At 50.8% G+C, this 120,775-nt stretch overlaps 7 protein-coding genes, 2 long non-coding RNA genes and 1 pseudogene across 11 annotated transcripts; 3 read left to right on the top strand and 7 right to left on the bottom strand.

Annotated features, from left to right (window-relative positions):
* Nucleotides 1-3,388: 3,388 nt before the first annotated feature.
* On the bottom strand, nucleotides 3,389-5,637 carry Ankrd65 (ankyrin repeat domain 65). The gene is made up of 3 exons (XM_051171060.1): nucleotides 5,253-5,637; nucleotides 4,632-5,166; nucleotides 3,389-3,801 (listed from the first exon to the last, which is right to left on the bottom strand). The coding sequence occupies exons 1-3, from the start codon at nucleotides 5,435-5,437 to the stop codon at nucleotides 3,394-3,396; spliced, it is 1,128 nt and encodes a 375-aa protein (XP_051027017.1). The 5' UTR covers nucleotides 5,438-5,637; the 3' UTR covers nucleotides 3,389-3,393.
* A 3,995-nt stretch (nucleotides 5,638-9,632) lies between these two features.
* Nucleotides 9,633-11,166, top strand: Tmem88b (transmembrane protein 88B). Its single transcript, XM_051171053.1, has 2 exons — nucleotides 9,633-9,931; nucleotides 10,698-11,166. Exons 1-2 carry the CDS (start codon nucleotides 9,671-9,673, stop codon nucleotides 10,956-10,958), a joined length of 522 nt encoding a protein of 173 aa, XP_051027010.1. The 5' UTR covers nucleotides 9,633-9,670; the 3' UTR covers nucleotides 10,959-11,166.
* Nucleotides 11,167-22,330: 11,164 nt separating this feature from the next.
* Vwa1 (von Willebrand factor A domain containing 1) lies at nucleotides 22,331-27,277 on the top strand. Its single transcript, XM_051171043.1, has 4 exons — nucleotides 22,331-22,493; nucleotides 23,654-24,202; nucleotides 26,054-26,332; nucleotides 26,418-27,277. Exons 1-4 carry the CDS (start codon nucleotides 22,421-22,423, stop codon nucleotides 26,753-26,755), a joined length of 1,239 nt encoding a protein of 412 aa, XP_051027000.1. The 5' UTR covers nucleotides 22,331-22,420; the 3' UTR covers nucleotides 26,756-27,277.
* Nucleotides 27,278-31,472: 4,195 nt separating this feature from the next.
* On the bottom strand, nucleotides 31,473-33,416 carry LOC127211299 (m-AAA protease-interacting protein 1, mitochondrial-like; annotated as a pseudogene).
* Nucleotides 33,417-36,314: 2,898 nt separating this feature from the next.
* LOC127211216 (ATPase family AAA domain-containing protein 3) lies at nucleotides 36,315-59,384 on the top strand. Of its 2 annotated transcripts, XM_051171040.1 has the most exons (16): nucleotides 36,315-36,554; nucleotides 41,837-41,913; nucleotides 43,041-43,142; nucleotides 43,456-43,515; nucleotides 44,300-44,369; nucleotides 45,556-45,721; nucleotides 46,180-46,249; nucleotides 47,692-47,847; nucleotides 48,305-48,361; nucleotides 48,515-48,640; nucleotides 48,729-48,853; nucleotides 49,552-49,603; nucleotides 49,964-50,034; nucleotides 52,291-52,405; nucleotides 53,534-53,642; nucleotides 58,689-59,384. In XM_051171040.1, exons 1-15 carry the CDS (start codon nucleotides 36,353-36,355, stop codon nucleotides 53,555-53,557), a joined length of 1,473 nt encoding a protein of 490 aa, XP_051026997.1. In that variant the 5' UTR covers nucleotides 36,315-36,352; the 3' UTR covers nucleotides 53,558-53,642; nucleotides 58,689-59,384. The 2 variants fall into 2 exon arrangements, with proteins under 2 accessions (XP_051026997.1, XP_051026996.1); XM_051171039.1 differs by lacking the exons at nucleotides 53,534-53,642; nucleotides 58,689-59,384 and having other exon boundaries at nucleotides 52,291-52,470.
* On the bottom strand, nucleotides 50,496-51,668 carry LOC127211231 (uncharacterized). Of its 2 annotated transcripts, none has more exons than XR_007833418.1 (3): nucleotides 51,575-51,668; nucleotides 51,252-51,341; nucleotides 50,496-50,638 (listed from the first exon to the last, which is right to left on the bottom strand). It is a non-coding gene; the product is annotated as an uncharacterized LOC127211231 (long non-coding RNA). The 2 variants fall into 2 exon arrangements; XR_007833417.1 differs by lacking the exon at nucleotides 51,575-51,668 and adding an exon at nucleotides 51,436-51,532.
* On the bottom strand, nucleotides 50,672-51,113 carry LOC127211232 (uncharacterized). The gene is made up of 3 exons (XR_007833419.1): nucleotides 51,060-51,113; nucleotides 50,778-50,826; nucleotides 50,672-50,732 (listed from the first exon to the last, which is right to left on the bottom strand). It is a non-coding gene; the product is annotated as an uncharacterized LOC127211232 (long non-coding RNA).
* A 54-nt stretch (nucleotides 59,385-59,438) lies between the features above and the next one.
* On the bottom strand, nucleotides 59,439-64,962 carry Tmem240 (transmembrane protein 240). The gene is made up of 4 exons (XM_051171052.1): nucleotides 64,853-64,962; nucleotides 64,445-64,551; nucleotides 60,264-60,472; nucleotides 59,439-60,190 (listed from the first exon to the last, which is right to left on the bottom strand). The coding sequence occupies exons 1-4, from the start codon at nucleotides 64,907-64,909 to the stop codon at nucleotides 60,042-60,044; spliced, it is 522 nt and encodes a 173-aa protein (XP_051027009.1). The 5' UTR covers nucleotides 64,910-64,962; the 3' UTR covers nucleotides 59,439-60,041.
* A 1,151-nt stretch (nucleotides 64,963-66,113) lies between these two features.
* On the bottom strand, nucleotides 66,114-101,165 carry Ssu72 (SSU72 homolog, RNA polymerase II CTD phosphatase). The gene is made up of 5 exons (XM_051171219.1): nucleotides 100,896-101,165; nucleotides 86,974-87,117; nucleotides 68,283-68,422; nucleotides 67,740-67,858; nucleotides 66,114-66,438 (listed from the first exon to the last, which is right to left on the bottom strand). Exons 1-5 carry the CDS (start codon nucleotides 100,973-100,975, stop codon nucleotides 66,337-66,339), a joined length of 585 nt encoding a protein of 194 aa, XP_051027176.1. The 5' UTR covers nucleotides 100,976-101,165; the 3' UTR covers nucleotides 66,114-66,336.
* Nucleotides 101,166-109,988: 8,823 nt separating this feature from the next.
* Nucleotides 109,989-111,186, bottom strand: Fndc10 (fibronectin type III domain containing 10). The gene has a single exon (XM_051171779.1). It carries the CDS (start codon nucleotides 111,184-111,186, stop codon nucleotides 110,515-110,517), a length of 672 nt encoding a protein of 223 aa, XP_051027736.1. The 3' UTR covers nucleotides 109,989-110,514.
* Nucleotides 111,187-120,775: the final 9,589 nt, after the last annotated feature.

Genomic DNA, 120,775 nt, shown 5'->3' with positions numbered 1-120,775 from the left:
TTGGAAGAGGAGTCAGTGCTCTTAACTGCTCAGCCATCTTTCCAGCCCCCAGCTTTTGTTCTTTTTACTCCTGGGTTCTCTTACCTCTTGGAATTTCCAGGAACTTACTTGAACCTACACCCTTTCACGTGATCCACCGACCAATCATAAAGCCACATACACATTAGAATAAGGCATCTCATTTCAAGACATCCCCACCTCTGCTGCCAGGACCGGCATTTCTACTTCGAAATAACTTAGTTTGCTTGGCCTTCTACTGCCCTTGCTCCCCATTCTTTTCAACCAGGCAGCGTACTGGTCTGTGTGACTCAAACTGACAAGCCAGGCATGGAGGCTCATACTTCTGAGGCCAGTACTTGCCTGAAAGCACTAAGTACACAGACAGACATGCAGGCAAAATAACCATACACATAAAATTATAAAATAAAAATAATTCTGTTAATAACAAAAGATTTGGCTAGTTGTGGTGGCCCATACCTGTCATCCCAGCTCTCAGGAAGCAGAGGCAGATGGATCCCTGTGAAGTAAGGCCAGTGTAGTCTACATATTAAGTCCAGCACAGCTAAGGGTACACAAAAAGCCCCTGCCTCGAAAAACCAAAAACACAAAAGATTTGCTCATAAGGTTGGCACCACTTAGGCTCTAGTCCCGTAAGAAAAGCAAACAGGCCTGGCTCACAGCTGTCCATTAGGCTCACTCCCAGCCCGAAGGGCATGCCACTCTTCCTGTCCTGCTTTTTGTCCCTTATATGATAGACTTTATATTATGTTTGTCCAAAACCACATTAATGATGGTGTGACTCATGGTTCAATTCCTCTCCCTGGTTGACCACTTTGATATCCACGCTTTTGGGTCCTTTATTCGTTATGTTTCTCCTTTTCACCTTTGGGCCCTGTATCCTAAATAAGATATACAATTTATAAAAGAAAGACTAGGTGTCATTCAACTGATGGTTAACAAAGCCCATTATCAGCCCCTACAAAACATGGACCTAAAAAAAAAAAAAAACAACATGGACCTGGACAGTTATGAAATGCAGAGAGCATAGAAGCCCCAGGATTGAGCTTCTTTCTCTAGTCACTAGAAGAGGGACAAATGTAAGGACCAGACAAACTCCATCTTGAAATCAATTCCCAGCAACCACAGGGTGGCTCCCAACCCACACAGGTATACATACAGACAGGGCACTATATACATAATAAATAAATAAATAAATAAATAAATAAATGTGTATCACCAACTGGGCGTGGGCATGCACGCCTATATTCCCAGCACTCAGGGAAGCAGAGACCGGTAGATCTCTGTGAGTTTCGAGGCCAGCCTGATCTACAAAGCAAGTCCAGGACAGCCAGAGCTGTTAGGCAGAGAAACCCTGTCACAGGGAGGAAAAAAGCCAACAAAACAAAAAAGTGTGTATCACCATGCCCAAATTCCTAAGGTTTTCCTCATGACAGAACAAAGAAAGCTATAAATCAAGACACTCTTTGAATGTGTTGGTGGAAATACCAGAGCCGTATTTACAGGAAGGTGGGGAAGCTCTCCTATAGGCCTCAGATGATGTTTTTAGCTTTTGGGTTGGCGGAAGCTAGTGGTATACTAAGCTAATAGAGTCTAAAATATTTCTGTTCATCCCAGGCTGTTGGGCAAGGAATGGTTATTCCAGTCTAACTCGAGGTTGAGATAAAGTAATCTGGGACTGGAACGTTCCCACCTCTCCACGTCATTGTAGTTCTGGTCAGTCAGTCTGTGCAGGTACACACAGGCTCTTCACAGGAGTCTCATTAACGTCTGCATGCTAGGCGTCCTACCGTCTGAGCCACATTTATAGACTGGACTATATATTCTGAAACTATGAGCCACGCCATTTCTTTCAAGTATCTTAACACAGAGATGAGAAAAGAAACTAGTATGAAAGGCAAATGTAAACAGCACATCTCAGCCAGGTGTGCAAGCGTGGTGGCGCACGGCTGTAATCCCTACACTCTGGGAGGCAGAGGCAAGCTGATCTCTGTGAGTTCAAGGACAGCCTGCCTACAAAGCAAGTCCTGGACAGCTAAGGGTACACAGAGAAACCCTGTCTCAAGAAACAAAAAACAAAAAAAAAAAAAAAAAAAAAAAAAGAAAGAAAGAAAGAAAGAAAGAAAAGAAAAAGAAAGAACGAAAGAAAGAGAAAAACAGAAACAGAACATCTCCACATACAGTGAAGGTAAGGGGGAGCCCCCGTGGTGAACAAAAGAGAAACCACAAGGTTTTGGTCAAATCTATTGCCAAGACTCGACCTCACCAGCCTGCGAAGGAGGCTGGAGCTGAGGTGCTGTTCTCCTGGGGACAGACACCAAGCCATGGAAAACACCTCCTCTTTCCAAGAATTCTCAGGTGATTTCCCTCTGACCAGACAGATGGTCTCTCCTCAGAAGGAGGAGTCAGGAGTCTTCTTGAACTGTTATAGCCAAAAAAGCTTGGCCTCACAGAAGGAAGCTCAGGGGTGGTGGGGCTTTGGCTCCCTGTGAAGCAGCAAGCTGACTGCGCCACCACCAACAACCATGAATTTACTCCAGGAATTCAGGGACCAACAAGCCAGGAAATCCTTATTAATGGGTTCTGGCAAACCCCCAAAGAGACACCACCCCGGAACAGAAATCCTTTGCATCTTACATAGATTTTGAGCTATGACATTTCATGTACACTGTCCTTTGTACAGCTCATTCACGTCCCAGAACCAGCTTACATGTTGAACATTTACACATGCTTTACAAAGCTGGAAACCACAAGTGTGGCTGGCCATTGTGAACAGTTGGGAGGTTTACATAGCAAAAATATTGTCATTGTCACAGTTATTTTGAAATGAACCAGTTTTGGTTTGGTTTAGTTTTATCCGAGACAAGGTTTCTCTATGTAACCTTGGCTGTCCTGGACTCACTTTGTAGACCAGGCTGGCCTCGAACTCAGAAAGATCTGCCTGCCTCTGCCTCCTGAGTGCTGGGATTAAAGGCGTGTGCCACCACACCCGGCCTTTGTTTTGTTTTTGTTGTTAGCCAGGTTTGTTTTACCTGCCTGCCAGAATTATAATCCTCTTGATATGAGAATATAACCTAATGGTTACATCCTTGGTGAACAACTGGTAACAAAAAGATATCCTGGCTGGGCGTGGTGGTGCACGCCTTTAATCCCAGCACTCAGGAGGCAGAGGCAGGCAGATTGCTGTGCGTTCGAGGAGAGCCTGGTCTACAAAGGGAGTCCAGGACAGCCAAAGCTAACACAGAAAGACCCTGTTTCAAAAAAACAAACAAACAAACAAACAAAAAAAGATACCCTGCAAAACCCTAAACTCTTCATTTTGTTAGAAGCGCAGCTCTACTTTTCTTGTCTTTCTGTAGTTTCTAAGAAGGTTGGTTAGTCTAGGAAGTCAGGCGGTGCCTGGGACGGACACCCTCCGGGGGCTACTTCACCCCACTGTGTCATTAAGGTAGAGTTGGCTCCTCGGCTCAGCAAAAGCTCCACGGTGGTTCTGTGGCCACACTCCACAGCAAGGTGCAGAGGGGTCTTGTGGAGCCAGCCAGCAGCATCGATGTGTGCACCATTGTCCAGGAGATGGCTGACAACTTCTACATGGCCTCCCCGAGCGGCGTAGTGCAGAGGTGTGAGGCCCAGTGAGTCTCGGGCATCCACCTCAATACCCGTGGCCAACAGCAGCTGTGTAACAGGTACGAACCCACCAGTGGCAGCCCTGTGGAGTGCAGAGCGGTTGTTCCTGTCCCTGAGACTTGGGTCTGCCCCATGGCCCAGCAGCACCTCAATGTCCTGGAGGAAGAAGAAAGGAAGAAGAGAGGAAGAGCCTGCTGCCTTGGTGCAGAGGTGTGAGGAACTGGGCCTGGTGTCTGCCTGACCCAATCCCCAAAGCCCTGTTTCCTTCTGGGAATGAATGGGAAGGAATCTGAGGCAGCTCCAGACCCTTAGAGCAAATTCAACCCTGCAAAGGCTGCTGTTCTCCAGTGCCTCCTGGGCCCCCACTGATCTTGGGCTCCAGCCAAATTTTTTGTTTTGTTGTTGTTTTGATATTTTTGGCGTTTTGGTTTTTCGAGACAGGGCTTCTCTGTGTAGTCTTGCCTGTCCTGGACTCCTTCTGTAGACCAGGCTGGCTTTGAACTCACAGAGATCCACTTGCCTCTGATCCCAGTCAAATGTTTAATATAAATACGTGTTGCTTGGCATGCTGGCCCAGACCTTTAATCCCAGGAATCAGAAGGCAGAAGCGGGAGGATCTATGTGAGTTCAGGACCAACTTAGTCTACACAAAGAGTGTCAGGCCAGCCAAGGCTATATAGTAAGATGTTGTCTGTCTGTCTGTCCATCATCTATCTATCTATCTATCTATCTACTCAATTCATTGTTATGGGCTACCAGAACAAAGTGAGAATGCTGGGTGTTGGAGACCTCCCTAGGTACCATCCAGTAGGGAGGTTATATATACAAGGGGGACGCAGCTCAGCTCCCAACCCCTCCATGCTCCACCTGTGCTCCAGCACCTTTCCACTTTGTTCCTCCCCCTCCCCACAGCTTATGGAAGTAAGCGTAAGGGCTGAGGCCCTCGGGCTTCTGGGACAATCATTGCAGATGAAGACTGGACCTACTTGGTGGTGGCCAAGGCCAGCTGCTAGGCCAAGTGCGGTGGCCCCTGTGCTGTCCAGGGTGTCCACCTTTGCCCCCAGTTGCAGGAGAAGCCGCAAAGCAGATGTGCTTCCAGCTAGTGCCGACACCAGCAGGGCGCTGTCCAGGTCTACGCTGCCTCCAGCAGTGAGCAGCTCCAGCACAGGCAGCTGCCCGCAAGCCACTGCCCAGTGGGTGGCAGTCCAGCCCCTTAAGTCTTTCACATCAGGGTCTGAACCTGGAGCCGCCATAAGGCGTGTAACCAGTAGCGTGCGGCCCAGAGCAGCTGCCCCGTGCAAGGGTGTGAGGCCCGTTTGAGAGCATGCCTCTGCAGAGGCCCCTCTCCGCAGCAATAGTTCTGCCACGTTCGAGTGCCCGTGCCAGGCGGCTTCATGCAACGGTGTGCGCCCTGTGTGGTCAACTGCGCCCGCCAGTGCCCCACGCTGCAACAGTAGGCGGACCAGCGGCGCATGGCCCCGCATCACAGCCAAATGGAGTGGAGTCCGACCTGTGTGATCCCTGTGGGGTGCGACAGAGGTCAGAGTGCTCCCCACAGCCTCAGCCAGAGAGAGAGTCTGGAGCTAGTTGTTAGTCACGAGACTCACCTCTCCTCCACGTTGGCGCCTTGCCTCAGCAGCTGCGTCACCAGGCTAGGAGCACCCCACCACACTGCCTGGAACAGAGTACTCCAGCCCTGGGAAGTAACAGGTCCCTCCGTCTCGTCTGCCGGGGCCTCCTCCCAGACCAGCTTCATCCACTGTAGTTCCCGCTCCAGCCTGCTGGAATCCATCTTGGGAAACCAGGGACCTGCATCCACCCTGAGGCCTCTGGCTGGTTCACCCTACCTGTCCCATGTCACCATGTCACCAAGCCACCAGGAGGCAGATGCCACTTAGCCTTCTGAAGGGCCGTGGCTCCCAATTACCTGCAGAGCGGCCGACACAGGAGTTCTGTCTCCTGCCTGAGGGTTCTCTCTGTTCTTTTTCTAGTCTAGTCCGGCGACCCTCCTCAGATTTTTTTTTTTTTCCTTGCAGGCTGAGAGTGGGTGCTACTCCTGGGAGGCTACATTAGAAGGTGAGAGTGGGCTAAGGGCTGCTAAGGGCTAAGGGCACTATGCTGCGGCCACCGGACACTGTTGGGCAGCCTTGCCCCTTGCTCACTATTTAAGCTCTTGGCCGCACTACCAGGAAGAAAGGCTAAGACGGGATGAGAAGGACAAGTGGGGACATGCCCTGGTTGACAGCACCTCCTTCCTACCTTCCTCCAAGTAACACAAACTTTGATATGTTCTGACTTGCCCCCAGGCACCCTGAGACCTACCTGCCCCCACCCCAACCTGGGGCTGGAACGGAAAGGACCAAACTCCATTTTGAAAAAGAAACTCCTTTTTGTGTTAAACCTAGCCAAGGGCTGAACCCCAGATTCCAGAAAAACCACAAACTAGTCTAAACAGAAAAATATTCCCTAGCAACACAATCAGCCCACCTTGGGAAAGTCCAAATATGCTCTCTGCTGGTCAAGCTGAGCAGCAGGTAGTCTGGCACATAGCAACAACCAATTAGAAGCCAGGCCAAAGTTCCTAATGTCCCCATGACTGCTTCAACCAATCTTTTCTATAGGCCAACTTGCCCCTACACCTATTGCCCAAACATGAAACACCAAGGCTTGTAACTCCCTGCTTGCAGTTTTTCTGCCCAAATGTCATCCAATCGTATACTGTAAAACCCATTTCTTTGTCTAAAACCTATAAAAACCTCTCTTAATTGAGACTCAAGGCCACTTCCCTGCATCTGCTGTGCCAGTGCATGGGAGAGGTGGCCCGGGTTTGAACTTGCAATAAAGACTTCCTTGGCATTGCATTTGGACTCTGCTTTTGGGTGGTCTGTTCAGGGGTCTCTCAAAATTTGGACATAACAGAACCACATCTCTTCTTGGTTTTCAGACAGGGTTGGGGAGGGGACATAGTAAGGTTCTATGCTTTTTTTTTTTTTTTTTTTTTTCAATTAAGAGAGAGCAGAAGGTTCACCGTAGACATCTGAACTGTAGGGTTAGAAACTCCTGGAGAACAGGTTAAGGCAGGCTGGTTCAGGCCGTGAGAGGAGAGAGATGTCAGGGTGGGAAGGAGTAGAAGCAAGCAAGGATGTTTTCAGGTAGAAAGGGGCCTTGCAGGAACAAGTCATTCATGTAGACATTTGACCCTGGGCCTGAGACAGAAAGGGCAGGGTTGCCCACCTGACCAGATTCTCGATGTGGACATCAGGGGCTTGCCAGCTGACCCCTATGGCTAGCTCCTGTAGTTCTCTGCAGGAGCCTGTCCAACAATGAGCAACACAGCATGGAGCTGTCCACCTTAGCGCCAGCCATCCAAAGGATGAAGTGTCTGAAGAGACAAACTCCTCCTCTCTCCATCCTGTGATCAGCAGCAGCCCTGCCAAGTGGTACAAGGAAGTCTCCAAACACATGTGTGAAGGGCTCCCGCCTGTCTTGGAGCCTTTCACTGGGCTATTTAGATGCCCCTTCCCCAGGAGATCATGGCTTAACAGCCAAGCTGAAGTCCGAGGACAGCTTGAAGGAGTCTGTTTTCTCCTACCAGGTGGGTCCTGAGAGTGACCCCGGATTATAAAGCTTGTTTGCTAACACCCCTGCCTGTTGAATCATCTCACTGGACAGTCTGGTTTTGCTTTGTTTTGTTTTGTTTCTGAGACAGGATCTCTCTGTGTTAGCCTTGGCTGTCCTGGACTTGCTTTGTAGACCAGGCTGGCCTCGAACTCACACCGATCCGCCTGCCTCTGCCTCCCGAGTGCTGGGCTTAAAGGCAAAGTCTGTTTATTTTAGATACTTTTGCTGTTGTTTTCTTTTTCTTTCTTTCTTTCTTTCTTTCTTTCTTTTTTTTTTTTTATTTAAGTTTTTCGGGACAGGGTTTCTCTGTGTAGCCTTGGCTGTCCTGGAACTTGCTTGTAGACCAAGTTGGTTTCAAACTCAGAAATTCACCTGCCTCTGCCTCCTGAGTGCTGGAATCAAAGGTGTGAGCCACCAGGCTAAACTATGATGCACACTTTTAATCTCACCACTCAGGAGGCAAAGATAGGTGGATCTCTGTGAGTTCAAGGCTATCCTGGTCCACATATTGAGTTTTAGATTAGTCAGTGAGGGCTAAATAGTAAGACTAAGAGTAAAATAAATCAACAACAATATATAAATAAATACAGCAAAAATTAAAGAAATTACAAGCGTGGGAGCTCATTAAGGAGATGATTTACAACACTTAATGTTTGGGTGTATTTATTTTACATTATGGGCATGAACATTGCATGCATACCTGGTGCCTTTGGAGACCAGAAGAGGGCTGGGGCTTCCAGTGGGCTATACGCTCCCATCATCGGAAAAGTCTGTTGTGCTCTTCCATCATGGATTGGGTTTAGTACAGAGTAAATTGCAACTGCTGTTTGTTAGGTATTGTATTACCCAGGTACCACAGTCAGCATCACCTGGACAACCCTGTGCCCTCCTATGGACCACTCCACGACAGTCAGCATCACCTGGACAACCCTGTGCCATCCTATTGACCACTCCACAATGTGACAGTCAGCATCACCTGGACAACCCTGTGCCCTCCTATGGACCACTCCACAATGTGACAGTCAGCATCACCTGGACAACCCTGTGCCCTCCTATGGACCACTCCACAATGTGACAGTCAGCATCACCTGGACAACCCTGTGCCCTCCTATGGACCACTCCACGACAGTCAGCATCACCTGGACAACCCTGTGCCCTCCTATCGACCACTCCACAATGTGACAGTCAGCATCACCTGGACAACCCTGTGCCCTCCTATGGACCACTCCACAATGTGACAGTCAGCATCACCTGGACAACCCTGTGCCCTCCTATGGACCACTCCACAATGTGACAGTCAGCATCACCTGGACAACCCTGTGCCCTCCTATGGACCACTCCACAATGTGACAGTCAGCATCACCTGGACAACCCTGTGCCCTCCTATGGACCACTCCACGACAGTCAGCATCACCTGGACAACCCTGTGCCCTCCTATGGACCACTCCACGACAGTCAGCATCACCTGGACAACCCTGTGCCCTCCTATGGACCACTCCACAATGTGACAGTCAGCATCACCTGGACAACCCTGTGCCCTCCTATGGACCACTCCACAATGTGACAGTCAGCATCACCTGGACAACCCTGTGCCCTCCTATGGACCACTCCACAATGTGACAGTCAGCATCACCTGGACAACCCTGTGCCCTCCTATGGACCACTCCACAATGTGACAGTCAGCATCACCTGGACAACCCTGTGCCCTCCTATGGACCACTCCACAATGTGACAGTCAGCATCACCTGGACAACCCTGTGCCCTCCTATGGACCACTCCACGACAGTCAGCATCACCTGGACAACCCTGTGCCCTCCTATGGACCACTCCACGACAGTCGGCATCACCTGGACAACCCTGTGCCATCCTATCGACCACTCCACAATGTGACAGTCACCTGCTGCCTTCTCGTAGCACCGACGCCAAGGAGGGGCTGGTTGTCAGATGAGGGGAAGGAAACACAGGGGCTAGGGCTGGAGAATGAGTTGACAGTTTGCCCCTAAATGGCAGTTATTGATGGGACATCTGTCATAGCCAAGATCTGTGAAATGAAGCTATTGTTTGGGAGAACTGGAAGCTGGGGAAAGGGCGGGCTAGCAGTGCTCAGATGGGGACAGCTGGGTAGGACCTGACGGATCACATAGGAGCTGCCTGCATTTGCCTGGCAAGGAGGACCAACAAGGTAGTGGAGCCCCTGTGGCTGGGTGTGGCCTGCAGACAGATATTCAGTGCTCGGCTAAACTAGAGAAGAGTCCACTATCTGGTGGCTAGGATCTGGATGTGGACTGAGTCTGGGGAGGGTTAAAAAAAATCTCTAGTCTGGTCTTGGGGCAGCGAGGGGCTAATCCTGGTGCCTACCGCTGTGATCTTGAGGAAACCATCCTTTAAGGCCCGCTCCCAGGACATGAGTGAGCTGGAAAGGGAGACAGAAGAGGATGAAGGGGGTGCCTCAGACACAGCACCCATGCTACCCCGAAGGAGGCCGGCCGATCACCAGATTTCAGGAGTGACATGCCCAGGGTGGCCTATCCTGGCTGCCCTCTTGCTGTCTGCCCGGGCCCTAGCTAGGTTCCTGTTTCACCTGCTGCTACCTGGGACAGTCTTCGTGCTGGTGTTGCTGCCAGCAGCTGCTGTTGTCTACCTGGGATTCCTGTGCCACTCAAGGGTGAGCGGTGTACATCGGTTAGTCCCTGGAGAGTGGGAATCCCGTGGAGGTTCAGGTCCCTGGGGTTGAGGTGAATCTGCCCCCTTCTGGCTCCGCCCTTTTGTAACCATAGACATCTGCACCCTCCTCTTCTGCCAACACCCCTACCAGCTGCTGCAGCCAAAGAGAGGGGTCGTTTGTTCCTCAGGGAACAGCTGTCTTGCCTCTTAGCTTTGTACCAGGAGGCACCAGGGCATGGTCAATGAGGTCGTCAAATTGCACTTGTCCTCAGTGCCTCTCTGCTCCTTACACCCACACACGTACAGCCCTTCCCCGAAACCGTCTTGACCTGGGCTGCGCTTCCCTAGCTATGGGCTGGTCTATAGGTAGATGGCACCTATGTCCCTTTCTGTGGAAGAGAGACGATGCTAGCTGGCGACAGTACATCTGGAGCTCAATATCAGCTGTCGACACAGGTGAGGGTCATGGAAGGGACAGGAAAACAGGGCTGGGAAAGCCAGTAAGTTCTCTGAACCTCTCCTTAAGGAGCCACCTAACACACACGCACGCGCGCACGCACACACACAGCAGGCCAACTCCCTTGGTTCAGTTCTCACAATTTCTTCCAGGCCCCGCCTCAAGGCCTTCCAGCCCATCCCTTTTCTCTCTGGACTCTGCCCTGATCTTTAGGCCCTGCTGGGTTCTCCAGGCCCGACCCGGGCCCTCCCTCAGCACTGCTCCACTCTGGTGCTTCCCCGCCCAACCACGCACCTCTCCCCGCGCACAGGTTCATCCAGCCCCGGGTCCACGCTGCCGAGCGCTGCTCTCGGACCGAGGCTCCGCGGCGCTCATAGTGTTCGGATTCCTCTCCCTGCCGCCGCTGCTGGTGCTGGCCTCGGCCGCCCGCTCCCTCCTGGTCCGGCGACTGCGCCCTGTACTGCCTGCCCCAGCGAGCACCTCGGACCCACGCCAACCGCCCGGGAGCCGCGAAGAGGGTCTGGCGAGCGGCCGCCTGGACAGGGACAAACAGCTCTGCGCTTGGGTCTGACGCCCCTGAGTGCAGTGCTCGACGGCTCCAGGGCATGGCAACCAGAGGAAGGAAAGACAGTGTCCACTCCCACCTGTGGTCAGCAGCCAGTTTTGTGGACATCTATGTCCCCCAAAGCCATGCATGCTTCTAGAAGCTCCAGTGTAGCCAATAGCAACCAGATTTCATGGCTCATCTTGTCACTCAGGGGTCAGCTGTGTCCTCCAAGGTCAGCCCAGGATCAGTTGGGGCCCATAGTCAAACTATTCTTGCCGCATCGAGTTTGAGAAAGGATCTGGGATCAGTGACTTCGCGTAAGTCCAGGGTTGGCTGCTTGTTTTTAATATGTAATTTTGCCGAGTGTGGTGGCACACGCCTTTAACCCCAGCACTCAGGAGGCAGAGGCAGGTGGATCACTGTGAGTTCGAGGCCAGCCTGGTCTACAAAGTTAGTTCAGGACAGCCAAGACTACACAGAGTTAACCCTGTTTTGAAAAAGAAAAAACAATTTATTTTATTTTATTTTTTTTGTTTCATGCGCGTTGGTGTTTTGCCTGCGTGTATGTCTGTGTAAGGGTGTCACAAGCCCTGGAACTGGAATTACACACAGGTGTGAGCTGCAACGTGGTTGTGGGGAATTGAACCCTGCTCCTCTGGAAGAGCAGCCAGTGGTCTTCCATCTCTCCAGCCTGCAGCACTTGGCTTGCGTTCGGGGTCAGGTATCAGTGTGTATCCAGAAGTGCAGCCTGACCAGGGTTCCTCCTTTTGAGACAGGCAGCAGAGTAAGAGCTCCATTTACAGCGTGGGTAATTTTAAGGTTTATCTTGTGTTTGGCTGCACTTTTACTAACACGTTCCTATGTATGGATAAATTATCGTGATCCTCCTATCTCCTCCTCTCCCTCCTCCTTCCAGGCCTCATACATACAAGAACGAGAATCTTAATTTATTTTTTTTTTTTTTCTGAGACAGAGTTTCTCTGTTTTTAGCTTTGGCTGTCCCGGACTCACTTTGTAGACCAGGCTGACCTCGAACTCACAGCGATCCACTTGCCTCTGCCGCCCGAGTGCTGGGATTAAAGGCATGCACCACCACGCCCGGCCAATTATTTTTAATTTTTAGTATTCCTAGGATGGGACACCAAGCCTTCTACATGTTAGGTAAGCACTCTACCACTGAGCTATATCCTTAGCCCTGGATATATATTTTTTGTTTTGTTTTGTTTTTCCTGAGCTACGGTTTCTGTGTAGCCTTGGCTGTCCTGGACTCACTTTGTAGACCAGGCTGGCCTGGAACTCACAGCGATCCGCCTGCCTCTGCCTCCCGAGTGCTGGGGTTAAAGGCGTGCACCACCACGCCTGGCTTGTTTATTTATTATGAAAACAGTGCTCTGCCTACTTGTACCCCTGCAGGCCAGAAGAGGGCGCCAAATCACATTATAGATGGTTGTGAGCCACCATGTGGTTGCTGGGAATTGAACTCAGGACCTTTGGAAGAACAGACAGTACTCTTGCGTTTTGTTTTTTGTTTGTTTGTTTGTTTTTTATTTGTTTTTTCAAGACAGGGTTTGTCTGTGTAACAGCTCTGGCTGTTCTGGAACTTGCTGTGTAGACCAGGCTGGTCTTGAATTTACAGAGATCCACCTGCCTCTGCCTCCCAAGTGCTGGGATTAAAGGCATGTGCCACCACCGCCCAGCTCAAACAGTACTCTTAACCTCTGAGCCATCTCTCCAGCCCCACTTCTTTGTTTTTTGACTTTTTTTTTTGACTTTTTTAAGTATTTTATTTAATTTTAATGTATGTGCATTGGTGTGAGGGTATCAGATCTTGGAGTTACATTACAGTCGTGAGCTGCCATGTGGGTGTTGGGAATTGAACCCAGGTCCTTTGGAAGAGCAGACAATGCTCTCAACCACTGAGCCATCTCTCCAGCCCCCTCTTTGTTTTTTCTTTTTCTTTTTTTCTTTCTTTTTTTTCTTTTTCTTTTTTTTTTTTTTTTTGAGACAGGGTTTTTCTGTGTAGCCTTGGCTGTTCTGGACTCACTTTGTAGACCAGGGTGGCCTCGAACTCACAGCTATCCGCCTGCCTCTGCCTCCCAAGTGCTGGGATTAAAGGTGTGTGCCACCACGCCTGGCTCCCTCTTTGTTTTTTCAAGACAAGTTTTCTCTGTGTAGCCTTGGCTGCCCTAGACTCACTCAGGAGATCAGGCTGACCTTCAACTCAGAGATCTGCCTGCCTCTGCCTCCTAAGTGCTGGAATTAAAGACGTGTGCCACCACCTTCCAGCTTGTTACTACATTTTAGTGTATCTATACATGTATGGGTTTGCAAATGCCACTGTGTGTGTGTGTGTGTGTGTGTGAGAGAGAGAGAGAGAGAGAGAGAGAGAGAGAGAGAGGGAGAGAGAGAGGGAGAGGACACAGGGGACACAATTGTTAGGCACTGGGGACCCCAGGGATAGAACTCAGGTTGTCAGTGTTGGTAGCATGCGCCTTAACCCCGTGAGCCATCTCTTTGGTCCTTGGTGTAGGTTTTTGTAATGTTTAATGGTTGAGGGAGGGGGGCTTTAAGTATATATGTTTTTGTAAACCCAGGACTATATTAAAAATATGCTTATTTAATTTACCTGGAATCTAATTCTAACAGATTTTTTAAATTTAAATTTTTATGAATCTATATAATTCGTGCTGGACTAGAACTCATGATCCTCCTGCCTCAGCCTTCCATGTAGTGGAATTACAGGTGTGTGCCACCATGCCCAGACCTGTAGCTCTCTCAACCTCTCTTCCAATCTCCCAACCCTACGTAGGAGAGAGACGGTTAGTGAAGAGAGGGCCCCCCTTTACTTCTCCTGGCTGTTTAGGGCCTAAGGGTCTTTGAGGCTATACCAATCTCCCTCAACAGCAGACTTAGCCAGCAGTCGCCTCCAGCCACTGCATCCAAAGCATTTCTCTCTGTCTGCTCCAAACCACTACACCGTCCATCTCTGGTCTCTTCAAACAGCTACACCATGCCCACCATGCCACACACTCCTTCTGGACTCTCATCTGTATCCTCGGAGGCCCAGCCCCTCCCTGTGCTTGCCTTACCAGCTGGCAGAAGCCATGTCCTGCACGAGACAGTTGACGGCTGTGGACAAACAAAACCCCAAGCTGAAACTGCACACTTGGGATTAAAACAAAAACATATTTACACAACACAACTGAGTTTACAAAGAAATCAAAACTTTCATTACACGGACCTAAATTTTTTTTTTTTTTCTAAAATTTTTTTTTAAAGAATCCGGCAGCACACTGTTTTGCCAGCCTCTGACCAGGATTGAGTTAATTTTGTGGCCTCAAGTACAGCGCGATGTGCGGCCTGGGTCAGGTCTCTTGGGTCTCTTTTGTGTCTTGGGGTTTTCCAACCTTCATCTGTGTCCAGCTTTGATTCCTTTCCTGATCAGACAGAGTGATGGAGCCAGCTGGTCGCCAAACTGCCCAGGAGTGCTTCCTCCGGAATGAGACCGCCTTCCCTCTCCTTCTGCCAGGAGCTGGTCTAGCCACCCCCATAGGTTAAAGATGAAGACTCTCCTGGGAAGCCCTTGGCTGGGGATTGGATCTGCCTGGCCCGGCAGTCATCAAAACAACAGCTGGGCCTGGTGGGGGTGGGGAGGTGAGCATAAAGATCAACTCCTAAGCTTAAGTGGCTGCTGGCTGGGTGGGAAACTCTGTTTTAGCAGCTGCCTTAAGCACGCAGTTTCCGAAAGGGTGTTTCCCGGCTTCCTAAACTCATCTCGAAGCCTTGGGTGTCCTCCAGGTGGCCCTGGGAATGTCCAAAGGGGGGGGGGGCAGCAGGATGACTTAGGACTCCTCTCTCTCTCTCTCTCTCTCTCTCTCTCCATCTCTCTCTCTCTTCACCCTCCCTCCTTTTTTAATTTGGTTTTTGGAGACAGAGTTTCTCTGTGTTGCCTTGGCTGTCCTGAACTCACTTTGTAGACCAGGCTGGCCTCGTAATCACAGAGATCCATCTGCCTCTGCCTCCCGAGTGCTGGGATTAAAGGAATGCACCACCATGTCCGGCCTGGGCATGTTTTCAAAGGATTGCTGTATGCACAGCATGGGGCATGGTGGTTTATAACTGTAATTTTAACACTGGGGAGGCTGAGGCAGGAAAATTACTGAGTTCGAGGGCAGCCCAGTCTATGAAATAAGACCATCACAAAACAAAAGACCACTGTGCTGTGAATGTAGCTGGGTATAGCAAGGCATATCCTAGTGTTTCTGTGAGGCAGAGATGACCTTGGTTCCACTCATAGCATCGCAAACACATAAGAATACTGTGGAGGCTGGCGGAGGTCTGTGGAGGGGTTGTGAAGAGCAGAGCTGTGCCAGCTGGTAGAGCAGAGCCTGGGTGCTGAGGCGTGACCTCGCTCACCATATAACCAGATACCGATCTGGGTTGTTGTCTACTTTTGGCCCTCTTCAGAGGTCCAAAGGGGCCCTTCCGTTTCCACCACCATCTTTTTTTTTTTTTAAGATTTATTTATTTATTATATATCCAGTGCTCTGGCTGCATGTACACCTTCAGGCCAGAAGAGGGCATCATATCACATTATAGATGGTTGTGAGCTACCTTGTGCTTGCTGGGAATTGAACTCAGGTCCTCTGGATGAGCAGTCAGTCAGTGCCCTTAACCTCTGAGTTATCTCTCCAGCCCTCCAACACCATCTTGACAGGTCCAGAAAAGGGGATTTTGCACTGAAGGAAGGAGTGAGGGCTGGCATGTCAGTCACAGTGCTCCCCTACTTGGGCCTGAGGCAGGGCCTTTGCCTAGCCTACAGTCTCCTGCCGTGGCAGTACTCTGTCGGGACATAAGTGTCTGTCTCCTAACGCTTGCCTATCATGAGCTCATGACAGAGCCCTCTGCTTTAGAACCTGGGATCCTCATGTCTAACCTGAAAGTCTAGAGCTGCCGAATTCTTCTAAAGGCCTTAGTCTCCCAACTCCCCTCCAACTCCTCAGGGCTTCAAGGTTGGCCAGCCAAGAGCTCCACTAAGGCACAGGCAGGCTCCTTTCCCAGTAACTGAGGGCCTGCCTCATACAAGGGAACCTGGCTGGTGTACGCATACATCGACGGCAGTGCCCTGTCATGGTGAAGACACTGGGCTCAGTGAGATGCCTCCTCCCCCTCCCACTCCCTTACTCCCACGTATTCAGTCACAAAGTATTTGCAGGCACACCCTCAGACCAGGAGGGGCCCTGGGTTTAGCCAGCTTTGTCCATGTAGCTTCAGGTCTACACTTAAGCCCTATAGCCTTGCTTCTCTCTCAGGCATGTGGGTTGAGCTCTGGTGGAGAAGCAGGAACTGAGCCAGAGGTGGGGCTGTTGAGTAGGAACAGACAGAACCTTCCTAGCCCTGAGAGCACAGGCCACTCCTCGGTCCCCACTGCTGGAAAACTTCCCTTCAAGACTACCTGGACCCTCCTTGGGGATGGGACAGGGAACTTGGATCACCTCTTACAGAAGCACTCCAGCCAAGACCCAAAGCTGGGGGTCCCATGTCAGGATGGAGCATTCCTATTCAGCTAGGGGCACATTTGGGGCTTGAAATCTATCTCTGGTGGTTGTTTTCCTGGAACCGTGGAGTCAGCCGTCTGCAGCCAGCAGTTGCTACTTTGTGGGTTCTTTCTTCCACCCTTTCAACCCTCTAACATTAGATATGAGAGAAAAGAGGAAAGAGAGAAAAGAAAAGAAATCCTTGAATAAAGTCAGGGGTCGGGAAGGGGGCGATGTCAGGGTTGTCAAGCTCCTTGGGGCAAGTTTCATCTTTGCTGTCAGGATATCTAATTTCCTCTTTTCACACACAACTACTTAATAAACCGCAACCAGCAGGTTCCAATAGCAACCCCAAGCTGCCTCGTAGGGCCTTAGCATTAACATACCCTCTGAAAAGCCCCTGGAATTCTAAACTGTCTGTAGTTGGCAAAATCACACCTCGACTAGAGCAGGGGGCACATCATAGTTGCTGCAAAGCAGCCCCACATCCCCACACCTGGGATTAAAACGAAAACATGGTCTTTTTCAAATTAGGATTTAAAATTTTTATGTCATATACATTGGTGTTTTGCCTGTATGTATGTCTGTGTGAGGGTATTGGATCCTCAGGAACAGGAGTTATAGACAGTTATGAGCTACCATGTAGGTGCTGGGAATTGAACCTGGGTCCTCTGGAAGAGGAGCCAGTGCTCTTAACCACTGAGCCATCTCTCCAGCCCCAGGAAAACATATTCTTATATTTCTGTGTATTTAAAGAAACCAAGCCAGAGCCGGGCGTGGTGGCACACGCCTTTAATCCAAGCGCTTGGGAGGCAGAGGCAGGTGGATTGCTGTGAGTTTGAGGCCAGCCTGATCTACAAAGTGAGTCCAGGACAGCCAGGGCTACACAGAGAAACCCTGTCTCAAAAAACCAAGAAAAGAAAAGAAAGAAGGAAAAGAAATGAAACCAAGCTGGGCATGGTGGCACACACCTTTAATCCCAGCACTCGGGAGGCAGAGGCAGGCAGGTCTTTATGAGTTCGAGGCCAGCTTGGTCTACACAGCGAGTCCAGGAGAGCCACGGCTACATAGAGAAACCTTGTCTCGAAAAAACAAACAAACAAACAAAAGAAATCAAAATTCTCACTACAGCCATCCTCTCCTCACCCCAAGCCCTTCCCAGCCTCTCCTAGCATTCAGAATCCCATCAGCCTCCCTATGGTCTGAAAGCTACAAACATTGCCTGGCTTGCTTCCTGTGTCTCAGGCCAAGCATCCTGCATGTATATGTACTCCTACCCACAGCCCTCCAGGTCTTGACACTAGCTGTTGCCTCTGCCTCTAACTTTTCCTTCCCACAGCTCCTACCACAGGGCCCCCACTGATGCCCTGCTCACACAGTTAAGGAAGTTAAATCTTCCTTAGGGAAATTAGTAGCCCTGAGTATTAGCTACTTCTGTTTAGCTATGACCACAATAGGAGAACTGACAGAAACAATGTGGTGGCACATGCCGTTAATCCAGCACTTGGGAGTCAGAGGCAGGCAGATCTCTGGGTTCAAGGTCAGCCTGGCCTACAGAGTGAGTTCCAGGACAGCCAGGGCTACACAGAGAATCCCTGTCTCAAAACTCCCCGTCCCTGAAAGATTTGCTTTATATCTCAGGGCTCAAAAGTCTTTCACTCATTCCATCGTGGTGGGGAAGGCACGGTACAGCTCAGACCACAGCAATAAAACGTTCTTTGTCGTACAGCAGGCCAGGAAGCAGCAATGTGAGCCGGTGGCTGGTCTTTAACCCTCAAAGACTGGACCAGTTAGGCATAACTTACTAACAGGCCACAAACTCCTAAAGTTTCATGGACTCCCCCAAAGAGCCAGTAGGTGGGGAGTAAGTGTTGAAAGCATAAGTCTGGGGGACCATTTCAGGTTCACATCATGACGCCCCGGCCATCTTTGCTAGCGTGGAGCTTTCTGGCTCAGTCCTTGTCTGGCATCACTGGGAGGGCAGGGCTTGGCCCAGGACCTGTGTCCTCTGTTCAGAGATTGAGGTGATGGACTTGGGTAAGTAAAAGGGAGGGTTGCCTTAATCCCGTGCTCAGGCTACTCACCAAGCCATTTTTGTCTTCCCCGACACTCTAGCTGTGAAGAAAGTGGATTTGGGTCAGTTCTGGACCCTGAGGCTGAAACAGGACCCTATATCTCCAGACTCAGTCCTCAGGCTCTGACACCTGCCTCACCAAAACTGGTCTAGAAGAAAGTATACTGGACAGCAAGGTGGAGCAGAGAGACCTGCTGCCCCTCGACAGCTGTGAGATGGGGTCATAGGGTTCAGGCATTACCCCATTCCACTGCCCCAGGCCACCTAAAACTGCTGCCAATATATTCTGCTTTTCTTATGTGTGTTTTTTGTTTTTTGGGTTTTGTTTTGTTTTGTTTCAAGACAGGGTTTCTCTGTGTAGCCTTGGCTGTCCAGGACTCCCTTTGTAGATCAGGCTGGCCTTGAACTCACAGAGATCCGCCTGCCTCTGCCTCCCGAGATCTGGGATTAAAGGGGTGCACCACCACCGCCCAGCTAATATGCTATGCTTTTGTGTTTTGCTGTGTGCATGGGTTTTCATGTGAGATAAAAAAAACATGATAAGCCGGGCATGGTGGCACACGCCTTTAGTCCCAGCTCTCAGGAGGCAGAGGCAGGCGGATTGCTGTGAGTTCGAACCCAGCCTGGTCTACAAAGCGAGTCTAGGACAGCCAGTTACATAGAGAAATTAACACACAAGAAAGGGAAAAAGAAAAATGACCCTTGGGAACATTTCAGCCTGGTGGAGCGGGAGAAGTTCCTTCTTGGCACTAGTCCTAGTTAGCACAGAGTCATCTGAAAAGGAGGTCTCGGTTGAGGGATCCCCAGATCAGGCTGGTCTCTGAGCATGTCTGTGAGGGATTGCTTTGTGTGTTAGCTGATGTAGGAGGACCCAACCCACTATGAACTGTACCCTAACCTCGGTGAGTGGTCCTGGGCTGTGTAAGAAAGCTAGCTATGCATGAGTCAGTGAGCAAGAAAAAGAAACAAAAATAACAACGTGACAAACAGCAACTCATAGTTAGGGTGCAGGGGTTAGGGAAGGGCAGGCAGCTCTGTCCTCGCCTGGGGTCAAGGGTCAGGTCAGAGGCCCCAGGAGCTGCCCTTTTCCCTGGGGTTGAACATGACCACAGCCATCTGTGAACAAAAGGCCCTTCTTCTCCGCAGAAGCCTGACTGTGGGAGGAAGGAACACTCCCTCTGGTCCTTGGTTGGAGGCAGGGGCACTCTGCTAAGAGCAGTGTGTCTGGCTTTCAGGAAAGCCCTCCACCTGCCTGCAGACAGACAGGGCGGGCCAGCTCCTCAAGGAAGTGAGACACAGGACTCCCTGGCCCAAGCTAACACTTATGGGGGCAGGATAGACTTAGTAAGAAGGGCTGTCCTTCCTCTTGCGTCCCTAGACTGACAGGAACAAGCAGGGGCTGTCCGTGGAGGCTGAGGACCGAGAGGTCAAGGTCACCTCGGCTTGGCCCATTTTTGCCTGTGACCGCATTTCTGCCCTTTCCCCTCCCATGAGCCTGTCTCTCTTTAGAGGAAAAAGGAAAAGAAAAAAAAAGCTTCTAGACTATTCTGTTTGTGCTTCCTTTGGTGTCTGCCTCAAACCCAGACCTGACTCTTACTGTTGCACTCCTGGCTGCTCCCATACCCTGTAGAATGTCTGTGTGTCTTCTGGAGGTAGAGAGTACTGTAAAACAAAAGGAGACAATTTTTTTTTCCTTGTGGCCGAGCAGGGGGTAAGGATGATGGGAAAGGTCTCCCAAGGGATTTGGCAGCAGAAGCAACTTGGCCTGACCTCAAGTCAGTCAGGTAGCCCGGCTTGGACAGGGCTGGGTGGAGACTGAGCCTCCTGTGCCATCTCCATCTGGCGGGGAGGCCAGAGCAAGGAGGGGAGCTAATCCCTGAAGGGCCCGAGTCACAGAAGACCTGCTCACTTTTTCCAGAAGGGATGGAAACAGGGCAGGCTGAAGTGTGACTGTAGCCCTGAGGGCTGCAAGCCTCTGCTCCCTGGCAGAGCAAGCCTGAGGTAAAAGGGTTCTGATGGATCGCCATAGCACCATCGCCACAGCAACCTTTTGTATTAAGAACCCACCACCCCCGCCTGGAGCGGCATACTCTTGGAGGGACTCACACACACAGCTCCCATCCTCAAGACTCAGGCAGAAGCATCAAGCACTTTCTGGTCCGTTCAGACAGAGCCTTGAGGTCTGTGGAGTGACGCCAACACCCAGTGCCAAGATTCCCGGCAAGGGGGTGGGGGACGGCAGCAGGACGCAGCTCTCACTTGTTCCTGCAGCAAGCTTCCTTTTTTAGGCAAAGCCAAGCTCAGGCACAGTCCTCAAGGCCCCGCAGTGTCTCACCTGCCAGAAATGGAGGAAGGAAAACCATTGAGTCCCATCCGACCTCCCTGCTGAGCGTCCTCTTGCTGAGGGTGGGAAGGGAGGCGACATCCTGCCAGACACCTCACCCCCACCCCCAGTGTGTGCCTCCACCCCAACACTGTAATTCCTCTACAGAAAAAAAAACATCTCAGGAGGGCACCCGCCTGTGCAGCCCTCCCGAGGGGCTCAGTCTCTGTGGACAACACTTGTAGCCAGCCTCCTTTGGTTTGGTCTTGGCACTGACTGAAGGACCCAGCTCTGAATCACCAGTGAGTCTCTGGTCCTGCTGGGGTCTGATCTGAGCATAGCCCTGGGTAGGGTATAGGACGGCAATAGGCCATGATGGTCACACGGGATAGGCTCTAACCGCCTGACTTCTCCCTTTATCTTTTCTTCTAAGAGTTCCGGTGAGAGTTCTGGCAAGGTGGGGGCTTTTCATTCTGTAAAAAGCTCAGATGCTAGGGCTGGAGAGATGGCTCAGAGGTCAAGAGCACTGGCTCTTCTTCCACCAAAGGTCCTGAGTTCAATTCCCAGCAACCACATGGTGGCTCACAACCATCTATAATGAAATCTGGTGTCCCCTTCTGGGTCTGGTGTGCAGGCAGAACCCTGCATACATAATAAATAAATAAATGTTTTTGTTTTTTTCGTTTTGTTTTTGTTTTTGTTTTAAAGCTCATATGCTCCTGTCTCCTCTTAAGACAGTGTTCTCAGCCTGGTGTGGTGGCACAGGCCTGCTCTGGGAGGCAGAGGGAGGCAGATGTCTGTGAGTTCGAGGCCAGGCTGGTCTACAAAGCAAGTCCAGGGCAGCCAAGGCTACACAGAGAAACCCTATCTAGAAAGGCCAAAACAAACAAAAAAGACAGTGTCCTTGCCGTTCAGTCTTAAGAGAAAATCGGTTGCTCCTCCAGCTTGCAGCCAAGCTGAGACCTTGTTGAGAGGAGGATATTTCTTTGTTTTTGTTTTTGTTTTTCGAGACAGGGTTTCTCTGTGTTGCCTTGGCCATCCTGGACTCACTTTGTAGACCAGGCTGGCCTCAAACTCACAGCGATCCGCCTGCCTCTGCCTCCCGAGTGCTAGGATTAAAGGCGTGTGCCACCACGCCCGGCTGAGGCTGTTTCTTTGTATAGCCCCACTTTTAAGGCTGTCTTGGCCCTGTCTTCGGGAGCTTGGCAGATTAGGAACTTTGGGGAGTTCTAAGGGGTAGGGGGAGAGGAGAGAGGTGGAGAATATGGACGACACATTATCGCAGCCTGCAAAGGAGAGATGGGGATGTTTGCTAGTTCGTGCCCACACCTATGTGCCTTTGTAGTCGCTGCGTGTCACCGCAAGTCTGGGACGGCTGTGGCACGTATCTCTCTGTTGCAGTCCGTGCAGATTGGCCTTTGCGCGCGCGCCTCCCAGGCAAGGGCGTGGCCGCGCGAGTGGGTGTGGCTTCTCAGAGGTGGGTGGGCCTGCCCTGCGGTAGGAGAGCAAGTTAGCTGCCAGCTGTGGTCAAGAGCCCGCCACTCCCGGCGCGATGCTGTTCTGGACCGCGCTCAGCTTGGCTTTGAGTCTGCAACTGGCACCGGCGCTGAGCCGCGTAGAGCGCGGTAAGTGTGGCGGAACCCGGATTCCAAGCCCTGACAGCCCATCGGCTGTTGCCCACGCGAGTCATGAACTGTCCAGGTGCAGCAGTGGGACGAATGGGCGGGAAAGGCCGGGGATGGGGGTTGGGGAACGGGTGGGACTCACGCCAGCACCTCAGCCACCTGCGGTGGGCCCTCCTGGGCATTCTTGGTGACTCTACTGAGCAAGCGCTGGACAAGGAGCGGCGGCGGCAGCGGCGGAGGCCCGGCCTGCCCCGCCCCGCCCTGCCCCGCCCCTCAGGATAGTGGAGAAAGATGTTTGAGAGGCCTCCCTGACTCAGTTCCTTACCTCTGAAAGGTCCCTCGGTAGAAAGGAGGTAAAAAGATTGGAATGGCCCCACCGTAAGCGGGAAGCCCCAACGCCGGGACTAGATCGAGGCACCCTGAGAGCCACTGCCTACTTGAGACTTAGTGATGGAAGGTTGCATCAGTGCCTCAGCCAGCTAGGCTGGAAGAAAAGGGAATAAAAGTGGAGGCTCTCTAGACATTGGTTGGGTCCTCAGGCTGTTGGGGGTGTATCCTGCTTTCTTGGTACAGATGAAGGGGGGAGTGGGGGGAACAGGAGTGATGTCATCTGTAACTGGGGTCAGCGACTCCAGCCTGGCTATCTGATGGGCAAGAAGGGCTGTTCAGGGTTTTGTCTTCCCAGTCCCTTTACTTTTGTTTTTTCATCCTCTCCTGTGGTCCCCATTGCTGTGCATGCTTAGAGCCCATTGCTTCACCTGGAAGCTGAGTTACCTAGCTTAACTCTATCCTGGAGATGGCCCTCCTGAAAATAAAGCCTAAGGGCGGCCATTCATGTGGCTCAGGCCCCTCCTGGAGGCCTAGGCCTGGACTCTGGGCTCCACCTGCTTGCAGCAGTGTCTCTTTCTCTATATAAGGAACACAAGGGCAGCCCAGAATGCCGTAAGTGTATGGCCATTGTACAGTGGGAACCAGTGGAGTGTGGGACTTTCGTCGGCTTGTAACCTCTTAGTGGAGATTCTACTACCAGTATCTTTGGGCAGCGGCAAGCAACGCACTCCAAGCGGTTCAGGCCTTTGGGGGTGGTTCTGCTCTGGGCATGGGGCTGTCCTGGGGCCTACCTGGACTGAACCCCTTGTCTTTTCCTCTTGGTCCCACAGCATCGGCCCTGCAAGGGGACCTGTTGTTCCTGCTGGACAGCTCAGCCAGTGTGTCACACTATGAGTTTTCAAGAGTTCGGGAGTTTGTGGGGCAGCTGGTGTCTGGAATGCCTTTTGGACCTGAGGCTCTGCGTGCTAGCCTGGTGCATGTGGGCAGCAGGCCACACACAGAGTTTACTTTCGATCAGTACGGTTCAGGCCAGGCTATCCAGGGTGCCATACGTGCTGCATCTCAACGTATGGGTGACACCAATACAGGCCTGGCACTGGCTTATGCCAAAAAACAATTGTTTGCTGAGGTAGCAGGTGCCCGGCTAGGGGTTCCCAAGGTACTGGTGTGGGTGACAGATGGGGCCTCCAGTGACCCTGTGGGCCCCCCGATGGAGGAGCTCAAGGACATGGGTGTCACCGTCTTCATCGTCAGCACTGGCCGGGGCAACCTTCTGGAGCTGCGGGCAGCCGCCTCCGCTCCTGCTGAGAAGCACCTACATTTTGTGGATGTGGATGACCTTCACATAATTGCTCCGGAGCTACGGGCCTCCATTGCTGGTAGGTGGGAAGAGGCAGGGCCTGGGAACCCTAGCTGACAGCTAGCTGCAGGGGGAGGATCTCGGCTGAGACTGGGGGGTGGGGGGGTGAGTGGTGGTGGTGGGGGACTGGGTGGGGAGGTTGGGGGGTAGCTCATGAGCCCCATGCCCCTGAGGATGCAGCAGTGGGGGATGGGGGTGACTCCCATGTCCTCGGCATACTGTCCAGGAACATACTCCTGGGTGCCTTCATGTACCCTGACACCTGGACTATAGAGGTACAGTGGCGAGTCTAAGTGACCACTTCAAGATGGGACTTCCAGGCACGTGTAGGACAGTGAACTGAGTGCTAATGTGGGTGAAGGGCACATAGAGGGGCAGAGGACAGAGGATAAAGGAGGTCCAAGACTCCCCCCCCCCCCGCCCGGGAGGGGGTGTCTGCCTCTGGCATCATGTGCCTTTGTGTGTATCCAGGGCCAAATGGCTTGGCAGACCCACCATTTCTGGTGGGAAAGGAGAGCCGAATAGGCCCAGGATTGTCTCCTACAGAGCTCAGGGCCTACCTATTCCATGGTAGGAGCCACAGTCAGGGAGGGGTTTGAGCTGGTTTCGCTCTTGTTCATTGTCGCATCTGCTGGGGAAGCCAGAACAGGGAAGACCCGCCCTAGGGCCTAAGCACCAGCTTTCTACTGGACTCCTATAACCAGTCAGCCAAGGAGAAAGGCCTGGAGACTAAGGGCCTATGGTTGGCTCTGGAAAATGCTATTGCTCCAGGGTAGCATTCTCTCTTTTTGTTTGTTTGTTTGTTTTTCTAGACAGGGTCTCTCTGTGTAGCCTTGGCTGCCTGGACTCATTTTGTAGACCAGGCTGGCCTTGAATTCACAGCGAACCGCCTGCTTCTGCCTCCCAAGTGCTGGGACTAAAGACGTGCACCACCACGCCCGGCCCAGGGTAGCATTCTTACCAAATCTCTTACTGTGGGTTTGTCACCTACACTAAAGAAGAAGGGGTTGGTCTGTGGGTTGGGAAGGAGTAAAAAGGAAATGCCCTGGTAGCCTCTAGGCCCGGATGAAGCTGAAAGGAGGGGCAGAAGGAGAAAAGGCTGTCATTAGAGGCAAACATTTGTATCTAAGGTCAGAATCTGAGTGAGAGGCTGGACAGGAAAGTGAGTGCCCAGGTGACCAGACTTAGCAGCTAGCTAGTAAGAAAGCCAAGATCTGCATGGCCTACCCAGTCTTCCCTGCATATTGATCAGATGGCTGGCCGTGTTTGTTGTCATAAGGCCAGGAGTACATTCTGGAGTTCCCCCCTACAGTCTCTTGCTTAGGAAGGTCCCACACTTTCCTCAATCTTAGGTCCTGGGGTTGACACATTTTCACTGACCCAGGGGCCACTACATGTAGTCTCCCAACTCCTGGCCGAAGCTTCTGGTATGTTTCCCTCCTCCACAACTGTTCAGAATATGGCTCACAACAGATTTTGTTCTGGCCACAGTCTTGGGGGGGCCTGTCCTCTGTTCTTAGATAATACTGTAGACGTTGCCACCTTTTAGGGACCTTCATCCAGCCTGTTTGCTGGATAACCAGTAGCCACGGTATCTTACAGATCTGGGTTTGTGGGTAAACTGGGCAGGAAATTTTATGATGGGACCCAGAATTGGGGACTGTACTCTTCTGTCCTTCCACCAGCCCAGTCAGAGTTTTATAGTGATTAGCATCACCCACCTGGCTCATGCCCTCTCCTTGGCAGAAGGCCTCACCTGTTTTACTGGGGCTCCAATCTTCGGGGTCCTCTCCGGATCAGTGAGGGCCCCACTCGGTGACACGCACAAGGCCGCTTCTGTTCCCTGACCCCAGCACTACATCATCCTTAGATGCGATGTGGCCACAGCAGCTTCATGCCTCAGAGATTCTGTCCAGTAGCTTCCGCCTCTCCTGGCCGCCCCTGCTGACAGCAGACTCCGGTTACTACGCGCTGGAGCTCGTGCCCAGCGGCAAGCTGGAAACCACAAGACGCCAACAGCTGCCTGGGAATGTCACCAGCTGGACCTGGACAGACCTCGACCCGGACACAGATTATGAAGTGTCACTGCTGCCCGAGTCCAACGTGCGCCTCCTGAAGCCCCAGCGCGTGCGAGTACGCACGCTGCAAGGTGAGGCATAGGTGGGTACCTCCTGGGAGGCCAGGGTGGCACGCGCGGGGCACCCTCTCCACTCAGCCACCCTCTTCCTCCGCAGAGGAGGCCGGGCCGGAGCGCATCGTCATCTCGCATGTGAGGCAGCGCAGCCTCCGCATAAGCTGGGCCCCCGCGCTTGGCCCCGACTCAACTCTTGGCTACCACGTACAGCTCGGGCCTCTGCGGGGCGGCTCCCTGCAGCGCGTGGAGGTGCCGGCGGGCCACAACAGCACCACCATCCAGGGCCTGACGCCCGGCACCGCGTACCTGGTGACAGTGACTGCCGCCTTCCGCTCGGGCCGCGACAGGGCGATGTCCGCCAAGGCATGCACGGCCTCTGGCGAGCGGACCCGCGCCCCACAGCCCGTGCGCCCCGAGGCCGGACCGCAGGAGCCGTGACCCGCCTGCCCCGCCTGCCCGAGGGTCCCTCTTCCCCGGCCGCGAGAGAGAGGGGGGCCGCCGCTGCGGAGACCGAGGTTTTCCTCGTGGGTGGGGAGGGGGTAAGATGCCGGTCCTGCCTTTGACCCGCGTGATTCCTCCAGTCGTTTCCCTTCTGGTCATCCCGGACACCGTCCTCCTCGCCTGACTCCCAGGAAACCTGTGGCAGCTCTGGTAGCCGAACGCACGATGACAATCCTCTCTGGTCGCCAGTGGAGTTGAGCATTTGGCGAGGAGGTGGACAGCGTCTGAGTTCAGGTTGAAGAGACGAGACCCAGGCCAAACATTCAAGAGAGGAGGCCGCAGGGCCGTCTGTCCCAAAGGCCGCGCCCTCTGGTGGCAAGGACTCCACGCGGCTTGGAGGAGGGAGTGCACAGGACCATTCAGGTCGTGCCTGTGCATAGAAAAGTGGGTGGAAAAAAGGAGATTGGTGTAGGCAGGATTCCCAAAGAGGGAAAGAAAACCTAGGAAAGGTTACTGGAGGGCGGAGAGGGGGGAGCGGCGTGCGCTGATGATGTTGCCAAGCAGTTTCCATCAAGATCTTCTGCCAGCCTGGAGACCCGCATCTGTCAGGGACACTGGCCCCGCCTTCCTGGCCAGGATATGCACTGGGCTATCAGTGTCTGAGATGCCCGTCTTTTCGCAGAAACAGGATGAGAGAGACTTTGGCATTTAGGGCCTTGGGGATAGGAAACCGGCTGCTATGACAGGCTCTCAGGGAGCCTCCTGTTTTAGTATGGGGACAGGAACAAACAATATTCTCCAAGTCTGCAACATCTAGCCCCAAGGTGTCATGCTGGTGGGCTATTTCCTGTCATCACCTACCACGCCGGCTTCCGCGTGGGGGGCTTCCGACAGCTAAGGGTGTCCCTATGAAGGCAGAGCCTGTCCTCCCAGAACCACTTGCCCTACCCCACGCTCGCTCACTTCATCTCTCTTCCCCACTAATGACCCAGACTCTAACAATACAGTAAGTCAGATATAAACTGTGCCTTTAGTCTCATTAAAAATGCTTTATTTTTCATCAAAACTCTTCCCCTACTGTGTACATGCGTGGGTAACATGGCAGGTTGGGCATCCAGGGTTTGTTGTGTCTGGGGAGGAGGGGGGGTAGGTCTGTAGCAGCATCAGCATCTGCACGCTGGTGGTTTAGCCTTCTGTCCCTCCCTGTTCCTCTGTGCACCAGGGCCTCCCCTCCACCCAGGAGCCACTGTTGGAGTAGGTCAACTTGCTGCTGCTGCTACAACTCAGAGGACCGGAGGCCTGGCTTTACAGGCTCTCCTTACACTACTTGGGCTAGGGCTGTGTATGAGCCCAGCAGGGGTGGCTTTCCTGGGGACTTGCCTATCACTATTTGCCAAGAACCTGAGTGGGCAGTGCAGGGCTCACCCTAGACACACAAAGGAGCAGCGTCTGTCCACTGAATGTGTTCTGCACCTGTGGGAGGTGGCTAGAGATACAGGCCCTAGTCCGATGGTGGAGCAGAAGCCGCTGGCGGTAGCAGGGGGTGAGCCCCCTCTCCCTGCATCCTTGTCAGTCCAGGAAGCCTGTGTGTGCACCTACAGGCCTCACGTCCACACCCTTATCTGTCGATCAACAGTTGTCTATGGAGCTCAGAGATTTCCTCTGACCTCAGTTACCAGTCCAGAGTATAAGGCTATCTGTATCCAGGATGATAAAAGATTCAGGTTTGGCACATGGGCTCCGCATCCCCCTAAAATACAGAAGTTCCTCCACATAATTTGTGTTTCCACCCTGTTCTCTCAGATGATTGTAGGTCAAAGTTTATTGGCCACTGGAAAGAGCCACACCGCGTTAGGCCTGACTTATTGAACAGGTGGCGGAGGAGAAGCAGAGGGTCATTTATTAGCGTTCATTTTGGTTTTGGTTTGGTTTTTTGAGACAGGGTTTCTCTGTGCAGCCTTACCAGGCTGGCCTTGAACTCACAGAGATCCGCCTGCCTCTGCCTCCCGAGTGCTGGGGTTAAAGGTGTGTGGCCCGGCTGAAATTGGTTCTTCCTCCTCCTCTTCCTCCTTCACCTCCTCCTCCTCCTCTTCTTCTTGATTTATGTATTTATTATGTGTTCAGTGTTCTGCCTGCATGTACACCTGCAGGCCAGAAGAGGGCACTAGATCTCATTACAGATGGCTGTGAGCCACCATGTGGTTGCTGGGAATTGAACTCAGGACCTCTGGAGGAGCAGTCAGTGCTCTTAACCTCTGAGCCATCTCCCCAGCCCATGGAGTTGGTTCTTTCATTCCACTTTTATATGTATTCAGGGTTTAAACTCCACTTGCCAGGCTTGTGTGACAAGCGCCTTTATCTGCCAAGCCATCCTGCCAGCTCCAGGAAACAATTTAGTGGGATAGGATTTTCCTATGAGCTGTTTGCCACACACAACACTCCTTCCCCCCTGTGCTCCCCCTGGCCCCAAGTCTATGGTATCTAGGATGATGGGCAGTAGCAGATGTCATCCAAAACTTCACATGCCAAGAACGGCCACATAAAACACCAGAAAGGGCTGCTATGTGGTTTTCCTGGTTGAGAACCATGCAAAATGAAGCATCTAGGAACCTAGTGGGGCAGGACTGAGAATATTCTGGATGCTCTGAGGGACCTCAGGGGAGGCTGCTGCAAGTGCCGGCACCTGTGTGCTCGTGGCCGGTTGCACACGCAGAGGGTAGTGAGGCTAAAACCTGCCCCCTGTTCTTGATGAAGGTCTCGGTTCTCCAGCTCCTGAAGCTCTTGGGATGAGGCTGTCTGTGAGAACAGTGGGGCAGTCAGGAGTCTAGCTCCCTAGGAAGTGGCATGTTCAAGAATGCCTCTGCAAGCCGGGTGTGGTGGCGCACGCTTTAATCCCAGCACTCGGGAGGCAGAGGCAGGCGGATCCCTGTGAGTTCGAGGCCAGCCTGGTCTACAAAGTGAGTCCAGGACAGCCAGGGCTTCATAGAGAAACCCTGTCTCAAAAAAACAAAAAACAAAAAAAGAAATAAAAGAATGCTTCTGCAGTCAAGGAGTACACAGAATAGCTACCGCCACCTTGGAGCTGTGTGGATTCTACAATGACAGTAGTAAAGTCTGCTAAACCCCCAGAAATGCAGCCCCAAATATGGCCTCCTGCTAGGGAAGACAGGACAGGAGAGGAACCTTGAAGTTCAGATGCAATAGCTGTGTCTCTCCTGCCTTTTTTTTTTTTTTTCCTTTTCTTTTTTCCCTGAGATGAAGTGTTCTTTCACAGGGGGAAAAGAAAGTTCTGACCGGGCTGGTATGCACACCTGTAATCCCAGTACTCTGGGAGGCAGAGGCAGGTAGATCTCTGTGAGCTCCAAGCCAGCCTGGTCTACAAAGCGAGTCCAGGACAGCCAAGGCTACACAGAGAAACCCTATCTTGAAAAAAAAATTATTTTATTTTTAAAGTTTATTTATTTTTGAGACAGGGCCCGTCTATGTAGTCCTGTCTGTCTGGAGCTTGAAATGCAGACCAATCTGAACCAGAGCTCGCAGACATCCAATGGTTTCTACCTTCCAACACTGGGATTAAAGGTGTGTGCCACCAGCCTGGCTAAAAGCCAATCAATGTCATGTCTTCCCGTGGAGAGGGGTATGGCAAACTAGGAGTACCAGACAGACACTAAGCTAGAGGGCTGTCCCAGCCTTCAGTGAGAGCAGGAGCCACCTGAGACAGGTGTTGTGGAAGGTGTGAAGGTCCTGGGCAGGGATAATCATCAGCTGCCTCCTATCACAAATCCCAGTTAGCTCACTGCAATTAAATATGGCCTTGCAACCAGAAAGCTTTTTAAAGAAGTAAGGCTCGGGGCTGAGAGATGGCTCAGCAGGTAAGAGCACTGGCTGCTCATCCAGAGGTCCCTGGTTCAATTCCCAGCATCCACAGGGCAGCTCACACCTGTCTGTAACTCCTGTTCCAGGAGATCTGACACCCTCACACAGACATATATGCAGGTGAAATACCAGTGTACATAAAATTAAAAAATAAATAAGGAGCTGTAGAGATGGCTCAGAGGTTAAGAGCACTGACTCCTCTTCCAAAGGTCCTGAGTTCAAGTCCCAGCAATCCCATGGAGGCTCACAACCATCTATAATGACTTCTGGTGCCCTCTTCTGGTGTGGAGGTGTACATGAAGGCAGAGCACTGTATACATAATAGTAAATAAGTCAATCTTTTAATTAATTAATTAATTTTAAAAAAGAAGTAGGCCTCAGGGGCTGGAGAAATGGATGGCTCAGTGGTTAAGAACATTTGTTGACACCTTTAATCCTGCTTACTTTGAAAACAAAACAAAAAACAGAAAAAAAAAGGCCTCAAAAAATAAAATAAAAACAAAAGCATTTGCTGCTCTTGCCGAGGACCTGGATTCAGTTTCTAGCATTAGCCTTAGGCAGCTTACAGCGGGGTCTAACTCTAGCCTGGGGGACACAACACGTCTAGCATCCGCAGGGACCTATACTCACATGCACCTGCCCACATGCGTGTGTGTGCACACACACACCTATACATAACAAAAAGAACCTTTTTTGTGTGCATGTGGAAAGTGCTTTATTGTATCATGTCAATATACTACAAGGAGTATTTCCAAATAATATAAAGGTAATCCACAGACTTAATTAATTAAAAATCAAATTATCCAGAAACTTTTCTTCCTTGGTTTTTCCACAGCTTTTATTCTAGTAGCTCTGAGTGCTTAGTCCGTGCAATAGTCAGGTCTGGCTCCTTGTGTAAACTCCCTCTGAAGTTCACTGCTTGTACTAATTGCTTGGTTTCCATGTTCTGATCTCACAGCATTGCCTGGGACACCCTGGCTCTGCTTAAAGGTTCCCTGGAGATGCTCATACAAACTTTTTTTCTCATCATAGTAAATGGAGATGTCACCTGTTGATGTGTAGACAACTTCATCTATGCCAGTGGCAAGTGCATTTTTATGGTTATCAGACAGGGAAGTGACCTTTTCTTTTCTATTTATTTATTTATTTATTTTTTGAGACAGGGTCTCTCTCTGTTAGCCTTGGCTGTCCTGGACTCGCTTTGTAGACCAGGCTGGCCTCGAACTCACAGCGATCTGCCTGCCTCTGCCTCCCAAGTGCTGGGATTAAAGGTGTGCGCCACCATACCCCGGCAACCTTTTCTTTTAATACCTGAAGTACCTCTTTGGCTACAAGTTGTTCTGATAGATCAAATTTACACTGTGACAGCAACTTGGATACATGAGCAAAAGCCTGCTTCACCCCTCAGAGAACTCAGCGATACTGAACTTGTCCAAATAGGCCCAGATAAGGAGGGCATGAATTCGAGTCCGGACCCAGTTGATGGGATTGGAAAATCCCAGAATCATCATTCTGGTTTTCTGGTGTTGCTGGAGCTGCTCCTCGCACTGTAGCTCGCCTAGGACCAGCGGGGCTGGAGGACGACAGGGGATGGGGAGGTGGAGGGTGGGAGGTAAAGGGGGGGGTGGCCCAGGGATGCAGCGCCCAGCTTGCCCAGCCCCAACTGCAGCAAGGGACAGGCAGCGCATGAGCCCAGGCTGCACAAGCTGCAAAACTCAGTCAGTGACAGCCTCACCTCGGTGGAGTCAGGTGGCCCGGGAAAGCAGAGGCAGAGGCAGAAGGGCCATGTTTGTGATCTTTCAATAAAAGCAATCTTTAGCTTGGCGTGGTGGTACAGGCCTTTAACCCCAACAGTCCTCAGTTGGTCTTCCCTGGGTCCTGGGGGTGCCCACACTTACATGCTGCAGTGACATTTTCCTTCCCTCCTCTCGTCCATGGGAATGGTGTCTTCCATAGCCTCTTATTCCTCCTGGGAAGCCTCTGAGAAAACCTCTGGCCTCTCTGCCTGGCACCTGGCCTGAAATGTCATTTTTTGTTTGTTTTTTGTTTTTGTTTTTCCAGACAGGGTTTCTCGAAGTGTCTTAAACTTGTTTACCTTAACAATCAAGTTTGGCCTAAATACCCCTTTGATAATCAGTCCAAATAGCCAGGGACGATGCTGTACACTTGTAGTCCCAGAAGCTCAGCAGGCTGAGACAAGAGATCCACCTGAGTCCAGGAGTCTGGGCTGTGGTGAGCTGTGCCAATCGGGTGTCCTGCATTAAGTTTGGCATCAACAGCTCTCTTCCTAAGGGTATCCTGGCAATCAGGACCCAGGAAATACCACAAAACTCAGGACAGTGGCTGCAGACAGACAGAGCTTATATAAGATTTCTTGAGGGAGAGCTGGGGAGAAGTGGACCTTTCTAGGCTTGCCTGAGATTGGACAATTATGTGGCCTGATTTTTAAGCTCAGGGTAGGGCTTTTTGTTTTGTTTTGTTTCCTTCTCTGAGACAAGGTTTCTCTGTGTAGCCTTGGCTGTCCTGGACTCACTTTGTAGACCAGGCTGGCCTCGAACTCAAATCAATCTGCCTGCCTCTGCCTCCCAAGTCCTGGGATTAAAGGCGTGCGCCACCACACCTGGAAGGGATTGGTGGGTTTTCTTTGCTCTTTTATCCTACACACCTGACCCTCTAGAGGGGCTGACTTGGGGGGGTCACCATAAGCAGGTAACTGTTTACATAACTGCAACTGTCAAGTAGGGGTATAAGCTCCTTCACCTGTAATGAAGCTTGGGGCCATGGCCGTCCTGAGCCGCCACCACAGATCTATCATGTCTGAACCACTGCATCTGCTTGAGCTGGATGCCCCACTGTGGTGCAGCTAACAGGCTGGGGCTCACTCTGGAAGGCCGGTCTGGGCAGGATTTTTATCTACCCTCTGCCCTGGGGTGGCAGGAATGGGGCACAAATGCCGGTGAGAGTAGACCTAGGCCTGTGAACGACCTGTGGTGACTGAGCATCATGAGAACTAGAGGGTCCTTTTGGATACTGGGTACAAAGAAAGGATGGAGGGATTGGCAAACTCTGAGCCGCAGCAGCAGGCAGACCACATCACGTTTGTGGGTGAGAGCGACAGTGGTGGGAACACTCTGAGCCCCAGCAGCAGGCAGACCACATCACGTTTGTGGGTGAGAGCGACAGCGGTGGGAACACTCTGAGCCCCAGCAGCAGGCAGACCATATCATGTTTGTGGGTGAGAGTGACAGCAGTGGGAACACTCTGAGCCCCAGCAGCAGGCAGACCCCATTATGTTTGTGGGTGAGAGTGACAGCGGTGGGAACACTCTGAGTTCTGTTCTTCCTTTACTTGGTGTCTTTAGGGCGATTCTGTTTTAAGAGTTTAGTTAACATTGGTGGGTAGGACAGTCTACAGCAGACTGTCAGGTATAGAGCCAACTGCTCAGAGGGAGAGGCTAGGGCCCTGCTCTTTCAGTGTTAACAAGCAAGCTCCTGCTCTTGGGACAGGGTCTTGCTATGTTGCTCAGGCTAACCCGACTCCTGCGTTCAAGTGATCGTCCCACCTGTTTAAGCCTAATCCTTCAAAAATGTATTTAATTTTTAAAAAAGGTTTATTTATTTATTATGTATATAGTATTCTGCCTGCAGGTATGCCTGCATGCCAGAAGAGGGCGCCAGATCACATTATAGATGGTTGTGAGCCACCATGTGGTTGCTGGGAATTGAACTCAGGACCTCTGGAAGAACAGACAGTGCTCTTAACCGCCGAGCCATCTCTCCAGCCCCCAACATATTTAATTTTAATAGCATGTGTGTCCATGTCCCGTTGGGGACCTGAACCTGTGAGTTGAGGGGCCTCAGGGCCTCAAGCTGGAGTTACAGGCAGCTGGGAGACACTCCGGGCTGTTGCTGGTAATCAACTCAAGTTCCCTAGAATAGTAGCCATTTCTCCAGCCCCACACTTTTCAGAAAGTTGAAAAGTACTCAAGATTCAGAATTTTATGAAGAGCCGGGCATGGTTGCTCACAGGAGGCAGAGGCAGGAGGATCTTTGTGAGTTCGAGACCAGCCTGGTCAACAAAGTGAGTCCAAGACAGCCAGTGTGGTTACACAGAGAAACCTTGTCTCACAAAACCAAAAAAGCAAACAAACAAATCCAGACTTTTATAAAGGATATGAGTTTACCAAATCTATCCAAGCTTAAAGGCGGCTGCCGTGAGAGGTGTGGCTTGTCCGTAAGAACTTCATGGTCACCGAGTGACATCTGGCTTTTACTAGGAAACTCATGTGACTTTGTTGGGAACAGGGATCACAGGTAAAATTATCTTAGAATTTTAAAATTAGGACTGGCGGTGGTGGCTTACACCTTCAATCCCAGCACTTGGGAGACTGGCAGATTTCTGAGTTCAAAGTCAGCCTGGGGCTGGAGAGGTGGCTCAGAGGTTAAGAGCACTGCTTGCTCTTCCAGAGGTCATGAGTTCAATTACCAGCAACCACATGGTGGCTCACAACCATCTATACTGAGATCTGGTGCCTTCTTCTGGCTTGCAGGCCAGAATATTGTATAAATAATAAATCTTAAAAAAAAAAAAAGAAAAAAGCCAACCTGGTCTGCAGTTTGAGTTCCAGGACAGCCAGAGCTACACAAAGAAACCTCTCTCGAAAAACCAAAAAAGAGTTTAAAAAACAACAACAACAAAACAAAAACAAAAAACCCAAACAAAGAAACAAACAAAAAACGTAAACTTTACTACTTTCAGTCACTTAAAATTATCTTCTGCTCAGTGGGAAAATCAGTCTATATAATTCTGTGAACTCAAACAGTTTTATCAAAAAGCCTTGGACCAAGACGCTGGCTTTGGAGATGGTGGGGCTCCCTAGCGACAACCACCTCTGTCCCTGCTAGTAGCTTCCTCTTGCCCAAAGTTTAGGTCATGCAGCGCCTGGTCCAGAGCAGGCACAGGGCTAAGCGGGTTCTCAAGGACCACTCACTGGCTAAAGCCTGGAATGCCAGCCCTCTGCTCTAAGGTGTGGCTGTTCAGGCTTGTACCGCTGGGCAGCAAGCTCAGCGGGGCTCAGGACACCGCACGAGCAACAGCAGCCGCAGAAGCGTGGTGCAGGACTGCGTGTCCTGGCGCAAAGCAGCCGTGGGGTCACAGCCTCTTCTCTCATGCCGGCTGCCGGGCGCCCGGTTGCCTTAACGGGGGTCATCGTGCTGAGTCAGCTCCCGGAGCCCCGCCATCTCCGCCAGGTGTTCCCTTCTTCTGCTGCTGTCTGGTTCGGGACCCACAGAGGAGAGTTCCGACCCTGCGTGGCTACTATGGCTGGGGCGTCTCCATAGGCGCCTATAGCAACCGATGTCTATCTGAACGACCCCAGGTCCACAACAACAGTACCACTGCTAAAAGAAGAGGGAGTTCTCTAGGACGAAGGCTCCCCCCGACCCGTCGCCCCTCCCCGCCCCAAATAAAACCCCAACTTTGTTCCTATTTGCCTGGTCCAGGAGCTCCGAACAGTTACGCCTCCTTAGACAGCTTCGGCAAATCGCGCCGCGGGCGCGCGCCTTGGCCCTCCTAGGCTTCCGTCGTTTAGGAGGAAGAGGTGTGTGTCGCGCCTGCGCAGTTAGTCGCGCCCGCGGCGCGTGCAGGCTGCTAGTATAGCCCGCGAGTCGCGGCTGAGTCCCGGCCACCGAGGGCGCGCGGCGTCGCGCACCGAGCATCATGTCCTGGCTTTTCGGCATCAAGGGCCCCAAGGGCGAAGGCACAGGGCCTCCGCTGCCCCTGCCGCCCGCGCAGCCTGGGGCGGAGGGCGGCGGCGACCGTGGAGCGGGCGACCGGCAGTCGCCCAAGGACAAATGGAGCAACTTCGACCCGACCGGCCTGGAGCGTGCGGCCAAGGCGGCGCGCGAGTTGGAGCACTCGCGTGAGTGCGCGGGCCGGGCTTGGCGGGCCCCGGGAGGCACCGGCTGCTTTTGCGAGTGTTGGTCCTCCTGGTGTGCTCGCTTGTCTGTCTGCATCCCCACCTTTCAGGCGACCTGAACGGCCCTGCATCCCTGTGGCCGTAGCCGGCCCGCGTCTGGGAGACCCGGGTCCCGCTCCTCTCTGGCACTTGGCGGCTGTCAACGCGCAGGAGAGGCGCGGGTAGCGTGCGGCAGTGCCGGCCTTAGCCACTTCTGGGCTCTTGCTGCCTCCACGTGGTGCAGGCCAAAAACCGTGCCCAGATCAGGAGATCCAACGTTGTGGTGGTTTATAGTAAATCTCCCACCTAAGTAAGGGGAGCAGTTTTGAAAAGCGTTTGACTGTTAGCAAGAAGGTAGTAAGTAGATTTTTGTGTTTATTGCCCGATAATAGCATTCCACTGTGGACCGTGAGGAGGGGAGGGTGGCACGGTTGATCCTCTGTAGGCCAGATGTGAGCACTGACTGGACTTTCCCCATACGTGTCCTTTTTGCTTTGATGTTGACAGTTTGTGCCAAAATCTAATACAAGTTTTGGGCTTTGGGGTCAGGGTTTCTCTGTGTAGCCTTGGCTGTCCTAGGCTCTCTTTGTAGACCAGGCTGGCCTCGAACTCACAGAGATCTGCCTGCCTCTGCCTCCCGAGTGCTGGGATTACAGCTGTGCACCACCACGCCTAGGTTGTTGCTGTTTTAAGGACTGTATAGCCCTGGCCGGCACTGATGCAGACCAGGCTGGCAGAGAAATCACAGAGGTCCACCTGCCATTGCCCCCTGAGTGCTGGGATCGAAGGCTGTGTACGAGGACGTATGCGGTGGAGCTGTATGCAAAATAGAAATAATGCCACGCAGCAGATCCATGTGAGAGGGTTTATTAGGGAAGGGAATACAGAGTCTCTGGGGACACACCACGGGGGCATGGGAGGAATTCTCTTTTATAAGTCAACCTATTGCATTCGCAGAAAGTGCACGCATGGCTTAGGAGACCTGGATCCTGCTGGCTGGCGGTGACACGTTTCCATGGTGGCTTTGGGTGGCCTGTTTACTAGCATTCTTCACTTTTGGTTGTAAAAAATGAAGAGCCAGAAGAGGGGTGATGGTGAGGAGAGGCAGGATGGGTGAAGCCTTGCTCATCACGCTACTTCCTGCCGATCAGGGGCCTCTCACAGGGTGCAGCTGACCCTCACCATCAGTGCATGTCTGATTGTTAGGACCTGGCTCTGTGGTCATGGGCTAATAACCCTGTAAAAGCAACTGATTAAAGGGTTGATTAGAGATCTTTTGAGTCTGGTGTTGGAGTAATGTGGAGAAGTTAATAAAGTTAAGAACAGCAAGATCGGAAAGATGAGTGGGGGGGGTGGGGTTCGGACGGGTAAAGTCCATTTCCACAGGGCACTTAGAAGGCCAGGGGTTAGAAGCCGCGGGCTGTTCCCTTCGCTTTTGGAGATCTGCCTGAAGTCGCTGAGTCTTATCTTTCTCTTGGCCCTACTGGTTGACAGAAAAGCAGCATTCCTCTTGGAGAATGACAGAGACCACCCTTTTCAGCTGTAAGGAGGTCTAGTCCTCGTCGATTCTGGAGTACCACAGCAGCCAAAGAGTTGATTTGTCCCCGAAGAGTTAATATTGTCTGAGCCACTTGCTGAAGGTCCTGTACAAACTGAGAAGAAAGCTGATAATACAGGGCTAGCGAAGTGGCCAGTCCCTTCCGCTGTCCCAGTTCCGATACCCACAGTGATTCCTGCAACAGCCAGGAGGGGCGCAGTCTGAACTCTCTTATCATGTGGCTAGTGAGTCCACAGCTGGGATTGGTCGGGGCTCCTCTGCATGTGTTACCCCAGAATTGGGGGAGAGAAGCACCAGTGTGCCAGCAGGTAGACGATGGTATCCTGAGCACCACAAAGAATCAAGGTGTCGTGAGCAGTAGGGCACTGGGGCTAAGATGAAGTATCAAGGATTATGGTTTTGTTGCAGTCTAGGGAATTTAACGTTCCTACAGGACATGTCCCAGGTGCCTTGAAGCAGTTTGCCATGCCGAAGAAGGTGATAGGAGTTAGGGCAGTTGATGGATGGCGAGGTGAGATTATCTGACAGGATCGGGGGAAAGCTGTCAGTGGCAGTTCTGAGCTGGTCCTAGGAGGGACACACAGCCAGCAATCTGCAAAAGCAGCCAGGCTGAGTGATGTTAAGGAGCTTGTAGGCCCTAGGTCAGAGTCTGGAATAAGAGACTGAAATGACAGTTTTGTATTGTTCGGGAGGGGGGCATGTCAGGCAGTGACCTTGGAGGAGTGATTAATCACTTTCTCCACCTTCTTCTCTATGTCGTAAGTCTGGGTGATTGGGACATATTTTCTCTGGATATGACTTGTGCCTATTGTGAGTTCAACTGTGTAGCTGCGGTAGAGTTTACCAGTGATGCCAGTTTCCCACCTGGGATCCCATGGGTCCTGAATGTAGAAGAGAGTCTTCCTATAAAGGTGAAGGGGTGTCTTCTGTGCTGGTGTGTGGATCCAGCATGACCCATAGGGCAGCAGCCCCCATAAGTGTCTGGTCCTTTCCTGCAGCGGCTCTCTGTTTGGCCAAAGAAGAAGCGAACAAAAATTCTATCAAATAAGAGCAAGGGATAGATGTGGGTGTGATTGCGATTTCAACCGGCTTCTGTCAGCAATTCCTGACCCTATTTGGAGAGACTGTTATGAATGAGGGTTTTTTGAACATCGAAGCTCCAAATATAAGGGCTGCCCTGGACAGAAATAGACAAGACGGGAGGAGGGAAAACACATGTCCAATCCAGTGGAGTCGGACACGGCTGCTACAGCGAGACTTCGTTCTTCCAGAGTAGCACGCAGGGCGCTTGCTCTTGACGTCCTCTGGAGCTTTAGGGAGCAGGGTCCTGTTGGCATTGATATGTAGGAAGGTGCTTGACGGGAGGAAGGTGAATCCAGTGTGGGACGCCTTCCAGTTTAGCAGCTGTGGGAGTCACAAGAATTAGGGGAAAGAGTCGAGGGGCGTTGATCTGGAGGAGAGAGAAGGGTCTGATCTCCAGTGTTGACAGAAGGAGACAGGTCAGTGTGTGGGCGTGGAAATGGTGGTCAGACACACCTCTTGGCTAGTCCCACTACTACAGGCTGTTGCAGATTATGGGGAGCCGGTCTAGCCCTTTGGTGCATCCTGACTACGCTTGCTTGCAATGGCTCTCCAGGGCCCTGCACTGGCAGCCTTGGAGCGTGTGCACAGAACATTCAGTGCCTTGGCCTTTACGACGTCTTAGCAGAGCTCTCTTTCTGGGCCAGCAGCGCCTTCTATGAGTTCTACATGCCCAACTGTACCCATCTCTTGTAGGGGAGTCTCAGGTGGGCACTAAGCCTGTTGTGTCTTTCACAAGAAAGTGGACTCAGAGACGTTAGCTCAGCTTACCAAAGCCACATGAGGGTTAAACAGTGGAGCTGGGATTTGGCGCAGCTTGTTGGACTGTGACACCTCTGTTCCTCTCCTGTGCTGACATGAGGCTCCAAGGGGTATTGCTGTCCCCAGCCCTTTCCTGTCAGACACAGTGTCAAGAGGGTCCCCATAGTCTGCTCAACACTTGGGCTCAAAGCTTTATTGTTTGAGTTGGTGTAGGGCTGTGCCTTCCTGCTCTCTCTCCTAAGGCCATTGAAGACCAGGAGTCTAGGAGGGGATTGGCTTGGAAAGACTTTCCCTGAGCTCTGACATTGTTGTCCATTGGTGGAGTTCATGCAGAATTGCACGTTCTGCTGAGCCATGTGCCATGCTCATCTAAGCCTGTGAAATGTTCTAACTGTGTTGCCTCCTGCCTGAGGCCACGCCCCCTCCAGGTGCTCGGGCCACTAACAGATACAAGGTTTGGGTTAATGATATGCTTGTTACATTCGACAGTAACATGAGGAAGTTGCCACTGACCTGAAGACTTCAGAGACATAAGAAAAGCCATGGGATCAGAATGTAGGGGTTAAAACAGCAAGCCAGGGACCTTGTCATATTAAGTGAGGGCTTCTTGGTGATCTTCTTCCCACGGTTTTCTGTGGTAAGGAATTTTTACAATAAGGTATCAGTAATGGAAAATTATCATGTAAAAATCTGGAGGCCTGATGCTTAGGCCTCTTTGGAGTGTACTAGAAGTAAAGGTTTCCCCACTATAAGTATTGAAAACATGAGTGCCATCTGACACACAAAACACAGAAGATATTTATACCCAGGGTGCATTGTCTGGGGTCTGATTCTCACTCATCCTTTTGTGCCTGTATGTTTTACATCATTCATGGTTACAGATGTAGACACCAGAAGGGGCTCTGCCTCTCCTTCCTCCCTTCCTTTCTTTCTTTTCCTTGTTTTTTGAGACAGGGTTTCTCTGTGTAGCCTTGCCTGTCCTGGACTCACTTTGTAGACAAGGCTGGCCTCAGACTCAGGGATCCACCTGCCTCTGCCTCCCGAGTGCTGGGACTAAAGGTGTGCGCCTCCCCGTCCAGCTCAAGCTCTGCTTTTCCAGTGGGAAGGTGCTGACATGTTATTGTTCCACAGCCGCGTACTGATGAGCGTGTGGCTGTCTTACTGGTGGAGCTCTTGGCACTGTGATGTCCGCTGGACCCTGAGCTCTTACGCTCTCACACGTTCTCCTCTCCCCCTTGCCAACGTCTCATGTATACCAGGCTAGCCCCAAGCTCACTGTGCAGCTGAGGATGGCTTTGAGCTCCTGATCTCTGGCTTCCACCTTCAGAATCCTAGGGTTATGGGCATGCATACTAGGCCTGATTGTGTGTGGGGCTGTTCGCATGCTGGGCAAGCTCTGTAGCGACTAGGCTGTATTACCCAAACTCACCAGGCTGTCTGCTGGAGATGGAGCAGCAGCTCTGAGAGGGGCGGTTCTTGTTCTGGGACGGGTAGGCGAGTGAGGCAGGCTGAGAAGGCAACACACACGCTTCAAGATTGAGTGTTGTGCCGGGAGTGGTGGCACACGCCTTTAATCCCAGCACTCGGGAGGCAGAGGCAGGCGGATCGCTGTGAGTTCGAGGCCAGCCTGGTCTACAAAGTGAGTCCAGGATGGCCAAGGCTACACAGAGAAAACCCTGTCTCGAAAAACCAAAAAAAAAAAAAAAAAAAAAAAAAAAAAAAAGATTGAGTGTTGTGGTTTCTCAGAAAGACCCTTGGCATGAGTGAGAGCTTCCATCTTTAGCCATGCAGATAGTCCATTGGCAGCATGCTAATACCCTCTCTCCTATGTTCCTCTTCTCTGCAGGCCATGCCAAGGACGCACTGAGTCTTGCACAGATGCAGGAGCAGACATTGCAGCTGGAACAACAGTCTAAGCTCAAGGTGAATTGTGGGCTGGTGCCACGATGTGTGAGAGAACCGGTACACAGGGCAGACTATGGACGTGGTCTCCATTCTGTGAACAGGGGCAGGAGGCTGAGCACATGGCTGTGACCCTGAGTAAAGGGACGTGAGAGGAGAGTGTAGGTGAGGAGTCTCTGGACCTCTTCACGGCCGGGGATCTTTCTTGAAATTCTTTGTTTTATGTTTGTTTTTGTTGGTTTGACATAGGGCTTTTCTTTTGTTTCTGTTTTTGGATACAGGGTTCCTCTGTGTTGCCCTGGCTGTCCTGGAACTCTCCCTGTAGACCAGTCTGGCCTGGAACTCCTAAAGATCCGCCTGCCTCTGCCTCCCGAGTGCTGGGACTACAGGCGTGCGCCACCACTGCCTGGGCTCTGCCTCAGCCTCTGAAGTGCTAGGATTACAGGCACAGGCCACCTTGGCTGATTTTTACTGTGTTTCTCTGTACTCAGAAGAACTTGGGTACAAGCTGGGCTTGGAGCTGGGCTTGTTCACACAAGCCTTAGTCCCGGCACTCGGGGGGAGGAGCAGGTAGATCTCCACGGTCCCAGACAGCCTGGCTACAGAGAAAGGTTCAGGGCTACACAGAAGAAACCTTGCCTTAAAAAGTAAACAAGAACAGCCAGGCGTGGTGGCACACGCCTTTAGTCCCGGCACTCGGGAGACAGAGGTGGGCAGATAGATGTGAGTTTGAGGCCAGCCTGGTCTACAAAGTTATTCTAGGACAGCCAAGCCTACACAAATAAACCCTGTTTTGAAAAACCAAACAACGAAATAAACAAGAACTACCCTTGATGCCAGAGTTTTCAGTGAGCATAGCTCAGGCCGTCCTTAGTCCTTGTCTGTTGTGCAGCACAGTTGCAGCGTGAGCTCAGGGTAAGGGAGTAACATCCTGATCTGTCTGGGCCTGGTCTTGTCCATCTGCCTAGGCCTGTGAGCCCACTTGGGGGTTTATGGGTTCTGTGCAGGCTGTTTTTCAGAAGTGCCTTGTGCCTTCCCCTAGTCTGCTGCATAGAGCGGCTGGCATGGCCTTTGATGCTGCCGTTTTGTAGTCTGCAGCACCATGGAATGATGTGTGAGTGTGAGACTTACACAGGTCTGTTCTGCAGGAGTACGAAGCTGCTGTGGAGCAGCTGAAGAGTGAGCAGATCCGAGTTCAAGCCGAGGAGAGGAGGAAAACCCTGAGTGAAGAGACACGGCAACACCAGGCCGTAAGTGCACAGGAGACCTGGGGCAATAGCAGTGGGGGCGGGGCATTGAGATGCCACTGGGGTCTGTTGGTTACTGACTGGCTGAGGGTTTGCTAGGTGGTGGTTGTACTGAGACCTGGATCACTGTTGTAAAAATAACCCCAAGGCCCACAGACTGCTTGGCATAGAGCCATTTGCACCTGCATGATTATGGGCGCTCCTCTGCAGTTCACCTCAGCAGCCATTCTTGGGTGGTAGCTCCAGATCATGTTCTCTTTACCTTCTAGTGGCTTCTGCAGCCAGAGTGTGTCTTTACCTCTGTCTTCTTCCCCAGAGGGCTCAGTACCAGGATAAGCTAGCTCGGCAACGCTATGAGGACCAGCTGAAGCAACAGGTAAGCAAGGCATTCTCTGAGAGACATACACTGCCCTTGGCATAACAGGAGACTATGCAGCTGAGTTCCTGGGCAAGAGTACAAGCGTTGCTGATCCTGGACTAATTTTTTCAGACATTGGTAGGCCCTGGCATGTTCATACTCACGGGCCTGTGGACACGTTGGATGTGCCAAGACACACACCTAAATGCAGAGACATGCTGGACATCAGATGTGTGTGTAGACATGTCCAAGCACATACCAGCCCATGCACATAACCTCTTATGCTTCCACAGCAGAGGCGGGTTTTTTAGTTACCGTTGAGAGTTCTTGCTAGATAGGCACCTGTCTAATCAGCAAGGTCAGTGAATGCTGGAGGACAGCCCAGTCCTTAGGTGAGTCCTTATATGTCCCTGGGCAAAGCCTGGATAGGCCTCCTTCGATCCCTGCTGGCTCCCTGCTGTGGGAGCTCAGCAGCCTCAGGTGCATGCTCACTAGGGCATCATAGCTTTAATCTCAGTGGGCAACGATCAGAACTCTGTAAGAACCATGGCGAACCCTGGTGAAGCAGCTGTAAAGGCTGCTTCTGCCCGAGCAGATGGGGCAGCTCTGAAGCCAGGCCCTTAATGTCTGAATGTCCTGGCTCTACATCTGCATTGGAGTGTACCAGCTAGAGCCCCAAGAAAATTGGGGTTCCTCAGGTGGGCAGAAGCATTCCTGACTCAGAGCAGCTGCAAGTTGTTGCTTGGTTTAGGTTGTCTTTCTGCTTTTTAAAAAGCCTTTTACCTTTCCTGTGACTTCTCAGCAACTTCTGAATGAAGAGAATTTAAGGAAACAAGAGGAATCTGTGCAGAAGCAGGAGGCCATGCGGCGAGGTAGGGGTCCCCAAAGGATGGGTGGCTTTGGTGGGCATCCTAACCTTAAGAAATGCGTCCACAAGCCAAGCACAGTGGCGCACTCCTATAACCCCCCGCAACTCGGGAGACAGAGGCAGGTGAGTCAGTCTGAGTTTGAGGCCAGCCTGGTCTACAAAGTGAGTCCAGGACAGCCAGGGCTACACAGAGAAACCCTGTCTTGAAAAATAAAAAAATAATGACTACAAAAAAAAGAAGAAAAAGAAGAAGAGTCAGAGAAGCCACCACAGAGGCTCCCTGAGATCCCAGCCGAGGACTGCACCCACTGCTGCAGCGTGTGCTGTCACCTCAGGCCCCTCTGGATGGCTCGGTTCCGAAGAGCTCACTCTCAGCAGCCAGGCCCTCGAATAGCGAGTTCTGGGGCTAGTTGATCTGGATAGGAGAGTGGTCTGTGTAGCTGCTGTGGTAGAACTTCATTCATCATTGGGCCAACCTGTCAGTTTACACATGTGTGTCCCAGTTCAAAGAACATTTTGTTTCCAGGAGTCTGTCAGGAAGGGTTTGAGGCAATTTGTTGGTGTCATTGTGCAGTGACAGTTCATTGCTTGGTGTTTCGCTCTTTTTTTTTTTTTTTTTTTTTTTTGGAGACAGGGTTTCTTTCTTTCTTTTCCCAGAGCTGAGGACTAAACCCAGGGCCTTGCGCTTGCTAGGCAAGCGCTCTACCACTGAGCTAAATCCCCAACCCCTTGAGTCAGGGTTTCTCTGTGTACCCTTGGCTGTACTGGAACTTGCTTTGTACACCAGGCTGGCCTGGAACTCAGAGATCTGCCTGCCTCTGCCTCCCATGTGCTGGGATTAAAAGTATGCACCACCACTGCCCAGCAGTGTTTAGTTCTTATTGCTGACAAAAAGGCACATGTTATTGCATCTTATGCCTTTTCTGCTATTTTCAGTATAAGTCGGCTTCTGTTTTGCTTACCCAGATTTTTGTTTGTTTTTAAAATATGTCCTCCTAAAGGTGGTCCGGGCCATTTAAGTGCCCTCGATCTGCTAGGTGGGCTTGCTCTGCAGTCAGGGTTGTTTACTATGACCCTGTCCTGGCCCTGACTCATGCAGCATTAAAGTGTGTGTGCACATGTCAGAAGTGTGGGCGAGGGCAGGCACAGCATGGGCTCAAGACCACTGTGCTCGCCTTCTCCTGCGGCAGCAACTGTGGAGCGAGAGATGGAGCTGCGACATAAGAACGAGATGCTGCGTGTGGAAGCTGAGGCCCGAGCCCGGGCCAAGGCTGACCGAGAGAATGCTGACATCATCCGGGAACAGATTCGCCTCAGGGCTGCTGAACACCGCCAGACTGTCCTGGAGTCTATCAGGTAAGGACACAGCCAAAGCCTAGTGCCTGTGTCCAGCCAAGCTGGTGAGTCACTGGTCACTACAGGGGAAGCCTTCTTCATCCACAGTCCTGAGTCAGCTCTTTAGCACCCCCACCTCAGCAGACTTGTCTTTTAAGACTGACCAAAGAGCCTTAAAGGGCCTCATTAGTTCCTTTCTTTCTTTAATTTCTTGCTTTTTTTTTTAAAGATTTATTTATTATTGAATACAGTGTTCCATCTGCATGTACACCTGCACACCAGAAGAGGGCACCAGATCTCATTATAGATGGCTGTGAGCCTCCACGTAGTTGCTGGGAATTGAACTCAAGACCTCTGGAAGAGGAGTCAGTGCTCTTAACCTCTGAGCCATCTCTCCAGCCCCTTGATTAGTTTCTTTTCTTTGACCTTCTCCAGCCATGTGTCTCACCTAGAAAGTCATGTGGCTTTTCCCCATGCAGGACAGCTGGCACCTTGTTTGGTGAAGGATTCCGTGCCTTTGTTACAGACTGGGACAAAGTGACAGCTACGGTATGTACTACCCTGTGTTCCTAGGGGTGAGCCTAGTGGGCAGCTCTGGGGCACAGCCTCCAGGGTCTTCCCTGTAAGGGTTAGTCCTGTTCCCTGCTGGCTTTGGGGATACCTGGTATTTTGCAGATATACTCAGCACTAGTGGGCACCACAGACCAGGCACAGGAGCTGCAACAATTGTCTTTAAGAACCACAGTAAGGAAGGGGCCGGGCGTGGTGGCGCACGCTTTAATCCTAGCACTCGGGAGGCAGAGGCAGGCGGATCACTGTGAGTTCGAGGCCAGCCTGGTCTACAAAGTGAGTCTAGGTCAGCCAAGGCTACACAAAGAAACCCTGTCTCGAAAAACCAAAGCAAAACAAAACCATAGTGAGAAATAAACAAATAAACGAATGAATGAGCCATAGTGAGACATGATAGAGTATTTGAGCTAGGAGGTTGTCAGACAGTTCAGTCTTGTCTTAATCCATTTTATGTTGCTCTAACAAGGTACCCAAAGCTGATTAACTTAGAAAGCAAGAAGGAGATGTAATATGAATAAATTAATTATATATATATAAATAAATAAAGCAAGAAGGTTTATCTGGTGTTGGAAGTCATAGTGTTGCCATGACTTTTGAAGGTTGTACAAACCCTGCAGCATTTCATGAGACCATGTGCTCAACACATCTTTGAGTGACAAATCACACTTAGGTGTGGCAGTGGCAGTGCACCTTGAGGCTCAAACTTCTAACCCTTGCCCAGATGGAGGAAGGGGCCAGAGCTCACTTTCCGGTGTCCTTGGGGGAATGTAGGGATAACTTTTTATCTGGCTTTTTTCTTTTTTTCTTTTTCTTTTCTAGACTGGCTCTCTCTATTATGTAGCTCTGACTATGTAGCCCTGGCTGCCCTAGAAATTACAATGTAGACCAGGCTGTCCTCAGACTCACCAAAATCCATCTGCCTTTACCTCTTCCGTGCTGGGATTAAAAGTGTTTGCCAGCATGCCTGGCTATCTGGCATTTTTGGTAGTGGATGTCCAGCCCACTCCTCGACTCCATGAGGCAGGAGGTGGCCTGCAGAGCAGGAGATGGGCTCTGACATCTGCAGTTCTTCAGGGTGTCACGGGCTGTTCATGCTGCGTGCAGACGTGATGTGCTAAGGGGGAGCACTGAAAGCACAGTGCTTTTTATTGCTCAGGGTGCTGAGGGTGGCTTTTAAAGGTGTTCATGGTTTGTGGTTAGCATTGTTTTCCCAGAATGAAGCTTAACTTTTTCAGTGGTAGGAAAACAGTGTGATGTGAGAGTGCTAATGCTGTGCCTTCGCTGTCGCCTGAAGTATGCAAGTGAGACTGCGGCTCCAGCCAGGGTCCAGCACGGGCCACCCTGAGACCTTAGCTGTTTCCGGGGCACAGGATGACCTGTGTGGCAGAGGTGCATTGTAGACTGCTGTTTTTCTGTCCCAGGTGGCTGGATTGACACTACTAGCTGTTGGACTCTATTCTGCCAAGAATGCTACTGCAGTTGCTGGTCGGTATGTTGAGGCCCGCTTGGGAAAGCCGTCCCTGGTGAGGGAGACCTCCCGCATCTCAGTGCTGGAGGCATTGAGGCATCCCATCCAGGTATGGCCACAGTAAGACTCAGCCGTTCCACACCCTTGCCAGGTTTCTTCCTCTATCACAAGCAAGTCCTGTCCTCTCCCTTTTACACAAATCATGGTTGCCTTCTCCTTGGTGCCGGCATGGGTGTTTTCTCATGACTGTGTTACCTGATTGCATGGCTGCCCTTGGGTATGCTTTAGCACTTCATGGTCCGAGCTCGGGGTCTGTCCTGGTGTAGAAGGTGTGGGTTAGGGTAGGCTGAGCTGCTCTCTGCTCTCTCGGACAGGCCTGTTCTCTGTGATGGCTGCAGCTGGGTCTTCAGATAATCAGTGCTTGCGAAGATAAAAATATATAGTACAGAGCTGATAAGCCACCCAGTCCCACGACAGACACTGTTTCTCCAGTTTGACACTGGGATCTTGAACTCTGTGCTTGACTGTACCTCTGTGCCCTACCAACTGTGATGTGCCCCCCACAGGTCAGCAGGCGGCTGCTCAGCAGACCGCAGGATGCTCTGGAGGGCGTCATCCTTAGTGTGAGTTGCTGTGGCCACTGTGGTTTTTTGGGAAGCCCTGTGGGCCCCGGGGAAGGGAGTTGAGCTGCTGTGCTTGTGTGGCCTTTGTGCTTGTGGCTTTGGGGTCCTTCCTCTCCGGAGGCCAGGCTCCCCAAAGCTCATCTTGCTCTGCAGCCTGGCCTGGAGGCACGGGTACGCGACATTGCCATTGCGACAAGAAACACCAAGAGGAACAAAAGCCTGTACAGGAATGTTCTGATGTACGGGCCACCAGGGACTGGCAAGACACTGTTTGCCAAGGTAAAAATACCTGACTGTGAAGGTAGGACTGGGCTCTGCTAGGCAGTTGTTATAACGTCTGCTCTGTTTCCCCACCACTCCCAACCAGAAACTCGCACTGCATTCGGGCATGGACTACGCCATCATGACCGGCGGGGACGTGGCCCCCATGGGGCGGGAGGGCGTGACTGCCATGCACAAGGTCTTCGACTGGGCGAGCACCAGCCGACGAGGGTGAGCCTGCAGTCCCCCACATAATACGTAGGTTGTAGCCCACCAGGTACCTAGCTAGGGCCCTGATGTCTCCCTACTGCCCTGTCCTTCAAGTTGCATGGGAGTCCATGGATGGGCTCTTCTGGAGACAGCTAGGGACGGGTGCTTATGCTGAAGGTCCGCTGGAGAAAATGTCTTCCTGAGGGTAGACATGAGGCTTCGAGTTCAGGGGTGCTGCCAGTCAGGTGTAATTACTGCCAGGAGCGAATGCCTAGCTCAAATGGGGGGGGGTGGACTAGGCCACCTTGACTCTGTTGAGCCCTCTGGACGTTGGTGAGAATGTCCCAGCAGCCCTTGCAGTATGGCATGAGCAGCTGTGTTGTCCCGCACATCGCTGCTATGCCTTGCTTTGTCCTCTCCTTTGAGGGCCACTTCTTCCCCGGCCTCACTCTGACATGGACTGGAAGCTTGAGTGACCTGTGGGTAGAAGGAGCATTCAGCCCAGCATTTGCCATCAGAGCTGCAGTTAGGGTTCTTGGAGCTGTGAGTTCTGTTTTAACTGGGTCAGCGTGTTAAGAATCCCTGACAGCAAGGCCTGTGCTCTGTGAGGCAGCTTCTCCTAGGGATATTGCACTGTACTTCTGTTGCTTCTGGGAGCTTCTGGATGTTGGTTGGTGGTATTCAAGCATCTCCTTGCCTGACCCCCCTCTGATTCACAGCCTCCTGCTCTTTGTGGATGAAGCAGATGCCTTCCTGCGGAAGCGAGCGACTGTGAGTGCTCTAGAACCCTATCCGTGGGAGTTGGTCAGAGCTGCTGCTGTAAGCAGTCTAGCAGAGAACCAGCCTAGAGGTTGCTGTGCCCTAGAGCACAGAGGGCTAAGGAGGCCTTTGTGCTGTGCAAGCCAAGGCTGCTGCTCAGTCTCTTTTCCGTCTAAGCTTGGAAGTGGGGTTGAAGCAGGGTTTGGAGATGCTAAGCATTCACGCTCACTAACCACACTGCCTGCAGTGATCCCAGTCAGCAGGGCTCCAGGGCCTGGCTGCACTTCAGGCTTGTGACCCTGCCTCTCCCTCCCGCCATGTACAAAACTGCTCCTCGGCCTGGAGACTGATGCCGAGTCTTTCTTTCTGTAGGAAAAGATAAGTGAAGACCTCAGGGCTACTCTGAACGCATTCCTCCACAGGACAGGACAGCATAGTAGTAAGTAAGTGAGTCCTGCCCCAGCCCTGTGCAGAGTACTTCCTGGCATTGTTACTCCTGGTCCTCACGAGAGAATTAATTGACGTACCATCTGCTGAGGGGCAAGGGCACAGTGCCTGGGAAACTGCCTTCGTGTTCCTACCTGGGGAGCCCTCTTGAAGGCCCATTTCAGAAACGCAGTATGAGACACGAGAAAGTTCTGGGTCAGACCCTGGACACACGGCCACCCCCAGTTTGAGCTTTATCTCCTGCCTCTGACACCCAGCTGTCCTTGTGGAGCTGAGCTGAGACTTTCCTGTGACCTGAAGATGCCCAGCACTGCTTTTGAGTCACCACCACCTGGGCCTGAGCCCAGAGTGTCTGCTCTTCCTGGGAGCACATCCCATATGTGTCACGTGTAGAAAGAATAGAGTCTTGGTCTTTATCTAGGACACTGGGACTGGGGTAGCATCTAGGCCTAACCCCAGTTTGAGCTATCTCCCAGGATTTTATCCAAAAGCCACTGACAGGGTCAGTGCCTGTGGTTAGACAGGTTTTTTTCTGCCACATCCCTCACCTGTTCTTAGCTTGCTCATCACCAGGGCAGAACCCAGCCCGCTAGTAAGTACCTGGCCGCCTATCACTGGGGTAGAACTCAGCCCGCTAGTAAGTACCTGGCTGTCTATCACTAGGGGAGAACCCAGCCTGCTAGTTAGTAAGTACCTGGCCGTCTATCACCAGGGGAGAACCCAGCCTGCTAGTAAGTACCTGGGCGCCTATCACTAGGGGAGAACCCAGCCCGCTAGTTAGTAAGTACCTGGCTGTCTATCACCAGGGGAGAACCCAGCCTGCTAGTAAGTACCTGGGCGCCTATCACTAGGGGAGAACCCAGCCCGCTAGTTAGTAAGTACCTGGCTGTCTATCACCAGGGGAGAACCCAGCCTGCTAGTAAGTACCTGGGTGCCTATCACTAGGGGAGAACCCAGCCCGCTAGTAAGTAAGTACCTGGCCGTCTATCACCAGGGGAGAACCCAGCCTGCTAGTAAGTACCTGGGCGCCTATCACTAGGGGAGAACCCAGCCCGCTAGTTAGTAAGTACCTGGCTGTCTATCACCAGGGGAGAACCCAGCCTGCTAGTAAGTACCTGGGTGCCTATCACTAGGGGAGAACCCAGCCCGCTAGTTAGTAAGTACCTGGCCGTCTATCACCAGGGGAGAACCCAGCCCGCTAGTTAGTAAGTACCTGGCCGTCTATCACCAGGGGAGAACCCAGCCTGCTAGTAAGTACCTGGGCGCCTATCACTAGGGGAGAACCCAGCCCGCTAGTAAGTACCTGGGCGCCTATCACTAGGGGAGAACCCAGCCCGCTAGTTAGTAAGTACCTGGCTGTCTATCACCAGGGGAGAACCCAGCCTGCTAGTAAGTACCTGGGCGCCTATCACTAGGGGAGAACCCAGCCCGCTAGTAAGTACCTGGACGCCTATCACTAGGGGAGAACCCAGCCCGCTAGTTAGTAAGTACCTGGCCGTCTATCACCAGGGTAGAACCCAGCCCGCTAGTAAGTACCTGGACGCCTATCACTAGGGGAGAACCCAGCCCGCTAGTAAGTACCTGGACGCCTATCACTAGGGGAGAACCCAGCCCGCTAGTAAGTACCTGGATGCCTATCACCAGGGTAGAACCCAGCTCGCTAGTAAGTACCTGGACGCCTATCACTAGGGGAGAACCCAGCCCGCTAGTAAGTACCTAGACGCCTATCACTAGGGGAGAACCCAGCCCGCTAGTAAGTACCTGGACGCCTATCACTAGGGGAGAACCCAGCCCGCTAGTAAGTACCTGGACGCCTATCACTAGGGGAGAACCCAGCCTGCTAGTAAGTACCTGGCCGTCCTGTTCATCACAAATATCTCCTTACATGCTGTGCCATGGCCTGGCCTAGGGCCATTGGAAAAAGGTGCTTTGAGGCCAAGAGTAGAACCTTAGGGTACTAGGCAACCTTGATCGTGATTGTACAAATGGGCCTGGTGGGCCTGGGTCTTCCTAGGGTGTCCTGAGTTAAAAAGCTGCCAAGGGCTAGAGGTACATCCAGTGATTGAACATTTGCCTAGCATGCTTGACTCTCTGGATTCAAACCCCATCTCTAAGGAAAAAAAAAAAAGGTTCAGGAAGGAGTGCCGCCAAGTTACATCCTGCTATACAGTTTACCTGAGGAGGCTTAAAGACCCTCTGCCCCTGATGACCTGTGATTGGACAAGCGCTCAGCATGCACTTTGTGGCTGCAGGTTCATGCTGGTCCTGGCCAGTAACCAGCCTGAGCAGTTTGACTGGGCCATCAATGATCGCATTGACGAGATGGTCTGCTTTGCCCTGCCACGGCGGGAGGAGCGCGAGCGCCTGGTGAGAATGTACTTTGACAAGTATGTCCTGAAGCCGGCCACGGAAGGGAAGCAGTAAGTGTCCAGCCGCACAGCGCTCATCTTCCTGGGGTTCAGAATGTGTGGGGTCACATTCTGTACATGTGTCCTGACAGGTGGTTCTGTCATGGGGACCTCCAGCCATTCCTGTCACTGCTTTTCACCTGAGGATAGCAGCAAGCCTGTCCCCACAGCCCATTCTCACAAACTGATTTTAAGTGCTGGGGTCACTGAGCCCTGGGTATCAAGAGAATGTGGCACCCTCTTAAGTTTACTCTGAGCCTCTTGTACCAGGCTTGGAAGCTGCTAATTACCACCCACAGCTGTTGATTGAGGGACATGGCTTTCTCCTGGCTAGTTGCACGCCCTAGTTCCACTCCTGGAAGCAGCTCGGCAGCCCTGTCCCGGACAGGATAGGGAGAAGCCACTGGATGCTTCTCTGATGAGGAGGCCTCAGTACTAGCATGGCCCCTCACTGCTATGTCTGGTATACTTCCTGGGCCTCCCACCAGCAGAGGCTGCTCTGCTTTCAGTGGTCTCCTGGGGCCCAGGCTCCGTGGCATCCAGACTCAACGTCCTGACCTGAATCCCTCCTGCCTGTTGCCTTTCACTGTTGGTCTGCTATTTCCTATGCGCCCAGCCCCCACCCCAGCCTCAGTTAGGGCGTGCAGCCTGTATTCATGTTTCTTGTATTCTGTGGCTTTTGTTGGATGTTAGTGTGGGTCTCTTCACTTAACTCTCCTTTTCCTTACCCGGAAATCTACCGGCCCTGTTAGCATTTCATCACTGGCTGAGTACTTAACTGTTCCTGCTATTCGGGTGCTGATATGTAGGTATAGGCTAGGCCCGGTGAGGAGAGCGGAGGCAGGCTGGGAGAATACAGCTCCACCTGCCAACCCTGCCTGCATCCAACCTGAGCCCGGAGGGGAGGCTGGGGTATCTGGCAGAGTTCACCTCATCCAACTAGGCCTGTGCAAAAAAGCCCACCACTGGTGCCCAGGTGGGGGCATGTGACAGAGTGTGATGTTGGGCAGCCTGGCTCCCCCATCTCCCCAGACCCCTTTGTGTAGAGCCATGGCAGCCCAGACCCACTTGGGAACTCTTCCTTCAGACGCTTGAAGGTGGCCCAGTTTGACTACGGAAAGAAATGCTCAGAGGTGGCCCAGCTAACAGAGGGAATGTCAGGCCGGGAGATTGCTCAGCTCGCTGTGGCATGGCAGGTAAGCTAAGATCTGAATTCATCAGTCTCCTCCCTCACAGGGACATCAAAGGAACATCAAAGGATGATCTAAGCATGGATAGGCATGTGGCCCTTGGTTCTGCCAAGACCCCCTCATGGGAGGATGGGGTTATACTGTCACTGGCACAGCATGTTCTGGAGCACTGTCGGTCTTAGGGGTAATGTCAGGGTACTAGGGCATATGTGTGAGGGTCTCTGGGCAAGTCCAGATCAGCAGATGTGTGCTTCATGCATGGATGTGCTTAGATATCTGACTTTTTAGGACAAGTTCATGATCAAGTTGAACAACGGGCAGGAATGGCCCTTCTGAGACTAGGCAAGAGTGTTGCCTACTTTTTAAACTCTTTTATTTGGGGTTCCTTAATACCTCTACCTTCCTTCTAGCATGCCCCCAACCCCAGTTAGGAGAGAAAGAAGATTGGAAGGGAAGGGGGACATAGACCTTTTTAGACTTAGTTCTGGCTGCTTAGGGTCACCGGGTTCTTTGGGAAAATACCAATCAGGGTATCCAACAGTCCAGCAACAGCGACAGCAAGTGCAGCAGGGCCAACACTCAGCCTCTGCCTCCTTCATCCTTTTCATCAAAGCCCCATCCTCTCCCTGGGCTCTTGTACTTATATTCCCCCGGAGTCCTCAGAGTTCTATTAACTCCAGCTGGCAAAGGTCACGCCCTCTCTGAGCTGCACAAGACTTACCAGCTGGCATAGACCACGCCCCACATGAGGCAGTTATCAGCTGTGGGCAAACTAAAGCAGCCCAGTATCCTACACTTGGGATTAAAACAAAAACATGTTTACATAACATAAACCAAAACTTCCACTACAAGGCACCGAGGGCACATAGTGGCTTTTTGTTTTGTTTCGTTTTTGTCTAACAGCCATGGCTTTATAGGCCAGGCTGTCCTCAAACTCACAGAGATCTGCTTGCCTCTGCCTCCTGAGTTCCTAACCCTAAAGACATGCACCACTACCACCCGGCAGCCGGGAACTCCCACAGCAGGGCCAGGGCAGTTTAGGATTGTTAGCCCCCGATGTTGTAAAGAGAAGCCATAGTGATGGGATGGAGGGTGCCAGCTGTGACCAGACAACTGCGTTGGCAGTGCTTCTCTGGGTGTGCATGGGCCGGTCCTGTTTGGGTTTGGCCTTTGTGGCCTAGGTACACTAAGGATGTTATTGGTCTAGCCTAGCTAGCCCAGCTGCTAAACAGCTCACATTGAGGATATTACCCTCCTCTGGCCAGCCAAGGACTCTGGTTGTCCCTGCTTGGGGTCTGTTTCCATGACGATGGTGGAGTACAGGGAGGTCAGCGCAGTGCAGGTGGGTTGTCTTCCTACAGTTCTGGAGGCTGAAGTACAAAGGTCAAGGGCCAGCACAGTCAGCTCCTGAAGGGGACTTTCCTGGTAATAGAGGCCGGGGTCTTGCTGGGTTTGGTGCATGAGTTCCAAGGGCCAGGGACCCTTTCCGTACTGCTCTGAAGGGTGATCTCTAAATCTACTCCCTTTGAGGATGTCAGGCTTTTGGCCTGTTAAACGTTATGGGTGATACACTGAGCTCCACCAAGACAGCTCATCTCTCTGCTTAGTGCATTGTCAGAGTAGTGAGGGAGAGCTGAGGTGCTTCCTGAGGATCCTGCAGGCAAGTTGGTCAGAGTGACTAAGGCAGGGTCACCTAGGCTGTTCATAGGAGAGACAGAGCTACCCAGGTGCTGCCAGTTGAGCAGTACCACAGACCTGGATGGTGGTGTTGGCACTTACCGTGTCGCCCACGGGACGTCTGCACATCACACAGGCCCTCCTGGCTCTGCAGCCTCTGTCTTCCATGCATCTCAGGCTAACACAGGTTCCTGCTTTGCCATCCTCCCTTCTAGGAATTTGCTGTGCTCAGACACACACAGACCAACCACTTAAACATCGCGTGTACTATCTTAGCCATCTCTGTGAAGCTGCCTTACACTAGAACACGCCGGCCTTGAGCTCACAGAGATCCACTTGCTTCTGCTTCCCCAGCACTGGGATTAAAGGCGTGCGCCACCATGCCTGTTATCTTTTTTTTTTTAAGATTTTATTTAAAAAAAAAAAAAAGACTTTATTTATTTTATGTATATGAGTGCTCTATTTGCATGTACACCTTCAGGCCAGAAGAGGGCATCAGATCCCAGTATAAATAGTTGTGAGCCACCATGTGGTTGCTGGGAAGTGAACTAAGGACCTTTGGAAGAGCTACCAGCGCTCTTAACAGCTGAGCCATCTCTCCAGCCCCACCTGTTGTCATGTGTGTGTGTGTGTGTGTGTGTGTGTGTGTGTGTGTGTGTGTGTGTGTGCGCGCGCGCGCATGCTCTGCATACCATGTGAGAGTCTGTTAACCTGCAGAAATCAGGAAAGGGTGTCAGAGCCCCTGGAACTGGAATTACAGATGAGGTTGTGGTCCACCATTGTGGGTGTTGTGACTTGACCCTGGGTCCTTTGGAATAGTATCCAGTGTTCCTAACTCTGCCCGCTCCTTCACCCTGGAAGTTGTGGAGTTCTTGTTCTTGAATTGTAAGAGCTCCTCTCCTCACATAGTGTAGCTATTAACCTCTTACCAAGTGTTTCTTCCACTGGGTAGATTGTCTTTTTATTCTGTTGGTAATATTCTTTTTTGATTGTTGTCCTGAAATTTGTTATTTGACCAGGCCCGCCACAAATTCATAGAGAACTGTCTGCCTCTGGCTTGTGTACAAACTTTTACATTTTTTGTGGAGTCTGATTTATCTGTTTTTTCTTTTTGTTGTCTTTAATGTCATTTTAAGAAACCACTGCCAGGGGTGCAGTGGGGATGTGGGGAGGCAGGTGATGGTCATGTCTGCCTAGCATGCACAGCCCTGGGCTTAATCCCCAGTATCATAAAAGACAGATACTGAGGTGGTTTCATGGTATACAGTTGAGAGAGTGCTTTGTTGAGATATTGTCTCGTTTTGTAGCCCAGGCTGGCTTTGAATGCTCTTAAATTCTCCTGCCTCAGCCTCCCAGTATGGTGATTACAGACATGTTCCAGCAGACTGGCCTTAGGCTTTTTTTGTCTTATTTGAGACAGGTTTCACGAACTGGGCTGGCCTGTAGCTTTCAGTGCTTACACATCAGGGTCTGATCAAGGCCTTTGCAGCCGTGTGCACCAGGACTCTGGGCTGGAAGTTCAATGCTGGCTGCCTCTGGCTTTGATGTCAGGGTGAGGGTGATAGTGCACAGCCTGCTGGATGGTGCTGACGGAGGGTCAAGAATAATTCTTGAAATGTTGTAATACTTGTTTTTGTGTGTATGTGTGAGTGCCTGAGTATCTTTATGTGCGTTACATGCATGCCTGGTGTCTTCTAAGGCTACAAGAGGACATGAGGTGGGGAGTGATGGGACACACCTTTAGTTCCAGCAGAGGCAGAAGCAGGCAAATCTCTAAGGCTTTACAGCCAGCCTAGTCTACATAGCAAGTTCTGAGCCAGCCAGAGTTATAGAGAGAGATATTATCTCAAAACAGAAAAGAGTACATTGGCTTCCCTGGAGTTACAGGCAGTTGGGAGCCACCCAGTGTTGGTGCTAGGGACTGAACCTGGGTCTTCTGGAAGAGCAGCAAATACTTTTAACTCCCGAACACTCTTTACTCATTTTTGAGCTGGGGTCTTACTATGTTGCTCAGCCTGGCCTTGAGTTTCATTTACAGTCAAGCAGTCTTGCCTCAGTTTCATGAGTAGCTGGGACTGTAGGCATACCTACTTAAACTTAAAACATTTGAATAGTTTTGGATTTACAGAAGAGCTGCAAGATAGAGCAGAGGTGCCCATCCGTGCTCTTGTCTCGGCAGGCTGTGAATGTTGGTCTGTTTCATAGCATTGTTTGCACACGCGCGCGCGCATGTGCGTACACACACACACACACACACACACACGCACGCACGCATGCACCTTGGCTTGCTTGTAGCCCAGGCTCCAGCCACGAGTCTGTCCTTCTGTGCTTTTCCTGACCTCAGTTACTAGGCTGACTGGGTGAGCTGTCCTGTTGGGTCCTTTGTAAGGTGTAGCCACTTAGAGCTGTCGCCCTGTCCATCCATTCAGGGCTCCAGTGCAGGCACCTACCTTGCTTTTGGCCTTGGGTGAACTCCAGCTGGGAGAGGTATCTGTGGCTTCCAGCCACCTCTCAAATTTGGTGGTCTAGCTCTAGGGTCATCTTCCTCCCCAGTGAATCCGTACAGGGTAGTGGACCGTAGGTACATTGTTCCTGGTATCCTGCTTACCCAGAAGATGCCCATTATGGTCACCTCCTCGTAGGTGATGGTGTCCTGGCAGAACTGTCACCTGACTGCATGCTGTCTGTCCCTTTAGGGCAGGGCCTGGTTCCCTCCTGGGCAGTGTCTGTGAGGATCCCTTTGCTCATCTTCAGTGTTTTCTACACCTTGCACTGATGCCTTTTGGAACATGATCTGCTTCCAGCAGAAAACCAGCAGGAGTGTGAGCCCTGTGGGCCCTGCCGCCTTATAGTGCCACATGGCACAACTTGACCACTTCAGCTCCTGCTGGCTGGTCCTGGAGTGCCATCCTCAGGGAGGATAAGGAAGTGCAGGGCCATGGTCAGACAGTGGGAGGAGGGCAGGTATCCAGAGAGTACCACTGGCTCTGATTAAAGGGCCCTTGTGCTAGTATCACACACCCTGAGGGCGGGGGCCTGGTGGCTGCAAAGTATGCAGCGGCATAACCTGACCTGAGGCGTTCGCTATGTGAGCTGGTGTTGCCTGAGCTAGGAAACGGAGCCAGAGTCACATAGGGCCTGTGAGGTTCTGCGTGTGTCCTGCTCAGAGGGAGTTGCCTACGTGTGTGGAGGGGAACAGCTCGGGTCAATCATTGAGAGACTCAACAGAAGCAGCACTGGGCCTGTGGACCCAGTACTAAGCTCAGGCACGCCCACTGTGCTAGTGCCTGAGGAGGCCTCTGGGGCCAGATTGAGAGCCTTGGGCCTCTCTGTGTAAGCAGCCAACCTCTCCTTCTGTGCCCTCTTTCCTACCAGGCTATGGCATATGCCTCTGAGGATGGCGTCCTCACGGAGGCCATGATGGATGCACGTGTGCAGGATGCTGTTCAGCAACACCAACAGAAGATGCAGTGGCTTAAAGTAGAGAGACCTGATGCTGAGGCCAGCAAGCCAGTGTTTCCTTGACTCCTCAGCTGCTGAGCCAGACCTGGACACCGTGTACACCTGCCCGGGGATGCCAGTCTCTGTGACTGCACTATTCCTCCCTCTGTCCCTGTCCTCTTTGGACTCTGTAAGAGACCAGCAGTGCCCTGAATGCCTCTGCCCAGCTGTGGGATGCTGGTGGTGTCTGTTTCTCATGGGCGCTGGCAGAGGAAGGCATACATACTGCGTTCCTGCACCCCAGTACATGGTGAGACATGTCTACAAACCTACATCAGAGAAGAGAGAAAGCAGAGTGCTGGCACCATAAGCCGGTGGCTATGCCAGCAGCACAGGGCCTGCAGGGACCAGACTAAAGGCAGGAGGGGCCTCTGCTTCCTGGGCATTGCTCTTGCCATGCGTACATCTGTGCCAAGAACTGGCCCAGTCCTTACTTGGTAGGGTGGGTCTGGTGCTAGACAGCCCATGGCTAGTGGCACCCAGGCTTCAGAGCTGCTGCCTTCCCCTGGGCTCAGTCTGGGTCGTTTAAATCCAGAACCTAATAAAACTGTGACTGATTTGCAGTTTGTGTCTTTGGCTGAGTAGAGGTCTGGAGGGAGGGGTTCTCATAGCCCTGGGTCATAGGTCATGGAAGAGGCAGAGGCTGGAGCTTTCTGGAGAATTTACTGGCCAGGCAGGGTGGGCTTCACAGTGAGGGCTGGGACACCTGGGGCCACCACATCCTTATTGCTGCTGGGGGCCCGCCCCTCCAGTCCCACCCTCCAGTCGCACACGCCCCATGCACATGCTCCCGTGTGCAGATGGGCGCAGGCCCTGATACGTCCCTCCCCTCCAGGCGGACGGATGGACGGCAGGTGCTCAACAAACAGTGGCTTTCGACGAGAGAGATGTGGCCTTGGGCTAGCGTGAGCCAGGCCATGCCACTTCCCCACTGTGGACCCACCACCCTGGCCCCAGTACTTCTGAGAGCCTGCCTCTGTGTCCTGCTCCCTGTGGAGACCAGGCTGCTGTCCCTGAAGCCCAGTGGCCAGCCCCACCCCAGCCCCCACCCAACCCCCTTTATAAAAAGAAGAGACAGCACCTTCCACTGGATTTGCCTGCTGGCCACAGCCCAGCTGGCCACAGCCCAGCATACCCTGGGCCTGAGGCCGCAGTCCCGTCTTGCCAGCTGGGTGTCCACGAGGTCCTTTTACATGTGCGCAGTAGCCCCGAGTCCTGTGCGCTCGCTCACAGGTGCCGTGGGCTGGGGTGGCCGTTGTGGTATAACTTCTGCTTCACGTGCACCATGTTACCCGTGGGCTCCTCGAAGGGCCTGTGTGGCCGCCGGCCCAGCTCCCGCAGGCTGCACAGCTTGGGCAGCCAGGTCCACGAGCCATCTGCAGGGGGACAGGGCAGTCAGGTGGCCGGGCTGGGCCAGGAGTGGTGCCCGCAGCGGCGCAAGGCACTCACCATAGCTCCGTCCGGCCCTCCAGGCGCGCACAGCACAGTGCAGGACGCCGTCCATCCAGACCAGGAACCAGCTGATGCAGAAACCCAGCAGCAGGCCCAGCATGAGGTCGATCTCCTGCTTGGTCACATTGTCTGTCACAAAGTAGTTCTCAGAGGCGTCCACCACCGACTGGTCCCCGTCGTATGGGATCACGTAGTGGATGTGGTGCCTGGGGGCGGCAGGGTGGGCTGGCACCTCTCCTGCCAACCCTGGCCCAGCCTTCCCCGGGTCCGTGCTGGGCTGGCTAGGGGACCCAAGGTGGATGGCTTGATTCCTATGGGCCACCCTGGGAAGTTCTCTGAAGCGATCCCTGTGTGCTGGGTGGGGAGGGGAAACAGCACCCCGCCAGGCACAGATCAGGTCACATGGCAGAACTGCTGGGACAGGTGGAGACAGTAGCCCTGGAGATCAGGTTCAAGGAGGGTAGGAATGGCTAGGAAGAATGTCCACCCAGTATGCCATCCTTCCAAAGGATGTAGCAGGGTTCACAATTCACCCGCTGCTGGCCCTGAGGAGCTCCTAAGGTCCTAGCACAGCCAAATGACCAAGGCCCACCAGGCATGGCCCTGGGCCTCCACATACTGTTCTCTGGTGGCCACTGGCAAGAACAGCCATTGCTCTTGTGCACGGCCCCCCTCCACGCCCCCCCCCCCCACCTTGGGACTCTGGCTTTCAGTGTCTACCTCCTGCCCACTCTGCTGGAGGTTTTGTCTTACCTCTCCCCTCATTCGTGCCCACCACAGATCACATTCTGTCCTTTTGATGGGCTGTTTCCAGCTATTGAGGTTTTAGAGCCCTCTCCTACGTATAAGCGCCCACCATGGTCCTGGTCTCTTTGTGCCTCAGCCCACCCTGTGCCCTTTGCTTCTTGGAACTGTCCACTGCCTTCGTGCCCTAGATGGTCTCAGCTTGCGCTGGAGTTCCCGCAAGGTTCCTGCTGGCTGCTCATGTCCCGTTCAGAGCTGTCTGAACACCACTTCCAGGAAGTCTTTCTATCCTGTTGTTCCAGGTCCATCGGGCCAACTGATGGATGGTCCAACTCCACAAAGCCAGCAGCAGACCGGATGTCTGGAGCCACTGGTTTGGGTACCAAGGGTACCACTGGGACCACATTCTTAGCATCTCTCATCTTAGTGACAGTAGCAGAGGCTGCCTCAGCTTCTGCTATCAGACTGTCTTTCCTGGCCCACTTGTGGGTGGGCCTTCTTTCCACTGCCCACCGTGTCTGCTAGGAGCCCCAGCTGCCTGTGAGTCTCCACGTGGGCTCTACAGACACCTCAAATGGAAGCTGAAAATAGCTTCTCACTTCCTAACCCTGTACCTCTTCCTCCTCTCAGTGAGAGGCTGGAACCTGTGCCTGTCTGTAGAAGACCCTCAGCCCTTCCCCAGCTAATAATGTCCTCCCTTATACCCATGCGCTGATGTTTCTGGCCCAATAAGGGACACATGGATGCTTCCTCACAGTGGGGTTGGTATCTTTAAACCCGAAGCCAGGAGAGTGTGGGGAGGGGCAGAAGGAACCCTCCTCGGATCCCCTTCTGGCCTTCTTGGGGACCCTTGGGGGCTAACTCTGTGGACTACATTTTGGCCGGTCCCGGTGGGCAAAGCTTAGGCTGCCAGCCTTCAGTTGGTTGCTGGAGCCACCATGACTGACACCCAGCAGCCATCTCATACGCTCATGAGCAGCCACTGTCCTCATGATGGAGGGATGCTATTGATCCTGGTGCAGAAAACAATGCTGACCAGACCATCAGGGATTGACTGCCACAGGCTCTAGTGGTACTAGGCCAGCCTGGGCCCCATGTCCTACCTCTTGACCGTCCCCAACACGTTGCTAAGAAAAGGACACACAAAGAAGCTACCGAGGCCCCAGAAGGACCCTAGGTAGCCTACAAGTAGGACAAGATGGGGCTTCAGAAATCCAGGGGTTAGAGGCTATAACCCTTACAGTTAACTTCGGCTATCTACAATTCCTCCTCCCCCTGTCTGGCTCCTCCTAAATCCATACAAGGCCCCTGAGGGCAGGGCTCAGCTAGGTCTTCTGAATGAAAGCAGGATGTGCTGTGCCCAAAATGAATTTCTTTGATGTGTCCTATTCTCATGACACATGCCGCCATGTGTCCACTCGAGGTCCAATGTGTGTCGTGTATACACACTGTCCGCATGCACAGGACATAGCATGTATACGGTGGACATGGGCCCCACAAGCCCCCACACCCATGCATTGTGCACACTTTGGGTATGAGCATGGTGCGTTACACACAGATGCACATTCACTCAGCTTTGAACCAGCTACCCTTTCTGCGGGATGCCGTCATGTGCATGGATCCGTGTGTACACACAAATGCTGCCTGCCGCCGCCGTGCTTTGATTCAGGACATTAGTTTACATACACGTCTTCTGCCTAAAACTGCAACTAGCCATGTACAAGGCAGACACATATGTACAGTTATTCTACAGAGCGGTAACACGTAGGCAAACTGCCGACACCACACGTGTACATGGTATGTGCACAGATGCCCCATTTGCAAACTAATCTGCACCCACACCGCGATGCTCTGACATTTTCCCTGAGCACACTCAACTGTATATTGTTTAATATACATGTAGTTTGCATACACATATATGCCATCAATATACAAGAGTGCTTTGTGCAACGGATTACATACTCTGTATGTAGAGTTGTGTACAAAGCACACACATGTAGAGAGACACACGCAGAAACACTGTCCACAGCAGGATGTGGCTCTCCACATTTCTGCACACACAGGCTTTCCTTGACGCTCCACCCTACAGGTGCCTGTTTACACGAAGGCCACGGGTGCTCTGGAGATGCACATACATCAGCTGTGTAAATACTCTAGGAGCACACCCTCTGCGCTCAGGTGCACAGCGTGCTGTCAAGGCCAGGGCTTTGCCAACCACAGTGTAACAGCCCTGTACGTAGTGTTCACTCCCAACTTTCATGGGCCCAGTCACTCTGCGGATACTGTCTTGGGAAGGCTTCAGAACTCACCTACAGACATGGCCTGGGGCAGCAGGGCTGACCTCATGTCTTTCTCTGAGCCCTCGGGTGTTGCACCAAGCTGGAGCACGGGACTCTCTGGAAACGTGGGACCACATAGCAAATCTTCCTGACCATGCCCAGTGCACGTGAGGGTCATGTACACCCCCTTCCTACTTCCTGTAATGCCCATGATCTGCAACACAACGTGCCTGTACCCATAGCCACATATGCACTTAGGAGAGATGCAACTAGTCCTGACATACTCTGCACTCCCGGTGTAGGAGGACCTCTGGGGCAGAACCACAGGGTGGGGGTTAGGAGCCGAGGTTCCACCCCCTAACACCTCCACCCACTTCCTCCTAGTTTGTCCAGTAGGGGCAACGGGTCATATGAAGGCATCTCTACAATGAGTGCATGCGGATGTTCGAGTGCGCTGTGTACGCACATGTATATGCACAGACAGTACACACATGCGCGGCTCATGAGAAGATGTTTATTTCATACATGGACATACAAACATGCAAGGCCAGAAGACTTCATCACTACACATGCACAGTAGGGGGAGGTCCCTGAAGGGTGTGGTGGGTCTCATTATGACCTTGAGCAAACCTCAGCCTACCTCAGCTCCTCCTCTCCACAGTCATCAGCTGTGGCAGGTGTTCCTCAAGGTAGGCCCTTCCTGTCTTAACCTCCTGCACCTGCCTGCCGTGGGCACAGTAGGCCCGGGAGGAAGACTTGGGTCACAGGCAAGACTACTGTCCCAGGCTTAACCAGCTTCCGGGCTTCCACTGTGGGCACTACTGGGGCTGCTGCTGCTGCTGCTGCTCTCAGGCCTCGCGGTCCGGGGACCAGGAGGCTCCCTGGCCCGGAACGGCACCAGCAGGCAGCCGTTTCTCTAAGGGAACTGGAGGAAGGAGTTCCTAACAGACTCAGTCAAGCTTCCTTTCCCAGGGAGGCAGCTGGCTGACCTGGGGTTCCCGTTGGCCACCCCTCCCCCAGCACCTGACGGGCCGAAGCGGGCCCCACCATCCAGCCAGGCTCTGCGGCCCAGCCTGCTCCGGGCTCGCCGGCCAAGTGGGGCCCGCTGCACAAGTGTGATCACGCGTGTCGTGCCTAGAGCCGGGGCGCACTCACCGGCCACAGTTGCAGTGGCAGACGCGGTCCTCGCCCCGCAGGTGCGGGAGGATGTAGTTATGGAATCGGTCCAGCAGCGCGTTCATGTCCATCAAGCACGCGATGGCCTGGAAGAGCCCATGACCGGTCAGGGCGAGGAGTGGGCCGGGCCGAAGAGGGGTGCCGAGGGGGAGCGTTGGGCTGCCGGGGTGGGTGGGTGGGTGGGGGATGGATGGGTGGGGAAACGCGGGGCAGCCGGGGCGAGGGCCCCGCGAGGTAGCCGCGAGGGTAGCGCAGGGCGAGCGGCGGAGGGCAGCGCAGGCCGCGCGGGCCAGTAAACAAGGGAGCGAGGTAGGGTAGGCGCGCGCGCGGGCGGGCGGGCGGGCGGCAGAAGCAGGGGGCGCGCGCGGGAAGCCCCTCCGCTCTCACCATCACGATCGACGCCCCCAGAATCATGAAGATCATGGTGTTCGCACTCATGGACATCGGGCGGGGCCGGGCCGGGCCGGAGCGCCGCCCCCCGGCCCCGGTGCCCCTCCCGGCCCCGGCCCGATGCTGAGCCCGCGCCGCCTCCGCAGAGGTCAGCGCTCGCGCGCCGGGCCGCCGCGGGCCCCCGGGGCAGGCGCGGGCACCGGCAGCGGAGGTGTGGGGGCTGCTGTGGGGTCGCTCGCCCGCCGCCCGTTGCTGGCTGCACTCCGCTCCGCCCTCCGGTGCTCCCTGCGCCCGGCTCCCTGCGGTCGGCACGGAGGCCCCCTCCCTCCTCCCTCTTCCCTCCTCCAGGCTTCTCCCTCCCTCCTTTTCTTCCTCACTATCTCCTCCCTCCTCCTGCCTCCGCCTCCGGGGAGGGACTTCGCCGCCCCGCGCCAGCTTCCAGGGTCGAGGTTCTCCACTGCGATCCCTGTGACGCAGGCCGAGACCCCTCCCCTCCGGCCTCAGCTCCACATTCTGCCCCATCTCATCAGTCCTGGCCCTGGGTCTCCTTGCCCAGTGCCAGCTACGCTGGATTCGGCCTTGGCCTGGACCGGGTGGTCGTTTCTGCTCTACTTCTCCAAGAGAGGCCCCTTCTCCTGGGTCCCCTGGGTCCCAATAGGGACAGGAAGGTCTGCAACCAGCAATCAGCAACAAAGTGCCTCCAGAGGAGCGGCCTGCAAAGTCAGAGGAGCCAGGGACTATGACTACATGACCAGAGGTAGGAGGGCAAGAAGGACGGAGTTACGGAATGGGCCAACCAAGGGTGCCATCAAGATGCGGCATTAGTGAGACTGACTAGCAGGCTTCCGGGAAGGAAGTGGTGCTGGGACAGTAGCTCGAAGCCAGCAGCTCAGTGTCCATGGCCCTGTTGTGGCTGCCTGTGACACTGGGAACCAAATTGAGACCCAGTCCTGTCCACAGAGGCGACAATATTGGAACCAACCCTACCCTATGTGACAAAAGTGATAATGGGATGGCTGACTCCAGCCCCAAGTTCAGACCCCCCTGTGTCCAGAGGTTCCAATGGGAGAGTCTGTTGTGTCAGATCACACAGGCCCTGGGTAGCCTCTTTCTCCACAGGGGGTCAGGCCAGGAATTCAGAACAATCAAGGACTTCCAGCAGCACCTATTTTCTGGTGATTCCAAGTTTTCCCTCCAGTAAGACAGCCTAATGCTTTATTTTTCTGTACAATCCAGCAATGGAAAGCTAGGCGGCCAACAACGGACACGTGCTTTAGGCTGTACAGTAAACCATCTTTTATTTCTTTTGGTTAAAAACAATGGATTTGAACCTGGCATTTCTGTGTACTTCTCATCCCATATGTACAGTGCATTGGTGCTGTGCACCTAGCAGTATAAACAAACATCAGAAGGGAAAACACATGGAAAAAGTGGCTCCAAGGTGGCTGTGCAGGGCAGGCCACGCACCAACCACAGGTGGCTCAGTAGAAGCAGACGGTGTGCAGAAAGGCCCGGCCGCTCTTCTCCTCAAACTCCTGCAGCAGCTCATCGATCTCATTCTCCATGTCCTCCGTGTGCTGGATCTGGGGAAGCAAAGCCCTGCGTGATGCCCAGGCATCGGACGTGCCTGCCCTACCCACCCCCCATCTTTCCTCCTGCAGGGACCAGGCTTCAGGGTAGCTTCCTCCGGGTTATCCCAGTGGTCCCTTCCCACCAGCCTTCCACAGTGACCACAGCTGCACCCCAGGCCAGGAGTGGGAAAGCTACATTTAAAGGGAGGATTGAACCCCACGGCTGGAGCTCAGGCTCTGCTCTCAGGCGTCACAGGTACATGGAAGCCATGTCAGCCTGTGCTGTGCTAACCTTGCAATGAGTGTCAGGAGGCACACAGAGCTGCCCAGTGCAGAGGCTGACCCTGCTTTGTGTGCACTGCAGTGTGCTAACAGCACATCTGGCCACTGCACCCCAAGACAGCAAAGCTGCTCCTGGTTGTGAAAACTTGAAAGGTGGCCAGGCATTGCCAGCGGTTCCTTGAACACTTTCATGAAGCAGGCTGGCTGCTGACCACGCTGCCCTGGCTGCTGACCACGCTGCCCTGGCATGTCTCCTTGGTCTCAGCTCTTTCTCCACAGCATCACCAAACCACAAGTTCAACTGCTGGAAGTTCATTAGCAGCACGGAGTGGAAGCTCAGGGCCCAGCAGTGGTGTGGCTCCTCCAAGAGGGCAGCGAGCCTGTTCTTGTCAGCTGACCTAAACATAGCCCTCAGGGGCAAGGGCAGGCAAGGCCAGGCACATGGGTCTTCCCACAAAGTCCGTGCTGAGCACACAACAGTGTGACACCTCCACACAGCAGCCACACTAGCCCTTAGGAAGCTGCTGCAAGACTGCCTTTAGAGATGGGCAAATAAGCCGGGCATGGTGGCGCACACCTTTATTCCCAGCACTTGGGAGGCAGAGGCAGGCAGACCTCTGAGTTCGAGGCCAGCCTGGTCTACAAAGTAAGTCCAGGACAGCCAGGGCTACCCAGACAGACCCTGTCTCAAAAGACCAGGGGGACAGGGGAGGGAGGGAGGGAGGGAGGAAAGGAGGAAAGGTAGATGAGGAAATAGGTGTCAGGTAAATGGGCAAAGACCCTCTGGGAGTCCCCAGGCCATCTGTGACACCGCCAGGTCAGCTCTTCTAGCTGTCAGTCCTGCAGGAGAGGCCTGTGCTGTGACCTGGGAGATGCCATGCATCACTCCTACCCAGCGCAGCAGCACTGGACTAGGTTCTCAAGCCAAAGGCATCTGGCTGACTCCCTAAGAGTGCACGTCTTGGTCTCTCTATTTAGCATTAACAAGTCAGCTGCAGCTCCTTCCTTTGGTAAGGAATGCACAGACTCACACACTGGCAGAGCTCGCAGATAAGGAAGGCCCCCAGGGTGGCCTCCTCATGATTGTCCTGGATGTCCACGTTGACCACATGTACTGGCTGGCAGGTCTCCTGTTCTCTGGAGTTCAGATCTGATTGGAAACAAGAGATGCAGATATCAACAGACACCAGTGGAGGATGTGTCCAAGTTCCCACTAATCCTGGCCCTGAATGCTGTAGAGTGTAACTTGGAGTGAGCACCCACACCCAAGGGACAAGCACGAGGAGCGGCCATAGCACAGGCTGAGTCAGGCCGCGCTATGCCAGCCAGCACTGGCACCAACAGCATGCTCTATAGAATGCCAGGCCCAATAAAACAGGAAAGCGGACACTGAGACAGGTAGTTTTCCTAGACGTCAGTCCTCTTGCAGGCTCCTGCAGATGTCCATGCAGGATATGAGGGTTGCCCTATTGTGGCCCAGGGCCTGAGGCCAGGCCTGTTTTCCCTTATTCATGGTCTTCCAGCCTTGTGTTGGTGGCACAGTGCAAACAGCAGATCAGGCTCTGTGCACTCACCTTCTACAACCTGGTCATAGACTCTCTCTTCACAAGTGAGGATCAAGTCAAACAGGTCCTTGCAGTTCTGGAACCTTTCTGGCCGGGGCTTGATCCTTTTATTTCTGTCCAACATATGTAAAATTCCATTTTGTGTATAGCTGAACACCAGAGTCAAGGAGCTTTGGATAAGACAGTGCAGTAACCTAGACCTGCCTCGGGGGCTTTAAGTCGGCTGTTGTGAATGGAAGCACCACAGCTCTCGGCCTTAGCCCAGGCAGGGTAACCACTGCCCCACAACAGGAAGCATGGGGAAGAGGCTGACCTCTTGTAGGTACCAGGGTTCCCATGATGCTCAAACCCACAGAGCAGCTCCTGAAAGCCTTGGCCATTCGGAGCAAACAGAAACGGGAGCACAACACTGGGCGCCTCCTCTCTGGACAGAGGCCACTACCATACTGACCACAGCTCTGATCTATGCTTTTAGCCCCTTTGTTTTACTCTGTCTCATCCAATTATAGAAGTAAAGCAATTTGTTTCCTCTTAAACTGGCATCCTCCTGTAAAAGTAAAGCCCCAATCCAGCTAAGCTAAGCACGAAGAAAATCTGGAAAAATCCACCAACTCCTCCCCTGGTTTTTGTTTTTGTTTTGTTTTGTTTTTTTCTCCCCTGGTTTTTGTTTTGTCTTTTGAGAAAGGGTTTCTATTGTGTGGCCCTTGAACACCGAGACCCACCTGCCTCTGCCTCCGGAGTGCTGCGACTAAAGACCTGTGCTGCCAGGCTTCAACTAATAAAAGTATTTTTTTGAGACAGGATTTCTCTGTGTAGCCTTGGCTGTCCTGGACTCACTTTCGTAGACCAGGCTGGCCTCTGCCTCCCAGTGCTGGGATTAAAGGCATGTGCCACCACACCCTGCTATCAGCTAAATTTCTTAAACCTCAGCAACAAACGTATTTAGAAAACCCCATCAGTGGTCCAGAAGGGACAGGTTCTGGTTCAACTGGAAGCAGAGAGACTGCCTGCTGAGCCCAGAGGGACTGTCCAGATGGCACCTCCACGCTCAGGCCCATCAGCTCTAGCGAAAGCCAAGAGAGCCGCTGCCTCTGGGGCCTTCAAGGTTGGACCACACTATCCCCATTGGCGGCCTATCCTCAGATAGCCCCTGGGGCACCCAGTCTTAAGGTCTCTGTGCTTCTCTGGACACTTAGAAACAAGCATGTTTTAGGGAAACAGAGGGGCTATTCAGAGTCAGTCTGTCATGTGTGGTCTGTGACTGATCGCAGGTTATCAGATAACCTGCGATCAGTCACAGGTGCCCTTTCCCACTAATCATCCAGTGTGGCTCAGTAAGTTCACAGTGCTTTAAAAATAGCTCCTGAGCCAGGCATGCTGGCGCACGCCTTTAATCCCAGCACTCAGGAGGCAGAGGCAGGTGGATCTCTGGGAGTTAAGAGGCCAGTTTGGCCTACAAAGAGTCCAGACCAAACAAGGTTATACAGAGAAAACCGGTCTCAAAAAACCAAAATAATGTAATGTAAAATAAAATATAGTTCCTACATTTTGGACAGTAAAGGCAGCTTTTAGCGGGGCTGGAGAGATGGCTCAGAGGGTAAGAGCACTCACTGTTCTTACAAAGGTCCTGTGTTCAATTCCCAGCAACCACATGGTGGCTCATAACCATCTATAATGAGATCTGGTGCCCTCTTCTGGTTTGCAGGTGTACATGCAGGCAGAGCACTGTATAATAAATAGTTACATCTCTTTCTCTCTCTTTTTTAATACATCTCTTTTTTTAAAGGCAGCTTTAGTACCTGAGCTTAAGCAGGCTTGGGATGATGCTCACTTGGCCAAGCCTGGGCTTTGCAGCAAAGCTTTCTAGGGGCCAGGGAAGCTGGTGTCAAGTTGGTTATGCCTTCCAGTTCTAATGAGCCAGTCCCTGGAGTGAGATTCCTAAAAGCTGAGGGGTGTGCTATGGCCAAGTCTGGATAGACTTAATCTATTTGCAATGAACCAATTGCTGGCTTCCTCCTGAATGAGGAGCCACTCCCACCTGACCCTGGAGTGCCACACTTGTCCCTGCTGGACTTCTGAAGAGCCTCCCCTGGACTCTGAGGTTGGGGAATAAGGCTCATACAGGATCCATACTGAGGGCCCCAAAATATCTGGAATGTTGTCTCACATCAAAAGCACAATTCAGTATCATCTAAAACTGTCAGATTTACCATCACACAATTCAAGTTGCTTTTTTTGGAAAAGCATACAATTTCTTAATACCAAGTAATATGGTAGGATGGCTACAGGACAAGGAACACTGGATCTGGGATTCCTGTGGACACCGTAACTCCTGGCAAAGGGAAACTGTTGCCTTCTGCTACACCAGTCTGAGGGAAGCCAGGGCTAACTGAGACCTTGCCTCACAACAGAGAAAGAGGGGCGACAGAGCTGGCTGAGCAGGTCAGAGTGCTTCCTACCATTTCAGGGCTCCAGTTAGCAACACACAGATCTGACAGTTTAAAACCTTCAACATGAGCCGGGCGTGGTGGCGCACGCCTTTAATCCCAGCACTCGGGAGGCAGAGGCAGGTGGATCACTCTGAGTTCGAGGCCAGCCTGGTCTACAAAGCGAATCTAGGACAGCCAAGGCTACACAGAGAAACCTTGTCTCAAAAAGAAAACAACAACAACAACAACAACAAACAAACAGAACACCTTCAACATCAGCTTCAGGGGCTGATGTCCTTTTCTGGTCTTTTCAGGCATCCACATATTTATAAAAATCCACATTAGTTATAAAAAATAAAATCTTGCCGGGCGAGGTGGCACTCACCTTTAATCCCAGCACTCGGGAGGCAGAGGCAGAAGGATCACTGTGAGTTCAAGGCCAGCCTGGTCTACAAAGCCAGTCTAGGACAGCCAAGACTACACAGGGAAACCCTGCCTCAAACAAACACAAACTTAATTATAGGCTAGGTATGGTGGATAATGCTTGTTAATCTAGCACTTAAAAAGCTGAGGCAGAAGGACTGCCATAGTCCAAAGCCAGCCCGGGCTACCTAGTGAATTTTAAGCCAGGTAGGTTTAGAGTGAGACTCACTCAAAAAAAAAAAAAAAAAAAAAAAAAAAAAAAAAAAAAAAAAAGGAAATGAATAATCCTAAGAGACTCCTTAGTCCCCACATACACAGAACGTATTAACACACTGTCATCCCCTTGGCTACATTTAGGGCCATGAGGCTGAAGAGGCCTGGGACCTTACTGGGCCTGCTTCTAGGATCACGCAGCATCTCTCCCCCGAATCATCACTCTTGGGCGTAGGTACTCACTGACCTATTTATAACTTAAGGTGTGACAGGTGCAGTCCTAACCCTGTCTTCACTAGTTAAACAAGGCTACTTCCACAGCTGACTTCATACAGTGGTAACAACTGGTACCTATCAAGGCGGCACAGAACCAGGCATCCTCAGGCAGCACCCGAGGAAGCAGGCCTGACCAGTGAAACCACAGGCAGGCTCTCAGCATCAAGGTGAACAGAGGATCTGTGCCCAGCCACCAGCTGGAGCCTCAGTGGTGGAAATGGTTCCAGGTCAGCCACCCAGGGCAGGAACTGCTCACAGCCAGGCACTTACTGGTCTTGTAGCTCATCTGGGCAAAGGGTCCTGCCACCCTGTCGTCTTGGCTAATTCCATGAATTCCTGAACCTGTTGTTGAGGGGCACAGACCCTCACAACCACAGGCTTCCCAGATGCCTCTCATCAAGCTGAACTTCCTGGGTTGAGTTAGGCCTGGCCCCTACTATGGATAAATCTTCACACAGACCCCTTGAGCACAGTCTCACCCACCCTGCTGTTCAGAAGGCAGCCAAGAGGGGAACACGTGTCAGGCCTCATTTCCCTATTTAAAACAAGCCTGCCAGAGGACACCATGACAATGTTCTGAGATAGGACCTGGGTGGAAACAGCTCTGAGCAGCTCTCAATCTTGGTGCCTGTACTGACACCCCAGGTTAGAGCCTCCTTTGGTCATAGAGACACAGGGGATGATGCTGGGCAGAGGGGCAGCTGTAGGACTCCCAACCCCTCAGAGAAGCTGAGGCAGGTACTGGAGGGGGCACCAAGTTCCCCCTTCAATTCACCATCAACTCTGACACAGTGGCACACTCCTTTAATCCCAGCACTCAGAAGGCAGAGGCAGGTAAATCTCTTGAGCTCAAAGCCAGCTTAGTGTGCACAGTGAACTCTAGGCTAGCCAGGGTTAAAAAGTAAGATCTTGTCTCAAAACAAAACAGCCACCATCAAGAATAACAAACTTGCCGGGTGGCAGAGATGCACGCCTTTAATCCCAGCACTTGGGAGGCAGAAGCACGTGGATCACTGTGAGTTCTGGGCCTGCCTGGTCTACAAAGCGAGTCCAGGACAGGCAAGGCTACACAGAGAAACACTGTCTCGAAAAAACACCAATAAAATTTAAAAAATAAAAGATAAACTTGGGGCCAGGCAGTGGTGGTGCACGCCTTTAATCCCAGCATTTGGGAGGCAGAGGCTGGTGGACCTCCGTGAGTTCAAGGCCAGCCTGGACTACAGAGCGAGTTCCAGGACAGCCAGAGCTGTTATACAGAGAAACCCTGTCTTGAAAAACCAAAAATAAACAAACAAACAAACAAGCTTGCACTCAGGGAGGCAGAGGCAGGTGGCTCTCTGAGTTTGAGGCCAGCCTGGTCTACAAACAGAGTCCAGGACAGCTAAAGCTACACAGAGAAATCCTGTCTCAAAAATCCAAAAAATAATTAAAATAAAAAAATAAACTTCAACTGAATTAATGAAATCATGGTTCGATTAAGCCATACAAGCTTGAACAGATCCAACCCCATCTCAACATGCTCACTGAACATGAACAAATTCTTCAGAGCACATGACTTTAGGTGGCCAGTGCACTGTTTACCACCATCCTTTAAACTCAAGATTATTTTTATTTATTGGCTTAGTTACAAATTCTTCTGTGTGTTTATATGCGCATACAGGGTCTCATGAATGGCCAGTCTGGTGGGTCCCAAGGGCTCACTGCTCTCCCTCCCAACACAGCTACTACAGCAAGTCTTGCTCAGCTTTTATTAGAGGTTCAAGGGACAGAAGGACAGAATTCACGTCCTCCAACATGCCACTGATGGCTATCATCCTAGCTTGCCACCCCCCGAGACAGCATCTTGCTGTGTAGCTCACAATGACCTCCAATGCATTCCTTCTTGCCTCCATCTCCCAAGTGGTGAGGTCCCATGTGCACACCATCATGCCCAGCTACAGACACAGGCTTTACAGTCTGCGGCTCCTAAGGGAGGGACATGCTATCTGTACCATGTGAGGTTAGCTGGTCCCACAATTGACTGATTTAGATGGTTTTTGAGACAGGGTTTCTCTGTGTAGACCAGGCTGCCCTTAAACTCAAGAGACCCAGCGCCTCTGCCTACCGAGTGCCAGGACTAAAGATGCACACCATCACTCCCACCGCCTGCAAAACCACAATTCTTATGAGGAAACTCAAGTCTCAACTGGGAGAGATTCCCAAAGGCACACCCAGAAACAACTGTTCACTACCTGTGACCAAAGTGAAACATCTGTGTGAGCATGCGCTGGTGCCTGTGCCACTGCACACGTGGAGATCAGAGGACATTTTGTATGAGTCAGTTCTTTCCTTCCAGGATATAGACTTGGGGCATTGAACACAACTGTCAGGCTTGGCAACTGTCTTTTCCTGTTAAACTATCTGGTTGGCCCCTGTGACTACATTTTTGTTTTGTTTTCAAGAAAAGGTTTGTGTAGCCTCGGCTATCCTATAGCAAGCTCTGTAGACAAGGCTGGCCTCTTACACAGAGAACGACCAGCCTTTGCCTACTGAGGGCAAGATGAAAGTCATGTACTGCCAGGCCTGTGCCTACATTTAACAAGCCTTCTAAGGCAGTGGTTCTCAACCTTTCAGATGCTGTGACCCTCATGTTGTGGTGACCCCAACCATAAAACTATTTCATTGCTTCCTCGTAACTGCGATTCCCTCTGTTATGAACTGTAATGTAAATGGCTGACAAGGAGGCCCCTAGGGGGCAACGATCCACAGGGTGAGAACCTACTAGGCCCCATTAACCCCCAAACTCATGGACCTTAAACAGTCAAGAAGGAAGAACTTGCTGCCACGAGGCAGGGCTCACTCTTTGTCCTGCTGTCGTTTAAGGGGGACGTTGGAATGGCAATTTCAGGCTAAATACCCAGACCTCCAAAAATGACTAATGTGCCCACTAGACCCCAAATTCGTGTACACTCACTGCATCAATGTCCCATTAACAACGCCTCAGTCGGGCGTGGTGGCGCACACATTGAATCCCAGCACTTGGGAGGCAGAGGCAGGCAGATTTCTGTGAGTTCAAGGCCAGCCTGGTCTACAAAGAGAGTGCAGCACAGCCAGGACTACACAGAGAAACCCTGTCTCAAAAAAAACAAACAACAGAACTTATCACAAAATTTCAAGTGATGGCAAAATTGCTGCTATGCTAAAACCAGATCAAGTGGGAAGTAGGTTTGCTTGAAAGCATTCTGTCCACTATTACATCAAAATACTTCTCACACGCTCACTCTTCCAAAATCTATCTCCTGGACTGAACCCCTAAGATAGCTAATGCCTCATATATTACCAGGTCTCCAAAGCACAACTGGGCCATCAAAAGGAAAGGAGGCACGGAGTCTAGGGGCCTGAGACGGCCATGGAGGCTTGCCTGAATTGGACAATAAGGGCTTTTGATGAACAAAAGAACAGAGATAAATGCAATCAGTACACAAAGCCAAATTCAGGTACATCGAGAGAAAGAGTGTGGGGACATGTGTACTCCAATAAGCTGCTTTTCATACTTGCCTATACAGAACCTATCAGGGCCCAGCCTGGTGTTTTATTTTTCTTTTTGCCAATGACTTAACATTTTTATTTCTTTAGGGTAATGACAAGCCTATAACAAAAGGTCAGGGCAGGGTTAGGTATGGCTCCATGCACCTAACCCACCACACAGATGCTGACTTTCTCTGCAACTTTCAGTGTACCTCCATTCCACAGTATTTCACCAGGAGAAACTGCATTCGCAGAGTAGGGTACTGGCTGCTCGATCCACAGCTGGGCCCTTCTCTGGGATATGCCCAGGAAGCCCAGGGAAGGTTATTTCCAAGGATGACCTCATGCAGATGATGTGCTCACTGGCTAGCAGACACAGGCAGGGGAGTGTCCACAGGAGAAAACCCAGGCACTATTCCACCTAGACATCTGAATGGCCACAGCAGCTATGGTAAGAAGCAGGCAAATAGCCCCTCGAGTGTAGCAGCTACATGTCAGACCTGTTCTAGAACATATACAAGATGTAATTAGCATTTCATCAAAACTGAATGAGCGATTTCTTTTGGAACTGGTGCCTGGTTTAGGAACATTTGCAACACCAACCATAATTTTTAAACCTCTTTTAAAAGGACAGCTAGCCAGGCCTGGTGGCACACGCCTTTAATCCCAGCACTCGGGAGGCAGAGGCAGGCGGATCCCTGTGAGTTCGAGGCCAGTCTGGTCTACGAAGCGAGTCTAGGACAGCCAAGGCTACACAGAGAAACCCTGTCTCGAAAAACCAAAAATAAATAAAATAAAAAAGACAGCTAGTGGGAAATGGAGAGAGGGCTCAGCAGTTAAGAACACTGGCTGCTCTTCCATAGGCCCTGAATTCAATTCCCAGCACCTATCTGACACCCTCTACTAGCATACAGATGTACAGACAGACAGGGCATTCATATAAATAAAAAAATCTTGGGCTAGGCAGTGGTGGTGGTGTACACCTTTAAGTCTAGCACCTGTGAGGCAGAGGCAGGAGGATCTCTATAAGTTTGAGGCCAAGCCTGGTCCATAGAGGGAGTTCCAGGAAAGCTGAAAGAAAACAGAGAAAACCCTGTCTCAAAATATCAAAGGTAAACAAACAAAACTTTAAAATATACACTACCAACTGGACAGAAGTGAAGAGAAACAAGTGAAAATTGTCAAGGTTAGCCCGCTAGGCTGGCAGTACAAGGCACAGAAGGGAACATGGCCATGCCGTGATGACAGGCACCGTTAAAGGGAGACCACAGTGACTGTCTGCACGGCAGGGAGCACGCCCAGGAGAGAGAAATACAGAGACTACCTGTGATTCCCATCCTAAACTCAAGAAAATAAGAGAAACATAAGCTTCACCTGAAACAAGAGATTACTAAAACCTCAGTGGTTTAAGGAAACCAATGGTATAGAGGGCCACAGAGAGAAGAGCAGCCCACGGGTGCTGTGTTTATCAATACTCTTCAACATGGGGATTGGATTCATCACTTCTGCCATCATGATTAAATATCTGAAAAAGCAACTTGGCAAAGAAACGTGCCTCCTAGTGTGAGGTGTCGATCAATCCGGGTGACAGGACACTAGGTACTGTGAGGCAGACAGGGAGGAAGGCAGGAGGGACGAGCACAAAAGCCACTCCAGTAAGCTGAAGCATGGTTCAGCAGCTAAGGGACCTTGCTGCTGCTGACAGTGTCTGGGCTTCGCGCCCAGCACCCACAGGGTGGCGCACAGTAGTCCACTCTCTCCACTTCCAGGGTCCCTGATGCCCTCTCCTAACCTCCTCAGGCACCAAGAACACATGTGGTGCACAGACATACACATTCCAGCAAACACTCATAGACCTAAGATAACAAATGTTAATATGAATAAAGAGATAATCCCAGGATGTGCTGCCTGTGACCTACTTCACCCCCCAAATTGCCAGCATGCCATAAACCCATCAAGGCTCAATTCATTGATTAGGTCGCAGCCCTCAGAACCTGTGTGAACACCCTTGGCTGTTGAAATGGGGTAAAGCACTTGCTCTCCGAGCACAGCCACCTGGAGCCCACACAGGTTAGAGGCATTGCCACAAAGCTGTCCCCTGACCTGTACATGCTACAACACGCGTGCACCCTTGTTCACACATCCAACACGGTAACTTTTCTAAGCCCAGCGTGGTAGTACACGCCTTTAATCCCAGCACTCAGGAGACAGAGGCAGGTGGACTGCTGTGAGTTCCAGGCCAGCGTGGTCTACAAAGCAAGTCCAGGACAGCCAAGGCAAACACAGAAAGACCCTGTCTCGAAAAACCAAACCAAACCAGAAAAACCTTTTCTAATGAAAAAGGACACACTCAGCTGGGCATGGTGGTTCATGCCTTTAATCTCTGTAAGTTCGAGGCCAGCCTGGTCTAAAAGAGTACAGGACAGTCAAGGTCACACAGAGAAACCCTGACTTGAAAACCAAATATTAAAAAAATAAAATAAGGGCTGGAGAGATGGCTCAGTGGTTAAGAGCACTGACTGTTCTTCCAAAGGTCCTGAGTTCAATTCCCAGCAACCACATGGTGGCTCACAACCATCTATAATGTGATCTGATGCCCTCTTGTGGCAGACAGAGCAATGTATACATAATAAATAAATATATATTAAAAAAAAAAAAAAAGAAAATTAAGACTTTAAAAAAAAAAAAAAAAATAAAATAAAATAAATTAAAGAAGACACTCTACCTATGACCATATAGACGGGGAAGAGGTCCCCTCAGTCATAGACCTAGGGGAGGGGAACAGCATGAAAGTGGGAGGGAGGGAGGGAGGAACGGGAGGATACAAGTGATGGGATAACAATTGAGTTGTAATCTGAATAAATTAATAAAATTAAAAAATAAATCAATTAAAAAAAAGAAGACACTCTCACAGACATATCCAGAGTGGTACTTTTACTCATCTCCTAGATGTGTCTGATCCAATCAATATGACAAGATTAAGCACCAGAAGGCCAAGCCAAGTAACTTTCTATTTCAGAAACTACTTTTCAAAAAAAAAAAAAAAAAAAAGTATAGTAATAAAGAATGAGGATGAACAGTAAATGGATAGCTAAAATGCAATCTAAACTCAAGGTCCCAAAGACCAATCCAAGAAGGATACTGGAGGCAGCAGGTTCGGGGACTTGAAGCCCACCTTCCTATGGGGTCTTCCCGCGGCATTAGCAGTGGTAGCAGAAGAGGGAGTGTTTCCCACTCATCTTTTGCTCTGACCCACTTCCTCCATCAAGTGATAATTCGTCAGACTGACCTTTCCTCATAAGTCAGTCAACTCAATACCACCACCAAAGTTGTTCTAGGTACACCTGACACTGATAAACAAAAGTAATGGGATTTACATTAAAGAAAAATAGTCATAATAGAGCCGGGTGTGGTGTCCACACCTTTAATCCCAGCATTTGGGAGGCAGAGGCAGGTGGATCGCTGTGAGTTTGAGGTCAGCCAGGATTATAAAGTGAGCCCAGGACAGCCAGGGCTACACACATAGAAACCCTGTCTCAAAACACCAAAAATAAATAAATAGATAGATGGATGGATGGATTTTGGGGCTAGAGAGATGGTTCAGAGGTTAAGAGCACTGATTGTTTTTTGTAAAGGTCCTGAGTTCAATTCTCAGCCACCACATGGTGCATCACAGCCATCTATAATGTGATATGATGCTCTCTTCTGCCTTGCTGGTGCACAGGCAGGCAGAGTACTGTATAAATAATAAAAAAACATTGACCCTGGGTGTGGTAGTACACACCTTTAATCCCAGTACTCAGGAGGCAGAGGCCAGTGGATCGTTGTGAGTTCGAAGCTAGCCTCGTTTACAAGAGTCCAGGATAGCAAAGGCTCCACAGTGAAAATCTGCCTCAAAAAAAGAAAAAATAGGGGCTGGAGAGATGGCTCAGAGGTTAAGAGCACTGACTGCTCTTCCAGAGGTCCTGAGCTCAATCCCCAGCAACCACATGGTGGCTCACAATCATCTATAATGTGATCTGATGCCCTCTTCTGGTGTGCAGGTGTACATGCAGGCAGAATACTGTATAAATAATAAATCTTAAAAAAAAAAAAAAAAAGAAAGAAAAATAAATAAATTTTAATGCTGGGCGTGGTGGTGCATGCCTTTAATCCCAGCACTCTGGAGGTAGAGGCAAGTAGATCACTGTGAGTTCGAGGCCAGCCTTGTCTACAAAGGGAGTCCAGGGCAGCCAGAGCTGTATCAAAGGAAAAAACAAAGACAAGCTCCTAGCACGGGCTACCTCATGGTCTCACCATCTCCCTGAGAAATATCTACAGTGAGGAAATATGCATGGGTGGGTTGGGCAGTGGCGCACACCTGTAATCCCAGCACTCAGGAGGCAGAGGCAGGCAGGCAGGGTTGGGAGGCCTGTCTGGTCTACAGAGCTAGTTTCAGGACAGCCAGGCCTACACAGAGAAACCTTTTATCAAAAGAGGAAAGGGGCCAGGTGTGGTACACGCCTTTGATTCCAGCACTCAAGAGGCAGAGACAGGCCGACTGCTATGAGTTCAAAGGCCAGCCTGGTCTACAAAATGAAACCTTGTCTCTAAAAACCATTAAAAGGGGGGAAAAAATAAAGGGAAGAAACAAACACAGGCCTAGATCAGTGATTGGAACTCTGAATTCACCTGATCTCTAGAGACAAATAAAACATGTCCTTGAGCCATGTGGTGGCTCTGCACACCGTCTAAGCTGTGAGCTGAGCCTGCAGGTGCGGGGCCTGCTCTTGGAGCACACTATGCCCAACTCACAGTGAAGGGAACTGCTGGACATAGCGTCGCACACCTGCTCTCCCAGGCCCCGACTTACGTCTTCACTTAGGATTTGTTTTTGTTTTGAGACAGGGTTTTTTTTGTGTAACTGTGGCTGTCCTGGACTCACTTTGTAGACCAGGCTGGCCTTGAACTCACAGCAACCTGCCTATCTCTGGCCCCCAAGCCTGGGATTAAAGGTGTGTAGCAACATGCCCGATGGTCAGGCTGAGTTTATTTTTTTGAGACAGGGTTTCTTTGTGTAACAGAACCCTGGCTGTCCTGGACTCTTTGTAGACCAGAATGGGCTCAAACTCACAGAGATTCACCTGCCTCTGCCTCCCCAAGTGCTGAGATTAAAGGTGTGCGCCACCACCGCCCGGCCACTCACTGGCATGAGATCAATATACTTTCAGTAGGAACTGCTTTGTCTGCTCCTGGGCTGCTGAAACAGTGTGATACTGAACACCAGGGCCAGCGTCAGTTGAACTCCACTCCTGGTCCACAGTCACAAACAAATAATGGACACTGTTGAAGTTATGCACTTTTGACGTACACACTTTATTCTTCAATGGTCTTGTTGGCTATAAACCCAACCAAAGTAAAAAAGAACATTAACGCTGGACATGGTGCCATACAACTTTAATTCCAGCACTCAGGAGGCAGAGGCCAGTGGATCTCTGAGTTCAAGGTTAGCTTGGTCTACAGAGTTCTAGGACAGCCAAGCCTACACAGAAACCGTGTCTGAAAAACAAAAAACACAAAACAAAACAGTACACCTAAGTCTGGGTGTGATGGCGCATGTCTTTCGCCCCAGCATTCTGGAGGTGGAGGCAAGTGGACTCTAGGAGTTCAAGACCAGCCTGTTATACAGAAAGCCAGCCAAGCATGCAGGCATGAAAAGGTCATCCCTTCCTCAAACACACAAAAAAGGTTTTGTTTTGTTTTTGAGACACGGTTTCTCTGTATAATAACTCTGGCTATCCTGGAACTCTCTTTGTAGACCCAGGATAGCCTCGAACTCACAGCATTGGCCTGCCTCTACCTGGGCACCATGCCCAGCCCCTCCCCCCACCCAAAAAAAGGTGTATGCTTCTTTGATCAGAGGTAGCCATTGACACTTACCACCCCACAAAAATAAAATTAAATAAAACAAAATAAAAAATAAAGGTGTTTGCCACCATGCCTATTTATTTTGTTTTTTTGATAGAGGATTTCATATAACCCAAGTCAGTCTTGAACTCACAATGCAGCTGAGCTTGACCTTAACTCCTACACCTCAGGTGGCTGCAATTATTCACTTAATTATAGTTCATGAAGTGGCACACATGAAAAAACTGAAGCCCTGGCTGCAGAGAGCAGAAAATACGGCAGAGGTGGTCGAGGGCTACTAGACCCCAGTTCTAATCAAGGTTCTTTTTCCGACCAACTCATAGAATCCTTTCCCCCTTGAATATGTATGCAGTGTGTTCCTGTCTTTGGGTTACACCCTAAAATACCCTCCTAGCTTTCTATGTAAAATTGTGGGTTTTATGCAAGATCATATAAGGACACTTACTACTGACTAAGAGTTATTTCTTCAAAGCATGGTGCTGCTCCGTTCCCAATTTCCTGCCGTGGTCTGCCCTGGAACAAAGTGTCCCTAGATAGCCATCTTTCTTACCGCTCTCCCCTCCCCTCCATATATCCCAACAATGCCCTTTTCTGGCCTGGCTTGATGCCAATGTCCACTAAATTCTCTGGAAGAGACATTTTTTTTGGCCAAGGAGAGGACTGAGAACACAGCAGAGCACTAGCTGCATTGTTATGCGTCACCTTGGCCCCACCTATCCAACACAGATACATGCCAAGCATGGATCCCTGAGAGCTTACATGCCTAGAGCATACTCGAGGCAAATACTGAAGACTTATCACCAAGGTGACCACAAGCTCCCCTACCTGCCACCTGTATCCCCAACACACCCAGTCTACATTTTAAGAGGTAGCCACTGACACTCAATTTACCACCCCGCAAAGAAGACCCCTTAGCCCTAGATGGTGGGGTCTCCACTCCTTTTACAGCAACATAAATTGTTGAAGCCTAAACTTGGCTTTGGTAAAACATGCTAAGAGCTTCCCTGTCCAGAAACAGGGAAGTCAGTTGGCATCAATATTAAAATTTAGTTTATAATAAAGGAATATGAACAGATTTATTTCTGTCACAAAATTTAAGATCAGGGGCTGGAGAGATGGCTCAGAGGTTAAGAGCACTGTCTGCTCTTCCAAAGGTCCTGAGTTCAATTCCTAGGAACCACATGGTGGCTCACAACCATCCATAATGAGATCTGGTGCCCTCTTCTGGTGTGCAGGTGGATGTGCAGGCAGAGCACTGTATATATAAATAAATACATTTTTAAAAATAAGCCGGGTGTGGTGGCGCACGCCTTTAATCCCAGCACTCAGGAGGCAGAGGCAGGCGGATCTCTGTGAGTTCGAAGGCAGCCTAGTCTACAAAAGGGAGTCCAGGACAGCCAAGGCTACACAGAGAAACCCTGTCTTGAGGGGAAAAAAAAATACATTTTAAAAATTGAGAATATAAAAAACAAGTAGTACTAAGTGAAGAAATTTCAAAACCTTGTAAGAGCCAAGCATGGTAACACATGCCTTTAATCCCAATAGAGGCCAAGACCACCACTCTGCACAGCAACTTCTAAGACAGGTCGAGCTACATAACGGAGACCCTACCCCAAAACAACAGAGTAGCTCAGAAGCAGCTACGCTTTTAGAATAAGCGTCATGGTACAGCAGCAAGCCAGGCGATAATTGCACAGGCCTTTAATTCCAGCACTTGGGATACAGAGGCTGGCAGATCTCTGTGACAACACCTGTCTCAAAATCCCCATGTCAAAAAAAAAAAAAAAGGAGGAAAAAAAAGAGGGAAACCTCTCACCTTTCTCCTAGGGCCAAGGAAAAGACCAAGCTTCCAAATCAGTCTCTGTGATCTTGTGTAATAGGTCCCTGAGACTCTAAGGGAAAGGAGCATGCCCCTGCTTGTTGGAGGCTTCAGGAAGCTGTTCTGACACTCACCACCATCTTAAGAGCTCGTTGGACAAGGATGTGAGCGTAACACCCACAACTCAGAACACTCAACCTCCCCAGTTAGTCCCTGGTCTTCTGCACAGGGTGAAAGAGTATCAGACAAACCTTCAGGTCACAGGGTTACTGTGGTACAGGCCCGAAGGACTCCACAGCCTTCAACACCCTCAACTGTACCCACAGAACAAGTATGTGATTAATAGGAAACGCCCATGTTTCTGACCCAATGTCCTCACTGGCCACCTTTCAACTGTAGCCATCAGCGGAGGGCGGACTGGGAAACAGGGTCAGAGTGGCAACGATATAGTGCCCACAAAGATTTATGTTTCGTTAGAAGGCATTTGGGACCCTCAAAGCTACTTAATTCATCTTTGAGCCTATAAAAATACTTTTAATTTTTTATATTCTTCTTCCTTTTTGAGAAAGTCTCAAGATCATCCCATCTCAGCTTTCTGAGTGAGAGCTGTGCGGTAGCACCCAGAGCTATGCTGTCCTGTCAGGCCAGGTCCCCAGCGACCCAGGTCAGCCATGGACTCAGGGTCACGGGGTCAGGTCCCCAGCGACCCAGGTCAGCCATGGACTCGGGGTCACGGGCCAGACCCCCAGCGATCCAAGTCAGCCATGGACTCGGCATCACCTGGCCAGGTCCCCAGTGACCCAGGTCGGCCATAGACTCGGCGTCACATGGCTAGGTCCCCAGCGACCCAGGTCATCCATGGACTCGGCATCACATGGCCAGGTCCCCAGCGACCCAGGTCAGCCATGGACTCGGGGTCACGTGGCCAGGTCCCCAGCAACCCAGGTCAGCCATGGACTCGGGGTCACGTGGCCAGGTCCCCAGCGACCCAGGTTGGCCATGGACTTGGGGGCACATGGTCTTTTTGCTTCCACTTAGAGAGGAGCTAGGACTCCACACTAGCTCAAAGTTTAATTTACATTAAAAGTTACAATATATAAATGTATAGACTTCTTTTAGAAAAAACTTGTGGCCGGGCATGATGATGCACACCTTTAATCCTAGCACTCAGGACGCAGAGGCAGGTGGATCACTGAGAGTTCGAGGCCAGCCTGGTCTACAAAGTGAGTCCAGGACAGCCAGGGCTACACAGAGAAACCCTGTCTCTAAAAACAAGAAGAAAAAAGAAAGAAAGAAAGAAAGAAATTGTAAGACTGCCAATATGGAGACAAAATGCTTTCTGGATTAACAATGGTCTGTAATCTAGATTCCTGGGAAGCTGTGGCGGGAGGGTCAACAGGCACCCCTCCTGGGCTAAAGGTTGTTCAGGGACAGCCTGGCAACTCTGTGAAACCCTGAGGAGGGAAAGAGAAAGGCAGGAAGTCGCGGCCTTCAACCCCAGGACTCAGGAGGTAGAGGCAGGGACAGGCAGAGTTCAGTTTGAGGCCATACAAACTGCTACAACCCAACCAGGGAAACATAGTGGGACATGTCTTAAAAAAAAAAAGTTTTGGGGTTGGAGAGATGGCTCAGAGGTTAAGAGCACTGGCTGCTCTTCCAGAGGTCCTGAGTTCAATTCCCAGCAACCACATGGTGGTTCATAACCATCTATAATGAGATCTGGCGCCCTCTTCTGGCTGGCAGGCACATACACAGGTAGAACATTCTATACATAATAGCAAATAAATGTTTTAAAAAAAAAAGGTTTGGACTTAGAGATAACTCAGCAGAAGAGAGCTAGGCTAGCCTAGCATGTGCAAGGCCATAGGTCTGTCTCTAAAACCACAAAGGGAAAAAGTAAGTTGTTTGATACACACAATTGGACTCCATTCTAAGCACTATTCTCTCTAACCATTATATAACGTGGAATAGAAAACTTGTTTTAAAATACCATTTCTTTCCCCATGAGCCTTCAGTACAAGATTCAGACTGTTTTGCATCTTCCTGAAGTCAAGTTCTCTCAGAATACTTTTTTTTCATGCTTTGTTTGGTAAACACAGCAACTTTTTGTTTTTATTTTGAGACAGTGCCTCAAACTATACAGCCCAAGCTAGCCTCAAACTTGCAGCAATCTCCCTGTTTCAGCCCCCTAAGGCTGATGGTACAGGTATGAACTACTAACCCAGCTAGTATATTTCCAAGAGCCACAGAAATGTCAAACATGTCTGTTTGCACATGCTCTGTAAGGAAGCGGCTGAGCAGCCCAGTGTGCAGTGTGCACACACGCTCTGTAAGGGAGCAGCTGGGCAGCCTACAGTGTGCAGTGTGCACACACGCCCTGTAAGGGAGCAGCTGGGCGGCCCACAGTGTGCAGTGTGCACACACGCTCTGTAAGGGAGCGGCTGGGCAGCCCACAGTGTGCAGTGTGCACACACGCTCTGTAAGGGAGCGGCTGGGCAGCCCACAGTGTGCAGTGTGCACACACGCTCTGTAAGGGAGCAGCTGGGCAGCCCACAGTGTGCAGTGTGCACACACGCTCTGTAAGGGAGCAGCTGGGCAGCCCACAGTGTGCAGTGTGCACACACGCCCTGTAAGGGAGCGGCTGGGCAGCCCACAGTGTGCACACACGCCCTGTAAGGGAGCAGCTGGGCAGCCCACAGTGTGCAGTGTGCACACACGCTCTGTAAGGGAGCAGCTGGGCAGCCCACAGTGTGCAGTGTGCACACACGCCCTGTAAGGGAGCGGCTGGGCAGCCCACAGTGTGCAGTGTGCACACACTCTGTAAGGGAGCGGCTGGGCAGCCCACAGTGTGCAGTGTGCACACACGCCCTGTAAGGGAGCAGCTGGGCAGCCCACAGTGTGCAGTGTGCACACACGCTCTGTAAGGGAGCAGCTGGGCAGCCCACAGTGTGCAGTGTGCACACACGCTCTGTAAGGGAGCAGCTGGGCAGCCCACAGTGTGCAGTGTGCACACACGCCCTGTAAGGGAGCGGCTGGGCAGCCCACAGTGTGCACACACACTTTGTAAGGGAGCGGCTGGGCAGCCCACAGTGTGCAGTGTGCACACACGCCCTGTAAGGGAGCAGCTGGGCAGGCCACAGTGTGCAGTGTGCACACACGCCCTGTAAGGGAGCAGCTGGGCAGCCCACAGTGTGCAGTGTGCACACACGCCCTGTAAGGGAGCAGCTGGGCAGCCCACAGTGTGCAGTGCGCGCACACGCCCTGTAAGGGAGCGGTTGGGCAGCCCACAGTGTGCAGTGCGCGCGCACACCCTGTAAGGGAGCGGCTGGGCAGCCCACAGTGTGCAGTGTGCACACACGCCCTGTAAGGGAGCGGCTGGGCAGCCCACAGTGTGCAGTGTGCACACACGCTCTGTAAGGGAGTGGGGGAGCGGCTGGGCAGCCCAGTGTGCACCACAGCACCCCACAGTGTCTATGTCCTCGTCTATGCTGCACTGTGCACTAACTCAGCAGTCAGGTCGGTCTCTAGACCAGTGTTTCTAAGCCTTCCTGGTGCTGCCACCCTTTAACACAGCTCCTCCTGTGTGCTGACCCCAACCAAAAATTATTTCGTTGCTACTTCATAACTGTAATTTTGCTACTGTTACCAATTGTAATGTAAACACGTATGTTTTCTGATGGTTTTAGGAAAGCCCTGGGAAAGGACCGTTTGACCCCCAAAGGGCTTGAGACCCACAGGCTGAGAACCACTGCTCTAGACTCTCCAGTGGGCAGAAGGAAAGAAACTGAATTCTCCACTGGGCCGGTGTCTCATGTCTATGTCTGTAATGCTAGCACTCAGGAGGCAATGACAGGAGGATCTCTGTGAGTTCAAGATCAGCCTAGTCTACATAGAGAATTCCAGGCTAGCCAGGGTTACATAGTGAAACCCTATCTTAAATTTACCAGAAAAGAAAAGAAAGGAAGAAAGGAAAGAAGGAAAAAAAAAAAGGAAACTGACTTCTTATACATAAAAAAGGATTGATGTAGGCACCACAGGTGTACATGCCAGGACATACGTGCTGGCCCTGTTTTACCTAGAATACACCCTGCACCACCCTGGCTCTCTGGGGTCAGCCATGGGATACAGTTCTTTGTCTTTCCTGAGGAGATCATTGTACATCTGGTCATATGTGGTTTTGAAGTCATAAACATTGGGCTTGTCAGGTGCTGGTCCTGGGAGCTTCACATGAGTTCCTGTTCCAAAGGAGCGGACACTGAAACCACGCTTGCTGAAAGACACAAAGAAGAAAAAAATGACAGTTGGATTAAAACACAAAGTTCTCTCAACCAAGGAGCACAAAACAGAAATGAACAGCCTGTTATCTTTTAAAATGTTATCACTTTGTCTGTCTGTGTCTCTACCTCCATCGTGAGAGTGAGCTCAGGTCCTCAGCTTGGCAGCATCCGCCTGGGCCAGCTGAACCATCTCATGAACTCTATTTTAGGTGGGGAAAGGCTCAGTGGGTAAGTTCACTTGCTGTGTAAGTCTGATGACTTAACTCTAACCCTGGAATTAACACGGTGAAAGGAGAGAATCAACTCCTGTGAGCTGTCCTCTGGCCTCCAAATCCTCACTATGCACGGCCCCGTCTGTTCACTGCGTGTGCCCCCATACAAACCGTACACACAAGATAAAACTTAAAGACATTTAAAAAAGATAAAGACAACAAAAAGTGAATTTCAACTATTTTAAGTTTTTGCTTTTTAGTGCACATGTGTTTTTCAGAGGGAAGGAGGGTCTCTCACTGAACCTGAAGTTCAATTCCTCTAGACTGGCTGGCCAGTGAGGTCCAGGGATCCAAGTGTCCTCTTAATCAACACTCCTGGCCCTAGTGCTAGGGTTATACACGTAAGCACACACACATATCTGACTTTTATGTGGATGCTGGAAATCTGAATTCAGGTCCTCACGTATGCAGAGCAGGCATTTTAAAAAAATAAGACATCAGGCTGGGCGGTGGTGGCACACATCTTTAATCCCAGCATTTGGGAGACAGAAGCAGGCAGATCTGTGAGTTCAAGGCTATCCTGGTCTACAAAGCGAGTTCCAAGACAGCTAGAGCTGTTACACAGAGAAACCCTGTCTCGAAAAAACCAAACCAAACCAAAATAAAGACAAGACATCTCCCCCACTGTTTCTTTCTTTCTCTAACCTACATTTAAAATTTGGTCACCAGAGGGCTGGAAAGATGGCTCAGAGCTTAAGGGCACTAGCTGTTCCTCCAGAGGTCCTGAGTTCAATTCCCAGCAACCACACGGTGGCTCACAACCATCTGTAATGTGATCTGATGCCCTCTTCTTGTGTGCAGATGTACATGCAGAAAGAGCACGGCATACATAATAAATCTTAAAAAAAAAAAAAGTTAATTTGGAATAAAACTTGGGTTCTTCTTGTTCTTTTGAGACAGGGTCTCACCATGTAGCCCTGGCTGTACTAGAACTCACTGTGTAGACCAGGCTGACCTCAAACTCAAAGAGATCCACCCACCTCTGCCTCCCAAGTGCTGGGATTAAAAGCATGCACTACAAACCAGGTAGTGGTGTGACGCACGCCTTTAATCCCAGCACTCAAGAGGCAGAGGCAGGCTGTGAATTCGAGGCTAGCATGGTCTACAAAGGGAGTCCAGGACAGCCAAGGCTACACAAGAAACCCTATCTCGAAAAACAACAACAACAACAAACCCTAAAATAAATAAATAATAAATAAAAGCATGCACTACAAACCCCAACTCACTTGGGTTCTTGTTGTTGTTTTAAGTTTAACAAAAGTGTAATTCTTTACAAAGAATTTTTTTACGTTCATTTACCTTATGTACATGGGTATTTTGCCTTTCTGTCTACCACACATGTGCCTGGTGACCTAAAGGCAGCAGGGGACTGGGTCCTCTAGAACTGAGTTGCAGATGGTGGTGCATCACCGTGCAGATGCTGGGAACTGAACTTGGGTCCTCTGCAAAATCAACAAATGCTCCTGGCCTCTCCCTAGCTCTCAAAATGCAACTCTAGTCCCTCCCTTCCCCTCCCCCTCTTTTTTTCCTTTCCTCTTCTCAGACAGGATCTGATTGTGTAACCTTGAAACTCATTATGTAGACCAGGCTGGCCTTGAACTCCCAGAAATCCAACAGCCTCTGATTCCTTAGTGCTGAGATTAAAGGCCTGTGCCACCATGCCTAGTTCAATAGTTGTGATTTTTAAAAAACATCAGTGTGGCAAAGCTTTTTTTATATTTTTGCTGTTGCCGTTTTCAGACAGGGTCTCATTACGTAGCCCAAGCTGACCTGGAATTCACTAAGCACATCTTGCGAGCCGTGAAGCCACCACACACAATTCTGCTTTTATTATTGTTTATTTGTTTAGCTGTAACTCAGGACATTTGGAACTATCTAAAACATCTTGGACTGTCACACCTGGGTAAGAGTGCTCAACATCCTGGTATGTGCAGAACAGCTGCTTACCGTACACTCATCCAGCCCCAAAAGCAAGGTGACTAATAAGCCCTCCGAAGGGACAATACCAACGTAACATTGAGGAAGAAATGGCCCTTACAGAACACAGCACTCTGTTTCATGTGTAAGAAAAAATAAAGTGTGCACCACTTTTCAACTATTCTATTTAAGAGAACTCAAAGTGAAAAAAGTAGTGATGAAAATCTATTATGCCATCACCTGAAGTCAAGGCAGGAGGGCCATAAATTTGTACCGGACTACAACAGATTGAAACCCTAAAAAGTAACGATGGTAATAATGACAACGGGAAAAGGAGGAAAACCAAAAGCCCAGAGGTCTGTTTCTGAGTCACTTCTTACAGTCAGGAGCAGAGAGCAAAGGACCGGTCAGATTAGTTCACTGCTCTACCCTAAGACTATCACACGGTGGCAGGGTGCAGGTAGAAGTAAATATATGGCTGGTGGGCTATAAACAACAGCAGCACCATGACACGATTAGGAAAGATGATTTCTCACTGCAGCTAGACACAAGGCATCTACGGTGGGTGAAGAATGCACATCCACAAGAGCAAAACCACCAATACCTGTAACCCACAACTTCACTTCCAGAAACCCAGTCAGACACAGACAGACAGACACACACACACAAAAGCTACAGAACAGACATTCACAAAAGCAAAAAGCAAAAAAAACCACTTGGTTTTAAGTCTGTGCACAATCCTTTGAAGGTCTATCATCTCCAACAGCTCTGTGAAGAAGCTGGTGCCAGGCAACATAGTCCAACATCACTGCACACGACACTTACAGAGAGTTCACAAAGGCAGACACATGAAAGTAACTCCAGTCAGGCGCCGTGTTGCACATTTTTAATCCCAGCCCTCCGGAGGCAGAGACTGGAGCTGGATCCCTGAGTTTGAGGCCAACCTGGTCAACCGAGTTAGTTCCAAGACAGCCATGGGTATACAGACTTTGTCTCAAACAAACAAACAACCCATCCAAACACCCAAATAAATAAATAAATAAATAAATAAATAAAATAAAAATTCTAGAAAAAAGTAGCTCACATTTAAGCTGAGGCCACTGAAGCTGATACGAAGCTGAGTCAGGTCTGTGTTTCCAACCTACACAACCAGGTCCCCAGAATATGACACATAAAGAACACAACCTAAAGTGAGAATCATTATTAAACTTGAAGTCCACATATGCCTGCGCTACTAAAATAAACATGAAACAAAATTTCCAGTGTTCCATCAAAAAGAGGACAGGAAAGCAACAAAGGAAGGTGCTGGTTAGACCTGGGAAGGTGACACAGCCAGACAGGGGACAGTAATGCCTTCCTCAGAAAGGTCAAAGCAGAGGGTCCCCCTTAACCTAAATTTGAAACAATTCCTCACTAACTTGGATAACAAACAATAAAAGAAATATTTTTTAGGAAAATGTAACAAGAATGAGGTGCGGTAGCACACACCTCAAAGGTGCCCAGGGTTCACAGAAGCACTTCAGGCTAGCTCTGCTTCCTGTCACACCCTTTGCTGTTGTGGCCTTTCATGGTTCATGCCAGGGAAGTGCTCTGCATGGGTGCTGAGAATAAGGCCCACAAGACAAAGACTTGCCTTTTCAAGCCAATTAGTTTTTACAACAGAACAAGAAAGGGGCTAGGGAGGTAGCCTGGCAGTTAAGCACATTTGTTCTCAGCAGACAGGAAGGGAGGGAGGGTGGGACCTGGAGGAGAAAAAAGAGGTGGCTACAGTCAGGATGTAAAGTGAATGAATTAAAAATAAATGAAATTTTAAAGAGGAACATTTGTTCTCACAGAGGATGCAGATATAATTCCTAGCACCATATGGTGACTCACAGCCACTGGTAACTCCAGTTTCAGGGGATCTGATGCCACCCCGCCTCCTTTTCTTTAAAAAAAATTTTTTTAGAGCTGGGTGTGGTGGCACACACCCGAAATCCCAGCACTGGGGAGGCAGAGGCTGGCAGTTCTCTGAGAGATTGAGGCCAGCCTGGTCTACAAAGCAAGTACAGGACAACAAGGGCTCAAAAAAAAGGTTTAGACTTATTTTCTGTGCTTGAGTGTTTCGCATATGTTTGTATGTACTGTATGTATGCACCGTATGCATCCTGGGACTGGAATGGTGGCTGTAAGCAAGCACGTGGATAGATGCTAAGAGTCAAGGCTGGGTCTTCTGCTCAGCAACTGACCTTCTCTTTAGCACCCCACGCCCTCTTCTCACCTCCATGAGCACTAGGCACACACACAGTACACGGATATGCATGAAAGTAAAACAAAATACAGACAAAAATACAAATCTAAAATTTTTCAATTAGAACATGTAATGAATGACAAATAACGTCTACACCACAAAAACCAAAACAGCACAAACTCAAGCAGGCATGGTGGTGCATGCCCCTGATTCCAGTACTCCAGAGGCAGAGGCAAAGGCAGGCAGATCTCTGAGCTTTAAGCCAGCCTCATCTACATAGCAAGTCCCAGGACAGCCAGGACTACACAGGGAAAAAAAAGGGGGTGGGGGGAGCAAACAAACAAGTTTTTTTGTTGTTGGTTTTTTTCCAGACAGAGTTTCCTAGACTTGCTCTGTCGACCAGGCTGGCCCTGAACTCACAGAGATCCGCTACCCTCTGCCTCCCAGGTGCAGGGACTACAAGCATGAGCCACCACGGCTAACAAAATGCTTATATATAAAACACACAAATTTGTAAAAGGAAGATCCCACTACAAAATGGCTGGCAGCAGTGCCCAAGCAGAAGGGAAGGCCACCCTGACAAGGCCCTGCATGTTGCAAGAACTGCACAGTAGTGCACTGTAAGAGGAACTGAGAATTTAGACTATAAAATACTATCTGCAATGAGTTCTGTGTCCAAAGTGACTAGAAACCGCTATGCCGCTGGCTGAACATGATCAGCAGTGGTTCTACTCCTAACACAGGCATGGTCGCCAAGGCATGAATGAGGTGAAAGTTAATCAAGTTTTATAACCAAAGCTACTTGTGACCAAATACGAATTTATCAGATAAATCCTGAAGTCATCTTTTTTGTTTGTTTTTGTTTTTCAAGACAGGGTTTCTGTTAGCCTTGGCTGCCCTGGTATTGCTTTGTAGACCAGGCTGGCCTTGAACTCAGGGTTCCACCTGCCTCTGCCTGGGATTAAAGGTGTGTGCTACTACGCCCTGCTAAAAACATCTCCATTTAGACCAAAAAGGGTTGAACTACTTTTCCAAGACCCACTCTAAAGGGATAAAATGATCTAAAGAATCACTTTAACAACGGTGAAAAAAACCCAGGGGTGGTGGTGCACACCTTTAATTTCAGTGCTCGGGAGGCAGAGGCAGGTAGATCACTGTTCGAGGCCAGCCTGGTCTACAAAGCAAGTCCAGGACAGACAAGGGTAACAGAGAGACCCTGTCTCGAAAAACAAAAACCAAACCAACCCAACAAAAAACAATGGGAAAAGCAGAAAGCTGGATGCATTAGATCTTTCTTTTGGCCACTCCCCTGCAGTGCTGTAAGTGAGGGTGAGATTCGGCGGCTTGGAAGGCTGAGGCAGGAGAATGGACGGAAGCTCAGGACTTTGAGACTAGCCCGGCAGAAGACAGGTACTCCAAATGGACACAACATCCTAAAAATAGAGACCAACCAGGCCCCCAAGAACATTGCAGAAGCCTTGGGAGACATGGCCACAAGTCCCCAGAGGAGGGTTCTCACAGGGAACACTCTCCATTCCAGTCTGCCTACACACCTACACCATCCCCCAAACAACCCAAGCTAGTCTTGAGGTGGCTTCAAGTGCAGAGCTGCCGGCATGGTCAGCCACCACACTAGCAAGGGTTTCTGACATCCAGCTCTCTGAACTATTACTTTTAAGCATCCCGTTTAAAAATAAGTTGCAGTGCAGTTTGTTTCCCCAAAAAGCTGTTCCCAGGTGGCAAAAAGGCTAATTAGCAACGGGGCTCTGCTTTCTCTGAAGCCTCTAAAACTGGTGTAGCAGCCCATCCTGTGCGGGGACAATCTGCTCATTACATACAAGCAGAGAATGCTATAAAAATACTCCTAACAACCAACAGACTTGCCTGAGGGCAACCATTCTGCCTAACCTTCCAGAAAAATAAATGCCTTTCATAGCTATAAAAACTCTGTGAGCTGTTCATTGTAGAATATGTTACATTGAGGAAAACAAAATTGTTTCATTGTTGTATCAAAGACCAAACGTAAAATGTACACCAAAGAAAATGTACAGCTGGGGCTGGAAAGATGGCTCAGCGGTTAAGAACATTGTCTGTTCTTCCAGAGGTCCTGAGTTCAATTCCCAGCAACCACATGGTGGCTCACAGCCATCTATAATGTGATCTACTGTGCACTGTATACATAATAAATAAATAAATCTTAAAAAAAGAAAGAAAGAAAATGTACAGCTGGGCGATGGTGGCTCAAGCCTTTAATCCCAGCACTCGGGAGGCAGAGGCAGGCGGATCCTGGTGAGTTCAAGGCCAGCCTGGTCTACAAAGTGAGTCCAGGACAGGCAAGGCTACACAGAGAAACCCTGTCTTGAAAAAAAAAAAGAAAATGTCCAAATTGCCAGCATAAGTTCTTGTATTTTTCCCCTTAATGTTCTCCAGTGATAATGTGATTTTAACAGAACACTGAAATCCTGAATCCACTGCTTCTAAAAGCAAGTCTATCTCCAAACAGGGAGTACTACAATCCTGTCATCTTTACTCAAGGTTACCTAGGGCCTATTAGCCTGACTTCTAGAATGCTGTTGACATGATGTCCAAATCAATTGCTTACAAGGTATCAATCTTCCAAGGTTTTCAAGGCTGGTGAGATCTTATGATTATGAAATGTTCACCAAAAAGGTTCACAAAGCCTAATATGATGGCACCTCTGATCCCAGCACTCAGGAGAGACAGCCGGTTGTGGTGGCACATATCTGTAATCCCAGCACTCGAGAGGCAGAAGTAGACAGATCACTGTGAGTTCAAGGCCAGCCTGGTCTACAAAGCTGTCTCCAGGCAAGGCTATACAAAGAAACCCTCCCAAAAAAAGGGAAAAAACAAAACAAAAAGCAGGGCTCAGAGTTTAAGAGCATTGGCTGCTCTCCCACAAGTCCTAAGTTCAATTCCCAGCACCCACATGGTGGCTCAGTCAACTGTAATACAATTTGATCCCAGCCCCCTTTCTGGTATGCATGGAAACAGAGCACTCATGTATATAAACATTACAAAAAAAAAAAGCTGGGTGTGGCAGTGCATGCCTTTAATCCCAGCACTGAGGAGGCAGAGGCAGGTGGATGGCTGTAATTTCGAGGCCAGCCTGGTCTACAAAGTGAGTCCAGGACAGACAGGGCTAACAGAGAGACTCTGTCTTGAAAAGCCAAAAAAGAAAAAAAAAAAAAAAAAAAAAAAAAAAAAAAGGTTTGAGAAGACAATCCTAAACATGGACAATGACTATTTTTGGGTTTTTTTGGTTTTTTTTTTCGGGACAGAGTTTCTCTGTAGCCTTGGCTGTCCTGGACTCACTTTGCAGACCAGGCTGGCCTTGAACTCAGTGATCCACCTGCCTCCACCTCTCGAGTGCTGGGATTGGGCCAGCTATGGACCCAATGACTTTATTAAAGGGTCTATTTTGACAGGTAGTCTTGGGTGGCCTAGAACTAGCTATATAGACCAAGACAGCATCAAACTCCCAAAGATCCACCTACCTGTGTCTCTTGAGTGCTGGGATTGTAGCCATGTGCCTCGTGCCAGGAACATACCATTTGAAATATATGCACCACGGTTACTATTTATTTAGCACATGTGCATTTAAGGTCAGAGGGAAACTTGTAGAAGCTGGCTCTCTCATTCCACCACGTGGGCCCCAGAAATCAAACTCAAGCTGTGAGGCTGGCAGTGAGTACCTAAGCCCTGAGCCATCTGGCCTGCTGGGGCAACGCCCTTAGTGGTTAAAGCTGTTACTAAGTGTGACAGACCCAGTTTTGTCTCATATTCACAGCTAAGCAGAAGTCCATTTTCTTTTTTGAGACAGGGTTTCTCTGTGTACCCTTGGCTGCCCTGGACCAGAAGTCCATTTTCCTTAAAAAATAAATAAATAAATAGAATAGAATAAAATAAAATAAAATTTATTTATTTATTTTATATGCTAGAGGGCAACAGATCACATTATAGATGGTTGTGAGCCACCATGTGGTTGCTGGGAATTGAACTCAGGACCTCTGGAAGAGCAGTCTGTGCCCTTAACCTCTGAGCCATCTCTCCAGCCCCTCAGAAGTCCATTTTCTTCAACAATTCCTTAGTCTTAATTCTATTTTCTGTAGAAACAAACTAAAACTAGCTTAGTCTCTTAAAACCTGTGAAGGTAACACGTTCTCATGGAGGCACACCGGTAAGGCCTGTATGTAGTCTTTTTTTTTCTTTCTTTTTAAAGAAAGATTCAACAAACCTATACCCCAGAGGGGCCTCCAGTCCCGCTCACCCCGTCCCTGCTGCAGGGTGGAGCAGTTGTAAGCACCACTGCACCCAGCTTTCTTCAGGGCCTCACAGTGGAGGGTCTGGGCTGGTTGGAATGTGTGGCCCTCATGTACTGGGTACGGGGCTATCAGCTCCAATCACCACATTCCTGAACAATCTCCAGCTCATCTCCTTATAGTGCACCTAGAATCAAAGACCACACAGCAGACACAGCTTATTCCCCTCCGTGTACAAGACTATGCACAACACAGCCTAAGGACAGAGGGGATTTCATGGCACCTCAGAGTGGCCTACATTCAAACCCTGTGTCAGTTATTGCCACTTACTGGACAGCACAACTTTGGTGGTCATCTGCAGTCTCGGTTTCAGTGTGGCCCAGGGCATGTGCTCACTCTGAAACTGGCATTGTAGAGCCTCCTGCAAATCAAGGTCTTAGAGACCATAGTTAACTCCTTTTCTTCTAATTCTCTGGATTCTTCCCCGGCTCCTATTTCCTCCCATGGGCACTACATGCACACAGTGCAGACACACGGTCAGAAAGAACACTGATACCATAAGACTATAATAATAATAATAATAATAATAATAATAATAATAATAATAATAATAATAATAATAATAATAATAATAATAAAATGAATGAATAAAATGAAAGGACAGTGGAGGCAGCAGCAGTGCACGCTTTTAATCCAGGCACTTGGAAGACAGAAGCAGGCAGATCTCTGAGCTCGAGCCCAGCCTGGTCCACAGAGCGAGCTCCAGGACAGCCAGGAATACGCAGAAAAGCCCTGTCTTGGGGAAAAAAAACAAAAACAAAAAGAAAAATATCTCTAAATAAACCAAGCCAACAATCACACACTACTATGATGTTTAACTGTAATCTCAACAAGGAGGTGGAGACAGCAGTGACCTGGAGTTTGCTATCAGCCAGTATGGCTACTTAGTGAGCTCCAGATTCACCTCAGTCTCTGGCTTCCACATGTCCACATTAAACGTATGAACACGCTCACACACACAAGATGAGCTCAAATGGCTTTAAGGAAGTTCCCTGGCAGAAGCACTCACTAGACCAAGTCTCCTAAGCTTGTTAATCCTACCCTGGGACCTATACTTACTCAGCCAGGCCTCACATGCCTGGCTATCACAAGTCTATCTCTGTCTCTCGTTTTCTGGATAGGGTTCTAGGTAGCCCAGGTTGACCTACAACTCTCATGTAGTTATTGACTACAACAAACTTCTGATTTTATAGCTTCTACCTCCTAAGTAGAGATTACAGACATGAGTTATCAAATCGTTTTAATGGAGTTAAGAATCAAATTCATACAATTGAGATGTAATATGAATAAATTAATAAAATATATTTTACAAAAAATAAAATCCATGGGCTGGAGACATGGCTCAGCAGTTAAAAGCACTGACTGCTCTTCCAATGAACCTGGGTTCAATTCTCAGCACCCACATGGCACTCACAGCTGTCTGTAACTCCAAGATCTGACACCCTCACACCGACATACATGCAGACAAAACACCAATGCACATAAAATAAAAATAATAATAATATAATAATAATTAAAAAAAAAGAATCAAACCCATGTCAGATGTGGTGGCGCACGCCTTTAATCCCAGCACTCGGGAGGCAGAGGCAGGCGGATCTTCCTGAGTTCGAGGCCAGCCTGGTCTACAAATCAAGTCCAGGACAGCCAAGGCTGCAGAGAAACTCTGTCTCTAAATAAATAAGTATCCAGAGCTCTGAGCACAACAGAGAAGCAGCCTATTGAGCCACGCCTTCCCCAGCGCTCTCTCCCTTTGGTTTTGAAGTGCTAGGACTGAGCCTGTAACCTTGAGCACACTAAGTGAGTCCTCGGCCTTTGAGCTATATTCCCAGATAATTTTGAGTTTTTATAATTAAAATTGGAGCTCCGGGTGCCAGGCATGGCAGTACACATACCTTTAGTCTCATATCTAAAAAGAGAAGGGCCAGAAAGATAAATCGGTGGCTAAGAACACTACTAGTTGCTCTACCAGAGGACCAAGTCACATGGTAGTTCATAACCATGTGCACCTCAAGTTCCAGGGGGACTCAATGACGTCTTCTGTCCTCTGGGGACATTATGAATATAAGTGGTACACAAACATACATGCAAGCAAAAAAAAAAACAATAATAATGTTCAGGACTGGAAATGTAACCTAGGGTGGCTCAGACTACAGACGAAACCAGAGTCTGGCTAGTAATACGATTAAAGGGTTAGACCTCTCTGCCTTAGCAATCTGTAAATAAAACACAACAAAAGATTGCAACAGGCAGCACTCCAGTTGAGGTCCAGCCCGTTTGGTTTCTCTGTGTAGACCAGGCTGGCCTGAATTTAGAGATCCACCAGCCTCTGCCTCCCAAATGCTGGGATTAAAGGCGTGCAGCACCATCGCCGCCCCTGGTCCAACTCTAACGATTATCTTTTAGAAACTCTAGCAGTCACCCAACTTTTTTTTTTTTCTTGAGGGAGAGGGTGGTTAAGACAGGGTTTCTCTGTATAGCCCTGGCTGTTCTAGACTCACTTTGCAGACCAGGCTGGCCTGAAACTCACATCGATCCACCTGCCTCCACCTCCCAAGTGCTGGGATTAAAGGTGTGGACACCAGCCAGACATGTTGACTCAAGCCTTTAAACTCAGCACTTGGAGGAATGGTAGGCCAAGTTCGAGGCCAGAGTGGTCTACAAATCAAGTCAGGACAGCCACGGCTACACAGATAAACCCTGTCTTGGAAAAAAAAAGGTGTGTGCCACCACCACCTGACAGGCTTTCTGTATGTAACCCTGGCTGTCCTGGACCGTATTCTGTAGACAGACCCACCTGCCTCTGCCTCCAAGTGCTGGGATTAAAGGTGTGGGCCACCACCACCTAACCTGTCTTCTTGAAGTGTACCTAGTAAAATGTGCTTCTATTTTAGGTCTTAAGAAAGAAAGACGCCAGGCGTGGTGGCGCACGCCTTTAATCCCAGCACTCGGGAGGCAGAGGCAGGCGGATCGCTGTGAGTTCGAGGCCAGCCTGGTCTACAAAGTGAGTCCAGGACAGCCAAGGCTACACAGAGAAACCCTGTCTCGAAAAACCAAAAAAAAAAAAAAAAGAAAGAAAGACAAAGAATTCTGAGCTTGAGAGGCAAGGGGAGCTGTGTCAATATGCCCTATTCTGGAAAGCACCCTTGAAAACTGGAATGGATCAATGATGTCATTTCTAGAAATTTATACTAAAATAGTAAGCAAAACGTATGCGAAGATATTTACACAGCACCAGGAAGTTAAAATCTCCATGTCTATTAATGATGAATGATAAAAAACAATGGACGGTTGCATAGAACCTCTCAGATTAGTGAGTTTTATAGCTACCTTCATTCATTAACATGAATCAGTGTATTTAAAAAATAAAATAAAAAGGTCAGAATACATTATATTACATCTAAATCCGCAGGCATTTGGGAGGCTGAAAGAGGAGTGCTAAAGCTTCAAGTTAAATGGGTCTTAGAGCCCGTGCTAGCTTTACACTTTGTAGGCCAAACTGCTAGATTGAAAGCACTTACCACCTGCAAAACAAAACAAAGCTACTAAGGAAAGACTATGGTCTATGTAGGGATTGGCTCATGACCCCTTGGGGATCAAAATACCCTTACATCTAAGACTTTCTGAAACACAGATATTTACATCAGGACTCAGAAAAGTAGCAGAGTTACAGTTATAAAGTAGCAACAAAAATAATTTTATGCAGGCCTGTAATCCCAGCACTCTGGAAGGCAGATCCTGGTCTACAAAGTGAGTCCAGGAGAGCCAAGGCTACATAAAGAAACCCTATCTCAAAATAGCAAAAAAAAAAAAAAAAAAGACAATTTGATGCTTGGGAGTCACAACATGAAGAACAGTATTAAAAGGTTTCAGCATTAGGACGGTTGAGAGCCACTATTCTTTGTGGTAAACATTACAGGAAGAACAAAATCTTAGGATTTGCAGATGATAAACAACTAGCACACAGCGCTTGGTATGGTGGCAACTCCTATTAGTAATACCAACAAAAGCGAGGAGGTGAGGAGTGATGTCAAAGCAAGCAGCTCACCTTTAATCTCATCAACTGGGAGGCAGAGGCAGGTCAGTCTCTTGAGTTTGAGGCCGACCTGGTTTACAGAGCGAGTTCCAGGACTACATAGAGACCCTGTTTGTGTCTATGTGTATTTGTTAAAAAAATAAAATTAAGAGCCGGGCGTGGTGGCGCACGCCTTTAATCCCAATACTTGGGAGGCAGAGGCAGGCGGATATCTGAGTTCGAGGCAGCCTGGTCTACAAAGCGAGTCCAGGACAGCCAAGGCTACACAGAGAGACCCAGTCTTGAAAAGATAATAATAAATAAAATTCATAAAAGTTTCAAAAGTTCACAAATAGTTAACTCGGAGAGAAAAACACATTTTATCTGAACGCCATGTGTCGGTTTCTCGCTGTGTCAAAGAGATTCTGAAGACAAAATACTGTAAAGGAGGGATGCCCTATTAGACACAGGTGATTTCATAAGGAAATATGAGGTTAGGGTACCGAGTGAATTGGTGTGTTCCAGAAGTGACCGACTAGAGTTATGGGGGTGGGAGGGGTGGTGGCCTGTGAATGGCACTTGCAGGCGTTGACGTCACGTTACTTCCGGACTCGTTCCTTCTTGACTGTGCTGAGAGCTTTGCAGTTTATGTAGCCCGGCCACACACACGGGCAAGACAACCGTCGGGCGCCGTTCGCGTCGCAGAAGACCTTGGCCTCGCCGTCCGGGTTACCCAGGGGCGGCGAGCTGTCTCACGCGGACAGCACGCCATCTCTAGGGCTGATTCCCGGGGGCTGACGACTGAATGTCTCGGTTCCGAAACCGACTCCCTTGTAAACGCTCACCCTCCTCCGAGAGGGCGTCGCGCGCCCGGATCCCCTCCCCTGAGGGGTCCGGGTGGCCCGACCTCCCGTTCGTACCGGGTCGGGCGTCTGGACCGGAATCTGTGGGAAGAGAAGGAGGGAGGGGAGGGGCGCAGGGCGGGCGGAGCTTGCACTACCTGAGGATGTTGTGCGCCTCCATGCTCCGATTCTGGTTACTCGAGCACACCACCGCCACCCGCAGCGGCGATGACGGCATGGCACCGGCCGCACGCACTACCCACCGCGCTCGCCACGGAGAGCCCACCCTACAAGCCGGCTTCCGCGCGAGGAAGATGGCGGCGGCCGGAAGTCGGCGACACGGAAGTGAGGGCGACGTAACGCGCCGGGGAGGTCCACCCGCTTCCCTGGGCCCGCACTGCAAGCGGCTCCGGAGAGCGACCGGACGGCGACGCGTCAGTTCGGGGACGCAGCGGCGGAGGCCTGCGCCCCTGACGTCACACTTCCGAGCCGGCGAGTAGGACGGGGTGCGTCGCGCATGCGTGCGAGGACTCCTGCAGCGCCGTCGCCGTTGATGACGCGCTCGGTTGGGCGCGGCACTTGCGCACTATCAGAAGCTGTCTGGCGGGAAGCTGCGGAGACCTTTCCGCGGTCTCTGGCTGGGGGATTTCTCGGTCCTGTTTCCTCCAGCTTTTCCTTCCGCCAGATTCGGAGAGGCACCTGTGCTCCAGCTCTTTGTTGATGCCTTATGTCTGTAACGAGTATCTCTTTCTCAGGTTCAGGGCACTTACAAAGTCACGTCACTTCCCCTGGAGGAGCGCTCTTCAGAGTTTAGCATTTTAAGTGATAGGGAAATATGGGCGAGGTAGTGGGCTCTTCTAGTTCTGCTAATCGGGAAAACGGCAGGAAAATCGTTTCACTGTTGGAGGTCAGTCTGGATTACCTAGTGAGAGCTTTATCTCAAAAAACAAACAACAACAACACACAAAACAAAAACCGCAGAGTTTAAGGCCAGCCTGGTCCAGAAAGCTAGTCCAGGACAACCAAGGCTACACAGAGAAGCCCTGCCCTTCGAAAAAAACAAAACAAAGAAAAAGGGTAAAAAAAGAAATAGGGCTGGGCGTGGTGGCTCACACCTTTCTTTCTTTCCCCACACCTTTCTTAATGCAAGAACTCAGGGTGTAAACACAGGTAGATTTATAGCCTGCCTTGTTGCCTTTCCTCTCTATCTCAACAAAATGGTTAAGAAAAGAAATGAGCCGGGCATGGTGGTGCACACCTCTAATCCCAGCACTTGGGAGGCAGAGACAGGTGGATATCTGAGAGTTCGAGGCCAGCCTGGTCTACAAACCAAGTCCAGGACAAAAGAAAAAAAGAAAGAAAGAAAGAAAAATGAAGGGCATTAGATTGGCTGCTCGGACATTCTGAGAACTCTTGAGGTGTGGGGTGTAAGAAATAAACCATTATGGTCCATTTTCATTATGAGATTGTCACAAGAAGGAAGGTAGATGCGTGTAGTTGGTGTAACAAAATATATTTTATTATGCTGAGGGTCAGCAGGAAAGAGTCACACTCTAAATTCCTAGCTGCTGTCCTAAGCCCATCTCCCCAAGGCTGCTCACCTGTGCCCCTTATCTCAGCTGAAGGTCACATACTTAGCTGAAGTGTGTGAATTTTAGCCTTTGAGTTTTTAGGGTCTAACTAGGCTGGTGAGTATTTTGTCACCTGTAGCCGTGAAATAAACTGTTTTACTTTTGCTATTCCAGGTCTCCAAGCTCATATTGTGAAGTGAGTGTCCTTACTTCTCCCAGGGATCTGTAGTGCTGCAACTTGGAGAAGTTTGCTGGGGGGGAGGGGGGTTGCTGTGCTTTCACAGAGGCTGCAAACGGCAATGACCCACCACAGAACAGTGAAGGCTGACAGCCAAGGGGGAAAGCTGTGAGAAATATGAACGCAAAGCATAGCTCTTGCTCCAACGGAAGTTAGGGATGTATTCTGAGCTTGATGAATGATCACAGGCCTTAAAGATGTATTCTGAGCTCGGTATAAATGATCACGGGCCTGACCACAGGGATTCAGGTTGCCCCGACAGGCGTATTTCACTATGGAAGCAGTTTCATTAACTTTTATAGCCACAGAACAAAAGACCCATAAACTGGTCTGTTTACCCGCACGTCGGTAGGAGCACCTGATAGGCGGTTACCTCAAGGCAGGAAAATCTATACGTTTCAGATATTACCCTTAGGCTTGTAAGCTTCGAGGTTATCTGTAGTTGTCCGCTAGGTTTGTAATATACCAAAGGTTTTACTAATAGTTGAAGACCTTAGGTCAGATCAGAGCTTGATACCCAACGGCTATTAACGGAACTAACCTCAGGTGTGGTGGCTCATGCCTGTAATCCTGCCACTCCGGCTGCTGCAGCAGGAGAATCATGCGTTTGTGCTCCGTAGTGAGTTCACACCCAGCCCAGCTTACCACTGAACTAGAGCCCAATTCAAAGGGGAGAGGGAAGGATAGCACAGGGTAACCCACACCGTCAATCATCTGCAGCATTTGTCCCTTCCATAACCGAAGCACTCTGACCAGCTCCTCAGTATGCAGGGTCTTCAACAAAGAGGAGGCTTTTTTCAGGGAACTTCGAGTCACTAAGTCGCAGATTTCGCTAGAATGCACCCATCGTCTCCAGAATGAAATCCAAGGACATGGATGTTGGCCATGTCTGAATACCTGTGACAACAGATCTTAGGCATGGGTGAAAAACAGGTGGAGAGGAAGTTAGGAAACTCAGAAGCCTCGGTGTTTAGGGAACCGCCCCTCACTGACCTGGAAGTCAACTGTCTTTGTGTTTCTGAGAGAGGAAAGGTTGAGACCCTGTTGTGAGTCCACCAGAGACTATCAGACGGATACTCTAAAAGCCAACAAAAGGAAGGGCTTTTATTGTTGCCTGGAGGCTGCACAGGGAACTTGGCCAAACTGTGTAGCCTTGAGCCTCACAGCTCTTTGTTGCCTACGTACAAAGCTATCTTGGTTGTCACAGTTAGCGAGAAGCAGGACTACAGAAGCAAAAAAAAAGCAATATTAGGACATTTAGGGGCTTTTTACTTGAGGACTTTCCTGAAACTATGGACCATGTCTGTTTCCATTTTGGCAGGTGTTGAGGCCTAGGCTCTGGAAGGTTTTAAGGGCAGAATGGCATCTCAAACATGGCATCAGTTATGCTAAAGTCTTCAGTCCTGTTACAAACCAGGTGCTAATAATCCCTAGGGTCGCCTCTGATATGGTCAGGTGCACAGTATGAATAAACATGGGTTTGCTTCTGTAGGACTTGAGGGTGTGAGGGAGGAATGAGGGCACGTTCCCCACTTTTGCCATATTTATTATTTTAAAATTCTTGTGGCCCGGAGTGAATGCTTTTGTTTTTGCTGTTTTATTTGGGGTTCTAGTTTGTTTAGTTGACTTTGTTTTGTTTTTTGTTATTTTCAAGGAGGGTCTCACTTTATAGCTGTCCTGGAACTCCCTATGTAGATGAGGCTAGCTTCAGACTCAGAGATCACCTGTGTCTGCCTCCCAAGTGCTGGGATTAAAGGCCGGCACCACTACACCTGGCAGATACAGACTGTGTGTTTAAAAAAAAATCTGTAAGAGGGGCAAAAGGCTAAGGAATATTTCCCACACCGAGGATGTGAAAGTGAAACTGGGGAGTCATTAGAAAATAGAAGGATTAAGAATACTCTGAAGGGTTTTGTTTGTCTGTTTGTTTTTGTTTTTGGAGACAGGGTTTCTCTGTGTTAACCTTGACTGTCCGGTACTTGTTTTGTAGACCAGGCTGGCCTCGAACTCACAGCGATCCGCCTGCCTCTGCCTGCCAAGTGCTGGGATTAAAGGTGTGCGCTGCCACTCCAGGCTCTCTGGATGCTTTTATACCTTACAGAATCTCCTTATATTATGACGAAGGACCCCTTTTCATTTGCAGTCACAGATAACAGACCTATTTCCATAGTGAGTACGGACTTCTGCATGGCTCTTCTATGCAGCCCTAGCTGGCCTAGAACTCACTCTGCAGACCAGGTTGGCCTCCAATTCCTGGGGGCTGGGATTAAAGTGTCATCAGGCCTGGCTAGGACATTCTTTTAATAGCCAGAATAAGACAACTAACCTAATAAATCACAAGTAGAGAATTTAAATCATAAAACTTGGTATCTTCTAGATGTAAGATAAACCTGTAAAATTAACAGATTTATCAACTTCAACATTTTCTTCATACCACTTTGTAATCTTCCCTGCTTTCTCTCTCCAGCCCTCAGACATTTCTCCAGATGGCCCACTACTCTCCAGACAGGGGTATCAGTGCGTCCTGCTGCTGTAATCTGCATACCTAGCCTCAAAGTCAATATATATCTGAGGATGACCTTGAAATCCTGGCCTCTCAGGCACTGCCAGTGCTTCTTCATCTGGTCCTTACTGTCAATATTTTTATTTTATGTGCATTGTATCTCTGTGAGTGTCAGATTTTGGAGTTACAGACAGTTGTGAGCTGCCATGTGGGTGCTAGGAATTGAACCTGGGTCCTCTGGAAGAACAGTCAATGCTCCCAACCACTGAGCCATCTCTCCAGCCTGCCCCATGCCCCACCCACCCCTTTTTTCTGAGACAGGATTTCTCTGTGTAAACCCTGATCATCCTGAAACATGCTCCTCCGTAGACCAGGTTGGTCTCAAAACTCACAGAGATCCGCCTGCCTCTGCCTCCCGAGTGCTGGGATTACAGGCGTGTGTGGCCACCTCAGCTTCCTAGTTGCCAGTCTTCCTATTTTACTTTTATTAGTGAGCGCCTTTTCAATGTTTGGACAATACCACATCACTTCAGTCACCTGCAGACTGGTATTTGGGCTGTTTCTAGTCTGGGGCTATTACAGATCCCTCGTATCTCTGCCATGAGCATGTGTGTGTGAACAGTGCACACACACACCTTCCATTTTCCCTGAAGTGGTGTCTGGGGTAGAATAGAGAAGAGATTTTTTTTCAGGGCCTGGAGAGATGGCTCAGTGGTTAAGAACACTGCTCTTCCAGAGGTCCTGAGTTCAATTCCCAACAACCACATGGTGGCTCACAACCATCTATAATGAGATCTGGTGCCCTCTTCTGGTGTGCAGGTGTACATGCAGATAGAGCACTCACATACATAAAAATAAAATAATAACCTAAAAAAAAAAGAAAATGGATTTTTCATTTTGTTTTGAATTTTGAATTTTAGGGCATGTCCTCACTGTTAAGCCCAAACTAGCTTCAAATTCATAACTGGCATGTGCCACTATGCCCAGATTTTGTGTGTGTGTGTGTGTGTGTGTGTGTGTGTGTGTGTCTGTCTGTCTGTCTGTCTGTCGGTCTATCGGTGCAAATTCTTCACATTTGGGTTAAGAAAAAGTCAAAGGGCCAGGCATGGCAGCTCATAAGTTTAGCCTCAGCATTCTGGAGGCAGAGGCAGGAGGATTTGTCAATTTGTGGCCAGTCTAGTCTATAAAGCAAGTTCCAGCACAGCTATGACTTCATAATGAGACTCTGTCTCTATAAGTAAATGAATGATTGAATGAATGAGGAATGGATGAAAAGCCAGGTGTGGTGGCGCACACCTTTAATCCCAGCACTCGGGAGGCAGAGGCAGGAGGACTGCTCTGAGTTCGAGGCCAGCCTGGTCTACAAAGTGGGTCTAGGACAGCCAAGACTACACAGAGACACCTTGCTTTTAAAAAAAAATGGACGAAAAAAGAGAAACTGCTGAGGGGATGGGGACATGGCTTTAGTGGTAGGACGTAAGAGCGCTTGGCCTACGTGTGCAATGACCTGAGTTCAATCTCTAGCATACACAGGGTCTTACCGTGTAATCCTGACTGGCCTCAAAGCATTCCTGTTGCTTCAGCTTGCTAAGTGATGAGGTTATGGGAATATATCACCACATTTGGCAATAGGCAGAAACTGAAAACACTGGGTTTTATATCCCTTTATTTTGTGTGTGTGCCCATGACTATGTACATGTGGAGGTCTGGCAACAACCCTGGCTGGGGCACTCCCTCCACCGTGTGAGGCCTGGGGATGAAACCCAGGCCACCAAGCACGAGAGGCGCTTTACCCAGCAAGCCACCTCAACCAACCCCGTGTTTTGGTGTTCGCAACATTTTCGTGTAGCGAAGACTGGCCTTGAACTTGTAATCATCCTGCCTCCGCCTTCCAGCTTGCTGGGATTACGGGTTTGAACCCAGAGCCTATCTTAAAAAAATTTTTATAAAGTTTATCGACTTATTCTTTTATGATACATGTTATGTGTATGATTTTTTTAAAAAAGGTGATTGATAGGATTAATGGTAAACTATGCATTTTAGAATAGAAGATCGGAGAAGTTGAAACTATAACTAGAAACTACAAAATAGGGATGGGGACGTAGCTCAGACGCTGGGATGCTAACCCAGCTAGGGATGGGGACGTAGCTCAGACGCTGGGATGCTTACCCAGCACACACAGAACCTTAGGTTTGATACCCAGCACTATATAAAAATCAAGACTGGAGCTGGGAAGATGGCTCAGAGGTTAAGAGCACCGACTGCTCTTCCAAAGGTCATGAGTTTAATTCCCAGTAACCACATGATGGCTCACAACCATCTATAGTGAGCTCTGGTGTCCTCTTCTGGCCGGCAGGCAGGATATTGTATACATAATAAATAAAGAAATCTTTTTAAAAATCAAGACTGGTGACACAGCGATTACTTTGGCACCTGGGAGGTCAAGGAAGGAGACCCACCACCGTCACACTGATCCTTGACTAATGAATTGGAGGCTATCCAAGGCTCTAAGTGATTGTCTCAAAACTAAAAAGGGGGCAGGACAGTGAGGGAAAGATGGGAGGAGGAGGAGGAGGAGGAGGAGGAAGACTACAGACGGCAGGCAGGAATGGTGGTACATGCTTGTGATACCAGCACTGAAGAGGTTAAGTCTCACACTTAATCTCAGTAGTTGGAGGGCCCCATTTCTTTGGGAGTTCAAGGCCATCCTGGTCTACATAGCAACCTCCAGGGTAGTCAGGGCTGCACGCTAAGACCCCACCTCAAAAGCAAAAACTTTCCTTATTTACCCTAGCCACGTTGGAGTGCTCAAGACCCAGTGACTAGTGGGGTTTATGCTGCGTTCTCTGAAAGGTCATGTTACCTCCTAAGCCCTGGTGACAGTGAGTGAGCTATTTCTGTAGCTTCTGTGTGGACGTTCTGGAGGAAGCACTCCTCTCACGCAAAGAAAATGGCTATGGGTCATTCTGGTAGGCTAAGGCTTTTGACGGTAGGATGAGGAGGGAGTTTTGTTTTGGGTAGAAGTGTAAAATGTCCTTGTGGGGATCATAGTGAAAATTTCAAGAAGGGTACACACTTGAGTAAGGCTGGGCTGGGACAGAGCTCTGTCTGTGGCATAGTTATAATGAACCTGAGCAATAATTAAACAGTTTATTCCTCCCCATATGTCTGCTCTGTAAACTGGGGGTTTTTGTCGTTTGTTTTCTTTCTTGACCTTTAACACCACACAGCTGAGAATGACTTTGAGCATCTTACCCTCCAGCCTCAATGCCCCGAGTGCTGGCGTTACAGATGTCTACCACAATGCCCAGTTTACATGGTGCTGGAGATCGCCAGGAAAGCATTCGCCCAACAGAGCTACAGCTGACTCATGCTGAGGGCCCAAGGAGGGTCTGGTAGAGCTTTAGCACCTGAAGACGTTGCATGGTCCTAGCTCTGGAATCAGACGGTGTCTAAGGAGCTTAGGTAGTTCAGACAGGGCACTTCCAGAGTTCCCAGGCTGGCTGAAGACACCAGGTCCACCAAGAACAGCGGTGGGAGGAAGCTGGACTGCAAGCCCGTCCCCTTTCTGCCCCCACTGTCTAGACAGCCTGCTATGTACCCCACCCCTCAGAAGAGCCTAGGCACATCACTACACCCCCAACCTTCTTCTCTGGATGAGTCATTCATCAGGGCTCAGCCCTGTCTTTTGCTTTCTTCAGGGTCACAGGAGCCTAGGAGTTCCAAGGACATTCCCGGTGGGGAGAGAGCGTGGTTCCCACAGTAGCAGCCCCAGATTCACTTTCTGCCTCCTACTATCCCCAACTCTTAACACTGCAGAGGGAAGCCCCAATCCCCTCTCAGAATTGCCTAAATGTTGCTTGTCACAGCCCAAGTGGGTCATCATCTTACGCTGAGGCTATTTCTAACCACTGCCAGCCCCACCTCCACATCCCCCGCCCAACACAGCTGGCCCAGGAAGAGAGATGCCATTCCAAGGTCTGAGGGAGGACAAGCAAGCTACGGACACCCTGCCTGTCCTCCTGCCGGAACTGTAACGTCAGCTGACCACCTCCCACGCCCAGTGGAAGAAGGTTTAAGGCCAGCCACTGGACTAACGCTGGAGGCCCTTAGAGGAGCTGATTTCACCTTCCCTTCCCTTGCCCATGACCTTCCCTCCAACATCCCAAAGAAACACACCAGACAGTGTTTTTGGTCTGAGAGTGATGGACATTTAGATGTTGTCAACTGACCAGTGCCTCACAGGGAGCGGGCAGAGCGAAGACAGAGAGGTAGGGCACAGGTGCTGCCAGCGAGGGCTCAGGTCATCATGGTCGCTGGGGTGAGAGTTGGAGGGAAACTAGCCAGGGTCAGGTCCAGTGGTTAGAGCCCGGGCTCAGAGATCACCAAGGGGCCGGTCTGCCAGGAGGTAGGCAAGGCCAGCCTGTCCGTGGAGATGGAGGGGGTGACATCACTGGGGTCAGAGCTCAGGCTCTAGTATGAGACCGGGCTGAGGGTAGGGAAGTGGCACCGAGGCCACCGAGGTCTCTGAGGTTGGTTGAGGCTTGGGATCCAGACCACAGTTAAGGGTATGGCTGGACAAGGCTGGCAGCTTTCCTTCAGCCCTCAGGATCCCTCCAGCTGTCCTCCCAGGCCCCACCCCCACCCTGGGAAGGTCCTAATCAAGGCAGTACAAGCGAAAGGAAAGGGTGAACCCCCAGCCTCCTATGGCGGAGGACACTCACCCCTGGATGCAGCGGCTGGACGCTGGGCCCAGCCTGCTGAGCTACATCATGGCTCTTGGCTTCTCGGACACCCACATAGGAAGACAAACCAGGACCTGGGAACCCTGGCCCCAGGCTCCTGAAAGTCTCAGGGATGGTGTGTCCTCAATGGGACTCTGGCCAAAAGCATGCATAAGCCAGCCAGTCACAGGGCCACGGCCCCCATGGACGCTGAAGGGTGATGGGTGGCTCCTGCAGTGGGCCAGAGATACTAAGGCACAAAGCTAACCTAAGCCCACTGGGGTAAGGTGGGGTGGGTACGGCCTCCAGAGGTCACTTCTCCCAACCTGCAAAGCACAACGTGACCAAGCAACGATCACGGCCAAGCTTCGACAACCTGGCACGGGATGAAAGTTCAGGTTGATGATCCTGCGTGCCAGTGGCTCTTGCCAGAAGGGAATGTATATTCTGGCCCGGCCCTACATACAAAGGCCCTGGAGAAGGGGAAGACCCCTGGACGCAGCTGACACTCTAGCCCATGCCTATGGGCCAGTCTGAGGCCTGAGTCTGGAAGGCAGATACCCAGCTGGGGCTGGCAAGGTCGTGGGATGATGCCAAGATCCCTGCGTGGGCTAGAGTCTCCATTAGGCCCTCCGTGGGGATCCTAGGAGGAAGAAGGAATGAGAGAAAAGCAAGGAGAGGGCCTTAGGGTCTCAGCGCACTTGGGCAGATGGAACCCTGGTGGGCGGGTCGCCTTGGGCTTCAGGACTGCCTGCGCAGACTGGGTCGCCGGAAGGTCGGGTGCATGAGGTTCTCGGTGATGTAGGCCACCAGCAGGCAGATGACCACCAGCATGACACAGATGGAGCCGCCTACCGCCGTCATAGCCACCACGATCTCCTGCATAGCTGCCGGCTCGGCGGTGAACTCCACGCATTCGGCGAGCTCTGGCGGGGCGGCGGCGAGCTCGGCGCGCAGCGGCAGCGGCTGCAGGCACAGGCGGTAGCGCACGCTGTCGTGCACGTCCGGCAGCAGGTAGTCGCGGCAGGAAGCACCCAACAGCACGCGATCGCACGGGAAGCGCGTGTAGGTGCCACGCCACGAGCAGTTTAGCGCGAAGACGCGCACGCGGCGCGCCTCGGCTGGAGCCAGGCGCCACTGCAGCAGCACGCTGCGGTTGCGCAGGACGTGGGCGCGCAGCGAGCCACTCGCCGAGGCCAGCGTTACGCAGCCGGGCGTCTGGCAGCGGAATCCCCGAGCGGGGCTGCGGAAGCACAGGCGCCCACCGCCCGCCTCGGGGCCCTCGGACAGCACCTTGTAGGGGCACCAGGGCGCGTCGGAGGCCGGCTCCCAACCCGGCAACGTCGGGTCCACAGCGGCGACTGGCGGCGGCGCGCAGGCGGCCAGCAGCAGCAGCAGCGGCGGAGCGCGCATCCTGCGGCTGGGCCGGCGCGACAGGGCGCGGGCTCGCGGGCGCACGGGGCGCGGCAGAGGGTCACGCGGGCCGCGCCGCCGCCGCCGCCGCTGCTGCCGCGCTCGCCCCGCGCAGCGCCCTCCGCTGCCACCCGCTCCGACCCGCCCCACGCCCACGCCCACGACCGGTGCGCGCTCGGACCCAGCGGCTAAGGCGGGGCTGCCCCACGTCCCGCCCCCTTAACCCTCTCCGGGCCACATTGCCACGGGCGAGATAAGAGTCGGCCAACCGCGGGCAGGGTTGAGCAGGGACCCTGGGACAGGCCCTTGTCACAACTGATGAGGAGGCATTCGACGGTCCCTCTATCCGATGCTGGCCCCTCGTGGCCCGCTCTGACCAAGGGGATAGGCACAAGGACTAAAATCTAACCCTGAGCTCCTGCGTCTTCGGAATGGATTGCTTCCACTAGCGTGGGAAGGCTGAGACAATGCTTCGGCTTGGGGAAAAATAACTAACTCTGCACACCTGAAGAGAAGTTGCAGGTCGGACCGACCTCCTCTGTTCCATCAGTTTTTCGTCCGGTTGTTGTCGTTGGCTGGTGAAAGGGTCAGGACCGGACAAAGAAAACGACCCCACAAAAAGCCCACCGTGAGTCAGGTGGTGCAGGCCTATGGAATCCAAACTGCCTAAGAGATAGTCTCCAAGGGCTACCAAATGAGTTCATGGTCAACCTCGGCAACTTAGTGAGGCCCTCAAAATGAAAACCAAGATGAAAAGTAAAAACAAGCACCCCCAAAGGATTATGGCGTGCCTAAGCCTGTAATGCCCGTTTTTTGGGAGGACGGTGAGGAAGGGTAGGGCCATCCCTGACCGCTTAGCTGAACTTGAGACCAGTCTCAAAACCAACAACCAGAAGCAGCTCACCCTGGGCAGTGGCTGAGCTGTTCCACAGTGGGAAGGGAAGAAACGCCACATTCCAGGACCACTGCAGTCCCATCCCTGCACAGCCACCCAACACTCACGGTTTTCAGGGCCAGAGGACCCCGCTGGCTAGGCCAGCCTTCCCTACGTAGGGGGTTGAGTCAGAACCCCACTGGTGCCAAAAGCTCTGCTATTGAGAAGCAGCTGTGCACGCCTATGCATACTGACCTCCTCATGACATCTTCGAGGCGACCTTAGTTGCGAAAGGAAAAGGGAGGCCCAGGTGGGCTGCAGTGTCTGCTGGGTCTTACCTCCTGTGTCTGTAGACCGTCATGTTCCATACCCACAACCCCTTTCTCAGCCTGTATCCTAGTCATCCAAAAAATCCAAGCGGCAACAGTCTCAGGGGCAGTAACAGCCTGAGGTCGACATTTGTGCACCTCGACACTAACTTGGACCCAATCGCACCAGGCCTCTCCAATTTCTAGACCTTGCATAAGGTCTGCAAAGATCTCTGATCCCAGTGGAGGGCAGAGGTTTAAAGAGATGTATACTTCCTAGGCCAGGCATGGTGGCACACGTCTTTAATCCCAGCACCCGGGAGGCAGAGGCAGGCAGATCGCTGTGAGTTCAAGGCCAGCCTGGTCTACAAAGCGAGTCCAGGACAGTCAAGGCTACACAGAGAGACCCTGTCTCCAAAAGCCAAAAGGGAGAGAGAGAGGGAGAAGGAGAGAGAGAGAGAGAGATGTACTTCCTGTCCCACCTCATTTCTACCTTCCCCATATGCTGAGCAGACCCCAGGCTCAAATGATGCCGGTCTCAGGGACCATGTCCAGAACTACCCAGACCTTCATTCCGTTGGCATGTAGGTATCAGCTGGAAATAAGGGCACCTAGAGTCCCTCGGTACATAGGTGGAGGGCACAGGAAACGGGCAAGGCAACAGTGTGGTATCGTTGGACTGAAGACCCCTGAATGCTCAGTCTCAGTCCACACCAGAGAGTAGAGCTAGATTGTGGTGAGAATTTTTTTGGCTTCTTTAAAAGCACAGAAATGTTAATGGGGATAAGTTTTGTTTTAATCCTAGGTGTGGGATACGGGGCTGTTTCAGACCGTCCACAGCAGCTGGATACGATTTTCTAGCAGGAGTGTGACTTGCCAGCTGAAGACAGTTTGGAATTCTGGGCCTCTTATAAAAATGCCAGAGTGTAGTCCCCCCATCCCCCACCCCAAGAAAAGGTGGTGGCTGCTGCTCCCGCTGCTGCTGCTGCTGCTGCTGGCTGCCGTTTGGAGGTACCCTGAGGACGAAGGTCAAACTCACCCCTAAGGAACTCCACGCCCTAATCAGCAGGAAAGAGTCTAATGATATCGATCCCCCTTCCCCTGCTATCTTTCTTTCTCTCCCACCTAGAGTTGGGGGGCAGTTGGAAGGGATGGGGTGACGTAGAGAGGGAGGAAAAAGAACCCAATAAAGTAGCCAGAAGTGCAGCCACACTAGAGCAGCCACACTAGACGGAAGCAGAAAGAGCTGGGTAGTGGTTTGAATAGGAATGTGGTCCCCATGGGTTCATAGATCTGAATCCTTGGTCACCAGTAAGTGGCACTAGTGTGGCCTTGTTGAAGGAAGTGTGTCACTGCGGGGTAGGCTTTGACATTTCAAAAGCCCAAGCCAGTTCCTCCCTCCCTCCCTCTCTCTCTCTCTCTCTCTCTCTCTCTCTCTCTCTCTCTCTCTCTCTCTCTGGTTTTTGGGTTGTTTTGTTTTGTTTTTTGAGACAGGGTTTCTCTTTGTAGCCCTGGATGTCCTGGGCTTTGTAGACCAGGCTGGCCTTAAACTCACAGAGAACCACCTGCCTCTGCCTCCCCAAGTGCTGGGATTACAGGCGTGCCCAGCTCGTGTTCTCGCTTTGCCTGTGGATCTGATGTAGAACTTTCAGCTACCTCTCCTGCAGCACGTCTGCCTTCATGACACTGCAGCTACCTCTCCCGCACCAGGTCTGCCTTCATGACACTGTGCACCTCACCAAGGTTATAATGAGCTAAACTTCTGAATCTGCGAGCAAGCCCCAGTTGAATGTCTTCTTTTATGAGAGTTGCTGTGGTTATGGTGTCTCTTCATGGCAGGAGAGCACTGACAAGAGACAAGCTGTCCGCCCTGTTGCACAGTTAGCTGAGTGACTGATGCCCTAGGTCTGACTTCATCCATGCCTCAAGCTTGTTCTAGGGCAAGGGGCTTTCCAGTGGGCCAGAGGCTCACCAAGGAGGACCTCTTCCTGGTCAGGGCAGCACCTGATCAGCTTCCAACCAAATAAGAGAAAGCTATTCTCTCTCCCTCCACTGAGTTGAGGCTGGTCATGAGGATGAGGATTTTGTTCTATCCAGTCTGGATGGTTCTATCTATGGCATCGTTCCAGCTCGGAGCAAAGGGGGACAAAAGCAGGGGAAAGGAGAGCCCCATCTGCCAAGCCACCGCAGGGTCAGAGGAAGCTGAGCGGAGGAGGCTCTACTTCCCTCCCAGTATTTCTAAGCCAATAAAGCAAAGCCATCCCTAGAGACCACAGGAGCCCCACCCCTATGATCTGCAGCTTGCTCCCCACTGAAGTAGGGCGGTGCCTACAGACTTCGGGCTGGGCTCCGGTGAAGCAGCACATCCCCAGGCACCCCACTGGAACACGCAAGAACAGTGGTAGCTTGGGTCCCGTTGGGGCTGTGCTCAGACCTCGGCCCAAGACTTCCTTGCTACACCTTTCCAGGTCCGTGCCCACAAAACTACCACTCAGCACAGACACCGCTCTGCACAGAGCACGGCTGGGGAAGCAGGCTGGAACAGGCGGCTCCACTTTGGGCTACAGCCAGCTCCCTGGGTGGTCCTTCTGGAAACTAGAGGTAAAGGAGCCTGTCGCAGGCAGAGTGCCCAGGAAGCGCATCAGAGATTGGGTAGCCAGGTGGAGGAGGGCTAGCACAAGTCGAGGCCCAAAGCACCAGGCTGCTGTGGTGTGGAGTGGGCTGCCCACCCCAGGGCAGTAATCCCATTTCTCTTGCAGGATGCTCTTCCTCAGGTCAGGAGCAGCCCAGGGGTTGGCAGGTGACTTGGGCCTGCACACCCAGACTTGCGAGGCTCACAGAGAGGAGTCGATTGCTGCAGTGTCAGCTGCTGTGGCTCTAACATTATCTGAAGGTGACAGCTGATTAGAAGAAAACCGACCACAGCAAATGGCAGAAATCTGGTGTGTGTGCTCTCTCCCATCCAGCCTCAAATGAAGCAAGCCTGAGTGCTGGACTTCACAGTCACGAGAAAAGCCTTTTTTTTTTTTTTTTTTTTTTTGGTTTTTCAAGACAGGGTTTCTCTGTGTAGCCTTGACCATCCTGGACTCACTTTGTAGACCAGGCTGGCCTCAAACTCACAGCTATCCGCCTGCCTCTGCCTCCCGAGTGCTGGGATTAAAGGCGTGCGCCACCATGCCCGGCTCGAGAAAAGCCATTTTTAAAAGAAGATTTATTTATTATGTATACAGTGCTCTGCCTGCATGTACAGCAGCACACCAGAAGAGAGCACTAGATCTTATTACAGATGGTTGAGAGCCACCGTGTGGTTGCTGGGAATTAAACTCAGGACTTTTGGAAGAGCAGCCAGTGCTCTTAACCTCTGAGACATCTCTCCAGCCCAGCAAAGCCATTTCTGAATAGGACTTATTTGTTTATTATGTATACAGTGCTTTACCTGCATGCAGACCTGCACACCAGAAGAAGGCACCATTCCCATTATAGACTGTTGTGAGCCACCATGAGATTGCTGGGAATTGAACTCAGGACTTCTGAAAGAGCAGCCAGTGCTCTTAACCTCTTGGGCATCTCTCCAGCCCTGCCATTTTTGTTGTTGGTGGTGGTGGTTGATTGGTTTTATTTGGGGTTTTTGTTTGTTTTGGTTTTTCAAGACAGGGCTTTTCTGTGTAGCCTTGGTTGTCCTGGACTCGCTTTGTAGACCAGGCTGGCCTTGAACTCACAGTGATCCACCTGCCTCTGCCTCCCGAGTGCTGGGATTAAAGGCGTGCGCCACCACGTCCGGACACTTGTTCTTTTGTTTTTCTCTGTGTACCCCTTCCCATCCTGGACTCGCTCTGTAGACCAAGCTGGCCTCAAACTTCAAAATGATTACAGTGAGCTGGGCAGATGGCCCAGTGGCTTATTTTATTTTACCCTTTAAAAATATATTTTATTAATTTATTTATGTTACATCTCAATTGTTACCCCATCCCTTGTATCCTCCCATTCCTCCCTCCCTCCCATTTTCCCCTTACTCCCCTCCCCTATGACTGTGACTGAGGGGGATTTCCTCCCCCTGTATATGCTCATAAGGTATCTTCTTGGTAGCCTGCTATCCTTCCTCTGAGTGCCACCAGGCCTCCCCATCCAGGGGACGTGGTCAAATATGGGGCACCAGAGTTCGTGTGAAAGTCATACCCCACTTTCTACTCAACTGTGAAGAATGTCCTGTCCATTGGCTAGATCTGGGTAGGGGGCTTGTTTTATTTTTTAAGGTTCACAGAGAAAGCATTGTAGAATGTGTCTTAGGACTGTCTCTCTCCTCATTAGTGTCCACCAATCATCTATCAACAACAGGTGTTTCCTCACATGGATAATTATGCCACCGGGAGATTTGTTGTCTAATAGTCCCACGATTATGGTCACGGTGTAAGTCCTCTGCTCCCCGGCCTTTCCTCTGACTACAGAGAGATGTATGTGAAGATGTGTAGATTACCCCAAAACAGAGAAACATTCTCTCTCTCTCTCCCTCTCCCTCTTTCTCCCTTGCTCTCATTTCTTGGTTTTTCTAGACAGGGTTTCTCTGTGTCGCCCGACTGTAAACCAGGCTGGCCTCGAACTCACACAGATCTGCTTGCCTCTGTTGGTTGATTGAACAGGATTTGCAAAACTGCCTTCAAACATATGGTTTGTACACATGTATATGCACTCCATGCCAAGAGACTTGCAATCAGATTTGCTGCCTCATAGCCTGTGTGAAGTTAGTATTTTGAAAAATCTTTGTAGACAGCTCCCTGTAGGCCCTGAGGCGCCACCTCCTGGACATAGAGTGTATTACCATGCTGGGCTCAGGATGCGGGTTGTGGGTCTTCCTTTGGGGGGGATGGGAAAGAGTCTATACAAAGAAACCCTGTCCAAAAACAAAACAAAATAAAAACAAAGAAACCCTGTCCATAATAAAAAGAAGGAAAAGAAAAGAAAGAAAGAAAGAGAGAAAGAAAGAGAGAGAATAAAAGAAACTTTGTCTTGAAAAAACAAAACAGGCTGGGCGTGGTGGTGCACGCCTTTAATCCCAGCACTCGGGAGGCAGAGGCTGGCGGATCTTTTTGAGTTCAAAGCCAGCCTGGTCTACAAAGAGAGTCCAGGACAGCCAGGGCTACACAGAGAGACCCTGTCTCAAAAAACCAAAAACCAAAAACAACAACAACAAAAAAAAAAGACAAGAAAAAAGAAAAAGAAAACTAAACCCAAAAAAACCTCTCTTCACTGTCAGAACAGACTACTAGACATTTTATTACTTATTTTCTGAGTTATAGTTCTATATGGTCAGTATTGACTTTGTTCCTCCAATGCCTTCCTGTGGCCCTGGGGAAACCTTAGGACCTTGTATCTTTTTGGGTTACTTTCAGCTTTAGTTTTATTTTACTTTTTAAGGATTTATTTGTTTATTTATTTATATTATTTTTATTTTATTTTTTGGTTTTTTGAGACAGGGTTTCTCTGTGTAGCCTTGGCTGTCCTAGAGTAGCTCTGTAGACCAGTCTGGCCTCGAACTCACAGGGATCCACCTGCCTCTGCATCTCAAGTGCTGGGATTAAAGGTGTGCACCACCACCGTCTGGCTGGATTTATTTATGTATGTATATGGGTGCCCTATTTGCATATATGCCTGCACAACAGAAGAGGGTATCAAATCCCATTATAGATGTTGTGAGCCACCATGTGGTTGCTGGGAAGTGAACTCAGGACCTCTGGAAGAACAGCTGGTACATTTAATGGATGAGCCATCTCTCTAGACCCCAGCTTTAGTTTTAATTAACATGAAACTTCCTAACATAAAATTAGCCATTTTAGGGGCTGAAAAGATGGTGACTAAGAGCACTTACTGCTCTTGCAGAGATCCTAAGTTCAGTCAGTTCACGACCGCCTGTAAGTCCAGCGTTAGGGGATCAGACACCTCTGGTTTCTACGAGTACATGCACACATGTGCAAACACACACAGACATAAACACCTACACATAATTAAAAATAAATGATCATTTTAGGGGCTAGGAATGTAGCTCAGTTGGCACAGTGCTCATGCAGCATGCATGAAGCCCTGGGACTGACTCCCAGTAATGCATAAACTAGGTGTGGTACATGTCCCCTGATCTTGGATCTTGGGAGGTGGAGTTAGTTTAATCCTTAATCACATAGAGAGTCTGAGGCTAGCCTGGGCTACAAGAGACCATTCTGTCTAGAAAATATTTTAACCGTCAAGTTCATCAGCATTTACTACATCCTCAAAGTTGTACACACCCCATCTCTACAGAATATTTTCTTTGTTTTCCCTACAGAATATTTTCAACATCCAAAGAAAATCCATCACCCGTTAAGCTGCCACTTCTCACTTAAAGCACTGATGTGTCTTTGTAACTGTGATGATGTCTTCTAGATGGCTCGGGGGTGCAGAGAAAAGCTTCCTACCAAACAGCTGTGGGTGGGAAGACGGAGCTCAGGACCAGAAAACACTCTCTGAGGTCTGCAGGCTCTGGACGATGTCACAGAGAGGAGAAAAATTCGGAACATCTGGAAAACTAGCCACCTCAGATGAACAAAAAGCTAGGTATATAAAAATCCTAGGAAGCAGGCCAGACACTGGTAGCACAAGCCTTTAATCTCAGCACTTGGGAGGCAGAGGCAGGCAGATCTGGTCTACAGAGTGAGTTCCAGGACAGCCAGGGCTACACAGAGACACCCTGTCTCAAAAACTAAATGAAACACTGCTAGAAAGCAGGCTAGGGGTGGGGCACACTTGCAGAATGCTTCCCTGATGTTAACCATGCCCATGCCATTTTGAAAAAGTTCTCCAAACCGGGCATGGTGGTGCACGCCTTTAATCCCAGCACTCGGGAGGCAGAGGCAGGCAGATTGCTGTGAGTTTGAGGCCAGCCTGGGCTACAAAGTGAGTCCAGGACAGTCAAGGCTACACAGAAAAATCCTGCCTCAAAAAACCAAAAATTAAAAATTAAAAATGTTCTCCATTTTGGCTCAATGGAGACAAGTGTCCAGAATTACAGTAATTTCTCAATCTCAATCTCCCAATCACTGCCCCCCCTCTCTTTTTTTCTTCTTCAAGACAAGGTACCTCTGTGTAGCCCTGGCTGTCCTGGACACCCTCTGTGGACCAGGCTGGCCTCGAACTCAAGGAGACCCACCTGCCTCTGCCTCCTGAGTGCTGGGATGCTGGGATTAAAGGCGTGCCCCACCACGCCCAGCAACACCTGACATCCTTGCACTCACTGACTACTCATCCGTCATTCGTTGGTTACTCCTAGCCACAGCCAGGGCCCAAAGGGAAATGTCCCAACCTCCCCTATAATTAATTACTCCAGCCTGTAAACAGATGGAGGGCCCTGATGATTCCATTAACAACCCCCCAGCAGGTGTTCTCAGGCCTTGCGCTGTCCTAAATTCTTTATTCCCTCATTTTTCCTCACTGTCATTTCCCCTGGCACAGCACAAAGCCATCTTGGTTAGGCCCACCGATGGTGGCACACGCCTTTCACCTTGCACTAAAGAAGCAGAGGCAGGGGAATCTTCCTGAGTTCAGCCTAGCCTGGGCTATGTGAGAATTTCAGGCCAGCCAGGGCTACTTAGTGATATCACCATCTCTAAAACCAACTAACCTACCAACCAGCCCCACCCCAACTCAAATAAACTAGAAACCTGCTGACACATGAGAAAAACCAGTGCTGGAGCCCATACACTCCAGCACATGAGAGTAAGACCTCAGTACCAAAGTGAGGTCTACTACGATTGTGCAGGAACGGACTGGGTTCACGTGCGGTAACTGGCATTAGGGGTATAAACCTAGACAGCAAGCTGGGTGAGGGGACAGTGAGAGCAAGTATGGAGGCGCCTTGCCCACGGGCCTGAAGAACTCCACAGAAGTGTCTAAAATATGTATACCAAGGTAGTATACTGTTTATGAACACAGAGATCGGATGACTGCTTTTTATCTTTAGGGCTGTGGGACTAAATCAATATCCGGGTAGGGGGTGCTCAGTTGACCCGAGTTGATCCCTCCCCCGTCCCAGATCGGCAGGAAAACAAAAAGAGAAAAAAACAAAACAAAAAAACTGGCACAACTCTGATTTTAAAGCAAATGATGATGTGCCAGGTGCGGTGGCGCACGCTTTTAATTTCAGCACTCAGGAGACAGAGGGCGGCGGGGCTCTGCGAGTTCGAGGCCAGCCTAGTGAAGATGGCGAGTTCCAGACTATGTTGCTACATGTTTCTACATCGTGAAACAGTATCTCAAAATATAAACAAAATATAAGCCAAAGGAGTTACTTTTGATGCTTCTTCGCCACAGCTCTGTAAACCCCGCCCATTTCAGGCAAGACGTCACCCAGAACTTTTGTCTCCGTGGCAACGGAAAGCGTCCT

The sequence above is a fragment of the Acomys russatus genome, chromosome 29, assembly GCF_903995435.1.
Source record: "Acomys russatus chromosome 29, mAcoRus1.1, whole genome shotgun sequence".
Classification (NCBI taxonomy): Eukaryota; Metazoa; Chordata; class Mammalia; order Rodentia; family Muridae; genus Acomys; species Acomys russatus.
This window is presented reverse-complemented; position numbering and strand designations above follow the sequence as displayed.

What these genes read in the sequence shown, in the direction of transcription:
- Tmem88b (XM_051171053.1), top strand. Translation starts at nt 9,671, where the DNA reads ATGAGTGAGCTGGAAAGGGAGACAGAAGAGGATGAAGGGGGTGCCTCA. An exon ending in GATTCCTGTGCCACTCAAGG is followed by an intron (nt 9,932 to 10,697) that starts GTGAGCGGTGTA and finishes CCCCGCGCACAG; the next exon opens with GTTCATCCAGCCCCGGGTCC.
- Ankrd65 (XM_051171060.1), bottom strand. Translation starts at nt 5,437, where the DNA reads ATGGATTCCAGCAGGCTGGAGCGGGAACTACAGTGGATGAAGCTGGTC. An exon ending in GGCGCCAACGTGGAGGAGAG is followed by an intron (nt 5,167 to 5,252) that starts GTGAGTCTCGTG and finishes CGCACCCCACAG; the next exon opens with GGATCACACAGGTCGGACTC. An exon ending in CTGGCCTTGGCCACCACCAA is followed by an intron (nt 3,802 to 4,631) that starts GTAGGTCCAGTC and finishes TTCTTCCTCCAG; the next exon opens with GACATTGAGGTGCTGCTGGG.
- Ssu72 (XM_051171219.1), bottom strand. Translation starts at nt 100,975, where the DNA reads ATGCCGTCATCGCCGCTGCGGGTGGCGGTGGTGTGCTCGAGTAACCAG. An exon ending in GAGGCGCACAACATCCTCAG is followed by an intron (nt 87,118 to 100,895) that starts GTAGTGCAAGCT and finishes TGTGTCTTTCAG; the next exon opens with CAAGCGTGGTTTCAGTGTCC. An exon ending in TCTGCGAGCTCTGCCAGTGT is followed by an intron (nt 66,439 to 67,739) that starts GTGAGTCTGTGC and finishes TTGCTTCCCCAG; the next exon opens with ATCCAGCACACGGAGGACAT.
- Fndc10 (XM_051171779.1), bottom strand. Translation starts at nt 111,186, where the DNA reads ATGCGCGCTCCGCCGCTGCTGCTGCTGCTGGCCGCCTGCGCGCCGCCG.
- Vwa1 (XM_051171043.1), top strand. Translation starts at nt 22,421, where the DNA reads ATGCTGTTCTGGACCGCGCTCAGCTTGGCTTTGAGTCTGCAACTGGCA. An exon ending in GCTGAGCCGCGTAGAGCGCG is followed by an intron (nt 22,494 to 23,653) that starts GTAAGTGTGGCG and finishes TTGGTCCCACAG; the next exon opens with CATCGGCCCTGCAAGGGGAC. An exon ending in GCGAGTACGCACGCTGCAAG is followed by an intron (nt 26,333 to 26,417) that starts GTGAGGCATAGG and finishes CTTCCTCCGCAG; the next exon opens with AGGAGGCCGGGCCGGAGCGC.
- Tmem240 (XM_051171052.1), bottom strand. Translation starts at nt 64,909, where the DNA reads ATGTCCATGAGTGCGAACACCATGATCTTCATGATTCTGGGGGCGTCG. An exon ending in TGCCACTGCAACTGTGGCCG is followed by an intron (nt 60,473 to 64,444) that starts GTGAGTGCGCCC and finishes TGCCGCCCCCAG; the next exon opens with GCACCACATCCACTACGTGA. An exon ending in GAGGGCCGGACGGAGCTATG is followed by an intron (nt 60,191 to 60,263) that starts GTGAGTGCCTTG and finishes GTCCCCCTGCAG; the next exon opens with ATGGCTCGTGGACCTGGCTG.
- LOC127211216 (XM_051171039.1), top strand. Translation starts at nt 36,353, where the DNA reads ATGTCCTGGCTTTTCGGCATCAAGGGCCCCAAGGGCGAAGGCACAGGG. An exon ending in ACTGTCCTGGAGTCTATCAG is followed by an intron (nt 45,722 to 46,179) that starts GTAAGGACACAG and finishes TTCCCCATGCAG; the next exon opens with GACAGCTGGCACCTTGTTTG. An exon ending in GGGACAAAGTGACAGCTACG is followed by an intron (nt 46,250 to 47,691) that starts GTATGTACTACC and finishes TTTCTGTCCCAG; the next exon opens with GTGGCTGGATTGACACTACT.